A 144,179-nucleotide genomic window follows, 5' to 3' on the forward strand; every position below is an offset into this window, starting at 1 on the left:
TGCTTTTTGGATGGCTACTCAGGCTATAACCAGATTGCAGTAGATCCCCAGGATCAAGAGAAAACAGCATTCACATGTCCATCTGGAGTGTTAGCTTATAGAAGGATGCCATTTGGGCTATGTAATGCGCCTGCAACCTTCCAGAGATGCATGCTCTCTATTTTCTCTGATATGGTGGAAAAATTTCTGGAAGTCTTCATGGATGACTTCTCACCTGAAACTTGTTCTGAAAAGATGCCAAGAGACCAACCTAGTTTTAAACTGGGAAAAATGTCACTTCATGGTGACTGAGGGGATTGTCCTTGGGCATAAAATCTCAAACAAGGGAATAGAGGTAGATCAAGCAAAGATAGAGGTAATTGAAAAATTACCACCACCTGCCAATGTTAAGGCAATCAGAAGCTTTCTGGGGCATGCAGGATTCTATAGGAGGTTTATACAGGATTTTTCAAAAATCACAAAACCTCTAAGCAATCTGCTAGCTGCTGACACGCCATTTGTGTTTGACACAGAGTGCCTGCAGGCGTTTGAAACGCTGAAAGCTAAGCTGGTCTCAGCACCAGTCATTTCTGCACCAAACTGGACGTTACCATTTGAGCTAATGTGTGATGCCAGTGATCACGCCATTGGTGCAGTATTGGGACAGAGGCATGACAAGCTTCTGCATGTCATTTATTATGCTAGTCGCATTTTAAATGATGCCCAGAAAAACTACACAACCACAGAAAAAGAATTACTTGCAGTGGTTTACGCCATTGACAAGTTCAGATCATACTTAGTAGGATCAAAAGTGATTGTGTATACTGATCATGCTGCTCTTAAATATCTACTCACAAAGCAGGATTCAAAACCCAGGCTCATCAGATGGGTGTTGCTTCTGCAAGAGTTTGATATAGAAATAAGAGACAGAAAAGGGACAGAGAACCAAGTAGCTGATCATCTGTCCCGGATAGAGCCAGTAGAAGGGACGCCCCTCCCCTCTCTTGAGATCTCTGAGACTTTTCCGGATGAGCATTTATTTGCCATTTAGGAAACACCATGGTTTGCCGATATTGCAAACTATAAAGCTGCAAGGTTCATACCCAAGGAGTACAACAGGATACAACAGAAGAAATTAATTACTGATGCAAAGTACTACTTGTGGGATGAACCCTATCTCTTTAAGAGATGTGCAGACGGAATAATCCGTAGGTGTGTGCCTAGAGAAGAAGCACAGAGGATCCTATGGCATTGCCATGGATCACAATATGGAGGCCATTTCGGAGGTGAGCGAACAGCCACCAAGGTCCTCCAATGTGGCTTCTATTGGCCCACACTCTATAAAGATTCCCGAGAGTTTGTACGTAACTGTGATAATTGCCAAAGAGCTGGCAATCTACCTCATGGTTATGCCATGCCTCAACAAGGAATCTTGGAGATTGAGTTGTTTGACGTTTGGGGAATTGACTTCATGGGACCTTTCCCACCATCATACTCGAACACTTATATTCTGGTGGCAGTTGATTATGTATCAAAATAGGTTGAGGCCATTGCCACACCCACCAATGATACTAAAACGGTGCTGAAGTTCCTCCAGAAACATATCTTTAGCAGGTTCGGTGTCCCTAGAGTACTAATCAGTGATGGGGGCACCCACTTCTGCAATAAACAGCTTTACTCTGCCATGGTTCGGTATGGGATTCGCCACAAGGTGGCCACTCCATATCATCCACAAACTAATGGGCAAGCTAAAGTCTCTAACAGAGAATTAAAGAGAATCCTGGAACGGACAGTAAATACCCGTAGAAAGGATTGGGCACGGAGCTTGGATTATGCTTTGTGGGCTTACAGAACAGCATTCAAGACCCCTATAGGGACCTCTCCATACCAACTCGTGTATGGTAAGGCATGTCACCTGCCCGTGGAACTGGAACATAAGGCCTACTGGGCAACTAGATTCTTAAACTTTGATGCCAAATTAGCAGGAGAAAAACGATTGCTCCAGTTAAATGAGCTAGAGGAATTCAGATTCACAGCTTTCGAAAATGCCAAGCTTTATAAGGAGAAATAAAAAAAGTGGCATGACAGAAAGCTGTCATCTAGAATCTTTGAACCAGGACAGAAGGTTCTGTTGTTTAACTCTAGACTCAGGCTATTCCCCGGAAAACTGAAATCCCGGTGAAGGGGACCATACGTGATTACAAGTGTATCACCATATGGTTATGTGGAGCTTCAAGATATTGATTTTGATAAGAAGTTCATTGTCAATGGACAGAGAATCAAGCATTATCTTGAAGGCAACATTGAGCAAGAATGCTCAAGGCTGAAGCTAGATTAAAAGCTCAGCAAGGTCCAGCTAAAGACAATAAAGAAGCGCTTGCTGGGAGGCAACCCAGCCATGGGTAACAATCCTCTAAGCATTTTGCCCTATTTTTTATTTTTATTTGTTTATATAAAGTTCACTGACACTAAGGTGAGGAATCATTTGTATAAGTCCACATAGTTACAGAAGGACTCGGCACACAAAACAGAGAAAAAGAGTCACTGGCAAGAAAACACCAGTAAAAGTGTATTTTGGGCGTTCAACGCCCAAAATGGGCATCCACTGGGCGTTAAACGCCAGTAATGGTAGCAATCTGGGCGTTCAACGCCAGAAATGGGCACCCACTGGGCGTTGAACGCCAGTAATGGCAGCAGCTGGGCGTTGAACGCCCAGGAGAGCAGCATTTGGGCGTTGAACGCCCAAAATAGGCAGTGTTTGGGCGTTCAAACGCCAGGATGACAGGGAGGAGACAAAACTCATTTTTATTCAAATTTTTCCATTCTAAATCTTGATTTTCATACTTCAATACATGATTTCTTGCATAAACATGTTAAGAACCTTGATTTCTAAATTCCATAATTTCTAAAAAGCCTACCCTAAAAATATCAAATGTATTTTAATCCATAAAGCACCAGGCCTCTTTGCAAATTCAATCCAACTCTTTTCAAAACATTTTTTACAAATCTATCTTTTTAACTCATCAATATCTTTTTCAAAACCTCCACTTTATCTTTTTCAAAATCTAAATCTATCTTTTTCAAAAATCTTTCATATCCTCTCAATTTTAAACTATATCTTCTCTTATCATATCTTCTATCTTATCTTTTCCAAATAAATCTTTTTATCATATCTTTATCTCTTCTTTTTCGAAAACCCACCCTCCCCCTATAAATTTGAGTTCGGCCTCCCTCCCCTCCCATCAACAATTGCACCTAGCTCTCCTTCTATCCCTCTCCTTTCTTTTCTTTTGCTTGAGGACAAGCAAACCTCTAAGTTTGGTGTGTTTATCCGCGATCACTAAGATCATGGCTCCCAAAGGAAAACAACCCACTCCAAGAGGCAAGAAAGAGAGCGTTCCAAAACCACTCTGGAATCAAGGGAAGTTCTTATCTAAAGAATATTCAGACCATTATAACAAAATAATGGGTCTGAGATTAGTGATCCCGGAAGTTAGATTCGATCTGAAAAAATATGAATATCCGGAGATCCAGGAGCAAATCTGAATCAGGAACTGGGAAGTCCTAGCTAATCCTGAAACGAAAGTGGGAAGGAATATGGTCCAGGAGTTCTATGCAAATATGTGGCAGACTGACAAGCAAAAACTATCTGGAACTGCTTTCTATGAATATCGGACCATGGTCAGAGGAAAGATTATTCATACCATCCCTGATAAGATCAAAGAGATCTTAAAGCTACCTCAGCTGAAAGACGATCCAGACTCCTTCAACAGGAGAATGATGAGAACAGACAAGGGCCTGGATAAGATTCTAGAGGACATATGTATCCCTGGAGCCAGGTGGACCACCAACACAAAGGGTGTCCCAAATCAACTCAAGAGAGAGGATCTCAAACCAGTCGCCAGAGGATGGCTGGACTTCATTGGGCATTCTCTGTTGCCTACTAGCAACCGTTCTGAAGTCACAGTTAAAAGAGTAGTGATAATCCATTGCATCATGATGGGAAAGGAAGTGGAGGTTCATCAGCTGATCTCAGCTGAATTCTACAAAATTGCTAACAAAAATTCTAAAGAGGCCAGGTTGGCTTATCCAAGCGTGATTTCTCTGCTCTACAAGGACACTGGAGTAAGAATGGGAATAACTGAGTATATCTCAGTTGAGAAACCAATCACCAAAGCATCAATGGAAAAACAACAAGCGCAGGAGGATCCCATCAAGAAGAAAACACAGGAATTTCTCCCAGAAATCCCTCAATCTGAATACTGGGAGAATCTTGAGACGTCTGTCACCAAGATCCGGGAAGCTATGGAGCAAATAATAAAAGAACAGAAGGAACACAGTCAAATGCTGACCTATATGTTTAAAGAACAAAAGGAGCAAGGGCGTGACTTAAGGGAATTGAAGCGCCAGAAGTTTTCTCTTGAAGAATCAAGCACCCCACGGATCAGAGGAACACCCATTTCCCAGAACAAAGGTTGTTAAATTCCAATTTCTGCTTTAACTCTGTCATAGTGTCGTTATAGAAGTTCACCTTAGGAGTCATATAGTAGTAATTAGTATATATTTTGATTTTATCTCCAATTAAGCCATAGTTTATTTTTCTCATCATCAGCAAACATGAATAAAATAATAGATCTTTTGAATAAGAGGCAATAAAATTTCGAGTTTTAATAAGAGAAATTCTCATTAGTTACATGTGGTGGCAATACTTTCTGTCTTCTGAATGAATGCTTGAACAGTGCATATGTCTTTTGAATTTGTTGTTTAAGACTGTTAAATATGTTGGCTCTTGAAAGAATGGTGAACATGAGACATGTTATTGATAATCTGAAAAATAAAAAAAAATGATTCTTGAAGCAAAAAAAAAAAAAAGCAGAAAGAGCCAATAGCCCTTAAAATCAAAAGGCAAGGGTAATAAAAAGGATCCCAAGGCTTTGAGCATCAGTGGATAGGAGGGCCTAAGGGAATAAAATCCTGGCCTAAGCGGCTAAACCGAGCTGTCCCTAACCATGTGCTTGTGGCGTGAAGGTGTCAAGTGAAAACTTGAGACTGAGCAGTTAAAGTCAAGGTCCAAAGCAGAAAGAAGAGTGTGCTTAATAACTCTGGACACCTCTAATTGGGGACTTTAGCAAAGCTGAGTCACAATCCAAAGGGTTCACCCAATTATGTGTCTGTGGCATTTATATATCCGGTGGTCATACTGGAAAACAAAGTGCTTAGGGCCACGGCCAAGACTCATGAAATAGCTGTGTTCAAGAATCATCATACTGAAATAGGAGAATCAATAACACTATCTGAATTCTAAGTTCTTATAGATGCCAATCACTCTGAGCTTCAATGGATAAAGTGAGATGCCAAAACTGTTCGGAAGCAAAAAGCTACTAGTCCCGCTCATCTAATTAGAATCTGAGCTTCACTCAAAAACTCTGAGATATTATTGCTTCTCAACCTATTAGTCTTCTATTTTATTTGTCTAGTTGCTTGAGGACAAGCAACAGTTTAAGTTTGGTGTTGTGATGAGCGGATATTTTATACGCTTTTTGGGGTTAATTTCATATAGCTTTTAGTATGTTTTAGTTAGTTTTTAGTTTATTTTCATTATTTTTTAGGAAAAATTCATATTTCTGGACTTTACTATGAGTTGTGTGTTTTTCTGTAATTTCAGGTATTTTTCTGGCTGAAATTGAGGGAGCTGAGCAAAAATCTGATTCAGGCTGAAAAAGGACTGCTGATGCTGTTGGATTCTGACCTCCCTGCACTCAAAGTGGATTTTCTGGAGCTACCAAACTTGAAATGGCGTGCTTACAATTGCGTTGGAAAGTAGACATCCAGGGCTTTCCAGCAATATATAATAGTCCATACTTTGCTCAAGGTTAAACGACGTAAACTGGCGTTCAACGCCAGTTCTCTGCCCAATTCTGGCGTGCAGCGCCAAAAAAGGATTAAAAGTTGGAGTTCAACGCCAGAAATGGATCCAAACCTGGCGTTGAACGCCCAAAATGGCCTTATGCACGTGAATTGCTTAAGTCTCAGCCCCAGCACACACCAAGTGGGCCCCAGAAGTGGATCTCTATACCATCTGTTATGGTTTACTCAATTTCTGTAAACCTAGGCTACTAGTTTAGTATTTAAACAACTTTTAGAAACTTATTTTGTATCTCATGACATTTTAGATCTAAACTTTGTACTCTTTAACGGCATGAGTCTCTAAACTCCATTGTTGGGGGTGAGGAGCTCTGCTGTGTCTCGATTAATTAATGCAAGTATTTCTGTTTTCCATTCAAACATGTGTGTTCCTATCTAAGATATCCATTCGCGCCTAACTGTGGAGAAGGTGATGATCAGTGACACTCATCACCTTCCTCAATCCATGAATGTGTGTATGACAACCACCTTCGTTCTACATCAGATTGAATGAATATCTCTTAGATTCCTTAATCGGAATCTTCGTGGTGTAAGCTAGAATGATGGCGGCATTCAAGAGAATCCGGAAAGTCTAAACCTTGTCTGTGGTATTCCGAGTAGGATTCAGTGATTGAATGACTGTGACGAGCTTCAAACTCGCGAGTGCTGGGCGTTAGTGACAGACGCAAAAGGAGGGTGAATCCTATTCCAGCATGATTGAGAACCGACAGATGAATAGCCGTGCCGTGACAGGGTGCGTTGACCATTTTCACTAAGAGGAGGGGATGTAGCCACTGACAACGGTGATGCCCTTCCATAAAGCCAGCCATAGGAGGACGTGCATGCATGAATCAGAAGACAGAGGAAAGCAGAGATTCAGAACACAAAGCATCTCTAAAACCCCAACATATTCTCCATTACTGCATAACAAGTAACCTTTAATTCATGCTCTCTTTTTTATTCGCAATTCAACTGATAAATATAATTGACTTCCTGACTAAGAATTACAAGATAACAATAGATTGCTTCAAACCAACAATCCCCGTGGGATTCGACCCTTACTCACGTAAGGTATTACTTGGACGACCCAGTGCACTTGCTGGTTAGTGGTACGCGTTGTGAAAAGTGTGATTCACGATTCGTGCACCAACAGACAGTATAGACCAGAGGTTATAAAGTGTGGGAATGCTTCCATTAAAAGAGAGCTCGCCAATTTCTAGTTTTTTATGATTTAGATTTAGTTTAGAGAGAGATTCTCTCTCTCTCCTAGGATTTAGGACTTCTTCTTGTTTTGAGAGTAACTCTGGATCCAGGTTTAATGTTCTTTTAGTATTACTTCTATTTATTTATTCTAACATTTGAATTGATTATTATAATTTGATTTATGAGTTCTCTCATGTTACAGACTGTTATTTGAATTAATGATAATTGAGGTATTTTCAGTTTATGATTGTTCTCTTTGATTTAAGTTACCATTGCGTCCCATCTAAGGACCTCTTTATCATTCCAGCAATTTTACTTTTCCCCTTTTGGTTTTGGTTAAGAATTTAGTAACTCAACAGTTATTAAACTCAACACAATTGATAATCCTTATCTTGCTAATTGAGCTGAACTTTAATAATCCCAACCTTTTCTGAGGAAATAATTAGGATTCGAAAGTCAATTTAATTAGTCCCTTGACTTTCCTTTGCCCTGGTGAAGGTTGACCAAGTGGAGTTTAGATTCAACTTTCATTATTGTTGAGAGAGATAACTAAGTTGGACCTCTAATTTCCCTACCTTGCTAAAAGTTGCTTTACAGTTATTATTTATTCTTAATTGCCATTTAATTCACTCGTCATTTAAATTACTTGCTTCTCACCTTCTAAACCCTGATTACAACCTTTATAGCCAATAATAAGAACATACTTCCTCGCAGTTCCTTGAGAAGACGACCCGAGGTTTGAATACTTGGTTAACAATTTTTAAAGGGGTTTGTTACTTGTGACACCGAACACGTTTGTATGAAAGGACTTTTGAAGGCTTAGAAACTATAGTTGCAACGAGGATTTATCCGCAATTTTCTAGACCACGCAAAAGTTCTCTCATCACACACATCTATAGATTACTCCATCTGCACACCTCTTAAAGAGACATGGTTCATCCTACAAGTAGTATTTTGCATCAGAAATCAATTTTTTCGTTTACTGCTTACTGTACTCTTTGGGTATGAATCTCATAGCTTTATAGTTTGTAATGTCTGCAAACCATGGTACTTCCTGAATGGCAAAGAGTTGCTCATCCAGAAAGGTTTCAAAGATCTCAGTAGGAGGGAGGGATGCTCTTGCTACTGGTTCTATCCGGAACAAATGATCAACTGCTTGGTTCTCGGTTCCTTTTTTGTCTCTTATTTCTATATCAAACTCTTGCAGAAGCAACACCCATCTTATGAGTCTGGGTTTTGAATCCTGCTTTGTGAGGAGATATTTTAGAGCAGCATGGTCAGTGTACACAATCACTTTTGATCCTACTAAATAAGATCTGAACTTATCAATGGCATAAACCACTGCAAGCAACTCCTTTTTTCTGGTTGTGTAATTCTTCTGAGCGTCATTTAAAACACGGCTAGCATAATGAATGACATGCAGAAGCTTATCATGCCTCTGTCCCAATACTGCACCAATGGCATGGTCACTGGCATCACACATTAGTTCAAATGGTAATGTTCAGTCTGGTGCAGAAATGACTGGTTCCGTGACCAGCTTGGCTTTCAGAGTCTCAAACGCCTGCAGATACTCTGTGTCAAAGACAAATGGTGTATCAGCAGCTTGTGATGACAAGTCATCTTAGCCTAGTTTTACTAGTCTTTTTTCTTTAATTTTATTAAGTTTTATGTACTTTCTTGCATTGTAAGTAAGTAATTTGGAATAGAATTACATGATTTCTTTGAATCAATCAACCACCATTTAATTGATACTAAATCATGAGGTTTAAGTTAAATTTAATTGATATTTAAATGACTTGTAAACCTTGTGAATTTGGTGATACTTTGATTGGTTGTTTTGATTACTTGTAGGTGAAGAAAAGAAGAAAATAAGAAAGCGTGGCTAAAGAAGCGTGGCCCAAGGAGGAGAAGAGGTGGCAAAAGAAACAAAGAGGCGTGGCACAATGAAGGAGGCAAGCCACAACACTCTACTGGGAGCTTAACAAAGAACTAAGGAAGCAAGCTTGGATGCTACGCTCTCCTTGAGAGCAGAGCACAATTTGGAGCGAAGAAACGAAAGAGAGAAGGATGATGCTCCACTCCCCTTGAGAGCATTATCGGGCTTCACTCAAGAATAAATCCAAAAACAAAGTTTTCTAGTGAAGGCTACAAGGTTCAAACTCATGAGCAAGGGGGAGTGGAGGAGCGCTACTCACTAAGGAAAATAAGCAAAACTTGGCCAAATTGCATTCACAAGGATTCGAACCAAGGGTAGTCATGAAGAGTGGAGAGAAAGTGCTACAATAAACCAAGGAAATTTGCACCAAAAGGCTCCAGCAAGAATCGAACCAAAGACCTTCCCTTGGAAGTGCCAATGCTCCGCTTTCAAGGAGAGTAGAGCACTACTCTCTTCATTCCTTGCACAAGCTTGACACGGCCAAGGAAGCTTGGAGCGCAACATGACACGGACAGGAAACTTGGTGTGCGTACAAGACAAGCTCCAACACAAGCCACAATGAAGTACTCGGCATAATGAAGTTGCTAAGTATCTGATGCCATAGCCGAGCCTCATCATTCAAGTAAATCTGCTTGATTCCCTTTGGCATGGTGGTGTTCTGACCCATAATCCAAGGAACGGTCGGGTCAAGGGCTATCCGGGCCTTGACTGCTTCCCAATCAAATCGAATGAAGCGCATATCTTCCTTAGCTTTCTGATAACCATCCAGCTGATCAGTTTTAGGCCGAAGCTTCAGAACATCTTCAATGGCCTCTTTAGTGACCAGAATCTACTTTCATCTAAGGTTCACTGCATCTAGGGAGGTTTTGAAGTAATTGCAGTAGAATTCCCTAACCCAAGATGCATTGACCTCAGTCAGGGGTCTTTCCAGGAAGAACCAGCCTCTTTGTTTGATCTGGTCAGAGGTGTATTGCTGGAGTTCTTCTAAGATCTTCAAAGTTCTCTCCAGGTATAGGTTCCTAGAGGCTGCAAACACCGAATACCTCAGCTCACAGTATCAGTTTGCAAACTTTACTGGATCAGTAGCAGGGATTAGCTGGTCGGCCTTCTCCTGCGGGGTAAAATTTTTCTCCCGCAAGGAGGCATCATGCATGAGATCTATGATAGACATAGAGGCTTCTCCTCTTTTCCGTTTGCCAGTTGTTGCCTTTCCTTTTCCTTTTTTGTGGGAGTCTAACATCCTGAAAAACAGAATTCAAGGATATAATAAAAACATGAAAACAAGGAGGCAATTAACAAAAGAAGCACATAGTGGCAAAGGAGCAGGAGAGTAATGAATATGAGCTAAGTAAATGTGCATTAAGGATTGAATAGGAGTTAAAAGTTCGAAAAGATGAAATCACAATCCAAAATGTAATTTAATTCATGTTAAATAGAAAAATTAACATCATGCCATGGTTAGTATGTTAAAAGAAAGTGAAAGAAAATCAGAAGAGAAGTTTTTAAAAGGTTAGGTTGATTAGAATTGAAAAAGAGTTTAGAAAGTTAACATTAGTGAGTTAGTAAAAAGTAGGTTAAAGTAAGTAGCATAATGATAAGTTTCTAAGTAACAAGCATTCACAATTAAAGGCTACAGGTAACTCATAACCAAACATGGAAAACAGGCTGATGATGATTCAGATGGATATAGAATTAGCAAAAATGGAATCAAACATCAAAAATGCAATTTATGAACCAGGAAATCAAAGAGAATAAGAAAGCTTGCCCTGGCATTCATGAATTGTTTTGGGTAAATCTAAGGAAAGCACAGTTGAAAATGCCAAAATCAAGACATGAATGGAAACATTTTACAGAAATTTGGGCAGCATTCTGGCTAAAATTGGATTGTCCCGGAAAATAAATAGCAACAGAATAGTTCATATGAATCAAAATTAGAGCTGCAATTACATATAAGGAATAAGAACATGAATAATCAGGGTAAAGAGCAGCATGAAACAAGAAATTACAGCATATGAACAAAACTAACATCTCAGCAACAGCAGAATAAAACAAGAAATAGGAACAGTGCAATTAGACAGACCTAAATCCACTAACCACATCCTAGGCTACCTAACAACCTGAAATCCACTACAACATGCATATCTAACTAGCCTAATGACGAACATAAACAGAAAATATGAATTATCTACGAAGGATAGAAGGGTGGCGTTCGTCGGAACCTGGTAGGCGTAAGAGAGAGAGTGGGGCAGAGAGGTGGCGGAGGATGACGGCGGCGGCGTCTCACGCGGCGGAAGAGGGTGGCGCAGCGGCGGTTGCTGCTGTGCGGAGGGAGGGAGGAAAAGGGGGGTGTAATGGGGGTAGAGGGGAAGAAGAGGGGGAAGGAAGGGAGGTGTGGGTGGCGCTGGGCGGTGACGGCGGCGGTGGTGGGAGGTGGTCGCGGAGACGCAGTGGCGGAGAGGGGGGGAGGAAGAAGGAAGAAGAAGAAAGGAGGGAGAATGAGGAAAGGGGGTGGGTGGCGGTGGGGTCTGGGTGGTCGGCGGCGTCTGGCAGTGGTGGTGATGGTGGCTGGGTGGTGGTTGGGGGTTGGAGAAGAAGAGAGGGAGGAGAGGGGTTTGGGGGGGCACGACTGATAGGGTTCGCGTGACTGGGGGGGGGGGTTATAAATTTGAATCCACGCGATTTCGTGGGGCACGCGGTCACGTTGTTGGGCTGAAATGGTGATTGAGTCGATCGCATGGGGTACGCGATCGCATGGAATGGGAAAAGAGTGAATGACGCGATCGCATGAGGCATGCGATCGCGTCACTGGAAATTGTGCTAAACGCACGATTCCAGCGTCGTTTCAGCGCAAGTGGGATTGGTATTGTGCAATCCTTTTTGGGGTATGTGCAATCCATGCGACGCGGTCGCGTGGGATTGGTATTGTGCAAGTGACGCGATTGCGTCAGGGAAGCGATCGCTTGGGCATTTTGTGCAAAATGCACAATGGCCCCACGATTCCAGCCTAACTTTCTGGATGTTGGATCTTTACGCCGATCTCCAGGTCACGCGGCCGCGTGAATGACGCGGTCGCGTGGGAAGTGTTTTCGCAACTTGACGCGATCGCATGAATGATGCGGTCGCGTCACGCAGCCTTTTTTTTTATGCAGGTATGCAATTATGCAGTATGCAGAATGCAATGATTAATATGAATGAGATGCAAAACTTCCAGGTTCAATATAATAAAATAAATAAAACTTGAAAATAAATAAAACTAAATAAAAAAAATATTGAAAAAAGGAACGATCATACCATGGTGGGTTGTCTCCCACCTAGCACTTTTAGTTAAAGTCCTTAAGTTGGACATTGGGTGAGCTTCCTGTTATGGCGGCTTATGTTAAATTCATCCAGAAATCTCCACCAATGCTTGGAATGACAATAGCCTCCGGGGTCCTAAACTAGGCATGTGAAGCTTCTGAGCAGCTTCAAACAGATTGTCAGGCTACCGGGGTGATGATTGTCAGCACAGATTCCAGGATCCCAAACTTTGCTTTTGAATCCACCTTCGTCTTGATCTATACTTTTCCATCCGGGCGGTTTAGAAATTAGATTCTCACCGGAATAACCAAGCGTTTTCCGAGATCCATCCGATTGAACCTTGTGCACCAGCTCTGAGTACGAGCCATTTCCCTTTTACTTTTAAAGCCACAGAGAGCTCTAAGCTGGCCATCTGTTTCAAGCAAACCATATTCAAGTGGAAAAACACAGTTAAAGGTTAAGGATTGTACCCACTTGAAGCTTGTATTGGGTGGTAATGGCCTTGGGATAGGTGGTTCCAGTGGTTCTGTGAGTTCTACTCCCTTATGTTCTTCTGTGAAATTCTCCACTTCCTTGCAAGATTCTTCAAATGTATCCATGTCTTGATCAAAGCCATCTATGTCTTCCTCATTACTTAAGTCATAGACTAGAGGTTGAGAGAAATCTAGCTCCGTATCATCTTCGTATTCACTTGTGGAAGATTCTTCGATCTCAGAGAATTCGCTTACGGATGCAAGTTCATTACTAGGAGAACCTGACTTGTGACTATCATCATCAAGGAAATTTGCTTCTTGGGTTATTCTGTCTAGTTCTTCATGAAATACCTGCCTTGGGGATTGCGCACAATCCTCCTTAGCATCAATTGTAACATCCTTGACAGAATGCTCCACAACTTTGGATTTCCATGGAGGTTCAGCGTCTCCTAAGTCTTCAACCAACTCTTCTTCTTTAGTAATAACAGCTTCCTCTACTTGTTCTAGTACAAAGCCAAGCTCTGTCTTGTCCACTGGAGTCTCTAGTATCTCCTTCATGCTACGCTCTTTGTTAGATTGTCCACATGGGGCTGTGGGATGTCCTTGAATGTTCGAACGTCTAGAAGATAATTGACTTACTGCTTGCTCTAGTTGATGAAGGGTTGTTTGAAGTCGATTTACTGTTTCCTTGAGGCGAACCTCTGATTCTCGGGGTGATAGATTTGGATATAGCACAGGGGGAAGTGGTGGTGTTTGGGAGTGATTGGATTGGAACTGGGGTAAATGAGGATCATATGGTGGCAAATGGTGAAAAGGAGCTTGTGAGTGTGGTGGTTCGGAGTTATGTTGAGAGGATGGTCTATAAGCACAGGGTGGGGCTTGTTGGGAATTACAAGGTTGTCCACCATGTCTATTTGCTTGGTATGCATTGTAGAATGGTCTTTGTCAATGATATCTTGGAGGGTGTTGTTGCCTAAAGGGTTGATCAGATCCTCTTGGCTCCATCCATCTTTGATTGCTCTGACCTTGATGCATGTTCCTGTTATAACTTCCATTCCTTTCAATAACATTAGAACCAAACTCAAAGCGAAAGGGGTGAGAATTCATAGTAGCAAAAATAAATAAAGATGGGAAAAATAAAGACAAATGAACAAGTAAAAGAAAAATATTTACAATAACCAATAATAAGGCACACGATTGCAGTTCCCCGGCAACGGCGCCATTTTGACGTTGGAGATTTTTGCCAGTAAAGAATTTTATAAAAACAGTCGCGTTGTAGATATAGTCTCTAAACCAACAGAAATCCCTTCGTACAAACGTTTTGGTTGTCACAAGTAACAAACCCCTAAATAAATTGATAACCGAAGTATTCAAACCTCGGGTCGTCTTCTCAAGGAACTGCAGGGAAGTATGTTCTTATTATTGGTTATGGATATTGTAAATTGGGGTTTTGAGAATGAGGAGTGAATGGTTTAATTAGCAATTAAAGTAAATGAAGAACAAGCAATTTAAATGGCAAGTAAGATAAACAAATGACTGTAAATAAACTTTTAGCAAGGTATGAGAAATTAGAGGTCCTATCCTAGCTATCCTTATCAATGATGATGAGAATTGAATCTTAATTCCACTTTGTTAACCTTTACTAAGATAAAGGAAGGTCAAGGGATTAATTGATTTGATCTTCGAATCCTATTTATTTCCTAAGAAAAGATTGGGATTATTGAAGTTCAATTTAATTAACAAAGATAACAATTATCAATCATGTTTGAGTTTGATAACTCTTGAATTACTGATTTCTTAACCAAGACCTAAGGGAGAAAAGTAAATCTACTGGAATAAAAATGTCTTCAGATAGGAATAACAATAATGTAAATAAAAGAAAGCAATATTAAACAGAAATACCTCAAATAACATTAATTCAAAGATGTAATCTGAAACATGGAAGAATTCATAAGCCAAATAGGCAACATAACTAATATAAGCATTAAAGTATCTGAAAGCAAGAGATAAATATAAAATAAAAGAACATTGAAACCTGGGATTGAGAGTCACTCCTAAAACTAAGAGAAATCCTAAATCCTAATCCTAAGAGAGAGGAGAGAATCTCCCTCTCAAAACTAAATCTAAATCATGAAAACTAACTAAAAGTGGAGACTCCTTGAATGGATGCATTCTCCCACTTTATAACCTCTGGTCTATGCCTTCTGGACTTGGATTTGGGGCAAAAAGGGCTTCAGAATTCGCTATGGACGTTTTCTGCAATTTCTGGTGCGTGGCCTCTGTCACGCGTCTGCGTGGGTCACGCGGTCGCGTCATTTGGAGTTTTTCTTGTCACGCGGTTGCGTCAGTCAAGCGACCGCGTCATATGTGCTCTGCTTAAGGCACGCGGTCGCGTCAGTCATGCGGCCGCGTCGCTGCTTCTTCGCGCTTGGCATGCGTCCGCGTCGCCCATGCGATTGCGTGGATTCCAGTTTCTTCACAAACTCCATTTTATGTTTTCCTTCCATTTTTGTATGTTTCCTTTCCATCCTTTAAGTCATTCCTGCCTTAGAAGATTTGAAACTACTCAACACACTAATCACGGCATCGAATGGAATTAAAGGTAATTAAAATAGTTAATTTCAAAGCCTAGGAAACATGTTTTTCACATACATCACATAATAAGGAAGGGAAAGTAAAACCATGCAAATAATATGAATAAGTGGGTGAAGGATTGAATAAATCACTCAGATTAAGCACAAAATATATCATAAAATATGGGTTTATCAGAGCTCCAACACAAGCATTGATGCTCCACTCTCCACAAGAGCAGAGCATTCCACTGAGAGCAACACATGGGCTGAAAATTTAATTAAAAATCCAATTCAATTAAATTCTTCACCAAATTAAAAAGCCCACCCAAATTCTTAAATCCAAGAATAGAAAGTGTATAAATAGAAGCTAGTTTGATTTAGGAAGGACCTTTTTCTTCTTAAATAATTTTCATTTTATAGTTTTGAGAGATTTTTCTTTGAATTTGGATCTTGGAGAATTTGGAAGGAGAATTGATCTCTCTTCTTCCTTGTTCTTGCTTGAGCACTCTTTACTTCTTGTTTTAGATCTTGGGTGAAGAATTGAAGAAATTCTGTTTCAATCTCACCTCAAGATCTCTTTGTTTATCTTTCTGCATAATTTTAGAAACTTTGATTTACATTTCAAATTTTGTTTATTGCTTTCACTCTTCTACTTCTTCTGCAACTTACTTTTCCATTTATTTTGCAATTGTTCTTGTTGGATCAAAGAAGGATTTGAGATCTAGACTTGTTTTCTAGTCTCTTCCACTCCTGAGATCTTTAATTTCTCTTTTAATTTCTGCAATTGACCTACATTCACTTTCTGTTTTAATTCTTCAAGCATTGTTACTTTTCTGTTTGAGATCTACTTGAATTCAATTCATCTTTTGCTCTTCTGTTTATTGCAATTTACTTCTTTTTGTTTAAATTTCTGCAATCCCAGCTCCCAATTCCTTTTATAATTCAAGCAATTTATCTTTCTTGCACTTTAAGATTCAGTCATTTACATTTCTTGCAATCTAAGCTTCTGCAATTTAATTTACTTGTTCTTTAAGATTCAGCACTTTTACTTTCTGTTCTCTTTAATTTACTGCAATTCTTCCCTCTTCCTTTACATTTTATGCAATTTAGCTTCTGTCAATAACAAACCACTCAAACCAATACTTGATTCGCTTGACTAAATCAATCACTTAACTAAAATTGCTCAATCCTTCAATCCCTGTGGGATCGACCTCACTCATGTGAGTTATTATTACTTGATGCGACCCGGTACACTTTCCGGTTAGTTTTAGGTGCATGGAATTCGTTTTCCAAAATACACCATCAGCTAGCAGATTGCTCAGAGGTTTTGCAATTTTTGAAAAATCCTATATAAACCTCCTATAGAATCCTGCATGCCCCATAAAGCTTCTGATTTCCTTAACACTGTCAGGTGGTGGTAATTTTTCAATTACCTCTACCTTAGCTTGATCCACCTCTATTCCCTTGTTCGAGATTTTGTGCCCAAGGACAATTCCTTCAGTCACCATAAAGTGACATTTCTCCCAGTTTAGAACCAGGTTAGTCTCTTAGCATCTTTTCAGAACAAGTGCTAGATGGTCAAAATAGGAGCTGAATGAGTTTCCAAATACTGAGAAGTTATCCATGAAGGCTTCCAGGATTTTTTCTACCATATTAGAAAAGATAGAAAGCATGCACCTCTGAATCGTTGCAGGTGCATTGCACAGACCAAATGGCATCCTTCTGTAGGCAAACACTCCAGATGGACATGTGAATGCTGTTTTCTCTTGGCCCTGAGGATCTACTGCAATTTGGTTGTAACCTGAATAGCCATCCAAAAAGCAGTAGTATTCATAACCTGCTAGTCTCTCTAGCATCTGGTCTATGAATGATAAAGGAAAATGATCCTTTTTGGTGGCTGTATTGAGCCTTCTTAATTAATACACATATGCCACCCTGTAAATGTTATTGTAGGAACTAGTTCATTCTTTACATTATGAACCACAGTCATGCCTCCCTTCTTGGAGACAACTTGGACAGGGCTTACCCAGGGGCTATCAGAAATGGGATAAATAATCCCAGCATATAGTAGCTTAGTGACCTCTTTCTACACTACCTCCTTCATGGCTGGATTCAGCCGCCTCTGTGGTTGAACCACTGGCTTAGCATCATCCTCCAATAGGATCTTGTGCATGTATCTGGCTGGGCTAATGCCTTTAAGATCACTTATGGACCACCCAAGAGCTGTCTGGTGTGTCCTTAGCACCTAAATTAATGCCTTCTCTTCCTGTGGTTCTAAAGTAGAGCTTATGATTACCTAAAAAGTGTCATCTTTTTCCCATAAATGCATATTTCAGGGATGGTGGTAGTGGTTTGAGCTTGGGTTTAGGAGGCTTCTCCTCTTCCTGAGGAGTTTTCAGAGGTTCTTTTGTTTTCTCTGGTTCCTCCAGATCAGGCTGAACATTTTTAAAAATGTCCTCTAGCTCTGATTCGAGACTCTCAGTTGTATTGACCTCTTCCACCAGGGAGTCAATAATATCAGCGCTCATGTAGTCTTTTGATTTGTCAGGATGTTGCATAGCTTTGACAGCATTCAACTTAAACTCATCCTCATTGACTCTCAGGGTTATCTCCTCTTTTTAGACGTCAATGAGGGTTCGTCCAGTTACTAGGAAAGGTCTTCCTAGAATGAGAGTTACATTGTTGTGCTCCTCTATTTCCAGGACTACAAAGTCAGTGGGAAAGGCAAATGGCCAACCTTGACAATTATGTCTTCGATTACGCCTAATGGAATTTTAATGGAGCCATCAGCAAGTTGGAGGCATATCTGGGTTGGTTTGACTTCTTCAGTCAAACCAAGCTTTCTGATAGTGGATGCAGGGATCAGATTGATACTTGCCCCAAGATCACATAAAGCTATCTTGGTATAAGCACCCTCTAATGTGCATGGTATCATAAAGCTTCCGGGATCTTTGAGCTTCTCTGGTAAGCTTTTTAAAATGACTGCACTGCATTGTTCAGTGAAAAAAACTTTTTCAGTTTCTCTCGAATTCTTCTTATGACTTAAGATCTTTTTCATGAACTTATCATAAGAGGGTATTTGCTTAAGTGCCTCTGCAAACAGAATCTTTATTTCAAAATTCCTGAGATAGTTCGTAAACGGGAAAATTGTTTATCCTATTCCGCTTGGTGGAGTTTATGAGGATAAGGCATCTTGGCTTTATATTCTTCAACCTTAGTTGCTATAGGTTTATTTCCTACAAAAGTGGTTGGAAAAGCCTGCTTAAGGGGGTTGTTATCAGCACTTGCAGGTGTCTGATCCCCATTGGCGTTTGAATGCTAGGATTGGGTGTTGTATGGGCGTTTAACACTAGATTGCCACCCTTTTATGGCATTTGGATGCCAGAACTAGCCATACACTAGCGTTTAATGCCAATTTTTCACCCTTTTAGGGCGTTTGAATGCCATAATCATTCCTCTCTTGGCTCTTACTATCTTCAGAGGGATTTTGGACATTGGCTTCATCATTCTCTATTAGTTGTTCCTTTCTTGGCTTTCTGCTACCTTGAGTTGAGACATTCAATGTCTTCCCACTCCTTAAATGAATAGCTTGACACTCTTCTATTATCTGTTTAGATAGCTACTATCTTGTCTCATCCAATTGTGCATCCATATTCTTGTTAGCATTTTTTGTGTCTTGTAGCATCTCTTTAAATTCTGCTAACTGTTTTGTTATAAGAAGCAATTGCTGATTGAGTTCAGCAACTTGTTTTGGGGGATTAAGTTCAGTGCATACTACTTTAGTCTATTCTTTCACGGAGGACTTACTACTTAAGTACAAATGCTGATTTCTAGCAAATGTATCAATGAACTCTTAAGCCTCTTCAATTGTCTTTCTCAAGTGTATAGATCCACCAGCTAAATGGTCTAGAGATATTTGGGTCTTTTCTGTAAGCCCGTAGTAGAAGATGTCTAACTGCACCCATTCTGAAAATAATTCAGAGGGGCATTTCCTTAGCATCTCTCTGTACATCTCCCAGGCATTATAAAGAGATTCATTATCCTCTTGTTTAAAGCCTTGGATGTCCAGCCTTAGCTGTGTCATCCTTTTTAGGGGGAAATATTGATTCAGGAATTTGTCTGATAACTGTTTCCATGTTCTTATGCTTACTGTGGGTTGGTTATTTAACCACCTCTTAGCTTGATCTTTCACAGCAAATGGAAATAGTAATAATCTGTAGACATCCTGATCCACTTCCTTATCACGTACTGTGTCAGCAATTTGTAAGAACTGTACCAAAAACTCAGTAGGTTCTTCCTGCGGAAGACCAGAATACTGGCAATTTTGCTGTACCATGATAATGAGCTGAGGGTTTAGCTCAAAACTACTGGCTCTGATGGAGGGTATACAGATACTACTCCCATATGAAGCAGTAGTGGGGTTAGCGTATGACCCTAGAGTCCTTCTGGACTGTTCATTTCCACTTAGGTCCACCATGGAAAAAGGGAGATGATGTGGATGAAGGATTACGTTTTGAAAAATAAAACTAGAATAAAAGAAAAATTAAAATATTTTTGTTTTTATTTTATTTATTTAATGCTAAATTGAAATTAAAGAAATGAAAATAAAAGTAAATGGGAAAAATGGTATAAGTTTCGAGAATTACAAGAAAAGAAATAAGAGAAAATTGAAAACTAAACTAATTAATTAAATAAAATGATTTGAAAAATTATGGGTGAGGATTTTCGAAAAATGAAGAGAGAGAGAATGTGGTTAGGAAGTTTTCAAAAAGTTATATCTTAAAATTAAAGAAACTTGGAAGAAAATAAATAAATAAAAGAAAGGATTTGAAAAAGATATGATTTTAAAATTTTAAAGGTTGAAACTTTCTTAACAAGAAAACATCAAACTTAAAATTTTTCAATCAAAATAATAAAATAGGACAAGCAATTCAAAAATTGAAAGAAAGGAAAAAGATTTTGAAAAGTTTTATAAAAGATTTTCGAATAACATAAAAAAGGAAATTAAAAAAGAATTTGTTTTGAAAGAGATTTAAGAAGATAAATTTTTAAAATTGAAAGTTTAACTTGACTAACAGGAAACTACCAAATTTAAAAATTTTGACTAAGTCAACCTAAGGAATTCAAAAAATGATGAGCAAATAAAGGGAAAGATATATTTTTATTTTTTAAAATTTAATGAGGAAAGAGAAAAATAATATAATGACACCAAACTTAGAATTTTTAGATCAAAACAAAGAAAACAAACAAGAAAAATTTGAATGTCAAGATGAACACCAAGAACACTTTGAAGATCAAGATGAACACCAAGAACAAATTTTGGATAATCTTTAGGAAAATAAAAACACAAAGGATACCAAACTTGAAAATTTTTATATTTTGGATACTAATAATTCTAAAATGCACAAGAAAAACAAGAAAAGACACAAAACAAAAAAAACTAAAGATCGAACAAGGAAAATAGACAAGAACAACTTGAAGATCAAGAAAGAACAAGGAACATAAGACTCAAAAATATAAAGAATAAAAAGAACATATAATTCAAAAAATTGAAGGAAAATAAAAACATGCAATTGCCACCAAACTTAAAGCTTGAAACTAAACTCAAACAGAAAACTAAAAGGAAAATTAAAGATTAATAAAGAAAAATAAGATTTTTGAAAAGAAAATAAAAGACTCAAATTTAGTGACTCTAAACCAAAAAGTTAAATTTTTCCTAATCGAAGCAACAAAATAAACCGTCAGTTGTCCAAACTCGAACAATCCCTGACAATGGCGCCAAAAACATGGTGCACGGAATCGCAATCACACCTTTGCAACTCCGCACAACTAACCAGCAAGTGCACTGGGTCGCCCAAGTAATACCTTACGTGGGTAAGGGTCGATCCCAAGGAGATTGTCGGGTTTAAGCAAGCTATGGTTATCTTGTAAATCTTAGTCAGGAGATTAGTGATAAAAGTGATTTTGTTTATGAAAAGTAAATAACATGAAATAAGTGGTACTTGTGATTCAGAAATGAGGAACAGGTTAAGGTTTCGGAGATGCTCTGTCATTTAAATCTCTGCTTTCCTACTGTCTTCTTCTCCAAACACGCATGGCTTCCTTCAATGGGAAGCTGTATGATCTTCTCTGATGAAAAAAACCGGGCACGGTTTTTGTACGGCTAATCAACTGTCGGATCTCTTGTCTCGGATGAAAAATACAAGGTACAGCTACCGCACGACTAATCATCTGTCGGTTCTCAGTTGTGTCGGAATAGGATCTCTCTATCCTTTTGCACAATGTCACTGTGCCCAACATTCGTGAGTTTGAAGCTCGTCACAGTCATCCCGTTCCAGATCCTACTCTGAATACCATAGACAAGGTTTAGACTTTTCGGATCTCAAGAATGCTGCCAATTGGTTCTAGCCTCTACCACGAAGGTTCTAATCTCACGGACTCGGTCCATATATTAGAGACCCAAGAGATACGCACTCAAGTTGTCACCCAATGACTACGTTGAGCTCAGGTAGAACAGGAGTGGTTGTCAAGCACACGTTCATAAATTTGAGAATGATGATGAGTGTCACGGATCATCATATTCTCTATATTGAAGTATGAGTGAGTGTCTTAGAACAGAATCAAGCGTGATTGAATAGAAAACAATAGTACTTGCATTAATCCATTGAGACACAGCAGAGCTCCTCACCCCCACCTAAGGGGTTTAGAGACTCAAGCCGTAGAAAATACAATATCAGATGTAAAATGTCATGAGTTTCAAAATGAATCTCTAAAAGTAGTTTTTATACTAAACTAGTAACTTAGGTTTATAGAAATTGAGTAACTAAGTGCAGATAGTGCAGAAATCCACTTCTGGGGTCCACTTGGTGTGTGCTTGGACTGAGCATTGAAGCTTTCACGTGCTTAGGCCATTCTTGGCGTTAAACACCAGCTTGGGTGCCAGTTTGGGCGTTTAACTCTAGGTTTGGTGCCAGTTCTGGCGTTTTACTCCAGAAAAGGGTCTCTGGCTGGAATTTAACGCCAGTTTGGGCCATCAAATCTCGGGCAAAGTATGGACTATTAAATATTGATGAAAAGCCCAGGATGTCTACTTTCCAACGCATTTGAGAGCACGCCAATTAGGTATCTATAGCTCCAAAAAATCCACTTCGAGTGCATGAGGATCAGAATCCAACAGCATTTGCAGTCCTTTCTCAGCCTCTGAATCAGATTTTTGCTCAGGTCCCTCAATTTCAGCCAAAAAATATCTGAAATTACAGAAAAATACACAAACTCATAGTAAAGTCCAGAAATGTGATTTTTGCATAAAAACTAATAAAAATATAATAAAAATAACTACAACATACTAAAAACTACCTAATAATAATGCCAAAAAGGGTATAAATTATCCGCTCATCAGTCATCCTGTGTGTAAGCGCCTTGTACGCGTGCGTGTTACTTGCAAAGGTAGCGTTCATCAAATGAACGTAGCGTTCTCCTGCACTTCTTCCTTGTTTGTTTCTTCCTCTCATTTTTTTACCTGTCATCAATGAAACATGCCATTAAAGTTTCACCAAAATCGTAAGGTTTTGCATCATTCATAATAATCATCTAAATTGTGCATAAATCTCATGATTTTGTATGAAATTCACAATGTTTGATTGAATCAAGATAAACATGAAATTCCACTCCAATCACTTACTTATTATGAAAGAAAGTGCATAAAACCTTATAAAAGCAAGTAAAAATGCTAGTAAAACTAGCCTAAGATGACTTGTCATCACAACACCAAACTTAAACCTTGCTTGTCCCGAAGCAAGAAAAGAATTATGCACAAAGGTTTCTTTTAATTGGAATGGATTGAAGAATAACTTGTAATGCCCTGTGAGTGAAGTGATTAAGTGATAGTGGGGTGAATGATGATCCGATTTTTGTGTGGTCTAGAATTTCACTATAAATTCTCGTTACAAGTATAGTTTCTAAACCAACAATAATCCTTTCATAAAAAGATTTGGTTGTCACAAATAACAAACACCTAAAAATAATAACCAAAGTATTCAAATCTCGGGTCGTCTCTCAAAGGAATTGCAGGGAAGTGTTCTTGTTATTGGTTATGAGTTGTATATTTTTGAGTTTTGGATTAAAGAAAAGTAAATTGCAAAGGAAACAAACTAACAACTATAAAAGCTCTTGGAAAAGAATGAGAATTGGAAGTTCTATCCTTATTATCGTCCTCAATAGTGATGAGAGTTGTTCATTGCTCCCACTTAGTTAACCCTCTAATTATGAAGGAATGTCAAGTGGATGAATCAATTTGATTCCTCAAGTCCTAGTCAACTCCTAAGGAAAGACTAGCTTTAGTGGAATCCAAATCAATTAGCAACTTTCAATTATCAATCAACAAAGGAGTTTGATAACTCAAGTGTCACCAATTACTCAACCAAAGCCAAGAGGCGATAAGTCTAATCTAGAATCTAACCAAGCATTTTGTCAAACACTTGGTAGGCACAAAATAAAAGCATAGAAAATTAATAAGAGAATATTAAATCTAAACAACCAATTGCAAGGATCAATAACACAAATTAAAGAAAGCAACAATAACCATAGAAAGCATAAATTGCATTAATATAAAACCAAATCTAACAAGAGATCATAAACATAAAAATGGTGGAAAAGGGAAATTAACAAAAGAAGAAGATAAACTAAAGGAACATTGAACCTGGATTTGAGAAGAGGAGAGGAGAGAGCCTCTCTCTCTAGAAACTACATCTAAAACCTAAATTGTGAATAATGATTGAATTATTCCCCTTCTGCTCCACTCTGCAATCTCTAATCACTGTTTTCGGACTTGAAACTGGCCTAAAAATAGTCCAGAAATTGCCTCCAGTGATTTCTGATACGTACAGCACGTGGCTCCGTCACACGTACGTGTCGCTTGTCTGTCGCACTATCCACGTATACGCGTCAAGCACACGTACGCGTCACCTAACAGCAAGGCAACAATGGCAAATGTTATATAATTTTGAAGCCCCGGATGTTAGCTTTACAACGCAACTAGAATCGCTGAATGACGCAAACGCGTGACTGACGCGTACGCATGACCTGCGCGATCTACAGAATTAACAGAAAATGCTGGGGGTGATTTCAGGCCGCATTTTGACTCAGTTTTTGGCCCAGAAACACAGAATAAAGCCAAGGAACACGCAGACACTCAACAACAGATTAGATACACATCAATACACAATAGACATATTCTTATTAGGTTAGTTTTTAGGTTTTTAGATATGAATTTAGAGAGGATTACTTCCCCTCTAGGTTCTCTTTACATTCATAGTTAATTAGTTTATGCTTTTGGATATTGAAGAAGTCATTACCTCCGTTGAAGACATTATTCTAGTTTGTTTCCTTACTTACTCTTTTATTTATTCCATATTCTTAATTCTTGTTTAAAGAAGTAATTGGATTATTTTCATGGGTTGTTAATACAGAAAATTACTTTTATCTTTAATTAATTTTGAATCCCTATTTTTATTTAATTCATCATGTCTTCTTCTTATATTTTTATGAGCGTTATATTCATGTCAATGGAGTAGACTCCATACTTGACATGAGGGTTGATTAAAAGGAGACACTTGAGTTGGAAGGCTTAAGGGTAGATTAATTTGGACGTTGTTGGCTAGTTCTGTATTTACTAATGCTGGACCTTCCCAAGGGAGAGGACTAGGATTTGCGAATAAGGGTTAGCTTAATCACTTGACTTTCCTTCATTTAGTAAGGGTTAACTAAGTGAAAACAACAACCTTTTTAATACTACACTTAAGAGACCCCAACAAGGATAGAACTTCCAATTAATCATTCCCCCAGTCAAGGCTCTTTATCTAGAATATTAATAATCATTCTTAGCCTTATCACTTTAATTTACAATTATTTAATTGCTCATTATTCAACTCTCAAAACCCTCAGAAAATTCCTAATTAATAAAATAGCATCCTTTCGTGCAACTCATTGGCAGACAACCTGGGATTCATACTCCCAGTATTTTTATTCTAAATTTTTATGACACCCTTTTTAAATTGGTGAGGCGGATTTTAGCTGGTTATGGGCTATACTTGCAACGCTGTTTTCTTATTAAAAATCTCTTAATTGGTTTAACTTCTGCCACTTACCAGTTTTTGGCATCGTTACTGGGGAGTTACAATTGTGTGCTAAATTATTAATTAGTGTACATATTTTTATTTTTATTTGCATATTTTATTTTTATTTTTTTACCATGAGCTATATGTTTCTTTCCCTGAATGACGCGTTCACTGCCTGATCCGAGCTTAGCCGCGTTTGATCCTGAAATTGAAAGGACTATTTCACGTATTAGGCGAGCTCGACGTTGGTTAGCCTCTGATGGTGGTGAAGTGATTATTATCAATTCACCAGTCTCATCTGAAGGCGAATCTAAACCGCCATCCAAGAGCGAAACAAGCTCCTTTACTACTGATTCAGTTGATTCACGTGCAGATAGAATGGCAGAACCTAGGAGGATTACTCTCCAGGAAGTTGGAGCCCCAGATTTTACAATGCAGCCATATCAAGTGCATCACCCAACTCTGGCTGCAGATTTTGAACTGAAGACTGCACTAATCAACTTAATACCCAAGTTTCATGGCTTACCTGCTCAGGAGCCCATCAAGCACCTCAGAGATTTTCAGACAGCCTGTTCTACTGTTAGGCATCAGGGTACGAATGAAATTTTTATTCTGTTAACTGCCTTCCCGTTTTCTCTTGAAGGAAAGGCGAGGGAGTGGTACTACTCCCAACTTGAAGCAACTGTTACCAATTGGGACACGCTCAGGAGAGAATTTTGGAGAAATACTTTCCAGCTGAAGTTACAGACAGACTAAAGAAATAGATCTCATGCATTGTTCAAGGTGAATCAGAAACTCTCTACGAGTACTAGGAGCATTTTAAGAACCTTCTGGACGCATGCCCCCATAACATGATTGACAGACTAGTGTTGATCAGCTATTTTACTCAAGGCATGAAGCCTCGGGATAAAAATACACTAGATGGTGCTAGTAATGATTATTTGAAAAAGTACAAGACCGTAGATAAAGCATGGCAACTGATTAGCGACTTAGCTGAATCCACCAGGAATCACAAGCACAGGAGCACCCACTTAAAAGCTATTGCAGAAATTTCCTCTAGCACTGAGACCTCTACCCTTACATAGAGCATATGTGAAATGACTAACCTACTGAAGAAATTCCAGTTGAATCAACAACAACAAGCTCAGCCTTCCCCACCACAACAAAGCCAACAGTTAGTTCCCCAAAGAGTATGCGGCATATGTGCGATTATAGTCATTATACTGATGAATGCCCGCAGCTCCAACAAGAAGACAATACTGTGGCAGCTACTCATAACTTCTATGACCGCCCGAATCAAGGATACAATCAACAAGGCGGCAACCACAACCAAGGTGGGAACTATAACCAAGGATGGCAGGACAACTCCAACCAAGGATGGAGGGATAATTCCAACCATGGCTAGAGGGACAACTATAACAGAGGAGGCAGAGACAACTATGAAAACCAGAGGTGGAATAACAACAACAGATAGCAGAATTAGAACCAACCTTACACAGCTCCTCGCTTAAGACAATCACAAGGACCCCAACAAAACCAACAACAAGTACCATATATCACTTATCCTACTTCCTTATCAAATGATGAGATGCTTCGTTCTCTTTCACAAGGACAACAAGATATGCAGACTACACTGAACTCTACTCTAAATGGTCTGAACGCCACTTTACAAGCTCTCGGCACCCGGATAGATTCATTACCTACTTCCACTAACCAACCTTTGAACTCCAGTGGAATTCCTTCTCAACCCTTACCTAACCCGAAGGGTGGCATCAATGCCATTACTTTGAGGTCCAGAACTACACTGCCAGAGAGGAATTAGGAGGCGCCAAGCCCAATAGAACACGCCTCAACTGAGGATGTGATAGAAGTAGAAAATCTGAAATGGAAGATGCTAAAGAGGAAGATAAAGTACAAGACAAGGTTGAAGAAGAAACGGCTCAGCCAGAGAATGGAGCACCAAAGGATGCAGAGGCTACAAGTGGCGCCATCCCTATCCCATTCCCACACCTTGCAAGGAAGTCTAGAAAACAGATGGAACTTGATCCCAAAATGGTAGAAATTTTCAAAAAGGTTGAGGTAACTGTTCCCCTAAATATGCAAAGTTTCTGAAAGATTTGTGCATACATAAAGATAAAATTAATGAATTAGAAACTATTCCTTTAGGTAGTTCTATATCTACTTTAATGGGAAGTATACCTGAAAAATGTAGTGATCCAGGTCCATGCATGGTTAACTGTACCATTGGAGGTGTAATATTTTCTGATTGCATGTGTGACTTAGAAGCGTGTGTTAGTATAATACCATTGTCTATATATGATACCTTAAGGCTCCCTCCTTTAAAAAGGTCAGAAGCTCGTTTTGTGTTAGCAGATAAAAGCATTATTACAGTAGTTGGAATTGCTGAAGATGTATTGGTGAGCATTAAGGGGCTCACATTTCCCATTGACTTCTATATCCTGGAAATGCCCCCTAATGACTCAGGAAGACCGTCATCAATCCTGCTTGGAAGACCATTCCTGAAAACTTCAAAGTTTAAGCTGGATGCATTCTCAGGAACTTACTCCTTTGAGATAAATGGCAGAACAGTAAGTTTCAGTTTAGATGAAGCTACGAAGCACCCTTCGGAAGATCATTCTATCTTTCAGTGTGACATCATTCATGAAACTGTAGCTGAACTTCACCAAAAAGAATTAGAAGAGAAGCACATGGAGCAAGGTCCAAGTGTGGGGACACCCTCTGAAAATCATGACAACACTTTACCATTACCACTAGCCCCGGATGATCCAGAACCTAGCCATGAGCAGAAATTGGAATTAAAGCCTCTTCCTCCACACCTCAAGTATGCTTACCTTGAGGATAATCAGAAGTTTCCAGTTATCATTGCAAGGGAACTCACTTCTCAACAGGAAGAGCAACTGCTTAGTGTGCTAAGAAAATATAAGAGAGCAATTGGATGGAGCTTGGCGGATATAGTAGGCATCAGTCCTCAAGTTTGTGAGCACAGAATATATTTAGAAGAGGAATCAAAACCCGTCCGTCAACCCCAAAGAAGATTGAATCCCACCATCTTAGAAGTTGTCAAGAAAGAAGTGACCAAGCTACTTGAAGCAGATATCATTTACCCCATCTCAGACAGTGAATGGGTCAGTCCAGCACAAGTGGTGCCCAAGAAGTCTGGAGTCACAACAGTAAAGAATGAACATGGAGAGCTCCTGACAACTAGAGTGCAGAATTCATGGAGGGTTTGCATTGACTATAGGCGTCTCAACCAAGCTACTCGCAAGGATCATTACCCCTTGCCATTTATTGATCAGATGCTCGATCGCCTATCAGGTAAATTCAATTATTGCTTTTTAGATGGTTATACAGGCTACTTTCAAATTCATATAGCTCCTGAAGATCAGGAGAAGACCACTTTTACATGTCCCTTTGGAACGTATGCTTATAAAAGAATGCCTTTTGGCTTGTGTAATGCACTTGCTACTTTCCAAAGATGCATGATGAGTATCTTCTCAGATCTTAATTAGAATTGTATGGAAGTATTTGTGGATGCTTTTAGCATATATGGTGATTCATTTGACCTTTTCTTGGATAGTTTAGCTAGAGTATTAGGCAGGTGTGTTAGTTCAAACCTTGTATTGAATTTTAAAAATGTCACTTTATGGTAAAACAAGGGATTATTCTAGGACATGTTGTCTCTAAAAATAGTATTTCAGTAGATCCAGCAAAGGTGGATGTCATTTTTAGTTTACCTTACCCCTCCTCCGTGAGGGAAGTCTGTTCGTTCTTTGGCCATGCAGGTTTTTACAGGAGATTCATTAAGGACTTCAGTAAGGTAGCATTACCTTTATCCAGACTGCTGTAGAAAGATATTGAGTTCGAGATTAGTGAGGATTGTATAAAAGCATTTGATAAGCTAAGGATCGCCCTGACTCAAGCTTCGATTGTGAGAGGACCAGACTGGAGCCAGCAATTTGAAATTATGTGTGATGCCTCCAACCATGTAGTAGGAGCGGCACTTGCTCAGCGTGAAGGTAAGGAACCTTTCGTAATTGCCTATGCATCTAAAACATTAGATGCTACTCAATCTAATTACACTACTACTGAAAAAGAGCTTCTTGCTATTGTTTTTACTTTGGATAAATTCTGAGCCTATTTACTTAGTACTAAGGTAGTAGTATACTCAGACCATGCAGCTCTAAAATATTTATTATCTAAAAAGGAATCCAAACCAAGGTTGATACGTTGGATACTGCTGTTGCAAGAATTTGATTTAGAAATTAAGGATAGGAGTGGTAACCAGAATTTAGTGGCAGATCACATGAGTCGCCTTGAGCACATTAAGGATGACTCCACTCCTATAAATGATGCTTTCCTATTAGATAGCTTACATGCAATATCTGAAATAGTTCCTTGGTATGCACCTGTAGCTAATTATGTAGTTAGCCATACTTTCCCTCCCAATTTTACTAAACATCAAAGGGACAAGCTGACCAGGTAATTAGAAAGTGTGTACCCCAATCAGAATTCTAGTCCATTTTAGAGGCATGCCACTCTTCTGAGAGTGGAGGACATTTTGGCCCTCAAAGAACAGCTATAAAATTGTTAGACTGTGGATTCTAGTGGCCTACTCTTTTTAAAGATGCTGCTGAATTTTGTAAATCTTGTTCCCCATGCCAAAAATTTGGTAATATATCCAAGAGGGATGAGATGCCTCAATAGATTATGCTTTTTTGTGAAATTTTTTATGTTTGGGGCATTGACTTTATGGGTCCATTTCTAAACGCTAATGGTGACCTTTATATACTGTTAGCTATAGATTATGTTTCTAAATGGGTGGAAGCAATTCCTACCCATACTGATGATGCTAACACTGTTGTTTCCTTTGTTAGAAATCATATTATATGTCGCTTTGGATCACCACGAGTAATCGTGAGCGATTAAGGTACTCACTTTTGTAACAGGAGACTGACAGGATTACTGAAAAAGCATGGGATAGTTCACAAAGTAGCAACCGCTTATCATCCCCAGACTAATAGACAAGCAGAAGTGTCTAACAGGGAGATTAAATGCATTCTGGAGAAAATAGTAAAGCCTCATAGGAAGGATTGGAGTGCCAGGCTACAAGATGCACTCTTGGCATATAGAACAAGATATAAGACACCCATTGGGATGAGCCACTTCCACTTAGTATAAGGAAAGGCTTGCCACCTTCCAGTGGAGGTGGAACACAAGGCTTTCTGGGCTGTAAGGGAATGCAATATGAATTATGAAGAATCTAGAGCTGAAAGAAAACTGCAACTAGCAGAATAAGAAAATCTTCGCCTAGAAGCATATGATAATTCCAAGCGATACAAAGAGAAGATGAAGGCTATCCATGACAAACACATAAAATGGAGAGAATTCAGACCAGGGGAGTTAGTTCTTCTTTATAACTCCAGACTGAGGCTTATGCCAGGAAAACTAAAATCAAGATGGGAAGGTTCCTATAGAGTAGAGAAGGCAGAGCCATACGGAGTTTTTCACCTATGTCATCCTTCTAGCTCCAAATTTCTAAAGGTCAATGGACATCGCCTGAAGCTTTATCATGGAGAGAAGATGAAGGATCACAAAGAACTAGAGGTTTTCCTTTTGGAACCTCCACCAACAGAAGCAGAATGAGCCTGAAGACATCCAACATAAGGAAAGTGCTAGGTGGGAGACAACCCACCATGGTATGATCGTTCAGTTTAAGTCTTAGTTTTATTTTACTCTATTTCTATTTTTGTTAATGACTCTTCTCATAATCTCTGCATATAGCTGCATATAGCCTGCATTCGCATTTGCATACTGTATAAAAAAAAGAAGAGAGGCACGTGACGTGCCAGGGTTGCTGACGCCTCTGCGTCATAGTGCATTAGAAACTAAGAAAAAGAGAAGCAGAGAGTCACACAAAAGCGTGGCTGGAGGCGTGCCCTAGGCACAAATATGCCCACACGACCGCGTCGCTGACGCGGCCGCGTCATTTTGAAAAATAGCCTCCCACGTGTCCGCGTCACCCACGCGACCGCGTGCCCCTGCAAAATCGACGTAAAGGGGTATATGGCAGCAAATTATGAAGGAGCTGGGTGATGAGTCCAATTCACACCCCCATTCAAAAAAAAATTGGTAAATTAGTTCTTTTAGCAAGCGCATCAAAATTATCATAAAGTAATAACCCACAGTGGAGTGGGATCATATCCCCAGAGATTGGCAAATTTGAGCAGTTTTAATCAATTTATGAATTAGTCAAGCGAAACAGATAGATTATGATTTGCAAAATTATAAATGGCAAAAATGTAAATGACTAAAATGTAAAGGAAAGCAATAAAGTGCAGAAATAGAAATAACAGAATGTAAAGTGCAGAATCATAAATGACTTGAATGTAAATGGGGATGGAGAATTGCAGAATGTAAAAATAAGCTATAAAGAAAGTGGTAGATAAGAATGGGGAAATTCATTGAGATTAGGAGATGTTGTCTCTTTGGATCAACTTCAGCTTATATCCTCTTCAATCATACAACTCATTGACCTCTTGGCAATCATGATTGATTGAGCCCCAATCCCTTGGTGACTCAACCTCTCAGATCTTGATCAATAGCCAATTCCTTGGTCTAATTGTTCATGAAGAGAGATATGCTTGGTCCCTGATTACCACACATTATCATAGGTCCAAGTAGAGGGAGGATTATATGTCACCATATCCAAACACCAAAACCCAGATCCTACTCAATTGTGAGAAGGGATTTCAAGCATGGTTTCATGTTTCCTTTTCCAAGGTTCCCATGAAACCCATTTTGCATTCAGTCTCTTTCCCAAGATAATTGAACACTGCTATCTCTAACTGCTTAACCCCCTCTTCAGTACTTCTTGGGGGTACTTATACTACTCCTAGCAAAAATAAAAGAATTACAAAAGTGAAAAAGAAAAATTACATTTTGGAGGGAAAAGAAACTCAATAAGCATAACTTTCCAGCTCGCGTGTGATTGGCGCTTCAGTGGCATGTCACGTGCTCCCTCAATTCTAGCTTGGCGTGCCACGCTCAGTCCCTCAAGTGGCACGCTCGTCTTTATAACAACCTTAGTGTGCCACGCCTTCGAGCTCAACTGTCACGCCCTAGTCTTTTTCCACTTCTCTTTGCCTCTGGAAACTTGTACTAGCGTGGCACGCCCAGGGTCTGGCGTGCTACGCCCTTGCTGCATGCTTGACCAAGCTCTCTAGGAAGTTGAACTAGCGTGGTACGCCCAGGGTCTAGCGTGCCATGCCCCTTTGTGAACAAGTGACTCCTCTGTTTGGCGTGCCACGCCACAAACTCAAGTGGCACGCCCCAAAGGTTCTTTTGCTCTCTGAATGATACTGGGATTCAAGTGGCACGCCGAAGTAAGGAATAGTGGATGGCATGCCACGCCTTCGACACCAAGTGACACGCCCCATGTATTTGGCCTCCTTCACCCTCTCTGGAAACTTATACCAGCGTGCCACGCCTAGAGGCTGGCGTGCCACGCCCATAATCTTGCCTTGGTTCCAGTAGCTGGCGTGCCACTCCCAGTACTCTTGTGGCACGCCATAGTGAGATTCTTGGGTTGGCGTACCATGCCTTCGACATCAAGTGGCACGCCGATAAAGCACTATTTTATGGTTTATATTGTCTTTAATTGTGTGGTTTTGTCATGATCCTTGCCCACTTATTCATCAATTTAGCATGCATTTAGATTTCCTTCCTAAATTCAGTACATGTTTGAAAATTGCTTCCTAGAGACTTTAATTATTTACTTTTAATTCTCCTTTATTCCATTCGATGCCGTGATCTGTGTGTCAAGTGTTTCAGGCCTTAAAGGGCATGAATGAGATGGAGATTGGAGAGGAAGCTAGCAAAAATGGAAGGAACACAGGAATTTGAGGAGATAACCAGCGAGAAGTGACGCGGTCGCATGGCTCACGCGACCGCGCGAAGGAGCGCAAATCGCAGCGACGCGGCCGCATGGCTTGCGCGGCCGCGCGGATTGGAAAGCGCAAGCGATGCGGTAGCGTGGACGACGCGAACGCGTGGAGAGGAAAAAGCGCAAGCGACGCGTCCGCATGGATGACGCGATCGCGTGACATGTGCGATCTGCATAATCTGTAGAATTCGATGGGGGCGATTTTGGACCTTATTTCGGCCCAGTTTTCGGCTCGGAACAGCAGACTAGAGTCAGAGAATATACAGAAACAACAGACACATTCATTCAGTAGTTTTAGATCTAGTTTTTTTCACTCTCTTAGGTTTTTCTCTCTAGTTTTTAGGATTTTAATTTTCAATTGATCTTAGCATTGGAACATTGAGAAGAGTTATTTCCTCATCAAGACTTCATCATTCTAGTTTGTTCTCTTAACATGGTTTTATTCTTCCATGTTCTTTGTTATGTTCAATTTTGTTATTCAGATACTTTTATGATTAATTAATGCAAGGATTATTTCTCTTTAATTGAATTTCAATTCCAATAATCATGTCCTCTTTTAATTCCCTTTTATGTGCCATGGATTCTTTATTTAAAATGCCTGAGTAGTTTCATTACTTGATAGGGAGTTAATTAAAAGGAACTCTTGAGTTGGAAGAATCGAAGGAGAAATTTATAGTTGGGTTAAATGTTGGATTGCTATCCTGTTACCAACGCCAATCCCTTTGAACTAAGTGGGTTGTAACTCGTGAATAGATTTGGCAGTCCAACTTGTTTGACTTTCCCTTACCTAGTAAAGGATAACCAAACAGAGTAACCGTTAATTATAAATCAATCTTAAAAATCACCCCGTCAATGATAGAGATTCGAACTGATCAATTCCCAGTCAAGGCTTTTATTTATATTATTTAAAATTCCTCAATTTAAATTCAAATTTACTTAGCTCAACTTCTTGGAACATCTGATTAATAAAACAATACACTTTTCTGCAACTCGTTGGGAGACGACCTGGGACTTAAAACTCCCAGTAATTTTAATTTAAACTCTCTGTGACATATTTCTAAATTGATAGGCAGACTTTCGATGAGTTAAGAACTATACTCGCAACGTAACCATTTTAATAAATTTTTAATTCACCAGCTTCTGCTTCCCATCACACGCCCAGCCCTCGCTTTGGCCTCTTTGTGCATTGGCGTGCCACGCCTGGTCGCTCAAGTGGCACGCCTAATTGGATTTAGAGCCTGGCGTGCCACGCCTTCGACTTCAAGTGGCACGCCCAGTCTTCAATTGCCTTCAGCCCCTTCTCTGGATTTTTGTACTAGCGTGCCATGCCATGCTGTTCAAGTGGCACACCCATACATTTGTGGACTCTTCAAGCTTGGTGTGCCACGCCTGGATCCTCAAGTGGCACGGCCAAGTGACTTTTTGGAGTTTGTGTGCCACGCCTTGGATACCAAGTGGCACGCCATAGTGAAGGTTCCCCCTGGAGTGATGAGTTGGCGTGCCACGCCCCTTGGCTCAAGTGGCACGCCCATAGTGGCTGATGGGTTAGGCGTGCCACGCCCAACATTGCGTGCCACGCCCCTTTTGTGTCCTCCATTGTTGCTCTCTGGAATATTGTACTAGCGTGCCATGCCCATATGAATGCTTGGGAATTCTTCTCTGAAATTTAGTACTGGCGTACCACGCCAGTGCATTTTTGTGGCGTTTGTTCCAAGTGACACGCCAGTTTCACATGCCCAGCTTCTTTGTTGCTTTCTTCCCATTTTTGATGCCTTTTTCACCTGAAATTCAGCACAACTCATCTCAAAGTAGTGTACCATAATATGCATCAAATAATGCATGAATTGTGCTGATCAAATGAGATTTATGCTCTTTTATGGTCCTCTTTATGCAAGAAAGAAGGGTAAATGATGCAAGTCATCACAATACCAAACTTATTCTTTGCTTGACCCAAGCAAATCAATATGAGTAGCCCTTTTGTAAATTGAGACCTTGGCCTTTGAACGAATGCAACATAACTAAGGATAGGATTAAGTGTTCACACATGTATGAATGTTTTAATGTCATGAAAAACTCTTAGATCCTTGAGGGTTCTTTCAAGTTTAAGCTTCAGGGGTCCTTTCTATTGATTGTCACCTTGAAGTAATTAGAGTTGTTTCACTTTCTCTTTGGTTGTGCTTTCTTGACCACGACTCTAAGTGTTTTATCTCAATACAACTCTTTAATTATGCTTTCAATTAGTACTCCCCAACCAGTTGGTTTTAGGGTACTGGGTGTTGAAACACCCCTAAGAATCTACTTGCCCAGGCCTCTTCTTGACACATCTTCACCACAAGCATCTACTAGGATCCTTAACTCTCATTTTTTGAGCTTTTTAATGTTTCTTTTCCTTCCAAGTAGTTGATGCTCAGAACCTTGGGTCTTTAATGCTTACTACTTCTTGGTTCTATGGATATTCACGGAACACCCTTTAACCTTTTCTTGTTATACCTTCTAAGACTAGTTGCTTTCCATGACTTATTTTCTTTTTAATTCATTCAAAGTTCTACACTTAGTTTCTTATTCCTTTGTTTGTTGGATGATCTATCTTTGGCCTTGGTTTCTCTTACTTTCTGTTTTTGCACAAATCACAGTAACTCTTATGGAAACAAACTCTACTTTGTTTATGTTAAAGAAGACTTGAAATACATTGCATTTTCTTTCTTGTAATCTAAAGGACTCATAAAGACTTCAAACACGAAATAAAACTGAGCAGAAAACATAAACTATCCTAGCATGACTATTTATTTTGACAGAAAATAAATCAACAAAAACTTAAATATGATTTCAGAAATTAGAGAGTGTCAAACATGGGACTCAACAACCTTGAGTAGCTTCATCTTCAGTTCATTGGCCCCTTTCCTTTGTCCTTCTTCTTGGAAGGGGAGGAGCCACCTTCATCTTGCTTGGAGGAACCTTCTTGTGCCTTGGCATCCTTGGGCTTCCAAAATCCTAACCTCCTCATATAATTCTTTTCATCCTCCTTATGTTTGGCTAGAATTTCCTCTAGTCTTGCACTCAGCTCCTCCATTCCTTGCATGAAGGTTGGGTATCCTGGGTTTAGAGCGGCCACGGCATTACACAAGTGATTCAGCTTCGCTTGTATGTTGATGTCATACTGCCTCCTGGATATAGTTCTGGCATTATAGAGATTTCTGAATTCAGCCAGGTTCCTCTGTTGCTATTTGTGTTGCTCTACTATTTTGTCCAGTGCTCTTTGCACCTCTTCCCAGTCAATTTGGTCCTACTGCTCCTTGAGGTTCTCAAAACCCCCTTGGAGTTGCTGTATATTTTGGTTGACTTGGCTCCATTGTTGTTGCTGAGTCTCCTTGAGTTGATTAACATCTTCTCTTAGGTGGTGTAGGTCTCCCTTCATTTGGTGTACATCTCCTTGCATTTGTTCCCAGTTGAATCCTTCAGGGAATTGTTGGTATTGGTAGTGTAGTGGTGGTGGTTGAAGTGCTAGAAAGTGTGGTTGCTCTTCTGCCTCTTCCTCTTCTTGTTGTTGTTGTGGTCCATGAGCATGAGCTCTTTGTTCTCTGACCCTTTGAAGTGGGTTAATAGCCACCACTTTGGCTATCTTCTTGACAGTTATGAATTTGTCTTGCTTCACCATCACCTCATCAATGATCTTTTCAACTCCAGCTTCATCACATAACCTCTGTACAATACTGGGGAATGCCAACCTTGTGTTGTCACTAGTGCTTTTCAGCACCTTATTAATGTTGTTGGCAATCATCTCTCCTACATTGACATTCTCACCCTTCATGATGCTGTATATGAGCACAGCTCTCTCCTTTGTCACCTCTGAAGTGTTGGATGTGGGGATTACGGACCTCCTTACAAATTCCAGCCACCCTCTAGCTTGGGGGCTCAGATCCCTTCTTTTCAATTGGTTGGGTATCCCATCCTTGTCCTTGATCCATTGCACATTCAACACGCAAATCTCGTTCAGGATTTCATCAAATTCAGGGTCTTGTTGCTTCATTCTTTCTTCATAGCTCCGGGTGGAGCTTGTCCTCTACACCATTAGCATCCTCTCTATGCTGGAGGGACTATAGTCAATGGACTTCCCCCTCACATAGCTAATGTAGCCATAGTGTTGTCTTGGTTGAGGCATAGCGTTAGCATAAAACTCCCTCACCAAGCTCTCTACTACCTTCCTTGGTGGGTTGCATAGGAGTGACCAGCCCCTACTGTTGATCTCAATGTTGATTTCAGGATGCTCGTTCCTTCCTAATTGGAACCAACTAATTGGAACCAACTTCAGGAACAAGGAATTGAGCATCGAACCCTCACCGGAAGTGTATCCGCTCTAGTCGCTCAAGTGTATAGGGTTGATCCACTCAATTCTCCTCTAATCATGCTGTCCGAGATTTGTTTTTCATCTAACAATCAACAATTATTCAATGCATATACATTCATCATGAGGACTTATTCATAGGTTGTAATGGGGCTACGGTCAAGGTAGGGATGCATATGGTCAAGTGGGCTTGGAATTTGAATCTTTGATTAACCTAAGCTCTCACCTAACACATATAACAACCTATACAATTCTAGTACACAGCCTAGCTACCCATGATTCTCACTTTTTTTCACATACTCATGCATTCTCTTTAATTAACATTCCATATGCATTGATTTGTTTCACTTTCTCTTTGGTTGTGCTTTCTTGACCACGACTCTAAGTGTTTTATCTCAAGACAACCCTTTAATTATGCTTTCAATTAGCACTCCCAAACCAGTTGGTTTTAGGATACTGGGTGTTGAAACACCCCTAAGAATCTACTTGCCCAGGCCTCTTCTTGACACATCTTCACCACAAGCATCTACTAGGATCTTTAACTCTCCTTTTTTGAGCTTTTTAATATTTTTTTTCCATCCAAGTAGTTGATGCTCAGAGCCTTAGGTCTTTAATGCTTACTACTTCTTGGTTCTATGGATATTCAAGGAACATCCTTTAACCTTTTCTTGTTATGCCTTCTAAGACTAGTTGCTTTCCATGACTTATTTTCTTTTTAGTTCATTCAAGGTTCTACACTTAATTTCTTATTCCTTGGTTTGTTGGATGATCTATCTTTGGCCTTGGTTTCTCTTACTTCCTGTTTTTGCACAACTCACAGTAACTCTTATGGAGATAATTCTACTTTGTTTATGTTGAAGAAGACTTGAAATACGTTGCATTTTCTTTCTTGTAATCTAAAGGACTCATAAAGACTTCAAACATGAAATAACACTAAGCAGAAAACATAAATTATCCTAGCATGACTATTTATTTTGGCAGAAAATAAATCAACAAAAACTTAAACATGATTTTAGAAATTAGAGAGTGTCAAACATGGGACTCAACAGCCTTGAGCAGCTTCATCTTCAGTTCATTGGCCCATTTCCTTTGTCCTTCTTCTTGGAAGGGGAGGAGCCACCTTCATCTTGCTTGGACGAACCTTGTTTTGCTTTCTTGTCTTTGGGTTTCCAGAATCCTACCCTCCTCATATAGGATTTCACATTTTCTTTGTGCTGGTATGCTATTTCTTCCTGCCTTATGCTGAGTTCCTCCAATTTCTGCATATAGGTAGGGTATTTGGGGTTCATGTTAGCTACTGCATTGCACAGGTAGCTCAACTTTGTTTGTGCATAGCAGTCATATTCCCCTCTAGCTACAGTTCTTACTTCATAAAGATGCCTGAATTCAGCTAGGCTCCCCATTTGATGTTGTTGGTGCTCCAGAATCATTCCTATGCTGCTTTACATCTCTCCCAATTTAAACTGTTCCTGTTGCTCCTTGAGGTTCTCAAATCCCCCTTGGAGTTGCTGTATGTTTTGATTCACTTGGCTCCATTGTTGTTGCTGAGTCTCCTTGAGTTGATTAACATCTTCTCTTAGGTGGTGTAGGTCTCCCTTTATTTGGTGTACATCTCCTTGCAGTTGTTCCCAGTTGAATCCCTCAGGGAATTATTGGTATTGGTAGTGTGGTGGTAGTGGTTGAAGTGCTAGAAAGTGTGGTTGCTCTTCTGCCTCTTCCTCTTCTTGTTGTTGTTGTGGTCCATGAGCATGAGCTCTCTGTTCTCTGGCCCTTTGAAGTGGGTTAACAGCCACCACTTTGGCCATCTTCTTGGCAGTTATGAATTTGTCTTGCTTCACCATCACCTCATCAATGATCTTTTCAACTCCAGCTTCATCACATAACCTCTGTATAATACTCGGGAATGCCAACTTTGTGTTGTCACTAGTGCTTTTCAGTACCTTGTTGATGTTGTTGGCAATCATCTCCCCCACATTGACATTCTCACCTTTCATGATGCTGTATATGAGCACAGCTCTCTCCTTGGTCACCTCTGATGTGTTGGATGTGGGGATTAGGGACCTCCTTACAAATTCCAGCCACCCTCTAGCTTGGGGGGCTCAGATCCCTTCTTCTCAATTGGTTGGGTATCCCATCCTTGTCCTTGATCCATTGCACATTCAGCACGTAAATCTCGTTCAGAATTTCATCAAATCCAGGGTCTTGTTGCTTCATTCTTTCTTCATAGCTCCGGTTGGAGCTTGTCCTCTTCACCTTTAGTATCCTCTCTATGCTGGAGGGACTATAGTCAATGGACTTTCCCCTCACACAGCTAATGTAGCCATAGTGTTGTCCTGGTTGTGGCACAGCGTTAGCATAAAACTCCCTCACCAAGCTCTCTACTACCTTCCTTGGTGGGTTGCATAGGAGTGACCAGCCCCTACTGTTGATCTCAATGTTGATTTCAGGATGCTCATTCCTCTCTAATTGGAACCCAACTTCTGGAATGATCTCCCTCTCACTCACCCAACCATAGAATTGATTATGGTTGAATACGGAGAGAAACTTGTATTCGTTAAAAGAGCTTGAGGATCCAGAGGTTGGTTCCTTGATTTTTATTTTCTTTGAGGATGAGCTTTTTGGTGGTGCCATTAGTTTGAGAGAGTGTGTTTGAGGTTGTAAAAAAAATTAGGGGAGGTTGCAAGAGAGGCAAGCAAAACAAAGTTTTGCTCCAACACCAAACTTAGGACTTGATTGTCCCAATCAAGAGAAAGGGAAAAGAAGTAGGGGAAGAGAGGTAGTAGAAGACAAAAAGAGAATGGGAGAAGAAGGGTGTATGGATTCTCTTCGTGTGTGATCAGATGTTTAGAGTAGGAGAAGAGTTGGGAGTGTGAGGCTTTTATAAGGTGTGAGGGGTGTGATTTGAATGGTGGGAAATGAAAAGGGTTAAATGTTTTCCCACTTGGGGAGTGGCGCCTAGCGTGGGAAGAGGCACTAACTCTTATCTCACTGTACCTTCTGCATGTGTTGAGTTCTAAAGTGTAAGTACACTTTGACTTCCTTGTTTTGTGAGTTACTCACCATGTGGGTCCCATCTTTTCTCCTGAAATTAAAACTGGAACCCATTAGTAATGACAAAAGAATCCTTCACTTTCCTTCTTATCATGAATAATTCGGATTGCAACTGATGGGTGTCCCTTGGAATATCAAACTTAATCCTTTAGCATCTTAATAAATTGGATCTATCATTGTGTATTTAATGTGTTCATAAGGATGAAATAACTCCAATCTTTTCATTTTCTTTTGATTCCAACCTCCTCTGAACACATTAAACTACGTTCATGCTCTTACCCAAAACATTAAGTGCTTTCAAATTGGGTAAACTTGGGCTTGCTAGGTGATCCTTGGTGGTGGCCACAAGAAACTTAATCTCTGGGCTTACTCTTCAAAATTAAGCTATTAGAATGGTTGTAAGCCTAGATTAAGTGGGTGAGTGGCCACACCAAACTTAGCATTTTAGCTAGTTCTCAGCCCATTTACTCATCATTAGTAATGCATTCATCAAGTTGCAATTCCAGAATAAAAAGAAATAAAAGAGTGTAAGAGTGTTCTAACTACCAAAACTAGTATTAAACTTCCTAACTTACTATTGCAATCTAGTTCTAACTGGTAATGTAACACAAATTTGAGACTGAAACTTGAACTATCTAACACAATGAATTTTAAACTACTTCTAAGAAAAGCAATAAATCAAAAATGATAAAGTGTTGGGGTGCCTCCTAACTAGCGCTTCTTTATTGTCACTAGCTTGACACTCCTCCATCTTTAGTTGAGCTTGTAGCTCACTTTCTGCTCCTCTAAGGAGCCTCCCAAGTAGTGTTTGAGTCTATGGCCATTGACAGTAAAAGTTCTCTGAGTCTTGTCCTCCATGAGCTCTACATGACCATAGGGAAACACCTTGAGTATGGTGAATGGTCCTGACCATCAAGACTTAAGTTTTCCAGGGAAGAACTTGAGCCTTGAATTGTACAGCAGCACTTTTTGTCCTTCAGTGAACTCCCTTCTTGCTATCTTTTGATCATGCCACCTTTTTGTGTTTTCTTTTTAGATTTTTGCATTCTCATATGCTTGATTTCTAAATTCCTCCAGCACATTGAGTTGCATCAATCTTCTTTCTCTAACAGCTTGCTCATCATAGTTTAGCATTTTTAGAGCCCAAAAAGCTCTAAGCTCAAGTTCAACTGGTAAGTGACAAGCCTTGCCATATACCAGTTGGTATGGAGACATCCCAATGGGTGTCTTATAGGTTGTCTTGTAGGCCCATAATGCATCATCTAGCTTCTTAGACCAATCCTTTCTTGAGCTTCTAACAGTTTTTTCAAGGATTCGTTTTAGCTCTCTGTTGGAAATTTCAGCTTGCCCATTGGTCTGTGGGTGGTATGGAGTTGCCACCTTGTGCTTGACTCCATACCTGAGAAGGAGTGTCTCAAGTTGTTTGTTGCAGAAGTGTGTCCCTCCATCACTGATGAGAGCTTTACGGACTCTAAACCTGCTGAAAATGTTCCTTCTCAAGAAGCTAATCACAACTTTGTTGTCATTTGTTGCGGTGGCTATGGCTTCTACCCATCTTGAGACATAGTCCATAGCCACCAATATGTAACTATTTGAGTAGGAGGTTGGGAAGGGTCCCATAAAATCAATCCCCATACATCAAATAGTTCTAGCTCTAATATGAATTGCTATGGAATCTCATTTTTCTTGGTTAGATTACTAACTCTTTGGCACTCAGCACATCTTGACACCAATTCCTTGGCATCCTTGAACATTGTTGGCCAGTAAAATCCTAATTGAAGCACTTTTGCTGCTGTTCTTTCTTCACTGAAGTGGCCTCCATATGCAGATCCATGGCACTGCCACAACACTTCCTGACCTTCTTCATGGGATATACACCTTCTCAAGATCCCATCAGCACACCTTTTGAACAAAAAGGGGTCATCCCAGATGTAGTATTTGGCATCCTTGACTTGCTTTCTTCTAATGTGTTTGTTAATGTTGGTTGGTAATTCCCCAATGGCCTTGAAGTTAGCTATGTCTGCAAACCAAGGGGCTACTCGAATCATCATCAATTGCTCATCAGGGAAGCTTTCATTTACTGCAACTTGGTGTGTCTTTTCTTCTTCTTTTGGAATCCTTGAGAGATGGTCAGCTACTTTATTCTCTGCTCCGCTCCTATCTTTAATTTCAATGTCAAATTCTTGGAGCAGCAAAATCCATCTTATTAATCTGGGCTTAGATTCTTGTTTGGTAAGCATGTATTTGAGTGCTACATTATCAGTGAATACAATTACTTTAGAGCCAATAAGATATGATCTAAACTTATCAAAAGCAAAGACTATGGCTAAAGTTCTTTCTCCGTGGTGGTGTAGTTCCTTTGATTCTCATTAAGGACCTTGCAAGCATAGTAAATAACATGTACTAGCTTGTCTTTCCTCTGTCCTAGAACAGCACCAATAGCAAAATCAGATGCATCACACATTAATTCGAAGGGAAGATCCCAGCTTGGTGGTGCTATAATAGGTGCAGAGGAGAGTCTCTTCTTAAGATCATCAAAGGCTACCATGCACTCTTAGACAAGTAGGTTGCTAAGGGGTTTTTTAATCTTTGAAAAATCTTTTATAAACCTCCTATAGAACCCAGCGTGTCCCAAATAACTCCTGATTGCCTTGACATTGCATGGTGGAGGTAATTTCACAATTACTTCCACCTTTGCCTTGTCTACTTCCATGCCATTTTTTGAAATCTTGTGACCAAGAACCACCCCTTCAGTTACCATAAAGTGGCACTTCTCCCAGTTCAAAACCAGGTTGGTTTCTTGGCACCTTTTTAGAACAAGATCAAGATGAAATAGGCAATCAGAATATGAGTTTCCAAACACAGAAAAGTCATCCATGAATACTTCTATGAACTTCTCAACCATGTCCAAAAAAATAGAGAGCATGCACCTTTGGAATGTTGCAGGTGCATTGCACAATCCAAAGGACATTCTCCTATAAGTGAAAACACCATATGGACAAGTAAATGAAGTTTTTTCCAGATCCTTGGGGTCTACAACAATTTGATTGTAGCCCGAATACCCATCCAGGAAGTAATAATACTCATGTCCTGCCAATCTTTCAAGCATCTGGTCCATGAAGGGTAAGGGAAAGTGGTCTTTCCGGGTGGCTTCATTGAGTTTCCGGTAGTCAATGCACATACGCCATCCGGTCACTGTCCTTGTGGGTATCAGTTCATTCTTCTCATTTGACACAACAGTGATCCCTCCCTTCTTCGGGACTACTTGCACCGGGCTTACCCAAGGGCTGTCTGAGATGGGGTAGATCACCCCTGCTTGCCACAATTTCAACACTTCTTTTTGAACCACTTCATTCATGGTTCGGTTCAGCCTCCTTTGTTGTTGCCTTGAAGGTTTGGCATCTTTTTCAAGTAGGATTTTGTGCATGCACATTGAAGGACTGATCCCCTTTAAATCTGCATGTGTCCAGCCTATAGAATCCTTGTGTTGTCCCAGCACTTGGATAAGCTCTTCTTCTTGCTCCTCACTCAGACTTGAATTTATGATTACTGTGTGAGTGTTGTTCGCACCCAAATATGCATATTTCAAGCTGGGTGGTAAGGTGTTCAATTCTAATTTTGGTGCCTCTGCTTCTTTGTTATCTGTGGTGGATGGTATGGTTGGATTCTTCATGGTTCCTTGTGGTAGTTCTCCATTTGATACTTGTTCTAGCTCAATAGTTCCTTCATATTGTTCTTCTTCCAAGACTCCTTGAATTATCTGTTCCATGGTGTCTACCATCATACATTCTCCTATGGATTATTTGGGGTAACTCATTGCCTTAAAGACGTTGAAGACCATCTTCTCTTCATACAATCTCAAGACTAGTTCCCCTTTTTGCACATCAATGATGGCTCAGCAGTAGCTAGGAATGGCCTCCCTAGGATGATTGATGTGTTGGCCTCTTCTTCCATGTCCAGCACAACAAAATCAGCTGGGAAAATGAATTCTCCCACTTTTACTAACAAGTCCTCCACTACCCCATGTGGAAACTTAAATGTTCTTTCAGCCAATTGGAGTGACATTCTTGTTGGCCTGGCTTTCTCAATCTTCATCCTTCTCATCATGGTTAAGGACATGAGATTTATACTAGCTCCCAAGTCACACAAAGCTTTCTCAATAGTGATGTCCCCTATGATGCAGGGGATTTGGAAACTCCCTGGGTCCTTCATCTTCTGAGGTAGCTTCTTTTGTATGAGGGCGCTACATTCCTCAGTTAGTACTATGGTCTCCTTTGCCTCCCAGTTCCTCTTTCTTGTTATAAGCTCCTTCAAGAATTTGGCATAGAGTAGCATTTGTTCCAATGCCTCAGTAAATGGTATGTTGATTTGGAGCTTCTTGAAGATCTCTAGGAATTTAGAGAATTGGCCATCCTTCCTATCTTTTCTCAGCCTTTGTGGTTATGGTGCTTTTAGCACATATGGCTTCAGGACTGGTTTTGGTGAAGGTGGAGCAGGGGTCTCTTCTTCATTCCTATTCCCATGCTTGTCTGCAACTTCTTCTTCGTGGTTGTCTTTGCTTGGGGTTCCTTCCTCCACAACTTTTCCACTTCTTAGTGTAATGGCCTTGCATTTCCCTCTTGGGTGGGCCATGGGAAATATGAGTGTGGGCAGTGGGATTTGCTTGGATAAGATCCCCACTTGTGCTTCCAACTTTGAGATTGCTGCGCCTTGATTTTTCAGATTTGACCTATATTCTTCTTGATTGGCGATTGTCCTTCTTTCAGTCTGTGCTTGTCTCTCCATAAAGGTGGAGACTGCTCCTATAATCTGCGATGACAATTGTGCTATTGCAGCCTCCATCCACTCAAAGTTGCTCTTGATTTCACATGGTTGCATAGTTAAGGGTGATGTGTCTTGATGGAGGTTATTGTGTATTGGTTGATTGCTATGGTATGATGATTTTGTGAGTTATGGTAGGGTCTATGGTTGCCTATTTGATAGTTAGGGTTGTGAGTGGAGTGTTGTTTTGATGGATAAGGTTTGTTGTGGTCCTGGTTATGGCCCTGTTGGTTTCCCCACCCAAAATTTGGGTGGTTCTTCCAACCTGGGTTGTATGTCTTAGAGTTTGGATCATATGGTGGCCTGGATGAATTGTTCACATAATTAGCTTGTTCCCAGTCACCTTCAGGTTCTGATACGTTTCCTTCTTGTTGAGGGGTTTGATCTTGTATGGCTGAGACTTGATTAGCCTCTATCTTGGTTAAGGCTGTTATTTGTGCTGTAATTTGCTTGTTTTAAGCTAACAAAGCATCTACAGTGTTGAGTTCTAGCACTCCTTTTTTCTGAGTTCTTTCTGAAGCATAGAAATACTCATTTTCAGCTACAGTCTCGATCACATCTATAGCTTCTTCAATGGTTTTCTTCTTATTGAGTGAGCTTCCTAAAGAATGACCCACAACCTTTTTTGATTCATAGGATAGCCCTTCATAGAAGATGTGTAGTTGTACCTACTCATTGAACATTTCTGGTGGACATCTTCTTGTCAAATCTTTGAATCTCTCCCAGGCCTCATAGAGTGTTTCTCCATCTTGTTGTCTGAAAGTTTGCACCTCAATTCTCAGCCTAATGATTCTTTGTGGATGGTAAAATCTTGCAAAGAATCTGCTTACAACATCCTCCCATGTGATTAGGCTCTCCTTGGGAAATGATTCCAGCCACTTTGCTGCCTTATCTCTGAGTGAGAAAGGAAACAATAGTAGCTTGTAGATGTCAGGGTGTACCCCATTGGACTTTACAGTATCACATATCCTCAGGAATGTGCTGAGATGTTGATTAGGGTCTTCTTGAGTACTTCCTCCATATGAACAATTATTATGGACAAGTGTGATGAGCTGAGGCTTCAACTCAAAATTATTAGCATGAATTGTTGGCTTTAGGATGCTGCTGCCACATTTTCCTGGATTTGGGTTGATGTAGGAACCTAAGACTCTCCTTTCTTACCCAACATGATTTCCAGCATCTCCTCCAACATTGTCCTATACTTTGTCATCCATGGTGATTTGCGGATGTTCCTCCACTAGTTCCTCTCTAACTATGCCTTTGCCTCTTACTTCCCTCCTTAATCTAAGGAAGGTCCTCTCAATTTCACTATCGAAGGGAGATGAAGTCTCTCCTCTTCTACATCTCATACACATGGCAAATAACCAGCAGAGAACAAGTGAAGTAAGAAAAATCTTGTTAAGATTAGTGGTTAGTGTTGTTGATGCAATTAATCGAACAGTTAGAAGAGTAGAAATATGGACGATGGGTAACAAAAATAATCAAAGAAAAAGAAATAGAACTCAAAGCAGAGATAAATAAAAAATAAAAAAAATGCTAGAAGAATTAAAATAAAGTAAAATAACAAGGGAATTAAATTGCTTAATCTAGCTCTCCAATCAATTTAATCACTGTCAAATTTAAGCCAATCCCCGGCAACGGCACCATAAAACTTGATGAGTCTAATTCACACCCCATTCAAAAAATTGGTGAATTAGTTCTTTTGGCAAGCGCACCAAAATTATCGTCAAGTAATAACCCACAGTGGAGTGGGATCGTATCCACGGAGATTGGCAAATTTGAGCAATTTTAATCAATTGATGAATTAGTCAAGTGAAACAGATAGATTGTGATTTGCAGAATTATAAATGGCAAAAATGTAAATGACTAAAATGTAAAGGAAAGCAATAAAGTGCAGAAATGGAAATAACAGAATGTAAAGTGCAGAATCATAAATGATTTGAATGTAAATGGGAATGGGGAATTGCAGAATGTAAAAATAAGCTATAAAGAAAGTGGTAGATAAGAATGGGGAATGTAAAAATAAGCTATAAAGAAAGTGGTAGATAAGAATGGGGAAATTCATTGAGATTAGGAGATGTTGTCTCTTTGGATCAACTTCAGCTTATATCATCTTCAATCATGCAACTCATTGACCTCTTGGCAATCATGATTGATTGAGCCCCAATCTCTTGGTGACTCAATCTCTCATATCTTGATCAGTAGCCAATTCCTTGGTCTAATTGTTCATGAAGAGAGATATGCTTGGTCCCTGATTATACCACATATTATCATAGGTCCAAGTAGAGCGAGGATTATATGTCACCATATCCAAACACCAAAACCCAGATCCTACTCAATTGTGAGAAGGGATTTCAAGCATGGTTTCATGTTTCCTTTCCCAAGGTCCCCATGAAACCTATTTTGCATTCAATCTCTTTCCCAAGATAATTGAACAGTAAGCATTGACAATGAAATTCCTTCTAGCAAATCAAAGAGAAGATGAAGAGAAGAAGAATTTCACTATCATTAATCCATCAAGTACAACAGAGCTCCCTCTCTCAATGAGAGGGAATTTAGCTACTCATAGCTCAAAGTAAAGTACTCAAAATAAAGAAGATGATGAAGTGTAAAAGTGAATCTAAAACTGCTATCTCTAATTTCTTAACCCCCTTTTCAGTACTTCTTGGGGGTATTTATACTACTCCTAGTAAAAATAAAAGAATTACAAAAGTGAAAAGGGAAAATTACATTTTGGAGGGAAAAGAAACTCAATAAGCATGACTTCCCAGCTGGCGTGTGATTGGCGCTTTAGTGGCGTGTCACGTGCTCCCTGGTGCACGAAATTACAATCACACTTTTGCAATTCCGCACAACTAACCAGCAAGTGCACTGCGTCGTCCAAGTAATACCTTACGTGAGTAAGGGTCGATCCCACGGAGATTGTCAGCTTGAAGCAAGCTATGGTTATCTTGTAACTCTTAGTCAGGATATCAGTAATTCTCATATTTAATTGTAAAAAGTAAAAGAACATGAAATAAATACTTGTTATGCAGTAATGGAGAACAGGTTGAGGTTTTGGAGATGCTTTGTCTTCTGAATCTCTGCTTTCCTACTGTCTTCTTCTTCACGCACGCAAGGGTCCTTCCATGGCAAGCTGTATGTTGGTGGATCACTGTTGTCAATCTACCATCCGTCCTCTCGTGAAAATGGTCCAAATGCGCTATCACCGCACGACTAATCATCTTTCGGTTCTCACTCATGCTGGAATAAGATCCATTGATCCTTTTGCATCTGTCACTACGCCCAGACAAGGTTTAGACTTTTCGGATCTTAAGAATGGCTGCCAATAATTCTAGCCTATACCACAAAGACTCTTATTTGAATCAGGAGGCTAAGAGATATGCACTCAGTCTAAGGTAGAACAGAGGTGGTTGTCAGCCACGCATTCATAGATTGAGAATGGTGATAAGTGTCACGGATCATAACATTCATCAAGTTGAAGTACGAGTGAATATCTTAGAATAGAGACAAGCATGATTGAATGGAAAATAGTAGTAATTGCATTAATTCATCGAGACACAGCAGAGCTCCTCACCCCAACCATGGAGTTTAGAGATTCATGCTGTAGAGAATACAATATGAAACGTGTAAAGTGTCATGAGGTGTGTAAATACAATAGCAAAAGGTCCTATTTATAGAAAACTATTAGCATAGGGTTTATAGAAATGAGTAAATGATGCAGAATCCACTTCTGGGCCCACTTGGTGTGTGCTTGGGCTGAGCATTGAAGCTTTCACATGTAGAGACTTTTCTTGGAGTTAAACGCCAGCTTTTGTGCCAGTTTGGGCGTTTAACTCTAGCTTTTATGCCAGTTCTGGCGTTTTGACGCCAGAATTTTTATGCTGACTTGGAACGCCGATTTGGGCCATCAAATCTCGGGCAAAGTATGGACTATTATATATTGCTGGAAAGCCCAGGATGTCTACTTTCACAACAATTGAGAGCGTGCAAATTGGGCTTCTGTAGCTCCAGAAAATCCACTTCGAGTGCAGGTAGGTCAGAATCCAACAGCATCTGCAGTCCTTTTTCAGCCTCTGAATCAGATTTTTGTCCAGGTCCCTCAATTTCAGCCAGAAAATACCTGAAATCACAGAAAAACACACAAACTCATAGTAAAGTCTAGAAATGTGATTTTTGAATAAAAACTAATAAAAACATAATAAAAACTAACTAAAATATACTAAAAACATACTAAAAATATTGCCAAAAAGCGTATAAATTATCCGCTCATCACAACACCAAACTTAAATTGTTGCTTGTCCCCAAGCAACTGAAAATCAAATAGGATAAAAAGAAGAGAATATACTATAAATTCTAAATTATCAATGAAACTTAGCTCCAATTAGATGAGCGGGACTAGTAGCTTTTTGCCTCTGAATAGTTTTGGCATCTCACTCTATCCCTTGACGATTAGAATGATTGGCATCTTTAGGAACTCAGAATTTAGATAGTGTTATTGATTCTCCTAGTTCAGTATTTGTTGATTCTTGAACACAGTTACTTTTTGAGTCTTGGCCGTGACCCTAAGCATTTTGTTTTCCAATATTACCACCGGATACATAAATGCCACAGACACATAACTGGGTGAACCTTTTCAGATTGTGACTCAGCTTTGCTAGAGTCCCCAATTAGAGGTGTCCAGAGCTCTTAAGCACACTTTTTTTTGCTTTGGACCATGACTTTAACGCTCAGTCTCAAGTTTTTAATTGACACCTTCATGCCACCAGCACATGGTTAGGGACAGCTTGGTTTAGCCGCTTAGGTCAAGATTTTATTCCTGTGGGCCCTCCTATCCACTGATGCTCAAAGCCTTGGATCCTTTCTATTACCCTTGCCTTTTGGTTTAAAGGGCTATTGGCTTTTTCTGCTTGCTTTTTCTCTTTTTTCTTTCTTTTTCTTTTATTTTTTTGCCCTTTTTTTTCTTTTTTTTTCGCAAGCTTTTCACTGCTTTTTCTTGCTTCAAGAATCAATTTTATGATTTTTCAGATTATCAATAACATTCTCCTTTTCCATCATTCTTTCAAGAGCCAACAATTTTAACATTCATAAACAACAAATTCAAAAGACATATGCACTGTTCAAGCATTCATTCTGAAAACAAAAAGTATTGTCACCACATCAAAATAATTAAACTAATTTCAAGGATGAATTCGATATCATGTACTTCTTGTTCTTTTGTGATTTAAAATATTTTCCTTTAAGAAGGGTGATGGATTTATAGGACATTCATAGCTTTAAGACATAAACTTTAAATTTTATTAATCATGGAAAATAAAAATAAGACTCAAAAATAAATATAAGAGTAGACCAATAATAATAGAAGACAGAAAATTAAAAACAGAAAAATAAATGACTCTTAAAATAGATTCCTAATAATAAAGGTTATCATAGAGTTAGGACTCAACAACCTTGATTTTGAAAAGTGGATGCTCCTTCCTTCTGTGGGGTGTTTGGTTCTTCAAGGGAGAGCTTCTGGCGCTTCAGCTCCTGTAGCTCACGCCCTTGCTTCTCCTGTTCCTTAAGCAGCTTGCAAAGCATGCAGTTTCGATTCTGCTGTTCTTCCTTAAGTTGCTCCATAGCTTCTTGCAGCTTGGTGACAGATGCTTCTAGGAGGGTCCAGTAGTCAATTTCAGGGATTTCTGGGAGGAACTCCTGCGCTCTCCTTTTCATGGAGTTATCTTGCATTTGTTGTCCTTCCATTGACTTCTTGGTAATTGGGTGTTTGATTGGGATGAATTCATCTACTCCCATCCTCACCCCAGCATCTTTATATAGCAGAGAAATTAAGCTTGGGTATGCCAGTTTGGCTTTAGTGGAGTTCTTGTTTGCAATTGTGTAAATCTCACAAGAAATCAGATAATGAATCTCCTCTTTGTTTCCCAGCATAATGCAATAAATCATCACTGCTCTTTTGATAGTGACCTCAGAGCGGTTGCTAGTGGGCAGTATAGAACGCCCAATAAAGTCCAACCAGACTCTTGCGACTGGTTTGAGATCTCCTCTCTTGAGATGGTTTGGGACACCTTTTGAATTGGTTATCCACTTAGTTCCAGGGAGGCATATGTCCTCTAGAACTTGGTTCAACCCCTTATCTACTCTCACCATTCTCCTATTAAAGGATTCTGGATCATTTTATAGTTGAGACAGTTTGAAGACCTCTCTTATTTTGTCAAGGTAGAAGTAAATAATCCTCCCTCTGACCATAGCTCTGTAGGTACAAAAGGCGGTTCCAGTTATTCTCTGCTTATCTGTCAGCCACAGATTTAAGTAGAATTCCTAAACCATGTTTCTTCCAACCTTTGTGTTGAGTTAAGAAATTAACTAAATTAATTAGTGATGACAAACATTATTTTTGGCAAAATAAATAATTAAATTTGTTTAATTAATAAGTATATGTTGCTAATTATTTATTATATGTTGCAGGCCAAAATCTGATTTACAGCCCAACCTGAATGGAAAATAAAACAAGGAAAATGGGCTGAATGGTAAGTGTGAATAAAGACAAGCCCAAGTCATTTATTTCAAACAAAATTCATCAAAGAAGCATAGCAAAGCACCAACGGGCTGAAGTAGAGAAGAACCCGATCCAAGCCTGAAATTGTTTTTTAATTTCCCACCATCTTGGTCCAACCAAAGCAACATTCCTCTCCTCTCTAATCAAGTCGCATCAAGACTTCAGAAAAGTAAGAAAGAGAAAGAGAAGAAAAGCTTCCTCCATAAGCCAGTAACCAAAGAAGCAAGAAAGAGAAAATCTAAGCTTGAAGCACATAAGCTAAAGCAGAATATCTAATCCAAATCAAGCTTAGGTTAAAGGTAATCCATCTCATCTAGCTTGCATCAAATCTTCTTTCCTTCTTCCCAACTCTCTGCTCTATCCGAAAATAGCATTCAAGGGAAAGTTGTTCTCTGCCCTATTCTGCTTCACATCTACGGTCACAAGTGATACTTGGGGACCAAGTAGTTTTTCAATGGCTAAGATCAAGTTGACCATAAGAAGATTTCTATTGTTACTGCTTTGTGGCTTTCGGTCAAAATGAGTAAGTCAGAGGGAAAGTTTCTTCTCTGAGGATTAAGGTGAAAAAGTGAATCTGTGAGTTGTTGAAGCTCAAGGCTCAAGGTGTTGACCTTGGAAGAAAAACTCAGCCACATCCAAGGAGATAAAAGAAGCTTGCTATTCATTCAGAAAGCAAGGAGAGAAAACCAGTGAATAGAGGTTTTGTTCTGAGAGAGCTCTTTGAAGAAGTTCAACTAACTGGACAGTGTAACCTAATCAAAGGTGCATTCCGCCAGTATGAAGAACTGAATCAGAGGCTTGCTAATCTAGTTTTTCGCATAGCACAGAGGTTGTTGATGAAGTCAATCTCCTTCATGTTTTACAGATTGTAATGTACTTTTCAATGTTTATCTTTCTGTAATTTCTTATGAGAAAAGGCATTGTGAGGAAACTCAAGTAAAAGCCATGAGTGGAAAAAGGCTGAGTGAAACACTTGAGAGAAAAGCCTAGAGTTATTTCAGATTTCTTTAGGTGTGTTCATGTCTTGTATCTTGTACCTGTGAGGTATCCCTTTCTTAGTTGGGTTAGCACTAAGAGCGAATAGTTAGGTATTAGCATAGCCAATGTCAATTTAGGTTAGAACTTGAGTGTGAAAGGATTGGGTCAATCCTGTGTTATTGGTGTATGTAATACTGTTAACTATAGTGAAATTCTTCCATAGTTATGGAGGAGACTGGATGTAGGTTGCATAGCACAAGGCAACCGAACCAGGATACATGCTGGTGTTAGCTTTTCTCTTCTCTGCTGTGTTCTGTTTTCTGATATTCATGAGACAAAAACAAATTGTCTTATAAATTTCCGCTGCTGAGTTTAAACAGAATCAGAATTGCAAATTTGTTTTAAAAGGGTAATAACAGCAACTAAAAGGAAGGCATAGATTCAACCCCCCTTCTCTAAGCCTACCACAACCTTCAATTGGTATCAGGAGCTAAGGTCTCAAGAATCAAGCTTAACCGCTTGGAGCAAAGATCTAATGGCGAACAATCTGGGCACAACCACAGTTGCCTACACCCTCACTGAAGGCCAGTCAAACAACCGGCCACCTTTCTTTAACGGAAAGAACTACTCCTACTAGAAAGAAAGGATAAGGATCTTCATCCAATCCATTGACTACAACTTATGGAAGATCGTTGTGAGTGGTCCCAAGATCCCAACAAAAACTAGTGCTGATAGAGTGGTGACTCCGAAAGAAGAAGCTGAATGGAATGAAGATGAGAAGAAGAAGATAGAGCTGAACGCTAAAGCAATCAACCTTCTTCACTGTGCTATCAGCTTTGAAGAGTAACAGAAGGTGTCTAGATGCAAGACAACCAAAGAAATCTGGGAAAAACTCCAGGTTACACACGAAGGCACTAAACAAGTCAAAAAAATGAGGATTGATATGCTGCGAAAAGAGTACGAGATGTTTAGCATGAAGGATGGAGAAAGCATTGATGAAGAATTTGAGAGATTCTCAATCATAATCAACAACCTTGATGCTATGGGTACAAACTATGCAGAACAAACTTTGGTGAGAAAACTCCTTAGAAGCCTCACAAAAGAGTGGGAAAACACTGCCACTGTCCTAACCGAGAGTAACAACATAAGTCCCATAACCTATGATGAGTTGAGAGGAAAACTCCTTGCCTATGAAGCCACACACACAAACACAGACTCAAAGAAAAAGGGAATAGCCCTCAAGTCACAAATAGAACCGAAAGAGAGTGAGTCTAGTGATGGTATTTCAGATGACAAACTTTTGTTTTTTGCTAGGAGATTTAGAAGGATGATGAAGAACAAGGGCAAATACAAAGGTTCAAGTTCAAAGGAGCACAAGATAGACTTGAGCAAAGTGACGTGCCATCATTGCAAGGAGGCTGGGCACTTCAAGTCAAACTGTCCAAAGCTCAAAAAGGAGGATAAAGGAAAGAAGGAAAGGAAGAGAGTACTCATGGCAGCTTGGGAGGATCTTGAGAATGACTAAAATGAAAAAGAAGAATCTGAAGGAGATGACAAAGACTGCTTCATGGCTGGAAACAACAATCTTGATGAGGTAAATTATTATGATTTGACCATTGAGGACTTGCATGTTATTATTGATGATCTCACTTTAAACACATCAAAACTGCTTGATAAATACAATGAATGCAGATCTGAAAGAGATGTGTTAAGAGCTGAAAATGATTTTTTAAAAGAAAAAGTGAAGGAAACTGAATGTGCTTTAGATATTATTGAAGAAAACAGATTTCTAAAATCTGAACTTGAAAAATTAAAAGGAAAGCACATTGTGGATCCTTCACATGAGTTAATTGCTGAAAATAAAAGATTAAATGAGATGATTAAAAGGCTAAATGGTGACTTAGCAAAATTTGCTCAAGGTTCTAGTAACTTGGACAAATTACTTGCAAGTCAAAGACCATTGTTTGAAAGATGCATTTTCTAATATTTCCTCTATAAAGTTTGTGGCTTCTTCATCAAATACCAAAACCATACCAAACAAATATTGTATTGAAAATGCTCCAACACTTGAAGAAAAATTTGATGAAGTATACACAAGTGAAACTGAGCCTTCACCAAAAACTGAACCGAGTTCAAATCGGCCAGGTTTAGGTTACATTTCGAAAAATGAGGCTGCTTTCAAGAAACCACTTTTTTATAACAAAACCTCATTTTCGAAAGGTAAAAATGTTCAAAAGAATTCTGGTGAAAATGTTTTTGCAAAGAGGAATAACTTTAATAAAAATCAGTTGGTCAAAAGAAATGCATCTCCTCCAAAAACCAGAAAATTTCAAAACTTTAATCATTTCAAGCAATATAACTCACATCAGTTTCAGCAACACACACCAGAAAATCATTGTGTTAATTGCAAGAAATTTCGTCACTCATATGCACAATGCTTCATTGAAAAGAGAGTTGTAGGAAACAAAGTCTATAATGTTGTTTGTGATTTCAATGCACTTGGGCAACCAAGATGGATTAACTTCAAAGGATCCAAATTAATTTGGATACCTAAGGCTACTTGAAACTCATCATGTAGATTTGCCTAGCATCCAAGAACAAAAAGGACATGTGGTACATGGATAGTGGATGTTCAAGGCACATGACTGGAAAGTCAACCTACTTCATCAAACTAAATAAGTATGATGGAGGTTTTGTGACCTTTGGAGATGATGGTAAAGGTAAAATCATTGCTGTTGAAAAAGTAGGTAATGAGCAATCTACTTTCATTGATGATGTGCTTTTGGTTTGTGGTTTAAAGCACAATCTTTTGAGTATAAGTCAGCTGTGTGATTTAGGATATTTAGTTGTTTTCAAAAGGCTTGAATGCTGTGTTCTTAATGAAAAAACAAATGAAGTGATGTTTGTTGCCAAGCGTTTCAATAATATGTATGGACTTACTCTTGATGAACTAAAGAATCAAAATGTATCTTGTCTTCACTCTAAAGAATCTGAAAAGTGGTTATGGCACAAGAGATTGGGCCATGCAAGCATGTTTCAAATAAACAAACTTGTAAAGAAAGAATTAGTAAGAGGTCTTCCTTTGATAAAGTTTGACAAAGACATCACTTGTGATGCTTGCCAAATGGGAAAACAAACAAAAAGTTCTTTTAAACCAAAGGAAGACATCTCTACTAAAAGACCACTTGAGTTGCTACACATTGATTTATTTGGTCCAACAAGAACTCAAAGCCTAGGTGGTAAACATTATGGTTTAGTAATTGTGGATGACTATACTAGGTTTGGTTGGGTTTTATTTCTTGCACACAAAAATGAAGCCTTTTCGGCTTTTGAACCTTTTTGCAAGAAAATTCAAAATGCAAAGGATTTGAAAATCTCTTCTATAAGAAGCAATCATGGAACTGAATTTGAAAATAATTTGTTTGAATCCTTTTGTGAGGAATTTGGAATATCTCACAACTTCTCTTGTCCAAGAACACCACAACAAAATGGTGTTGTGGAAAGAAGAAATAGAAGCCTACAAGAGATGACAAGAGCCATGCTTTGTGAGAGTAATGTTCCAAAATTCCTTTGGGCTGAAGCGGTTAACACAGCTTGCCATATTTTAAATAGAACAATCATAAGGAAATTTTTGAAGAAAACCCCTTATGAACTTTGGAAAGGCTAACCACCAAACTTAGATTACTTGCACATCTTTGGATGCAAATGTTTTGTCTTAAATAACAAAGAAAATTTGGGAAAATTTGATCCAAAGGCTTATGAGTGTTTGTTTGTAGGATATTCCACAACTAGTAAGGCATATAGGGTATATCATCAAGATGCTAGGATTATTGAGGAATCCATACATGTTACATTTTGTGATACTAACTTGGTACAAAGCTTTTTGGAAGAATGTGATGCAGGAAATCAAGTTCAAAAGGAAGGTGAAGCTGCTCAAAATCAAGAAAAAGAGAGTTCTGGACAAGCTGAACCAGAAACTGCTAATGCTGCGAATTCAAGAGACAATTCCGTTTTGTCTCATGAATCTGAAGGAAATCCTGCTGTCAGCAGCGTTCAGAATCCCTTGGTGAATGAATCTGCCTCCAAGTCCACCAGACCTCGTGAATGGAGATTCTTGAAGAATTATCCTGAGGAATTTGTCATTGGGGACGTCTCTCATGGAGTGCAAACAAGGTCTTCCACTAGAAAGGCAAATGAAGGATCAAACATTGCCCTTCTTTCACAAATAGAGCCTCAAAATGTCAAGGAAGCACTTAGTGACCCTTCTTGGGTTAAAGCTATGGAGGATGAGCTTCTTGAGTTTGAAAAGAACCAAGTATGGACTTTGGTTCCAAGGCCAAGTGGAAAGAAAGTGACCGGCACCAAGTGGATTTTTCGAAACAAGTTGGTAGAAGATGGTAGCATTGCAAGAAACAAGGCAAGGCTAGTGGCTCAAGGATATGACCAGGAAGAAGGAATAGACTTTGACGAATCCTTTGCCCCTGTTGCCCGAATGGAAGCCATAAGACTTCTCTTAGCTTATGCTGCATTTTGTGGTTTTAAATTATACCAAATGGATGTAAAATGTGCATTTCTAAATGGAGTGATAGATAGAGAAGTGTATGTGGAGCAGCCTCCTGGTTTTGAAAATAAAGAGCATTTTGATCATGTTTTCAAACTATCTAAAGCTCTCTATGGTTTAAGACAAGCTCCTAGAGCTTGGTATGAGAGACTTAGCTCTTTTCTTTTGAAAAATGGTTTTCAAAGAGGCACCACTGACACAACTCTATTCATCAAGAACTCTAATGATTCTTTTATACTAGTCCAAATATATGTTGATGACATTATTTTTTGATCAGCAAATGAATCCCTTTGTTCTGAATTTGGAAAACTCATGACAAGTGAATTTGACATGAGTATGACGGGTGAACTTAATTTCTTCCTTGGGCTGCAAATTAAACAAACTGAAAAAGGTATTTTCATTCATCAAGAGAAGTATGCCAAGGAATTAGTTAAGAAATTTGGTATGGAAAATGCCAAACCCATGGGAACTCCCATGCATCCTAATTCTAAATTAGATAAGGGAGAAACCGAGAAAGATGTTGATGAGACTAGGTATAGAGGAATGACTGGCTCTCTCATGTACTTAACTTCCTCTAGACCCGATATTGTGCAAAGTGTTAGATTGTGTTCTAGGTTCCAATCCAAACCAAAAGAGTCACATCTTTCTGCAGTTAAAAGGATCATTAGATATGTTCATGGCACATCCAATTTTGGTCTTTGGTATCCTAAGATTGATGATTTTTCTGCAGTTGGTTATTGTGATGCAGATTTTGCTTGTGATAGAGTTGATAGAAGGAGCACTTCTGGTTTATGTTGCTTCCTTGGGAAGTCCTTAAATGTATGGTCAAGTAAGAAGCAACCAACAGTGGCCCTTTCCACTGCAGAGGCTGAGTATATAGTTGCTTCCTCTTGTTGTTCTCAGCTTTTATGGTTAAAAACACAGCTTGCTAATTACAAATTAAATGCTGAAAATATTCCCCTGCTGTGTGATAATATGATTGCCATTAATATTTCTAAAAATCTAGTTTTGCACTCTAGGACTAAACATGTTGAAGTAAAATTTCACTCAATAAGAGAACATGTCCAAAAGGGGGATATTAGTATTTAATTTGTTAAATCAGAGGAGCAATTAGTAGATATTTTTACAAAACCATTAGCTGAGGATAGATTCTGCATGCTTAGGACTTGTCTAGGAATCTTGAGTTATGATTCTTTGTTTGAAAAATGCTGATGTATTTGCTGGAGCTTTTTGTCTCATAAATAGGCATGAGACAATTCTGGGCAGGTGATGAACGTTTCCATCAAGTCAGCGTGTTCTGGGCTTATTTCAAATGATCCTCAATCTGGGCCAAACTCAATATTCAGATCAAGAGTGGTCCAAATGTGTTTCATTAATCTCATATCACTTCAAGGCCCTAACATGAATGTTACAATCTTGTTTGTTATTTTTGATGACTTGTGTGTTTCATAAAAGGTTTTCAATAAATGTTTTGTGGCCGAAAAGGTTTTCAAGAGGATTTATTTCTGGCCCAAAAAAGGTGTTTCAGGTTAATTTTGTTGTTTTTCTCAAATTTTAAAATTAACTTCCCTTTTATTTTTTAAAATCAAATAAAATCTTTCTTGAATGAGGTCATGTCTTTTCAAGTCTTTTCAATGGTGATGCAGTTGCATGGTTTTGGAAATCCACTTTTTGGGTACGGTTACCAACACTCCCTCTCTTCCCTCCATAACTTCTCCACACACTCTTCGGTTTCTTCCCACTCACTTTACTGCTTCTCTTCCCTCAAAAGACTGAAACTAACCAAATGAGGAAGAAAACCATTCCTAAAAGGCCTCCTCGTGAAAAGATTTACAAGCTACCCACAAAGCCTTCCACTTGCTCTCAAGACCGGACCTTTACCCCTTCTCCTTCTCATCCTACCTCTCCTCCTACCTCTCCTCCTTGCTGTGACCCCATGGCTCGGACAAGAACACTCCAAGGTTCCCTGCCTCTGCCAAGCCAACGTCACCACCGAAAGTCACACCATCCAAGCCAGGTTCATCAAAACTGAGTTCATCCAAAGGGAAGCGTCCTGCAGCACCAGAACCTCCACCTTAGTCCACACAACCAAAGTCTAGGTCTGTTCCATCACGTTCTCAAAGAGGTAAAACTCGAGTTCCTCTCAGATCTGTTAGAGAACCAGACATTGATCCTTTTGCTCACAAATCACACTATATGACATCTCACTCAGACTTTAACCCCCATCATTTCAAATCTACCATGAACCACGATTTCTATGAGGGAGTCATTCAGTATCGTACTCTATGTCCATATTTTCTGGCTGATTTACCTGATTTGAAAAAGAAAGGTTTTCCTTTTGCTGAAAATTTAGAATTTTTAGACTGGAATCACCTTTTCAAAATCAAAAAACCTGTATATCCTCAGTTGGTCAAAGAATTTTATGCAAACATGACTTACCATGAAGGAAGTGTGCATTCGTATGTTAAGGGCCGAGACATATTTCTAAATAATGACAATATCAGTGATGCCTTGAAGTATACTGATGTTGGGCCTTGTGCCTACACTTCGGTTAAGTGGGATGAAGGTGTTGGAATTTCCTATCATGATGCATTGGCTCACATCTGTGAACATGTTTCTCTACTTGATGGTATTACACCCACTCACAAAGCCCTAGGATATGAGCGTGCTCAATTGCACCGAATGGTCAATCATGTTATTCTGCCTCAAAGCGGCTCATATCAAAGGGTTTCCTACACTGATACTCTTGTTTTATATGCCCTTCTCACCAAAACTGAAATTTCATTTGCATACTTGATGGTTAGATATATGTTTGACTCTGTTAGGAGTGAAAAGGACAAAGCACTCCCTTATGGCATGTTTCTAACTTGCATATTTGAACATTTTGGTGTTGACTTGACCAATGAGAAATATGAAAATAGACATTCATATCTAAAGGGAGGTGGTTCAGTGAAACAGCAAAAAGGACCAACTCGATCTGAGAGAATGGTTCTAGATGATGATGATGAAGAGTTCATTCCAGATGATTCTACTGCTCCTTCCACTGAGGGTACTTCCATCTCCACTCGGAAGAAATCCACTTTGCTGAATGTGATCAGGGATGTTGCTCAAGAGTTTGTCTCCCAATCGAATCACTCGATTGAATTGAGCAAAGAGAAAAGGAAGCTGGCTAGCAACCATGAGAACTTCCTGAAGAAATCAAGGGATAGGGTGGCTGTACTGATGACTTTCATTGACAACCTTCAAAATGATGAAGACATTGCCACGGATGTTGAAGAGGAAGCTGCCTCGGAGGGGAATGGTTCTGATGCCTAGGATTTGTCTCATAAAATCTGCTGTTGCTGCTCATTTTTTGTCTCATAAACTCTGTTTTATTTTGCTACTATTTGGTATACTCTTGTTGTCTTGGATAACTGTAATAACTTTGAACACTGATGCACTTTTGGTTATTTCGTTAGTTATCTTGGCTGTGCACTAACCTTTCTTGCAGGGTTTATAGTGCTGTTTTTGTTGATCTTGCATGTTATCCGCCCTTGATAACAAAAGGGGGAGTAATAGCTATTAAAGGTTATTTTTTATTCAGTTGATTGATTCAGTTGAATGATGCTGCTGATTTTTTTGATTAGTCAGTTGATTGATGCTAATAATATATTGATGCTGCTAATTCTTTTCTGAACTTTGTTTCGGATTAGAACTGAACTTTGTTTTTGCAAATTATTTTTGTTTTACAATATGCTTTGGCTATTGTCATGATAAGAAATACTGGGCTGAATATGTGTTGCTGGTTATATAGAATCCCTTAGTCAAGTTACATCTTGAATAGCTCCTTTTAAGCTTAATATAAACAGGAACAAAAAGGAAAGAGCATAGATTCAGGGGGAGCAACTGTTGAAAAGGAAAGGGGGAGCAACACATTAGCAAGCAACATCATTCAAAGGGAGTCTCTAAAACCTTACTCAAACTCATTTCCTTTTGATTGTTGCTTAAATCATGTTTGTCATCAAGGGGGAGATTGTTGAGTTAAGAAATTAACTAAATTAATTAGTGATGACAAACATTATTTTTGGCAAAATAAATAATTAGATTTGTTTAATTAATAAGTATATGTTGCTAATTATTTATTATATGTTGCAGGCCAAAATCTGATTTACAGCCCAACCTGAATGGAAAATAAAACAAAGCAAATGGGCTGAATGGTAAGTGTGAATAAAGACAAGCCCAAGTCATTTATTTCAAACAAAATTCATCAAAGAAGCATAGCAAAGCACCAACGGGCTGAAGTAGAGAAGAGCCCGATCCAAGCCTGAAATTGTTTTTCAATTTCCCACCATCTTGCTCCAACCAAAGCAACGTTCCTCTCCTCTCTAATCAAGTCGCATCAAGACTTCAAAAAAGTAAGAAAGAGAAAGAGAAGAAAAGCTTCCTCCATAAGCCAGTAACCAAAGAAGCAAGAAAGAGAAAATCTAAGCTTAAAGCACAGAAGCTAAAGCAGAAAATCTAATCCAAATCAAGCTTAGGTTAAAGGTAATCCATCTCATATTGCTTGCATCAAATCTCCTTCCCTTCTTCCCAACTCTCTGCTCTATCCGAAAATGGCATTCAAGGGAAAGTTGTTCTCTGCCCTATTCTGCTTCACATCTACAGTCACAAGTGATACTTGGGGACCAAGTAGTTTTTCAATGGCTAAGATCAAGTTGACCATAAGAAGATTTCTATTGTTACTGCTTTGTGGCTTTCGGTCAAAATGAGTAAGTCAGAGGGAAAGTTTCTTCTCTGAGGATTAAGGTGAAAAAGTGAATCTGTGAGTTGTTGAAGCTCAAGGCTCAAGGTGTTGACCTTGGAAGAAGAACTCAGCCACATGCAAGGAGATAAAAGAAGCTTGCTGTTCATTCAGAAAGCAAGGAGAGAAAACCAGTGAATAGAGGTTTTGTTCTGAGAGAGCTCTTTGAAGAAGTTCAACTAACTGGACAGTGTAACCTAATCAAAGGTGCATTCCGCCAGTATGAAGAACTGAATTAGAGGCTTGCTAATCTGGTTTTTCGCATAGCACAGAGGCTGTTGATGAAGTCAATCTCCTTCATGTTTTACAGATTGTAATGTACTTTTCAATGTTTATCTTTCTGTAATTTCTTATGAGAAAAGGCATTGTGAGGAAACTCAAGTAAAAGCCATGAGTGGAAAAAGGCTGAGTGAAACACTTGAGAGAAAAGCCTAGAGTTATTTTAGATTTCTTTAGGTGTGTTCATGTCTTGTATCTTGTACCTGTGAGGTATCCCTTTCTTAGTTGGGTTAGCACTAAGAGTGAATAGTTAGGTATTAGCATAGCCAATGTCAAGTTAGGATAGAACTTGAGTGTGAAAGGATTGGGTCAATCCTGTGTTATTGGTGTATGTAATACTGTTAACTATAGTGAAATTCTTCCATAGTTACGGAGGAGACTGGATGTAGGTTGCATAGCACAAGGCAACCGAACCAGGATACATGCTGGTGTTAGCTTTTCTCTTCTCTGCTGTGTTCTGTTTTCTGATATTCATGAGACAAAAACAAATTGTCTCATAAATTTCCGCTACTAAGTTCAAACAGAATCAGAATTGCAAATTTGTTTTAAAAGGGTAATAACAGCAACTAAAAGGAAGGCATAGATTCAACCCCCCTTCTCTAAGCCTACCACAACCTTCACTTTGTCTCAAGATTAGCTAGAATATCCCATCCTCTGTTTCGAATTTGCTCTTGGATCTCTGGATATTCGTCTTCTTTCAGATCGAATTTTAACTTCCGGGATCACTGACCTTAGACCCATTATTTTGTGGTAATGGTCTGCATGTTCTTTGGTTAAAAACCTCTCCTGATTCTAAAGACTCTTTGGAGTATTCTCTTTCTTGCCTCTTGAGTTGGTTTGTTTTCCTTTAGAAGCCATGATCTTAATGACTCTTAGCTCGGTGATCACGGAAAAACACACCAAACTTAGAGGTTTGCTTGTCCTCAAGCAAAAGAAGGGAAAAGAGAGAGATAGGAGGAGAGGCAAATTCGAGTTGTGGAGAGGTGGGGATAGCCGAATGTGAATTTATAAGTGGAGCGGAGGGATTTCCAAAATTTGAAAAAGATATGACATAAAGATATGATTGGTGAAAAAATAGAACCATGATATGAAAAAGATGAGATTTTTAAATGGAAAAGATATAAAAAGGTTAAATCTGAAAATTTGTTGATGCATCTAAGAATTAAGAGATGATATATATGATGAGTTGGAAAAGATTTGGAAAGAAATTGAGAAGATATTTGAGTTTTTTAAGAAGATTTGGGAAGGATTTGAAAGAAATTTAAAAAGGGATTTAGAAAATTGTTGAATTTTTGAAAATTAAAGGTGAATGATGAAGATTTGTAACATGTTTATGCAGAAAATTATGAGTCAAAACATGAAAATTTGAAAAATTTTGAAGTGGAAAACAAAATCCTCTCCCCCTGCCTTTCTCGCGTTAAACGCCCAGAATAGTATCCATTACGGCATTTAACGCCCATATATTGGCCATTGTGGGCGTTTAACGCCCAGACGCCAGAAATCTTTTGTTACTGGGCATTTTTCTGAACGCAAAGGATGCTGCAATTCTGGCGTTAAACGCCCAGAATGGTACCCATTCTGGCATTTAACGCCAAAAATGATATCTTTACTGGCGTTAAACGCCCAGAATGGTATCCATTCTGGCATTTAATGCCCAAAATGCCCCTTATTGGCGTTTTCTTGCCAGTGAGCTCCTTTTCTCTACTTTTTGCACTGAATCCTTTTGTAACTCTATGAATTCCTACAATTTGATGATTAATCTTGAAGAAAATTTATATCAAACTTCTATGAGTATTAATTAAAATAAATAACTTGCTAATGGCTGGATTGCCTCCCAGTAAGCGCTTCTTTATTGTCTTTAGCTGGACCTTGACTGAGCTTTATTCTAGTCTCAGTTTTGAGCATTCTTGTTCAAAATTGCTTTCAAGATAATGTTTGATTCTCTGTCCATTAACAATGAACTTTTTGTCAGAGTCAATATCCTGAAGCTCAACATATCCATATGGTGACACACTTGTAATCACATATGGTCCCCTCTACCGGGATTTCAATTTCCCGGGGAATAGTCTGAGCCTAAAGTTAAACAGCAGAACCTTCTATCCTAGTTCAAAGATTCTAGATGACAGTTTCTTGTCATGCCACCTTTTTGCTTTTTCCTTATAAATTTTTGCATTTTCAAAAGCATTGAGTCTGAATTCCTCTAGCTCATTCAGCTGGAGCAATCTTTTCTCTCTAGCTAACTTAGCATCCAGGTTTAGGAATCTGGTTGCCCAGTAGGCCTTATGTTCCAGTTCCACGGGCAGATGACAGGCCTTTCCATACATAAGCTGGTATGGAGAGGTTCCTATAGGAGTCTTGAATGCTGTTCTGTATGCCCACAGAGCATCATCCAAGCTTTTTGCCCAATCCTTTCCCCAATCCTTTCTACGGGCAATTACAGTCCGTTCCAGGATTCTTTTTAGTTCTCTATTAGAGACTTCAGCCTGCCCATTTGTCTATGGATGATATGGAGTTGCTACTTTATGGCTAATTCCATATCGTACCATAGCAGAGTAAAATTGTTTATTGCAGAAATGAGTGCCCCCGTCACTGATGAGTACTCTAGGAACAACAAATCTGCTAAAGATATGTTTCTGGAGGAACTTCAGCACTGTCTTAGTATCATTAGTGGGTGTGGCAATTGCTTCTACCCATTTAGATACGTCGTCTACTGCCACCAGAATGTAAGTGTTTGAGAATGATGGTGGGAAAGGACCCATGAAGTCAATACCCCATACATCAAATAACTCAATCTCTAAGATCCCTTGTTGAGGCATGGCATAACCATGAGGTAAGTTACCAGCTCTCTGGCAACTGACACAGTTACGAACAAACTCTCGGGCATCTCTATGGAGAGTACGCTAGTAGAACCCACATTGAAGGACCTTAGTGGCTGTTCGCTCACCTCCGAAATGTCCGCCATACTGTGACCCATGGCAATGCCATATGATCTTCTGTGCCTCCTCTCTAGGTACGCATCTGCGGATCATTCTGTCTGCACATCTCTTAAAGAGATATAGTTCATCCCACAAGTAGTACTTTGCATCAGAGATTAGTTTTTTCATTTGCACCCTGCTGTACTCCTTGGGTATGAACCTCACAGCTTTATAATTTGTAATTTCTGCAAACCATGGTGCTTCCTGAATGGCGAAGAGTTGCTCATCCGGAAAGGTCTCAGAGATCTTAGTAGGAGGGAGGGACGCAGAACAGGTGATCAGCTACCTGGTTCTCTGTCCCTTTTCTGTCTCTTATTTCTATATCAAACTCTTGCAGAAGCAATACCCATCTTACGAGCCTGGGTTTGGAATCCTGCTTTGTGAGTAGATATTTAAGACCAACATGGTCAGTATACACAATCACTTTTGAACCTACTAAATAGGATCTAAACTTGTCAATGGCATAAACCACTGCAAGCAACTCTTTTTCTGTGGTTGTGTAGTTTTTCTGTTCGTCATTTAGAACATGGCTGGCATAGTAAATGACGTGCAGAAGTTTGTGATGCCTCTGTCCTAATACTGCACCAATAGCATGGTCACTGGCATCACACATTAGTTCAAATGGTAATGTCCAGTTTGGTGCAGAAATAACTGGTGCTGTAACCAGCTTAGCTTTCAGAGTTTCAAACTCCTGCAGACACTCTGTGTCAAATACAAATGGCATGTCAGCAGCTAGCAGATTGCTCAGAGGTTTTGTAATTTTTGAAAAATCCTTTATAAACCTGCTATAGAATCCTGCATGCCCTAGAAAGCCTCTGATTGCCTTAACATTGGCAGGTGGTGGTAATTTTTCAATTACTTCCACTTTAGCTTGATCCACCTCTATTCCCCTGTTTGAAATTTTATGCCCAAGGACAATTCCTTCAGTCACCATAAAGTGACATTTTTCCCAGTTTAAAACTAGGTTGGTCTCTTAGCATCTTTTCAGAACAAGTGCTAAATGGTCAAGACAGGAGCTAAATGAGTCTCCAAATACTGAAAAGTCATCCATGAAGACTTCTAGAAATTTCTCTACCATATCAGAGAAGATAGAGAGCATGCACCTCTGAAAGGTTGCAGGTGTATTGCATAGACCAAAGGACATCTTTCTGTAGGCAAATACTCCAGAAGGACATGTGAATGTTGTTTTCTCTTGGTCCTGAAGATCTACTACAATTTGGTTGTAACCTGAATAGCCATCCAAAAAGCAGTAGTATTCATGACCTGCTAGTCTCTCTAGCATCTGGTCTATGAATGGTAAAGGAAAATGATCCTTTCTGGTGGCTGTATTGAGCCTTCTGTAGTCAATACACATTCGCCACCCTGTAACTGTTCTTGTAGGAACCAGTTCATTCTTTTCGTTATGAACCACTGTCATTCCTCCCTTCTTAGGGACAACATGGACGGGGCTCACCCAAGGGCTATCAGAAATAGAATAAATAATCCCAGCCTCTAGTAACTTAGTGACGTCTTTCTGCACCACTTCCTTCATGGCTGGATTTAGCCGCCTCTATGGTTGTACCACTGGCTTAGCATCATTCTCCAATAGGATCTTGTGCATACATCTTGCTGGGCTAATGCCCTTAAGATCACTTATAGACCACCCAAGAACTGTCTTGTGTGTCCTCAGCACCTGAATTAGTGCTTTCTCTTCCTGTGGATTCAAAGCAGAGCTTATGATCACGGAAAAAGTGTCGCCTTCTCCCAGAAATGCATATTTCAGGGATGGTGGTAGTGGTTTGAGCTCGGGTTTAGGAGGCTTATTGGTGCACAAAATCGTGATTGTTGATTCCTTAGTAACGGCACTAAAAACTTGGTACGCACGTTCATAATCTTAGTTCTTTTTCACAATTCCGATACAACTAACCAGCAAGTGCACTGGGTCGTCCAAGTAATAAACCTTACGTGAGTAAGGGTCGATCCCACGGAGATTGTTGGCTTCAAGCAAGCTATGGTTATCTTGCAAATCTCAGTCAAGCGAATTCAAATGGTTATGGTGAATTGATAATTAAAATATAATTAAAATATAAAATAGGATAGAGATACTTATGTAATTCATTGGTGAGAATTTCAGATAAGCGTATAGAGATGCTTGTGTTCCTTCTGAACCTCTGCTTTCCTGTTGTCTTCATCCAATCATTCATACTCCTTTCCATGGCAAGCTGTAGGTTGGGCATCACCATTGTCAATGGCTACATCCTGTCCTCTCAGTGAAAATGGTCCAAATGCGCTGTCACCGTACGGCTAATCATCTGTCGGTTCTCGATCACGCTAGAATAGGATCCAGTAATCCTTTTGCGTCTGTCACTACACCTAGAACTCGCGAGTTTGAAGCTCGTCACAACCATCCCTTCCCAGATCCTACTCAGAATACCACAGACAAGGTTTAGACCTTCTGGATCTCAAGAATGGCCGCCAATAATTCTAGCCTATACCACAAAGACTCTGATCGTAGATCAGGAGGCTAAGTGATATGTATTCAAGCTTGTTTTCATGTACAACGGAAGTGTTTGTCAGGCACACGTTCATAGGTGAGAATGGTAATGAGCGTCACATAATCATCACATTCATCATGTTCTTGTGTGCGAATGAATATCTTAGAGAAGAAATAGGCTTGAGTTGAATAGAAAAATAATAGTACTTTGCATTAATTCATGAAGAACAGCAGAGCTCCATACCTTAATCTATGGTGTGTAGAAACTCTACCGTTGAAAATACATAAGAACAAGGTCTAGGCATGGCCGAATGGCCAGCCTCTCTGATCTAAGAACTAAACGTCCAGAGATTTAAAAGTGGTCCAAAGACTCTGAATACAATAGTAAAAAGTCCTATTTATACTAAACTAATTACTAGGGTTTATAGAAATGAGTAAATGATGCCTCTGAACTAGAAGCTTTTTGCCTCTGAACAGTTTTGGCATCTCACTTTATCCTTTGAAGTTCAGAATGATTAGCATCTATAGGAACTCAGAATTCAGATAGTGTTATTGATTCTCCTAGTTCAGTATGTTGATTCTTGAACACAACTACTTTCTGAGTCTTGGCCGTGGCCCTAAGCACTTTGTTTTCCAGTATTACCACTGGATCCATACATGCCACAGACACATAACTGGGTGAACCTTTTCAGGTTATGACTCATCTTTGCTACAGTCCCCAGTTAGAGGTGTCCAGTGTTCTTAAGCACACTCTTTTTTTGCTTTGGACCTCGACTTTAACCGCTCAGTCTCAAGTTTTCACTTGACATCTTCATGCCACAAGCACATGGTTAGAGACAGCTTGGTTTAGCCGCTTAGGCTAGGATTTTATTCCTTGAGGCCCTCCTATCCATTAATACTCAAAGCCTTGGATCCTTTTTACCCTTGCCTTTTGGTTTTAAGGGCTATTGGCTTTTTCTGCTTGCTTTTTTCTTTTTATTTCTCTTTTTTTCGCCATTTTCTTTTTTCTTCTTTTTTTTTCGCAAGCTTTTCTCTATTCACTACTTTTTCTTGCTTCAAGTATCATTTTTTTTATGATTTTTCAGATCTTCAAATAACATTTCTCCTTTTTCATCATTCTTTCAAGAGCCAGCAATTTTAACATTCATAAACAACAAATTCAAAAGACATATGCACTGTTCAGGCATTCATTCAAAAAGCAAAAAGTATTGTCACCACATCAAAATAATTAAACTAGTTTCAAGGATGAATTCGAAATCATGTACTTCTTGTTCTTTTGTGATTAAAAACATTTTTCATTTATGAAAGATGATGGATTCATAGAACATCCATAGCTTTAAGACATAGACACTTAAAGACTAATGATCATGTAATAAAGACACAAACATAAATAAAACATAAGGCTCAAAAACCGAAAAATAGAAAAATAAGAACAAGGAGATTAAGGAACGGGTCCACCTTAGTGAGGGTGGCGTCTTCTTTCTCTTGAAGAACTAATGGTGTTCTTGAGCTCCTCTATGTCTCTTCCTTGCCTTTGTTGCTCCTCCCTCATAGCTCTTTAATCTTCTCTAATCTCATGGAGAATGATGGAGTGCTCTTGGTGCTCCATCCTTAGTTGTCCCATGTTGGAACTTAATTCTCCTAGGGAAGTGTTGATTTGCTCCCAATAGTTTTGTGGAGGGAAGTGCATCCCTTGAGGCATCTCAGGGATTTCATGGTGAGGAATTTCCTCATGCCCTTGTTGAGGTCCATGATCTCTTGTTTGCTCCATCCTTTTCTTAGTGATGGGCTTATCCTCATCAATGAGGATGTCTCCCTCTATGTCAATTCCAGCTGAATTGCAGAGGTGACAAATGAGGTGAGGAAAGGCTAACCTTGCCAAAGTGGAGGACTTGTCAGCCACCTTGTAGAGTTCTTGAGGTATAATCTCATGAAATTCCACTTCCTCCCCAATCATGATACTATGGATCATGATGGCCCGGTCTACAGTAACTTCAGACCGGTTGCTAGTAGGAATAATTGAGCGTTGGATGAACTCCAACCATCCTCTAGCTACAGGCTTAAGGTCCGGTCTTCTCAATTGAACCGGCTTGCCTCTTGAGTCAATTTTCCATTGAGCTCCTTCAACACATATGTCCATGAGGACTTGGTCTAACCTTTGATCAAAGTTGACCCTTCTAGTGTAGGGGCAAGCATTTTCTTGTATCATTGGCAAGTTGAACGCCAACCTTACATTTTCCGGACTGAAATTTAAGTATCAAAGTTGAACCATTGTAAGCCAATTCTTTGGGTTTGGGTTCATACTTTGATCATGGTTCCTAGTGATCCATGCATTTGCATAAAACTCTTGAACCATTAAGATTCTGACTTGTTGAATTAGATTAGAGAGAACTTCCCATCCTCTTCTTCTAATCTCTTGTCGGATCTTCGGATACTCGCTCTTTTTGAGCTTAAAAGGGACCTCAGGGATCACCTTTTTCTTGGCCACAACTTCATAGAAGTGGTCTTGATGGACCTTTGAGATGAATCTCTCCATCTTCCATGACTCAAAGGTGGAAGCAATTGCCTTTCCTTTCCTCTTTCTTGAGGTTTCTCTGGCCTTAGGTGCCATTGATGGTTATGGAAAAACAAAAAGCAATGATTTTACCACACCAAACTTGAAGGGTTTGCTCGTCCTCGAGCGAAAGAAGAAAGAAAGTAGTAGAAGAAGAAGAAAACGGAGGAGATGGAGTTAGAGAGTGTATTCGGCCAAGGGGGAGAAGTAGTGGTTGTAATGTGTGAAAATGGAGTAGTGTTGAGGGGTTTATATAGGGGTGGGAGGATGGTAGGTTTCGGCCATTAGGGTTGGGTTTGGGAGGGAAAAGAATTTGAATTTTGGAGGTAGGTGGGGTTTATGGGGAAGAGGTATGGAGGTGATTGGTGAATGGTATTTGGGGAAGAGTTTTATAAAAAGGTGTGAAGAGGAGAGAAGAAGAGGTGGTGTAGGTAGGGATCCTGTGGGGTCCACAGATCCAGAGGGGTTAAGGACTTAGCATCCCTGCTCCAATTAGGCATGCAAAATGCCCTTAGAATGTATGTCTGGCGTTAAACGCCAGCTTGCTGCTTGTTTCTGGCATTTAACGCCAGCTTTTCTCCCATTCTTGGCGTTAAAAGCCAATTCCATGGTCTGTTCTGACGTTAAACGCCAGTCTGGTGCTTGTTTCTGGCGTTTAACACCAGCTTGATGCTTCTTTCTGGTGTTAAACGCCAGTTTGATGCTTCTTACTGGCGTTTAAATGCCAGTAAGCTCTTCCTCCAGGGTGAGCTGTTTTTATGTTATTTTTCATTCTGTTTTTGAATTTTCAGTTATTTTTGTGACTTCACATGATCATCAACCTAAAGAAAATATAAAATAGCAATGGAAAATAAATAGATATAATTAAATAACATTGGATTGTGATGAGCGGATAATTTATACGCTTTTTGGCATTATTTTTAGTATGCTTTTAGTAGAATCTAGTTACTTTTAGGGATGCTTTCATTAGTTTTTATGTTAAATTCACATTTCTGGACTTTACTATGAGTTTGTGTGTTTTTCTGTGATTTCAGGTATTTTCTGGCTGAAATTGAGGGACTTGAGCAAAAATCAGATTCAGAGGTTGAAGAAGGACTGCTGATGCTGTTGGATTCTGACCTCCCTGCACTCAAAGTGGATTTTCTGGAGCTACAGAACTCAAAATGGCGCGCTTCTAATTGCGTTAGAAAGTAGACATTCAGGGATTTCCAGCAATATATAATAGTCTATACTTTGGCCAAGTTTAGATGATGTAAAAGGGCGTTGAACGCCAGTTCTACGCTGCTGTCTGGAGTTAAACGCCAGAAACATGTCACAAGCCAGAGTTGAACGCCAGAAATACGTTACAAACTGGCGTTCAACTCCAAGATTGACCTCTACACGTGTAACATTCAAGCTCAGCCGAAGCACACACCAAGTGGGCCCCGGAAGTGGATTTATGCATCAATTACTTACTTCTGTAACCCTAGTAACTAGTTTAGTATAAATAGGACTTTTTACTATTGTATTAGACATCTCTGATCAGTTTTATGCTATCTTAGACCTTCATGGGGGCTGGCCATTCGGCCATGCCTGGACCATTATCACTTATGTATTTTCATACGGTAGAGTTTCTGCACTCCATAGATTAAGGTGTGGAGCTCTGCTGTTCCTCAAAGATTAATACAAAGTACTACTATTTTTTTATTCAATTCAACTTATTCCGCTTCTAAGATATTCATTCGCACTTCAACCTGAATGTGATGAACGTGACAGTCATCATCATTCCCTATGAACGCGTGCCTGACAACCACTTCCGTTCTACCTTAGATTGAATGAGTATCTCTTGGATCTCTTAATCAGAATCTTCGTGGTATAAGCTAGATTGATGGCGGCATTCATGAGAGTCCGGAAAGTCTAAACCTTGTCTGTGGTATTTTGAGTAGGACTCTGGGATTGAATGACTGTGACGAACTTCAAACTCGCGAGTGCTTGGCGTAGTGACAGACGCAAAAGGAGGGTAAATCCTATTCCAGTATGATCGAGAACCTCAGATGATTAGCCGTGCTGTGACAGAGCATTTGGACCATTTTCACAAGAGGATGGGATGCAGCCATTGACAAGGGTGATGCCTCCAAACGATTAGCCATGCAGTGACAGCGCATCGGACCATTTTCCAGAGAGGATTAAAAGTAGCCATTGACAACGGTGATGTCCTTACATAAAGCCAGCCATAGAAAGGAGTAAGATTGATTGGATGAAGACAGCAGGAAAGCAAAGGTTCAGAGGAACGAATGCATCTCTATACGCTTATCTGAAATTCTAACCAATGAATTACATAAGTATTTCTATCCTTATTTTCTATTTATTATTAATATTCGAAAACTCCATAACTATTTGATATCCACCTGACTGAGATTTACAAGGTGACCATAGCTTGCTTCATACCAATAATCTCCGTGGGATCGACCCTTACTCACGTAAGGTTTATTACTTGGACGACCCAGTGCACTTGCTGGTTAGTTGTATCGAAGTTGTGAATAAAAACGATTTATTAAGACGTGCGTACAGAGTTTCTGGCGCCGTTGCCTAAGATCACAATTTCGTGCACCAAGTTTTTGGCGCCGTTGCCGGGGATTGTTCGAGTTTGAACAACTGACGGTTCCTCCTGTTGCTCAGATTAGGTAATTTTCTTCTTATTTTCAAAAATTTTTCAAAAAAATTTTTCAAAAATTTTCTCCTTTGTTGTCGAAAAAAATTTAAAAAAAAATGTTTTCAAAAAATGTATTGTTCTTCAGAATTTTTAAGAATGAATTCTAGTATTTCATGATGATTTGTTGAATCCTGGCTGGCTGTGAAGCCATGTCCAAATTTCTTTGGACTGAGAATTCAACTAATCACTTCAATGCATGTAATAGCATACTAAAGCTTGGCTGGCTATTAAGCCATGCCTAACCCTCAGATTGGAGCTTTAGTCTAAAGAGCACAAGATTCCTGGAATTCATATTAAAAATTTTGGAATCCTTATTTTTCTTTTTCACATTAATTTTTGAAAAATCCAAAAAAAAAAAAAAAAAATCCTTATGTTTCTTGTTTGAGTCTTGAGTCAAGTTGAAAGTTTGGTGTCAATTGCATATTCATCTTGCATTTTTCAAAAAATTCATGCATTCATAGTGTTCTTCATGATCTTCAAGTTGTTCTTGGTAAGTCTTCTTGTTTGATCTTGATGTTTTCATGTTTTGTGTCTTTTCTTGTTTTTCATATGCATTCTTGCATTCATAGTGTCTATACATGAAAAATTTTTAAGTATGGTGTCTTGCATGTTTTCTTTGCATTAAAAATTTTTCAAAAATAAGTTCTTGATGTTTATCTTGACATTCAAAGTGTTCTTAATGTTCATCTTGACATTCATAGCATTCTTGCATGCATTCATTGTTTTAATCCAAAATTTTCATGCATTGAATCTTTTTCATGTTTTTCCCTCTCATCATTAAAAATTCAAAAATCAAAAAAAATATCTTTCCCTTTTTCACTCATAAATTTCGAAAATTTGAGTTGACTTTTTCAAAACTTTTTAAAATCTAGTTGTTTTTATGAGTCAAATCAAATTTTCAATTTAAAAATCTTATCTTTTTCAAAATCTTTTTCAAAAATCAAATCTTTTTCATTTTTCTTATTTATTTTCGAAAATTTTAAAAATATTTTTCAAAAATCTTTTTCTTATCTTTATCTCCTAATTTTCGAAAATAACATCATCAATTAATGTTTTGATTCAAAAATTTCAAGTTTGTTACTTGTTAAGAAAGATTCAAACTTTGAGTTCTAGAATCATATTTTGTGATTTCTTGTGAATCAAGTCATTAATTGTGATTTTAAAAATCAAATCTTTTTCAAAACTAATTTCAATCATATCTTTTCAAAAATATCTTTCTATCTTATCTTTTTCAAAATCATATCTTTTTCAAAAAATTTGATTTTAAAATATCTTTCTAACTTCTTATCTTCTTATCTTTTCAAAATTGATTTTCAAATTTGTTTCAACTAACTAACTAACTTTTTGTTTGTTTCTTATCTTTTTCAAAACTACCTAACTAACTCTCTCTCTAATTTTCGAAAATATCTTCCCTCTTTTTCAAAATTTCTTTTTAATTAACTAATTATTTTAATTTTTTATTTTAATTTTCGAAAAATTACTAACCTTTTTCAAAAACTATTTTCGAAAATCACTAACTCTTTTTCAAAAATTATTTTCGAAAATTCTCTCACTCTCTTATCTCCTTCTATTTATTTATTCATCTACTAACACTTCATCTCACCCAAATTCGAACCCCCTCTTTCATCTGTGTTCGAATTTTTTCTTCTTCTTTTCTTCTACTCACACAGGGACCTCTATACTGTGGTAAAAAGGACCCCTATTATTATTATTTTTCTGTCCCTCTTTTTCATATGAGCAGGAGCAAGGACAAGAACATTCTTGTTGAAGCAGATCCAGAACCTGAAAGGACTCTGAAGAGGAAACTAAGAGAAGCTAAATTACAACAATCCCGCAAGCACCTTTCAGAAATTTTTGAACAACAAGAGGAGATGGCAGCCGAAAATAATAATAATGCAAAGAGGATGCTTGGTGACTTTACTGCACCTAATTCCAATTTACATGAAAGAAGCATCTCCATTCCTGCCATTGGAGCAAACAATTTTGAGCTGAAACCTCAATTAGTTTCTCTGACGCAGCAGAAGTGCAAGTTTCATGGACTTCCATCTGAAGATCCTTTTCAGTTCTTAACTGAATTCTTGCAGATATGTGATACTGTTAAGACTAATGGAGTAGATCCTGAAGTCTATAGGCTCATGCTTTTCCCTTTTGCTGTAAGAGACAGAGCTAGAGTATGGTTGGACTCTCAACCTAAGGATAGCCTGAACTCTTGGGATAAGCTGGTCAAGGCTTTCTTAGCCAAGTTCTTTCCTCCTCAAAAGCTGAGTAAGCTTAGAGTGGATGTTCAGACCTTCAGACAGAAAGAAGGTGAATCCCTCTATGAAGCTTGGGAGAGATACAAAGGACTGACCAAAAAGTGTCCTTCTGACATGCTTTCAGAATGGACCATCCTGGATATATTCTATGATGGTCTGTCTGAATTAGCTAAGATGTCATTGGATACTTCTGCAGGTGAATCCATTCACCTAAAGAAAATGCTTGCAGAAGCTTAAGAACTCATTGACATGGTTGCTAATAACCAGTTCATGTACACTTCTGAGAGGAATCCTGTGAGCAATGGGACGCCTTAGAAGAAGGAAGTTCTTGAAATTGATACTTTGAATGCCATATTGGCTCAGAATAAAATATTGACTCAGCAAGTCAATATGATTTCTCAGAGTCTGAATGGAATGCAAGCTGCATCCAACAGTACTAAAGAGGCATCTTCTGGAGAAGAAGCTTATGATCCTGAAAACCCTGCAATAGTAGAGGTGAATTACATGGGTGAACCTTATGGAAACACCTATAACTCCTCATGGAGAAATCACCCAAATCTCTCATGGAAGGATCAACAAAAGCCTCAACAAGGCTTTAATAATGGTGGAAGAAATAGGTTTAACAATAGTAAACCTTTTCCATCATCCACTCAGCAACAAACAGAGAACTCTGAACAAAATACCTCTAATTTAGCAAACTTAGTCTCTGATCTATCTAAGGCCACTGTAAGTTTCATGAATGAAACAAGGTCCTCCATTAGAAATTTGGAGGCACAAGTGGGCCAACTGAGTAAAAGGATCACTGAAATCCCTCCTAGTACTCTCCCAAGTAATACAGAAGAAAATCCAAAAGGAGAGTGCAAGGCCATTGACATAGTCAACACGGCCGAACCTGGAGAGGAAGGGAAGGACGTAAATCCCAGTGAGGAAGACCTCCTAGGACGTCCAGTGATCAATAAGGAGTTTCCCTTTGAGGAACCAAATGAATCTGAGACTCATCTAGAGACCATAGAGATTCCATTGAACCTCCTTATGCCCTTCATGAGCTCTGACAAGCATTCATCTTCTGAAGAGAATGAGGATGCTACTGAAGAGCAAGTTACCAAGTACCTTGGTGCAATCATGAAGCTGAATGCCAAATTATTTGGTATTGAGACTTGGGAATATGAACCTCCCTTGTTCACCAATGAACTAAGTGATCTGGATCAACTGACATTCCCTCAGAAGAAACAAGATCCTGGAAAGTTCATAATACCTTGTACCATAGGCAACATGATCTGTGAAAAGGCTCTGTGTGACCTTGGTTCAGGGATAAACCTCATGCCCCTCTCTGTAATAGAGAAACTGGGAATCTTTGGGGTGCAAGCTACTAAAATCTCATTAGAGATGGCAGACAATTCAAGAAAACAGGCTTATGGACAAGTAGAGGACGTGTTAGTAAAGGTTGAAGGCCTTTACATCCGTTCTGATTTCATAATCCTTGATACTGGGAAGGATGAGGATGAATCCATCATCCTTGGAAGACCTTTCCTAGCCACAGCAAGAGCTGTGATTGATGTTGACAGAGGTGAATTAGTCCTTCAATTGAATGAGGACTCCCTTGTGTTTACAACTCAAGGTTACCCTTCTGTAAACATGGAAAAGAGGCACAGTAAGCTTCTCTCAAAATAGAGTCAACCAGAGCCCCCATTGTCAAACTCTAAGTTTGGTGTTGGGAGGCCACAACCAAACTCTAAGTTTGGTGTTGAACTCCCATATCCAAACTCTAAGTTTGGTGTTGGGAAGTCTCAACAATGCTCTGAACATCTGTGAGGCTCCATGAGAGCCCACTATCAAGCTATTGACATTAAAGAAGCGCTTGTTGGGAGGCAACCCAATTTTTATTTATCTAATTTTATTTTTCTTGTTCTTTCATGTTTTATTAGGTTCATGATCATGTGGAGTCACAAAATAAATATAAATTGAAAACGGAATAAAAAATAGTAGAAGAAAACTCACACCCTGGAGGAAGACCTTACTGGCGTTTAAATGCCAGTAAGAAGCATCTGGCTGGCGTTCAACGCCAGAACAGAGCATGGTTCTGGCGCTGAACACCCAAAATGGGCAGCATCTGGGCGTTTGAATGCCAGAATTGCACCCTGGAGAAGAGCTGGCGCTGAACACCCAGAACAAGCATGATGGGCAACAAATGGGCGTTCAACGCCCAGAACAAGCACCAATCTGGCGCTGAACGCCCAGAGTTGTGTACAAGGGCATTTTGCATGCCTAATTTGGTGCAAGGTTGTAAATCCTTGAACACCTCAGGATCTGTGGACCCCACAGGATCACCTCAGGATCTGTGGACCCCACAGGATCACCTCAGGATCTGTGGACCCCACAGGATCCCCACCTACCTCCACTCACTTCTTCTCACTCCTCTTTCACACAATCCCATAAACACTCTTCCCCAAAACTCTTCACCAATCACCTCAATCTCTCTTTCCTATAACCACTTCACCACTCACATCCATCCACTCTTCCCCATAAACCTACCTCATAAACCCCACCTACCTTCAAAATTCAAAATGAATTTCCCACCCAAAACCCACCCTTATGGCCGAACCTTACCCCCCCCTCCCTTCCCTATATAAAGCCCTCCATTCTTCTTCATTTTCACCCAACACAACCCCCTCTTCCCCTTCTTGGCCGAATACACCCCTCCCCCCTCTCCTCCATATTTTCTTCTTCTTCTTCATCTATTCTTTCTTCTCTTGCTCGAGGGCGAGCAATATTCTAAGTTTGGTGTGGTAAAAGCATAAGCTTTTTGTTTTTCCATTACCATTGATGGCACCCAAGACCAGAGAATCCTCTAGAAAAGGGAAAGGAAAGACAAAAGCTTCCACCTCCGAGTCATGGGAGATGGAAAGATTCATCTCCAAAGCTCATCAAGACCACTTCTATGATGTTGTGGCCAAGAAGAAGGTGATCCCCGAGGTCCCTTTCAAGCTCAAGAAGAATGAGTATCCGGAGATCCAACATGAAATCCAAAGAAGAGGTTGGGAAGTTCTAACAAACCCCATCCAACAAGTCGGCATCCTAATGGTTCAAGAGTTCTATGCCAATGCATGGATCACTAGGAACCATGATCAAAGTAAGAACCCAAACCCAAAGAATTATATTACAATGGTTCGGGGGAAATACTTAGATTTTAGTCTGGAAAATGTGAGGTTGGCATTTAACTTGCCTATGATGCAAGGACATGCACGCCCCTACACTAGAAGGGTCAACTTTAATCAAAGGTTGGACCAAGTCCTCATGGACATATGTGTGGAAGGAGCTCAATGGAAGATTGACTCCAAAGGCAAGCCGGTTCAATTAAGAAGACTGGACCTCAAGCCTGTGGCTAGAGGATGGTTGGAGTTCATCCAACGCTCCATCATCCCCACTAGCAACCGATCTGAAGTTACTGTGGATCGGGCCATCATGATTCATAACATCATGATTGGATAGGAAGTAGAAGTTCATGAAGTCATCTCCCTTGAATTCTACAAAATAGCCGAAAAGCCCTCTCCTGGGGCAAGGCTAGCTTTTCCTCATCTTATTTGCCATCTATGTTACTCAGCTGGAGCTTTCATAGAAGGAGACATTCCCATTGAGGAAGAGAAGCCCATCACTAAGAAAAGGATGGAGCAAGCAAGAGAGCCCATTCATGGATCTCAAGAGACGTATGAAGCTCATCACCATGAGATCCCGGAGATACCTCAAATGCATTTTCCTCCACAAAACTATTGGGAGCAAGTCAACACCTCCCTAGGAGAATTAAGTTCCAACATGGGACAATTAAGGGTGGAACATCAGGAGCACTCCATCATTCTTCATGAAATAAGAGAAGATCAAAAAGCAATGAGGGAGGAGCAACAAAGACAAGGAAGAGACATAGAAGAGCTCAAGGACATCATTAGTTCCTCAAGAAGGAAACGCCACCATCACTAAGGTGGACTCATTCCTTGTTCTTATTTTCTGTCTTTCGTTTTCTTAATGTTAAGTGCTTATCCATGTTTGTGTCTTATTACATGATCATTAGTAGTTAGTAACTATGTCTTAAAGTTATGAAAGTCCTATGAATCCATCACCTCTCTTAAATGAAAAATGTTTTAATTCAAAAGAACAAGAAGTACATGAGTTTCGAATTTATCCTTGAACTTAGTTTAATTATATTGATGTGTGACAATGCTTCTTGTTTTCTGAATGAATGCTTGAACAGTGCATATGTCTTTTGAAGTTGTTGTTTAAGAATGTTAAATATGTTGTCTCTTGAAAGAATGATGACAAGGAGACATGTTATTTGATAATCTGAAAAATCATAAAAATGATTCTTGAAGCAAGAAAAAGCAGCAAAGAACAAAGCTTGCAGAAAAAAAAATAGCGAAAAAAAATAGAAAGAAAAAGAAAAAGCAAGCAGAAAAAGCCAAAGCTCTTAAAACCAAGAGGCAAGAGCAAAAATCCAATAACCCTTAAAACCAAAAGGCAAGGGTAAATAAAAAGGATCCCAAGGCTTTGAGCATCAGTGGATAGGAGGGCCTAAAGGAATAAAATCCTGGCCTAAGCGGCTAAACCAAGCTGTCCCTAACCATGTGCTTGTGGCGTGAAGGTGTCAAGTGAAAACTTGAGACTGAGCAGTTAAAGTCAAGGTCCAAAGCAAAAGAAGAGTGTGCTTAAGAACCCTGGACACCTCTAATTGGGGACTCTAGCAAAGCTGAGTCACAATCTGAAAAGGTTCACCCAGTTATGTGTCTGTGGCATTTATGTATCCGGTGGTAATACTGGAAAACAAAGTCCTTAGGGCCACGGCCAAGACTCATAAAATAGCGGTGTTCAAGAATCATCATACTGAACTAGGAGAATCAATAACACTATCTGAACTCTGAGTTCCTATAGATGCCAATCATTCTGAACTTCAATGGATAAAGTGAGATGCCAAAACTATTCAAGAGGCAAAAAGCTACAAGTCCCGCTCATTTAATTGGAGCTATGTTTCATTGATAGTTTGGAATTTATTGTATATTCTCTTCTTTTTATCCTATTTGATTTTTAGTTGCTTGGGGACAAGCAACAATTTAAGTTTGGTGTTGTGATGAGCGGATAATTTATACGCTTTTTGGCATTGTTTTTAGTATATTTTTAGTAGAATCTAGTTACTTTTAGGGATGTTTTCATTAGTTTTTATGTTAAATTCACATTTCTGGACTTTACTATGAGTTTCTGTGTTTTTTTGTGATTTCAGGTATTTTCTGGCTGAAATTGAGGGACTTGGGCAAAAATCAGATTCAGAGGTTGAAGAAGGACTGCTGATGCTGTTGGATTCTGACCTCCCTGCACTCAAAGTTGATTTTATGGAGCTAAAGAACTCCAAATGGCGCACTTCCAATTGCGTTGGAAAGTAGACATCCAGGGCTTTCCAGCAATATATAATAGTCCATACTTTGGCCGCGTTTAGACGACGTTAAAGGGCGTTGAACGCCAGTTATATGCTGCTGTCTGGAGTTAAACGCCAGAAACACGTCACAAGCCAAAGTTGAACGCCAGAAATACGTTACAAACTGGCGTTCAACTCCAAGATTGACCTCTACACGTATAACATTCAAGCTCAGCCCAAGCACATACCAAGTGGGCCCCGGAAGTGGATTTATGCATCAATTACTTACTTCTGTAAACCCTAGTAACTAGTTTAGTATAAATAGGACTTTTTACTATTATATTAGACATCTCTGATCAGTTTTATGCTATCTTAGACCTTCATGGGGGCTGGCCATTTGGCCATGCCTGGACCATTATCACTTATGTATTTTCATACGGTAGAGTTTCTGCACTCCATAGATTAAGGTGTGGAGCTCTGCTGTTCCTCAAAGATTAATGCAAAGTACTACTATTTTTCTATTCAATTCAACTTATTCCGCTTCTAAGATATTCATTCGCACTTCAACCTGAATGTGATGAACGTGACAATCATCATCATTCCCTATGAACGCGTGCCTGACAACCACTTCCATTCTACCTTAGATTGAATGAGTATCTCTTGGATCTCTTAATCAGAATCTTCGTGGTATAAGCTAGATTGATGGCGGCATTCATGAGAGTCCAGAAAGTCTAAACCTTGTCTGTGGTATTCCGAGTAGGACTCTGGGATTGAATGACTGTGACGAACTTCAAACTCACGAGTGCTGGGCGTAGTGACAGACGCAAAAGGAGGGTGAATCCTATTCCAGTATGATCGAGAACCTCAGATGATTAGCCGTGCTGTGACAGAGCATTTGGACCATTTTCACAAGAGGATGGGATGCAGCCATTGACAAGGGTGATGCCTCCAGACGATTAGCCATGCAGTGACAGCGCATCGGACCATTTTTTAGAGAGGATTAAAAGTAGCCATTGACAACAGTGATGTCCTTACATAAAGCCTGCCATAGAAAGGAGTAAGATTGATTGGATGAAGACAGCAGGAAAGCAGAGGTTCAGAGGAATGAATGCATCTCTATACGCTTATCTGAAATTCTAACCAATGAATTACATAAGTATTTCTATCCTTATTTTCTATTTATTATTAATATTTGAAAACTTCATAACTATTTGATATCCGCCTGACTGAGATTTACAAGGTGACCATAGCTTGCTTCATACCAACAATCTCCGTGGGATCGACCCTTACTCACGTAAGGTATATTACTTGGACGACCCAGTGCACTTGCTGGTTAGTTGTATCGAAGTTGTAAATGAAAAACGATTTATTAAGACGTGCGTACAGAGTTTCTGGCGCCGTTGCCTGAGATTACAATTTCGTGCACCAGGTTGCCTCCCAACAAGTGCTTCTTTAATGTCATTAGCTTGATAGTGAGCTCTCACGGAGCCTCACAGAAAATCAGAGCAATGTTGGGGCCTCCCAACACCAAACTTAGAGTTTGGTTGTGGCTTCCCAACACCAAACTTAGAGTTTGAATGTGGGGGTTTTGTTTGACTCTGTTCTGAGAGAAGCTTCTCATGCTTCCTCTTTATGGTTACAGAAGGAGAACCTTGAGTCTTAAATACAAGGTAGTCTTCATTTAACTAAAGAACCAACTCTCCTCTGTCAACATCAATCACAGTTTTTGCTGTGGCTAGGAAGGGTCATCCAAGGATGATGGATTCATCCTCATCCTTTCCAGTGTCTAGGATTATGAAATCAACAGTGATGTAAAGGCTTTCAACCTTTACTAACACGTCCTCTACTAGTCCATAAGCTTGTTTCATTGATTTGTCTGCCATCTCTAGTGAGATTCTTGTAGCTTGTACCTCAAAGATTCCCAGTTTTTCCATTACAGAGAGTGGCATGAGGTTTATCCCTGACCCCAGGTCACACAAAGCTTTTTCAAAGGTCATGGTGCCTATGGTACAAGGTATGAAGAACTTTCCGGGATCCAATTTCTTCTGAGGCAATGTCTACCTCATTAGTGCACTCAGTTCATTTGTAAGCAAGGGGGGTACATCCTCCCAAGTCTCATTACCAAATAAACTGGCATTCAACTTCATGATTGCTCCTAGATATTTAGCAACATGCTCTTCAATGGTATCTTCATCCTCTTCAGAGGAAGAATATTCATCAGAGCTCATGAATGGGAGAAAGAAGTTCAATGGAGTCTCTAGGGTCTCTGTATGAGCCTCAGATTCCTTTGGTTCCTCAAAGAGGGACTCCTTTCTGTCCAGAGGACGTCCCAAGAGGTCTTCCTCCCTGGGATTCACATCTTCTTCCTCCTCTGGGCATTTGGCCACACCAAGTAAAGTTATGGCCTTGCACTCTCTCTTGGGATTTTCTTCTGTATTGCTTGAGAGAGTATTGGGAGGAGTTTTAGTAATCTTCTTACTCAGCTGACCCACCTGTGCCTCCAAATTTCTAATGAAGGACCTTGTTTCATTCATAAAACTTAGTGTGGTATTGGATAGATCAGAGACTATGGTTGCCAGGCCAGAATGGCTCTGTTGAGAATGGCTCAGTTGGCTAGAGCGTTGTGCTTATGTTCTTGGTAATTGGGTATCTTCCTTTTAAAACTTTTTCAAAAATAATTTTTCTTTGATTAAATCTTGTGTCAAACTTTTAAGTTCGGTGTTCTCTTGTTATTTTTCTTTAATTTTTGAAAATTTATTTTTAGTTTTCTAAAAGTTTTAAGTTTGGTGTTCTTTTTATATTCTTGAGTCTTTGAATTTTATTCTTGTTGTTTTTGTGAGTCTTCAAGGTGTTCTTGAGTCTTCTTTATATTTTGATCTTAAAATTTTTAAGTTTGGTGTTCCTTGGTGTTTTCCCTCTAAAATTTTCGAAAAACAAGGAGCATTAGATCTAAAAATTTTAAGTCTTGTGTCTTTTGTGTGTTCTTCTCTTTCTTCATAAAATTCAAAAAAAAATATATCATTTCCTTTAATTGCTCATAATTTTCGAATTCATTAGGTTCATTTGGTCAAAATTTTTAAAATAATATCTTTTTCAAAATCTTATCTTTTCTTTTCCAATCTCGAGTTTTAAAATCATACCTTTTTCAAATTTTTTTAATTAATTACTTATTTTAATTTTCAATTTCCTTTTTATCTATTTTTCTAATTTTCGAAATTATAGTAAATATTTTATTTTATTTTATTTTATTTTATTTTCCTTTTAATTTTTGGTATTCAAAAAAAATAATAAAATAATTTAAAAAAAAAGTAAATTTTTTTATTACAATCCACATCATCTCCCTTTCTCCATCATGGATCTAAGTGGAAATGAACAGTCCAGAAGAACTCTGGGGTCATATGCTAATCCCACTACTGCTGCATATGGGAGTAATATCTGTATACCTCCCATCAAAGCAGGCAGTTTTGAGCTAAATCCTCAGCTCATTGTCATGGTGCAGCAAAACTGCCAGTGTTCCAGTCTTCCACAGGAAGAACCTACTGAGTTTCTAGCACAGTTCTTGTAAATTGCTGACACAGTACGTGACAAGGAAGTAGATCAGGATGTCTACAAATTATTACTGTTTCCATTTGCTGTAAAAGATCAAGCTAAGAGGTGGTTAAATAACCAACCTACAGCAAGCATAAGAACATGGAAACAGTTATCAGACAAATTCTTGAATCAATATTTCTCTCCAAAAAGGATGACACAGCTAAGGCTGGACATCCAATGCTTTAAACAAGAGGATGATGAATCCCTTTATAACGCCTGGGAGAGGTACAGAGGGATGCTAAGGAAATGCCCCTTTGAAATGTTTTCAGAGTGGGTGCAGTTAGACATCTTCTACTACGAGATTACAGAAAAAGCTCAGATATCTCTAGACCACTCAGCTGGTGGATCTATACACATGAGAAAGACTATTGAGGAGGCTCAAGAGCTTATCAATATAGTTGCTAGAAATCAGCATCTGTAGGCCACGGCCAAGACTCAGAAAGTAGCTGTGTTCAAGAATCATAATAATGAACTAGGAAAATCAGTAACACTATCTGAATTCTGAGTTCCTGTAGATGCCAATCATTCTGAACTTCAAAGGATAAAGTGAGATGCCAAAACTGTTCAGAGGCAAAAAGCTACTAGTCCCGCTCATCTGATTGGAGCTAAGTTTCATTGATATTTTATAATTTACAGTATATTCTCTTCTTTTTATCCTATTTTATTTTTAGTTGCTTGGGGACAAGCAATAATTTAAGTTTGGTGTTGTGATGAGCGGATAATTTATACGCTTTTTGGCATTGTTTTTAAGTAGTTTTTAGTATGATTTGATTAGTTTTTAGTATATTTTTATTAGTTTTTAAATAAAAATCACATTTCTGGACTTTACAAGGAGTTTGTGTGTGTTTTCTGTGATTTCAGGTATTTTTTGACTGAAATTGAAGGACTTGAGCGAAAATCTGATTCAGAGGCTGAAGAAGGACTGCAGATGCTGTTGGATTCTGACCTCTCTGCACTCGAAATGGATTTTACGGAGCTACAGAAACCCAAATGGCACGCTCTTAATTGCGTTGGAAAGTAGACATCCAGGGCATTCCAGCGATATATATCAAGGGCAGGGAGGTCAGAATCCAACAGCATCTGCAGTCCTTCTTCAGCCTCTGAATCAGATTTTTGCTCAAGTCCTTCAATTTCAGTCAGAAAATACCTGAAATCACAGAAAAACACACAAACTCCTAGTAAAGTCGAGAAATGTGATTTTTATTTACAAACTAATAAAAATATACTAAAAACTAATCAAATCATACTAAAAACTACTTAAAAACAATGCCAAAATGCGTATAAATTATCCGCTCATCACTTATCCTCTTCTTGAGGAATTTTTAGAGGTTCTTTTATTTCCTCTGGTTCTTCCAGATCAAGCTGAACATCTTTAAAGATGTCCTCTAGCTCTGATTCGAGACTCTCAGTCATATTGATCTCTTCCACCAAGGAGTCAATAATATCAGCGCTCAGGCAGTCATTTGATGTGTCTGGATGCTGCATAGCTTTGACAGCATTTAACTTGAACTCATCCTCATTGACTCTCAGGGTCACTTCCCCTTTTTGGACATCAATGAGAGTTTGTCCAGTTGCTAGGAAAGGTCTTCCTAGAATGAGAGTTGCACTCTTGTACTCCTCCATTTCCAGCACTAAAAAGTCATCGGAAAGGCAAATGGCCCAACCTTGACAATCATGTCCTCAATTATGCTTGATGGATATTTAATGGAGCCATCAGCAAGTTGAAGACATATCCGGGTTGGTTTGACTTCTTCAGTCAAGCCAAGCTTTCTGATAGTGGATGCAGGTATTAGGTTGATACTTGCTCCAAGGTCACATAGAGCTGTCTTGGTACAAGCACCCTCTAATGTGCATGGTATCATAAAGCTTCCTGGATCTTTAAGCTTCTCTAGTAAGCATTTTAGAATGACTGCACTGCATTCTTCAGTGATAAATACCTTTTCAGTTTCTCTCCAATCCTTCTTATGACATAAGATCTCTTTCATGAACTTACCATAAGAGGGTATTTTCTCAAGTGCCTCTGCAATCGGGATCTTTATCTTAAGAGTCCTGAGATAGTCTGCAAAGCGGGAAAATTGTCTATCCTGTTCCGCTTGGCGGAGTTTCTGAGGATAAGGCATCTTGGCTTTATATTCTTCAACCTTTGTTTCTGCAGGTTTATTCCCTACAGAGGTGGTTAGAGAAGCCTTCTTAGAGGGATTACTATCAGCACTTGCAGGTGTCTGATCCCTCATTGGCATTTGAACGCCAGGATTGGGTGCTGGATGGGCGTTTAACACCAGCTTCCCACCCTTTTCTGGCGTTTGAACGCCAGAACTGGGCAAGGATTGGGCGTTCAACGCCAACTTTTCTCCCTTTTCTGGCATTTGAACGCCAGAATTATTCCTCTCTGGGCTCTTACTGTCCTTAGAGGGATTTTGGGCAGTGGTTTGGTCATCCTCTGTCAGTTGTTCCTTTCTTGGCTTTCTTCTACTTTGAGCTGATTTATTCAATGTCTTCTCGCTTTTTAGTTGAACAGCTTAGCATTCTTCTGTTATCTGTTTAGATAGCTACTGTCTTGTCTGATTCAATTGTGATTCTATATTTTTGTTAGCATTTTTAGTGTCTTGGAGTATCTTTTTAAATTCTGCTAATTGTTGTGTCATAAGGAGTAATTGCTGATTAAGTTCAACAATCTGTTCTTGAGGATTATGATCAGTAGTTACTGCCCTAGTCTCTTCTTTTATGGAGGACTCACTACTTGAGTATAGATGCTGATTTCTAACAACTGTATCTATGAGTTCTTGAGCCTCTTCAATTGTTTTTCTTATGTGTAAAGACCCACCAACTGAGTAGTCTAGAGACAATTGAGCTCTTTTTGTAAGCCCATAGTAGAAGATGTCTAACTGTACCCACTCTGAAAATATTTCAGAGGGGTATTTCCTTAGCATCCCTCTGTACCTCTCCCAGGCATTATAAAGGAATTCATGATCCTCTTGTTTAAAGCCTTGGATGTCCAGCCTTAGCTGTGTCATCCTTTTTGGAGGGTAAAATTGATTCAGGAATTTGTCTGATAACTGTCTCCATGTTTTCATGCTTGCTGTGGGTTGGTTATTTAACCACCTCTTAGCTTGATCTTTTACAGCAAATGGAAACAGTAATAATCTATAGACATCCTGATCCACTTCTTTATCACGTACTGTGTCAGTAATTTATAAGTACTATGCTAGAAACTCAGTAGGTTCTTCCTGTGGAAGACCGGAATACTGGCAATTTTGCTGCACCATGATAATGAGCTGAGGATTTAGCTCAAAATTGCTTGCTTTGATGGGAGGTATACAGATGCTACTCCCACATGCAGCTGTAATGGGGTTAGCATATGACCCCAGAGTCCTTCTGGACTGTTCATTTCCACTTATGTCCATGATGGAGAAAAGGGAATTGATAAGAATTGTAATTAAATTATATTTTCAAATTTTTTTATTTTATTTAATTAAAAGTAGTCGAATAAAATAAAACAAAATAAATGGAAGATAAAATAAAAGTTTCGAAAATTTGAAGAAAATGAAATAAAGGCAAATTGATAACTAAATTAATGAATTAATTAAGAAGATTTTGGAATTAGCAATCAGAAAGATATGATTGAAAATTATTTTGAAAAAGATATGATTGAGAAGATATGATTGCAACTTATTAAAAAAAAGATATGATTAAAAAGATATGATTGAAGAAATTAAAAAGATTTGATTTTTGAAAAAGATTTGAAAAGATCAATTTTTTTTTGAAATTAGAATTTTGACTTGACTAAAAAAAAGATATGATTTTGAAAATCTTTGACTAATTTAATGCAAAATTTTGAAATTTATGAGTAAAATAAGGAAAAGATATTTTTTTTATTTTTGAATTTTAATGAGGAAAGAGAAAAACAACAAAAAAGACACCAAACTTAGAATTTTTAAAGATCAAGAAAGAACTAAGAACATGCAAATTCGAAAAATTGAAAGAAATAAAATCATGCAATTGACACCAAACTTAAAATATGAAACTAAACTCAAATAAAAGACTCAAATTTAGTGACTCTATACCAACAAAAATAAATTATTCCTAATCTAAGCAGCAAGATAAACCGTCAGTTGTCCAAACTCGAACAATCCTCGGCAACGGCACCAAAAACTTGGTGCACGAAATTACAATCACACTTTTGCAATTCCGCATAACTAACCAGCAAGTGTACTGCGTCGTCCAAGTAATACCTTACGTGAGTAAGGGTCGATCCCACGGAGATTGTCGGCTTGAAGCAAGCTATGGTTATCTTGTAACTCTTAGTCAAGATATCAGTAATTCTCAGATTTAATTGTAAAAAGTAAAAGAACATGAAATAAATACTTGTTATGCAGTAATGGAGAACAGGTTGAGGTTTTGGAGATGCTCTGTCTTCTGAATCTCTGCTTTCCTACTGTCTTCTTCTTCACGCACGCAAGGTTCCTTCCATGGCAAGTTGTATGTTGGTGGATCACCGTTGTCATGGCTACCATCCGTCCTCTCAGTGAAAATGGTCCAAATGCGCTGTCACCGCTCGGCTAATCATTTGTTGGTTCTCACTCATGCTGGAATAAGATCCATTGATATTTTTGCGTCTGTCACTACGCCCGACACTCGCAAGTTTGAAGCTCGTCACAGTCATCCCTTCCCAGATCCTACTCGGAATACCACAGACAATGTTTAGACTTTCCGGATCTCAAGAATGGCTGCCAATAATTCTAGCCTATACCATGAAGACTCTGATTTGAATCAGGAGGCTAAGAGATATGCACTCAGTCTAAGGTAGAATGGAGGTGGTTATCAGGCACGCGTTCATAGATTGAGAATGGTGATAAGTGTCACGGATCATCACATTGATCAAGTTGAAGTACGAGTGAATATCTTAGAATAGAGACAAGCATAATTGAATAGAAAATAGTAGTAATTGCATTAATTCATCGAGACACAGCAGAGCTCCTCACCCCCAACCATGGAGTTTAGAGACTCATGCCGTAGAGAATACAATATGAAACGTGTAAAGTGTTATGAGGTGTGTAAATACAATAGCAAAAGGTCCTATTTATAGAAAACTAGTAGCCTAGGTCAGAAAATCCGCTTCGAGTGCAGGTAGGTAAGAATCCAACAGCATCTGCAGTCCTTTTTCAGCCTTTGAATCAGATTTTTTCCCAAGTCCCTCAATTTCAGCCAAAAAATACCTGAAATTACAGAAAAATACACAAACTCATAGTAAAGTCTAAAAATGTGATTTTTGAATAAAAACTAATAAAAACATAATAAAAACTAACTAAAATATACTAAAAACATACTAAAAACAATGCCAAAAAACGTATAAATTATCCGCTCATCACTCCCTCAATTCTGGCTTGAGGTGCCACGTTCAATCCCTCAAGTGGCACGCTCGCCTTTAATAACACCCCTGGCGTTCCATGCCTTCGAGCTCAAGTGGTACGCTTAGGGTATTTTAATGCCCAGGTAGCATGGCGTGCCACGCCTTTGAGCTTAAGTGGCACGCCCCAGTCTTTTTCCACTTCTCTTTGCCTCTAGAAACTTGAACTAGCATGGGACTCCCAGGGTATGGCGTGCCACGTCCTTGTTGCATGCTTGACCAAGCTCTCTGGGAAGTTGAACTAGCGTGGCACGTCCAGGGTCTGGCGTGCCACGCCCCTTTGTGAACAAGTGACTACTCTGTTTAACCACACCTTGGATTCAAGCGGCACGCCCAAGTGAGGAATAGTGGATGGCGTGCCACGCCTTCGACACCAAGTTGCACGCCCCATGTATTTGGCCTCCTTCACCCTCTCTGGAAACTTATACCAGCGTGCCACGCCTAGAGGCTGGCGTGCCATGCCCATAATCTTGCCTTGGTTCCAGTAGCTGGCGTGCCATGCCCAGTACTCAAGTGGCATGCCATAGTGAGATTCTTGGGTTGGCGTGCCATGCCTTCGACATCAAGTGGCATGCCCAGCCCTTGCTTTGGCCTCTTTGTGCATTGGCGTGCCACGCTTGGTCGCTAAAGTGGCACATCTAAGTGAGATTTAGAGCCTGGCGTGCCACGCCTTTGACTTCAAGTGGCACGTCCATTCTTCAATTGCCTTCAACACCTTCTCTGGATTTTTGTACTAGCGTTCCACGCCATGCTGTTCAAGTGGCACGCCCATATATTTGTGGACTCTTTAGCTTGGCGTGCCACACCTGGATCCTCAAGTGGCACGCCCTAGTGAAGGTTCCCCCTGGAGTGATGAGTTGGCGTGCCATGCCCCTTGGCTCAAATGGCATGCCCATAGTGACTGATGGGTTAGGCGTGCCACGCCTAACATGGCGTGCCACACCCAACATGGCGTGCCACGCCCCTTTTGTGTCTTCCATTGTTGCTCTCTGAAACTTTGTACTAGCGTGCCACGCCCAGTTCTTGGCGTGCCACGCCCATATGAATTCTTGGGAATTCTTCTTTGGAATTTAGTACTGCGTGCCACGCGCAGCTCCTGGCGTGCCACGCCAGTTTCACACGCCCAGCTTCTTTGTTGCTTTCTTCCCATTTTTGATGCCTTTTTCACCTGAAATTCAGCACAACTCATCTCAAAGTAGTGTACCATAATATCCCTCAAATAATGCATGAATTGTACTTATCAAATGAGATTTATGCTCTTTTATGGTCCTCTTTATGCAAGAAAGAAGGATAAATGATGCAAGTCATCAAATGGCTTAGAGAATGGAGAGGAAGCTTGCAAAAATGGAAGGAACACAAGAAACTAAGGAGATAACCAGCAAATACTGACACGCGTGCATGACTCATGCGAGCGCGCGAAATGGAGAAAATCGCAGCGACGTGGGCGCGTGCCTGACGCGTACGCGCGGATTGGTGTCTGCACGAATGACACAAATGCGTGGACGACGTGTACGCGTGACAAGGAAAATCACTGAATGACGCAAACGCATGACTGACGCGTACGCGTGACCTGCGCGATCTTCAGAATTAACAGAAAATGCTGGGGGCGATTTCGGACCGCGTTTTGACTTAGTTTTCGGCCCAGAAACACAGAATAAAGCCAGGGAACACACAGAGACTCAACAACAGATTAGATACACATCAATACAGAATAGACATATTCTTATTAGGATAGTTTTTAGGTTTTTAGATTTGAATTTAGAGAGAATTACTTCCCCTCTAGGTTCTCTTTACATTCATAATTAATTAGCTTATGCTTTTGGATATTGAAGAAGTCATTACCTCTGTTACAGACATTATTCTAGTTTGTTTCTTTACTTACTCTTTTATTTATTCCATATTCTTAATTCTTGTTTAAAGTAGTAATTGGATTATTTTCATGGGTTATTAATACAGAAAATTACTTTTATCTTTAATTAATTTTGAATCCCTATTTTTATTTAATTCATCATGTCTTCTTCTTATATTTTTATGAGCATTATATTCATGTCAAGGGGGTAGACTCCATACTTGACATGGGAGTTGATTAAAAGGAGACACATGAGTTGGAAGGCTTAAGTGTAGATTAATTTGGACGCTGTTGGCTAGTTTTGTATTTACTAACGCTAGACCTTCCCAAGGGAGAGGACTAGGATTTGCGAATAAGGGTTAGCTTAATAACTTGACATTCCTTTATTTAGTAAGGGTTAACTAAGTGAAAACAACAACCTTTTTAATACTACACTTAAGAGACCCTGATAAACCCCAATTTTGTGGTTTATACTGTGTAGAATTTAGGGGGTTTTGTCAATATTTTCCGCACTTATTTGGAAGAAATGCATGGTTTTGTGTTTCCTTCTTAATATTGCTCCATGATAAAAAAACATGCTTATTTTGCCTTGAAATTGCCATATTTTAATCCTCTTCTATTGCCATTCAATGCCGTGATGTATTTGTTGAGTGATTTCAAGAATTATAGGGTAAGAATGGCCTAGAAGAGAGGAAGAAAGCATACACAAGAGGAAGGAACATGAAGATTTGGATTTTGGGAAATTCAGCATTGGCGCGCACGTGCACGCGTGGATGAGGATAGCTAGAAGTGGCGCGCAAAGATGGATGCATCCGTGAGGATCAGAGGATTCTTATCGACGCACACGTGCACCTGGCGCGCACGCATGGATCACAAAAGCAATCGGCGCGCACGCGCACATGGAGAGCACGCGCGAAAAGCTGCACGTGACCTCATTAAATAAAATCGTACCTGGCGATTTCTGAGACTCATCAGGCCCAAATTTAGGCTGTTTCTGCATGGAAAAGACCCAAGGATGCTAGAGGGAAAGAGGGAGATCAATTATTTTACACTAGACACAATTTTTAGCTAGTTTTTGGGTTCTTTGTTCTTCTAGAGAGAGAAACCCTTGTTCCTCTCTAGATCTAGCTTTAATTTGATCTTCCCTTGTTGAATTCTGAATTGGATCTTGTTATTTACTAGTTTTAATTATTCAATTTGAATTTCTTAGTATCATTTTGCTTAGATCTTGTGATAGTTTTATGAATTCTTGTCAATTGTCATTTTATACCCATTTCATGAATGTTGTGAATCTTGACTTGTTGATGTTACATTGATGAATTCTATGATTAATTGTGTTGTTTAAGTGATTGTATGTTGATAACTGTTAGTGGGTACTTGTTAATTTCAATTTAATTGCTATTTAGAACATGTCTTTTGTTAATGCTTACCATGTGTTTGATGAATTGTTTACCTTGATTATGGAGTAGTTCTCTTTACTCTTGGCCTAGGCTAAGGGAATTGGGTAAACTTGAATCATTGGGTCTAATGGATTTGATGATTTGGGAGCCCTTAGTGGTCAATTTGATAGCCATTGACGCTAACTTTCTACTAAGTCAATTAGTAGTAAGGTTAGAACTTATAGGTTGATGTTGACCAAACCATTTGACGTACTTCAAGTATAGAAGTAGACTTAATGAGTTTGGTTCCCCATAATTGTCAAGATATGGTTATTAGACAAGGATGGTGACCCCAATTTCCATGCCTAGCCAAGAGTTGCTTTTATCATTCATATTTGAAAACTCAAATTCTTGATTATTTGTCTTAGTTATAGTTACTTGTTCAGTTTAGAATAGAATTATATTGGATGTTACTTTGTTAATTTGGAATTGCTCATATCTTGCTTAGTTATTTGTATTAGTTTCTTGCAATTTAAGATTACTTGCTTGTTAAGATTCCTAGTTTAAATTCTTACTCATGACTCACAACCCTGGATTTCTAACCAATGTTGAAGCACATGTTTGCCCATTCTTTGTGAGACAACCCAAGGTTTGAATACTTCGGTTATTTCTATTGGGGTTGAACTTGTGACAACCAAATCCCTTCTAAATTTGATACTCGAAAATTGTTGTTGGTAGAGCTATACTTGCAACGCGACTTTATTGAGAAAATCTTTACCGATGCACCCCGAGCACCATCAAATTTTTGGCGCCGTTGCCGGGGAATGGTTGTAACATATGCCTTGATATTGGTTATGTTAATATGTGAATATTGTAGATAGTATAATTGCTTTCAATACTTAGCTATAGTTTAGATTTATTTTATATTTGTGCTATGACTCTCAAGTTTGATGACTTGGTCTCAATCGAATTCTAGTTTAGCCGATTTTGATCCTGAGATTGAAAAAACTTTGTTACATACTCAGCAAACTAGACGGCGGTTGGATTATACGGCTAGTACTTCGGCCTTTCTTGAGGAACATACCAAATCACTAGCGGCACCGAGAGTGACTTGGAGTCTGCTACTTCCTATTCTTCTGTTGGCACTACTAATACATCTTTGCATCCTTCAGGTGAGCCACACATGGCGGAGCCACGATGGGTCACTTTGCATGAGCAAGGAGCTCCGGATATCATACTTCAACCGTTGCAAGCAAGGTATCCTAACCTTGATCTAAACTTTGAATTGAAGAGTAGCTTGATACATCTACTTCCTAAATATCATGGGTTGCCGGGTCAAGACCCTATCCGACATCTAAAGGATTTTCAAGTTGCTTGTTCTACGGCTCGAAGGCATGGAGCTGATGAGGTGGCTATCATGGTTTTTGCCTTCCCTTTCTCTCTTAAAGGGAAAGAAAAGGCATGGTTTTATTCGCTATCGGATGAGATTGTGACTAATTGGGATTTCTTGAGAAGAGAGTTTCTAGATAAATTCTTCCCACCGGAGAAGACCGACTACATCCGAAAGAAGATTTTGGGCATAATACAAAGAGACCAAGAGAGTTTGTATGAGTATTGGTCTCGGTTCAAGAGGCTATTGGAATCTTATCCGCACCATGGAATGAACACTCACTTGCTCATTAGCTACTTCACCGGAGGTCTTTGTGCGGAAGATAGAAGATTGCTCACCGCTTCTAGTGGTGGTTCCCTTTCGAAAAACAAGATAGAGGGAGAAGCTTGGAATTTGATAAAGGATGTTACCGAGGCTACACAACATACAAAGGTGAGAAGTAATCCTCTCAAAGGTGTGGTAGAACTTAGGGATATGACCACCATCCTTACACAAATACAAAAGGATCAAAAGGAATACTACTCCATCCAAGCCGTCCAAGCCCCACCTCCAGTTGCCCAAATTGAAGGCCCTCCTAGGATTTGTGGTTTGTGCTCTAGCACCACACATTACACCGATCAATGCCATCAAATTCAAGAAGAACATGCTCTTGTAGTGGCCAATGTGAATTACAACAACCGTCCACCCTATCCTTCTCAAGGCCAAAACAATTACCCTCAAGGTGGTAATCAATATCAAGGGTGTAGGGATAATGCACAAGGGAGCAATCAAAACCAAAGATGGAACAACTCTTCTTCTCATCATAACAACAACCAATCTTCATCCCAATACCACCATAACAACACCAACTACCAAGCCAACCAAGGCTACTCCAACCAAAACCAAAACAACTACACTAAGTACCAAGCACCACACCATAGACAACAATCCAACCAAACCCCTCCATCTTCCAACAATCAAGTTGATGAGCTTAGAGCCGCCATGGAGAAATGGGACGAGAGCAACAAGGCTCAATTTGATGCCTTGGGCGCTCAATTGGCTAACCTCACCAACATGCTTTCAAAGATGAACTTGTCATACCAACCCTCAACTCCCAATAACAACACCAACCAACCCTCAAGCTCTTCTAACCTTCCATCCCAACGCCAACCTAACCCAATGGGCGGTCTCAACGCCATCACTCTATGGTCAGGGACTACATTGGAGGAGATACCTCCAAGGGTCATGGAAGACATTCATGAGAAAGAAGTGGTTGTTGAAGCTCTATATGAAGAAGAGGTGGTGGACAAAAGGCATGAGGAAGAAGGAGTAAGCCTCAAGGAACCCAAGAGGAAAGCTATAGTGGATGAGTCCATTCCTATTCCATTCCCATCCATGGTGAAGAAGGCAAAGAAAACACCGGAATTTGATTTGAACATGCTTCAAGTGTTCAAGAAGGTTGAGGTAACCATACTACTTTTTGATGCTATTCAACAAATTCCAAAGTATGCAAAATTTTTGAAAGACTTGTGTACACACAAATATAGGATAGGAGAATTGGAGACATTATCCTTGGGTAGTTCAATTTCTTCCTTGATGGAACCTATTCCAAAGAAATGTGGTGACCCTGGACCTTGTTTGGTGTCTTGTTGTATTGGTGGGCACACTTTTCATGATTGTATGTGTAACCTGGGAGCTTGTGTAAGCATCATGCCACTTTCCATCTATGTGCGGTTGAATTTAGCTCCATTAAAGAAGTCGGCGGCGAGGTTTGCCTTGGCCGATAAGAGTGTGATCACGGTGATAGGAATAGCAGAAGATGTACTTGTGGCGATCAAGGATTTGATTTTTCCAGTTGACTTTTACATCCTTGAAATGCCTCTAACAGAAAATAGAAGCTCATCCTCCCTTCTACTTGGTAGACCCTTCCTCAAGACCTCTAAATTCAAGTTAGATGCCTTCACCGGCACATATTCCTTTGAGGTTGGAGACAAGACTATCAAGTTCAATTTAGAAGAAGCCATGAAACATCCTCTCGAAGAACATTCCGTGCTCCGATGTGATGTAATTGATGAAGTGGTAGTGGAAGTGCAAGAAGAAGATCACAACAAGTTGTGCTACCCTATTGTTGAGGAGACAGATGACCAAGATGATGAACATGAGGAAGTTGTCAAGAATGAACTCCATGAGCTTGATGAAAAGTAACCTCAACTTGAGGCAAAGAGTGAACTGAAGCCCTTTCCATCTCATTTGAAGTATGCTTTCCTAGAGGACAACCAAAGGTTTCCGGTCATTATTGCTAGTGAGCTTTCAAGTGAAGAAGAAGAAAAGCTCATAGATGTTCTAAGAAAGTAAAAGAAGGCAATTGGATGGAGCCTAGCTGATATTGTGGGGATTGACCATCGGAAGTGCATGCATCGGATATTTCTCCAAGAGGGAGCTAGGCCGGTTAGGCAATCGCAAAGAAGACTCAACCCAACTATCCTCGATGTGGTGAAGAAAGAGGTCACGAGATTACTTGATGCGGGTATCATATACCCAATTTCTGACAGTGAATGGGTGAGCCCGGTCCAGGTTGTTCTCAAGAAGTCAGGCATTACTGCGGTTAAAAAGGATGATGGTGAAGTGGTCACCAAAAGAGTAAAAAATGCATGGCGAGTGTGCATAGATTATAGAAGATTGAACGCCGCTACAAGAAAGGACCACTACCCTTTGCCCTTTATGGATCAGATGTTGGATCATTTGGCGGGTAAATCCCATTATTATTTTCTTGATGGATTTACTGGTTACTTCCAGATTCACATTGCTTTTGAAGATCAGGAAAAGACCACATTTACTTGTCTGTTGGATTCTGACCTCCCTGCACTCAAAGTGGATTTTCTAGAGCTACAGAACTCCAAATGGCGCGCTTCTAATTGCGTTGGAAAGTATACATCTAGGGCTTTCCAGCAATATATAATAGTCCATACTTTGCTCAAGGATAAATGACGTAAACTGGCGTTCAACGCCAGTTCCATGCTGTTGTCTGGCGTCCAGCGCCAGAAACAAGTTAGGAGTTGGATTTCAACGCCAGAATTGGATCCAGAGCTGGCATTGAACGCCCAAAATAGCCTTATGCACGTGAGAAGCTTTAGTCTCAGCCCCAGCACATACCAAGTGGGCCCCAGAAGTGGATTTCTGCACCATCTATCATAGTTTACTCATTTTCTGTAAACCTAGGTTACTAGTTTAGTATTTAAACAACTTTTAGAGATTTATTTTGTATCTCATGACATTTTAGATCTGAACTTTGTAATCTCTGACGGCATGAGTCTCTAAACTCCATTGTTGGGGTTGAGGAGCTCTGCTGTGTTTTGATGAATTAATGCAACTATTTCTGTTTTCTATTCAAACACGCTTGTTTCTATCTAAGATGTTCATTTGCACTTCAATATGATGGATGTGATGATCCGTGTAGTGACAATCATCACCATTCTCAACCTATGAATGCGTGCCTGACAACCACCTCCGTTCTACTTTCGACTGAATGAATATCTCTTGGATTCCTTAATCAGAATCTTCGTGGTATAAGCTAGAATCCATTGGCAGCATTCTTGAGAATCCGAAAAGTTTAAACCTTGTCTGTGGTATTCCGAGTAGGATTCAGGGATTGAATAACTGTGACGAGCTTCAAACTCGCGAGTGTTGGGCGTAGTGACAGTCGCAAAAGGATCAATGGATCCTATTCTGACATGATCGAGAACCGACAGATGATTAGCCGTGCGGTGACAGCGCACCTGGACCTTTTTCACTGAGAGGATGGATGGTAACCATTGACAACGGTGTTCCACCAACACACAGCTTGCCATAGAAAGAACCTTGCGTGCGTGAAGAAGAAGACAGAGAGAAAGCAGAGATTCAGAAGACAAAGCATCTCCAAAACTCCAACATATTCTCCATTACTGCGTACCAAGTATTTATTTTATGTTCCCTGGTTCATTTGCAAGTCAACTGATAATTATAATTGACCTCCTAACTAAGATTTACAAAATAACCAGAGATTGCTTCAAACCAACAATCTCCGTGGGATTCGACCCTTACTCACGTAAGGTATTACTTGGACGACCCAGTGCACTTGCTGGTTAGTGGTACAAATTGTGAAAAGTGTGATTCACAATTCGTGCACCAAGTTTTTGGTGCCGTTGCCGGGGATTGTTTGAGTTTGGACAACTGACGGTTTATTTTGTTGCTTAGATTAGGAAAAATTTTTCTTTTTGGTTTAGAGTCTCTTATTATTTATACATTGTTAAAACAATTTAAATTTATAGCTCAATTAGTTAGAGCGTAGTGCTTATGTCATTGGTAATTGGCTATCCTATTTTTAAAATAGAAAAAAAAATCTTTTTCAAAAATAATTTTTTCTTTGAATAAATCTTGTGCCAAACTCTAAGTTTGGTGTTTTCTTATTGATTTTTCTTTGTTTTTCGAAAATTTTAGTTTGGTTTTCTAAAAATTTTAAGTTTGGTGTTCTTTCTTCATGTTCTTGTGTTCTTGTGAGTCTTCAAAGTGTTCTTGAGTTTTCCTTGTGTCTTGATCTTAAAATTTTTAAGTTTGGTGTTCCTTGGTGTTTTCCCTCCAAAATTTTCGAAAACAAGGAGCATTAGATCTAAAAATTTTAAAATCTTGGGCTGTTTTATTGTTTTTCTCTTTCCTCACTAAATTCAAAAATATCTTTTCTCTCTATTTTTAAAACAAAATTTCGAAAATTAATTTTAAAAATTCAGATTTTTTTTTTCAAAATTTAAAATCTTTTCCAAAACATATCTTTTTCAAAACTTCCTAACCACTTCCTCTCTCCTCATTTTTTTTGAAAATCTTCACCTATTTTTATTTATTTTATTTTCGAAATAATTAAATAAATAAATAAATAAATAAAAAATAATAATAAATATTTTTTTTATCATTTCCCTTTCTCCATCATGGATCTAAGTGGAAATGAACAGTCCAGGAGGACTCTGGGGTCATATGCTAACCCTTCTACTGCTTCATATGGGAGTAGTATCTATATACCTTCTATTGGAGTCAGTAGCTTTGAGTTGAATCCTCAGCTCATTATCATGGTGCAGCAAAGCTGCCAGTATTCTGGTCTTCCACAGGAAGAACCTACATTGTTTCTAGCACAGTTTTTACAAATTACTGACACAGTACATGATAAGGAAGTAGATTAGGATATCTACAGACTATTACTGTTTCCATTTGCTGTAAAAGACCAAGCCAAGAGGTGGTTAAATAACCAACCTAAGGCTAGCATAAGGACATGGAAACAGCTGACAGAAAAATTCCTGAATCAATACTTTCCTCCAAAACGGATGACACAGCTATGGCTGGACATCCAAGGCTTTAAACAAGGAGATAATGAATCTCTTTATGATGCCTGGGAGAGATACATAGAGATGCTAAGAAAATGCCCCTCTGAAATGTTTTCAGAGTGGGTTCAGTTAGACATCTTCTATTATGGGCTTACAGAAAGAGCTCAGATCTCTTTAGATTGCTCAGCTGGTGGATCTATCCACATGAGAAAGACAATTGAAGAAGCTCAAGAGCTCATTGATACAATTGCCAGAAATCAGCATCTGTACCTAAGCAGTGACTCTTCCATGAAAGAAGAGGCTAAAACAGTAACTGCTGAACTCAGTCCTGTAGAGCAAGCTGCTGAATTCAATCAACAATTGGATTTTCTAACAAAGCAGTTAGCTGAATTCAAGGATAAACTACAAGAGACAAGGATGGCTAATATAAACATGGAAGAACAATTGAAGCAAACAAAGCAGTAGCTGTCAAGACAAATAACAGAAGAATGCCAAGCAGTCCAATTAAGAAGTGGGAAAACATTAAATACCCCACCTCAAGGCAACAAGAAGCCAAGAAATGAGCAAACCATCCAAAATCCACCAGAGGACAGTAAGAGCCCAGGGAAAAATAATTCTGGCGTTAAAACGCCAGAAATTTGGTGAAAGGCTGGCGCTGAACGCCCAGACCATGCTTAGGACTGGCATTCAACGCCAGAAACAAGCAAGGATCTGGCATTGAACGCCCAAAAGGAGCACAGTTCTAGCGTTCAGACGCCAGGAAAAACTAGGAAGCTGGCATCTAACGCCACTCCAGCTCCTAACTCTGGCATTCAATTGCCAGTGAGGGATCAGACACACACAAGTGCTGATGATAACCCATCTAAAAAGGCCTCCTCAACTACTGCTGTAGGAAATAAACTTACAGCAACTAAGATTGAGGAATATAAAGCCAAGATACCTTATCCTCAAAAACTCCGCCAAGAGGAGCAGGATAAGCAATTTGCTCACTTTGCAGATTATCTCAGGACTCTTGAAATAAAGATTCCATTTGCAGAGGCACTTGAGCAAATACCTTCTTATGCCAAGTTCATGAAAGAGATCTTGAGTCATAAGAAGGATTGGAGAGAAATTGAAAGAGTTCTCCTCACTGAAAAATGCAGTGCAGTCATTCTGAAAAGCTTTCCTGAAAAGCTTAAAGACCCTGGGAGTTTTCTGATACCATGCACATTAGAAGGTAATTGCACCAAGATAGCTTTATGTGATCTTGGGGCAAGCATCAACCTAATACCTGCATCCACTATCAGAAAGCTTGGTTTAAATGAAGAAGTTAAACCAACCCGGATATGTCTCCAACTTGCTGATGGCTCCATTAAATATCCATCAGGCGTGATTGAAGACATGATTGTCAGAGTTGGGCCATTCGCCTTTCCCACTGACTTTGTAGTGCTGGAAATGGAGGAGCACAAGAGTGCTACTCTCATTCTAGGAAGACCCTTCCTAGCAACTGGACGAACTCTCATTGATGTCCAACAGGGGGAAATAACCTTGAGAGTCAATGATGATGAGTTTAAATTGAACGCTGTCAAAGCCATACAGCATCCAGACACATCAAAAGACTGCATGAAAGTTGATCTTATTGACTCTTTGGTAGAAGAGATCAACATGGCTGAGAGTCTCGAATCAGAGTTAGAAGACATCTTTAAAGATGTTCAGCCTGATTTGGAGGATTCAGAGGAAATGAAAGAGCCTTTGAAATTTCCTCTGGAAGAGGAAAAACCTCCTAAACCCGAGCTCAAACCATTACCACCATCCCTGAAATACGCATTTTTGGGAGAAGGTGACACTTTTCCAGTGATCATAAGCTTTGCTTTAAATCCACAGGAAGAGGAAGCACTGATTCAAGTGCTAAGGACACACAAGACAGCTCTTGGGTGGTCCATAGGTGACCTTAAGGGCATAAGCCCAACTAGATGCATGCACAAAATCTTATTGGAGGATAATGCTAAACCAGTGGTTCAACCACAGAGGCGGCTAAATCCAGCCATGAAGGAAGTGGTGCAGAAAGAGGTCACCAAATTACTGGAGGCTGGGATTATTTATCCTATTTCTGATAGCCCCTGGTTCCTACAAGAACAGTTACAGGGTGGCGCATGTGTATTGACTACAGAAGGCTCAATACAGCCACCAGAAAGGATCATTTTCCTTTACCATTCATAGACCAGATGCTAGAAAGACTGGCAGGTCATGATTATTACTACTTTTTGGATGGTTACTCAGGCTATAACCAGATTGCAGTAGATCCCCAGGATCAAGAGAAAACAGCATTCACATGTCCATCTGGAGTGTTTGCTTTTAGAAGGATGCCATTTGGGCTGTGTAATGTGCCTGCAACCTTCCAGAGATGCATGCTCTCTATTTTCTCTGATATGGTGGAAAAATTTCTGGAAGTCTTCATGGATGACTTCTTAGTATATGGAAACTCATTCAGCTCCTGTCTTGATCACCTGAAACTAGTTCTGAAAAGATGCCAAGAGACCAACCTGGTTTTAAACTGGGAAAAATGTCACTTTATGGTGACTGAAGGGATTGTCCTTGGGCATAAAATTTCAAACAAGGGAATAGAGGTGGATCAAGCAAAAATAGAGGTAATTGAACAATTACCACCACCTGCCAATGTTAAGACAATCAGAAGCTTTCTGGGGCATGCAGGATTCTATAGGAGGTTTATAAAGGATTTTTCAAAAATCGCAAAACCTCTGAGCAATCTGCTAGCTGCTGACACGCTATTTATGTTTGACACAGAGTGTCTGCAGGCGTTTGAAACGCTGAAAGCCAAGCTGGTCACAGCACCAGTTATTTCTGCACCAAACTGGACATTACCATTTGAGCTAATGTGTGATGCCAATGATCACGCCATTGGTGCAGTGCTGGGGGCAGAGGCATGACAAGCTTCTGCATGTCATTTATTATGCTAGCCGCGTTTTAAATAATGCCCAGAAAAATTACACAACCACAGAAAAAGAATTACTTGCAGTGGTTTATGCCATTGACAAGTTTAGATCATACTTGGTAGGATCAAAGGTGATTGTGTATACTGACCATGCTGCTCTCGAATATCTACTCACAAAGCAGGATTCAAAACCCAGGCTCATAAGATGGGTGTTGCTTCTGCAAGAGTTTGATATAGAAATAAGAGACAGAAAAGGGACAGAGAACCAAGTGGCTGATCATCTGTCCCGGATAGAGCCAGAAAAAGGGACGTCCCTCCCTTCTCCTGAGATCTCTAAGACTTTTCCGGATGAGCATTTATTTGCCATTCAGGAAACACCATGGTTTGCAGACATTGCAAACTATAAAGCTGCAAGGTTCATACCCAAAGAATACAACAGGCAACAAAAGAAAAAATTAGTTACTGATGCAAAGTACTACTTGTGGGATGAACCCTATCTCTTTAAGAGATGTGCAGATGGAATAATCCGGAGATGTGTGCCTAGAGAAGAAGCACAGAGGATCCTATGGCATTGCCATGGATCACAATATGGAGGCCATTTCGGAGGTGAGCGAACAGCCACCAAGGTCCTCCAATGTGGCTTCTATTGGCCCACACTCTATAAAGATTCCTGAGAGTTCATACGTAACTGTGATAGTTGCCAAAGAGCTGGTAATCTGCCTCATGGTTACGCCATGCCTCAACAAGGAATCTTGGAGATTGAGTTGTTTGACGTATGGGGAATTGACTTCATGGGACCTTTTCCACCATCATACTCAAACACTTATATTCTGGTGGCAGTTGACTACGTATCAAAATGGGTAGAGGCCGTTGTCACACCCACCAATGATACTAAAACAGTGCTGAAGTTCCTCCATAAATATATCTTCAGTAGATTTGGGGTCCCTAGAGTACTAATCAGTGATGGGGGCACTCACTTCTGCAACAAACAGCTTTACTCTGCCATGGTCCGGTATGGGATTTGCCCCAAGGTGGCGACTCCATGTCATCCACAGACTAATGGACAAGCTGAAGTGTCTAACAGAGAGCTAAAAAGAATCCTAGAACGGACTGTAAGTAACCGTAGAAAGGATTGGGCAAGAAGCTTGGATGATGCTCTGTGGGCATACAGAATAGCATTCAAGACTCCTATAGGGACCTCTCCATACCAACTTGTGTATGGTAAGGCATGTCACCTGCCCGTGGAACTGGAACATAAAGCATACTGGGCAACAAGATTCCTAAACTTTGATGCCAAATTAGCTGGAGGAAAAAGATTGCTCCAGCTAAATGAACTAGAGGAATTCAGATGCACTGCTTTCGAAAATGCCAAGCTTTATAAAGAAAAATAAAAAAAATGGCATGACAGGAAGCTGTCATCTAGAATCTTTGAACCAGGACAAAAGGTTCTGTTGTTTAACTCTAGGCTCAGGCTATTCCCCGAGAAACTGAAGTCCCGGTGGAGGGGACCATATGTGATTACAAGCGTATCACCATATGGTTATGTGGAGCTTCAAGATATTGATTCTGATAAGAAGTTCATTGTTAATGGACAGAGAATCAAGCACTATCTTGAAGGAAATGTTGAGCAAGAGTGCTCAAGACTGAAGCTAGATTAAAAGCTCAGCAAAGTCCAGCTAAAGACAATAAAAAAGCGCTTGTTGGGAGGCAACACAGCTATGGGGCATCACTTCCTCTAAGCATTTTTCCCTATTCTTGATTTTATTTGTTTATATAAAGTTCATTGATCCTAAGGTAAAGAGTCAATTGTATAAGTTCACAGGGTTACAGAAGGATTTTGCACGTAAAACAGAGAAAAAGAGCTCACTGGCAAGAAAACGCCAGTAAAAGTCTGTTTTGGGCGTTCAACACCCAACAGAAGCATCCACTGGGCGTTGAACGCCAGTAAGGATAGCCATCTGGGCGTTAAACGCCAGAAAGAAGCTCTTTCTAGGCGTTTAACGCCAGATTTACAGCGTTCTGGGCGTTCAGAAAAATGCCCAGTAACAAAGGACTTCCTGGTGTTCAACGCCAGAAATAAGCAGCAGCTGGGCGTTGAACACCCAGGAGAAGCAGCATTTGGGCGTTGAACGCCCAAAACATGCAGCGTTTGGGCGTTCAAACGCCAGGATGGTGGGGAGGAGGTAAATTCGCTTTTTTCTTCATATTTTTCATTTTAATCCCAATTTTCATGTTTCAATTCATGATTTCTTGCATAGACATGTTAAGAACCCTGAATTCTAAAATCCCTAATTTCTAAAAACCCTTCTTTAAAAATATTAAATGTATCTTAATCCATAAGCACAAGTCCTTTTTTCAATCCAACTCAACTCTTTTTCAAAATTTTCAAAACAAGTCTCTCTCTTTTCATTCAAAAATTTTTTCAACTAAGCAATATCTTTTTCAAATCTCCATACTATCTTTTTCAAAATTCCAAATCTATCTTTTTCAAATATCTTTCATATCTTTTCAATTTTAAATCATATCTGTTCTTATCATATTTTTTTCTAAAAATCATATCTTCTATCTTATCTTTCTCCCTATTTTTCGAAAACCCACCCCCCTCTCCCTTTAAATATGGGTTCGGCCTCCCTCCCCTCCCATCCACCATTGCACCTAGCTCTCCTTCTCTCCCTCTCCTTTCTTTTCTTTTTGCTTGAGGACAAGCAAACTTCTAAGTGTGGTGTGCTTATCCGTGATCACTAAGATCATGGCTCCTAAAGGAAAACAACCCACTCCAAGAGGCAAGAAAGAGAGTATTCCAAAACCACTTTGGAATCAAGGGAAGTTCTTAACTAAAGAACATTCAGACCATTATTACAAAATAATGGGTCTAAGATCAGTGATCCCGGAAGTTAGATTCGATCTGAAAGAAGATGAATATCCGGAGATCCAGGAGTAAATTCGAATCAGGAACTGGGAGATCCTAGCCAATCCTGAAACGAAAGTGGGAAGGAATATGGTCCAGGAGTTCTATGCTAATATGTGGCACACAGACAGGCAAAGACTATCTGGATCTGCTATCTATGACTATCGGACCGTGGTCAGAGGAAAGATTGTTCATACCCACCCTGACAAGATCAGGGAGATCTTAAAGCTACATCAGCTGAAAGATGATCCAGACTCCTTCAATAGGAGAATGATGAGAACAGACAAGGGCCTGGATAAGATTCTAGAGGACATATGCATCCCTGGAGCCAGGTGGACCACCAGCACGAAGGGTGTTCCTAATCAACTCAAAGAGAAGATCTCAAACCAGTCGCTAGAGGATGGCTGGATTTCATTGGGCATTCTCTGCTGCCCACTAGCAACCATTCTGAAGGCACTATTAGAAGAGCAGTGATGATCCATTGCATCATGATGGGAAAAGAAGTGGAAGTTCATCAACTGATTTCAACTGAATTTTACAAAATTACAAATAAAAATTCCAAAGATGCCAGGTTAGCTTATCCAAGCTTGATTTCTATGCTCTGCAAGGACGCTGGAGTAAGGATGGGAATAACTGAGTATATCTCAATTGAGCGACCAATCACCAAAGCATCAATGTAAAAACAACAAGCACAGGATGACCCCATCAAGAAGAAAACACAGGAATTTCTCCCAGAAATCCCTCAATCTGAATACTGGGAGTATCTTGAAACATCAGTTACCAAGATGCAAGAAGCTATGGAACAAATAATAAAAGAACAGAAGGAACAAAGTAGCATTCTTTGCTATTTGATTAAAGAACAGGAGGAGAAAGGGCGCGACTTAAGGGAATTGAAGTGCCAGAAATTATCTCTTGAAGGACCAAGCACCCCACAGATTAGAGGAACATCCACCCCCCAGAACAAAGGTTGTTAAATTCCAATCTTAGCCTTAACTCTGTGATAACTGTTCTTATTCTAGTTTTACCTTCGGAGTCATATAGTAGTAATTAGTATCTATATTTTTGATTTTATCTCCAATTAAGCTATAATTTAATTTTCTCATCATCATCAAACATGAATAAAATAGAAGAATTTCTTTAGAATAAGAGGCAATAATTTTCGAGTTTTTAATAAGAACATTCTAATTATTTACATGTGGTGGCAATGCTTTCTGTCTTCTGAATGAATGCTTGAACAGTGCATATGTCTTTTGAATTTGATGTTTAAGACTGTTAAATATGTTGGCTCTTGAAAGAATGATGAACATGAGACATGTTATTGATAATTTGAAAAATCATAAAAATGATTCTTGAAGCAAGAAAAAGCAGCAAAGAACAAAAGCTTGCAAAAAAAAAAAAAAGCAAGCAGAAAAAGCCTAAGCACTTAAAACCAAAAGGCAAGGGTAATAAAAAGGACCCCAAGGTTTTGAGCATCAGTGGATAGGAGGGCCTAAAGAAATAAAATCCTGGCCTAAGCGGCTAAACCAAGCTGTCCCTAACCATGTGCTTGTGGCGTGAAGGTGTCAAGTAAAAACTTGAGACTGAGCGGTTAAAGTCAAGGTCCAAAGCAAAAAGAAGAGTGTGCTTAAGAACCCTGGACACCTCTAATTGGGGACTTTAGCAAAGTTGAGTCACAATCTGAAAAGGTTCACCCAATTATGTGTCTGTGGCATTTATGTATCCGGTGGTAATACTGGAAAACAAAGTGCTTAGGGCCACGGCCAAGACTCATAAAGTAGCTGTGTTCAAGAATCAACATACTGAACTACGAGAATCAATATCACTATCTGAATTCTGAGTTCCTAAAGATGCCAATCACTCTGAGCTTCAATGGATAAAGTGAGATGCCAAAACTGTTTAGAAGCAAAAAGCTGCTAGTCCCACTCATCTAATTAGAATCTGAGCTTCACTCAAAAACTCTGAGATATTATTGCTTCTTAAATTATTTGTATCCTATTTTATTTATCCAGTTGCTTGAGAACAAGCAACAGTTTAAGTTTGGTGTTGTGATGAGCGAATATTTTATACGCTTTTTGGGGTTAATTTCACATAGTTTTTAGTGTGTTTTAGTTAGTTTTTAGTCTATTTTTAGTAGTTTCTAGGCAAAATTCATATTTCTGGACTTTACTATGAGTCTGTGTGTTTTTCTGTGATTTCAGGTATTTTCTGGCTGAAATTGAAGGAGCTGAGCAAAAATCTGATTCAGGCTGAAAAAGGACTGCTGATGCTGTTGGATTCTGACCTCCCTGCACTCAAAGTAGATGTTCTGGAGCTACAGAACTTCAAATGGCGCGCTTCTAATTGCGTTGGAAATTAGACATCAAGGGCTTTCCAGAAATATATAATAGTCCATACTTTGCTCAAGGATAGATGATGTAAACTGGTGTTCAACGCCAGTTCCATGCTGCTGTCTGGCGTCCAGCGCCAGAAACAAGTTAGGAGTTAGAGTTCAACGCCAGAATTGGATCCAGAGCTGGCGTTGAACGCCCAAAACAGCCTTATGCACGTGAGAAGCTTTAGTCTCAGCCCCAGCACACACCAAGTGGGCCCCAGAAGTGGATTTCTGCACCATCTATCATAGTTTATTCATTTTCTGTAAACCTAGGTTACTAGTTTAGTATTTAAACAACTTTTAGAGATTTATTTCGTATCTCATGACATTTTAGATCTGAACTTTGTAATCTCTGACAGCATGAGTCTCTAAACTCCATTTTTGGAGGTGAGGAGCTCTGCTGTGTTTCGATGAATTAATGCAACTATTTCTGTTTTCTATTCAAACACGCTTGTTTCTATCTAAGATGTTCATTCGCACTTCAATATGATGGATGTGATGATCCGTGACAGTCATCACCATTCTCAACCTATGAACGCGTGCTTGAAAACCACCTCCGTGGTATAAGCTAGAATCCATTGGCAGCATTCTTGAGAATCTGGAAAGTTTAAACCTTGTCTGTGGTATTCCGAGTAGGATTCAGGGATTGAATGACTGTGACGAGCTTCAAACTCGTGAGTGTTGGGCATAGTGACAGACCCAAAAGGATCAATGGATCCTATTCTGACATGATCGAGAACCGACAGATGATTAGCCGTGCGGTGACAGCGCACCTGGACCTTTTTCACTGAGAGGATGGATGGTAACCATTGACAACGGTGATCCACCAACACACAGCTTGCCATAGGAGGAACCTTGCGTGCGTGAAGAAGAAGACAGAGAGAAAGCAGAGATTCAGAAGACAAAGCATCTCCAAAACTCCAACATATTCTCCATTACTGCATACCAAGTATTTATTTTATGTTTCCTTGTTCATTTGCAAGTCAACTGATAATTATAATTGACCTCCTAACTGAGATTTACAAAATAACCAGAGATTGCTTCAAACCAACAATCTCCGTGGGATTCGACCCTTACTCACGTAAGGAATTACTTGGACGACCCAGTGCACTTGCTGGTTAGTGGTACGAATTGTGAAAAGTGTGATTCACAATTCGTGCACCACTTACTTTTCATTTTCCCTATTTTTCCATGGATGTTGAATTTAAGCTTAAATTGCTTTAATAGATATTTTGTCATTTTTTTCCTTACCTTTGCCAATATGTGATGCTTATGTGATGATTGATATTTCATTTTGGGCTTCAAATTGGTTGAGTATCTCATAATTGCTCATTGCTTGATAATTGCACACCAAGTGTTCGAGGAAATGCATGAATGCCATTTTGGTTTATTTTAATAATGTCCTTTGAGGTGCTTCTCCGCATTCACTTGTTTTCTTCTATACGCATTGAGTCCACTTTGCTTTCTAATTAGATACTCATTGAACATGACTTGCTCTTTGTTATGGATGCTTGAGATTACTCTTCTCATGCATTGCATACTTTACTTCCTCTTGCATCCCATGCCAAGTGTTGTGAACCATGTCTCTATGATTACTTTGTTGCAATATTTCTTTTGGGAACTATCTTTCACTTGCATGTTTTTGTTAAAATGATTCTTTGGGTTTAATGTCTTCCTGTTTCTCTTCCCTTCTCAGGATGGCCACCAAGAAAGGCAAGGAGAAAGCTTCAAGGAAACCGGCCACAAAGAGGGCACCCCAAAGATCAACTTCTAAGGCGCACTCTTCATTGGGAGCCAGACCCCTATCTAAGAAGGCGAAGAAACCCGCTCCTATTGATGAGAATAAAATGAGCAAACCGACAAAAGATTCTTCAAGGTTCCCCAACCACTTCTGTGAACTTATGTTCCCCTCCATAGCTGTACAAAACTATCATCCTGGGCATCTACTTGCTCTGCCGGACAAGGTTGCTCCTTATATTCTACCCCGCATTGAACAGCGAGGATGGGAGTTTCTTTTGAGGAAACCAAGGGAGATCAACCTCTCTTGGGTGGAAGAATTCTACACTAACTACCATCTTTCCTCCCTTGAATCGGTGTACATGCGCCGGAAGCAAGTATCAGTTTTAGAAGAGGCTATTCAGCAAGTGCTTAATGTCCTACCGGTACCAAGTGACATGGATTGCTACCAAAATGTCCTACATCAGCGAGAAAAGTTTGGATTTGATTAGGACTTGATCCTCCGAGTCATTGCTGAGCCAGGGACATTTTGGACCAATGGTCGACTTCAGATGAGGCCCAAGTGCATTGACGCTTGTTTCCTCACTGTGGAAGCTAGAGCTTGGGCCTAGATCCTATCTCACTATGTGCTACCTAGCACACACAAGTCATCCTTCACGGCAGACCTCGCCTTGCTTGTTTGGTGTGTTCTCACGGAGAGGCTAGTGAACATTCTGTTTCTTGTCAAGCAAGCGATGAGTCAAGTCCACCCCCGGGGTAATTTGCCATTTCCAGCATTGGTATCTGACTTAGTTACTGCTGCGGGTATTCCTTGGGATGCCAAAAATAGGAAGATTATAGTTTCGGCTAAGGGCGATGTGGTCCCAAGCGAAAAATATTTACACCTTCCCATGAACAACCCAAGCCTTGACATAGCCCTTCCATCTACTATTCCTTCCACTTCATCATCACCACCACGGCAAAGTTCCACACATCAAAGGGTAGAAGATCTACACCAGAAGCTTGATAGATATGAGTGGCGCAATCAACGCCCATACACTTACATCAAGAAGCTTCTGCGTTGTGTTACCCCTAGCATGGAGGAACCCAAAATATTCACATCCACCTCCAACCCAAGTGATGGGAGCTCTGAAGGAAAGGATAGTGAGGATTCCGGTCCTGACTGCCCTTTGCGCATTGTTCGCAGCACGGAGGACCGTGCTAAATTCTAACTGTGGGGAGGTCGTTCGACCGTTCTCCATGGGTAACAATCTCTTCTCTTCAATACCCATGGATTTATCTTCTGCTTAGTAGTTAGTACATTTCATGTGTAGTTAGTCTTGCCTGTAAATACTCCTTGCATGATAGTTAGTTTTTATAGAGTTGCTTGGTCAAAATAATAACTTCTTCCCCAAGAAACTGTGTTCTGGGGAACCCTACCAAATTTTTTAAAATTTTTCTATAGTAAACTTGCTTTAAGAATGTATTTTGGAACATAGTGATTGAGCTAAGAACACAAGCACGTAAGTTTTGAGCCTATTGCATGGTTACATCTTATAACCATTACCTCCCATTCTTGTGTGCATATCTCTCTCTATGATTGTGATCCTTGCTTTGTCTGATTCTATATGTCAATTACTTTGTGTATGAATGCATTTACATGATTGAGGCCATCATTTCAATAGTCACTTTTCCCAAATGGCCTTAACCCTTTTATCTACCATTGCTAACCAATTTTGAGCCTATGATAAACCCTTTTTGTTCTTAAATAGAGCACATCAACAACCCTAAGCGAAAAACAATGAATGTCCCTAAATTTGGATCCTTGATTAGCTTAGGTAAGTTAGGATGTGTATCACTCAATTAGGAGGGTTTACATTGGAAATTTGGGTAGATATAAAGAGGTGCATTGTAGTTGTAATTGAAAATTCTAGGATTTGGGAACATATTCATGTATAGAATGATTAAACCATATGCATTGAAGATTTTGTATATAAATCCCCAAGAAAAAGGGGACCCAAAAAAAAAGAGAAGACAAAGCAATAAAAGGGGACAAAGAAACCCCAAGACAAAGTAATAAAAATAATGCATATGGAATGTGAATTGAAAGGAATGCATGAGTATGCAAAGAGTGAAACTCAAGGGTAGTTAGGTAATGTATTATAGTTGTATAGGTTGTTCTATGTGTCTAGTGGGATTCTAGGTTAATCAAGGACTCAAATTTTAAGCTCACTTGGCCATATACATCCTTACCTTCACCCTAGCCCCATTACAACCCATGAATAAGACCTCATGATACTTGTAAGCATGCATTAAGTAATTGTTGATTGTTAGATGAAATACAAATCTTGGAAAGCATGATTAGGAGAGGATTGAGTGATGAACCCTATACACTTGAGCGAATAGAGCAGATACACTTCCGGTGAGGGTTCGATGCTCAATTCTTTATTCCCGGCTTAAGGACCACCTGAAAGTTTAACCGAATTAGGAGCAGCAAAACCAGGTAGGGTGTCACGAAATTTATCTTGATTATTTGTGTTTGAGTTGTGTGAATGTTGTATTATTTGGCTGAGCTAAAAATTGGTTGCATATATGATTGATTCTTGGTGAAAATTTGGTGAAATTTTGATGAAATTTGATGAAATTCAAGCTTTAAAGTTCATGTTCTTGGGCAGCTGGAAAAACGAAATCCTAAGCTTAAATTGAGGTTCAATTTGTTTTGAAATCATGTAGAAAAGATGGGGTTTTAGTGGCTGCTAATTTATTATGAATTATAGTAAAAATCGGTTGCTGAAAAGACTGAAAAACGGGTAAAAACAGAGAAGGAATCTGAAGAATTTATGAAGAACATGAAGAACACTTTGAGTATGATGAAGAACAATGAAGAACACCTTTTTTATTCATAAAAGGGCAAGGAAGTAATTAATTTGGTGTTTGGGGGGTTATTTAGTAATTTCTGAAAGTTAGGGTGGTAAAAGTAGAAATATTAAAAGTTACGGGTGGTAAAAAGTGAATTTTAAAGGTTAAAAGTAAAAGTAAGTTAATTTTTGAAAATTTAATGATAAAATAATAAAAAATAATAAAATATTAAATAATAATATTTAATTAAAAATAATATTTTAATAAAAATAATAAAATAATGCAGAAAAGGCAGTTTTCTGTAAAAGCTTTAGAAAGACAACTTTAAACTTAGAATCTCATAATTACCTTCATAAAACACTTAGGGAGTGGTAAAAACATATTAGTGAGGCAAAGATAAATAAAAGATAAAAATTTGAAGAAAAGATAAAAATCGAAGAAAAAGTTTGTAAAGTTTTAATGACAGAAAAATAGACAGAGACTAGTGAACGATCTAGGGCAACATAGTTAGTCTTGGAATTGCGAATAGGGTTAGGTATTATATGAAAAGTTAAACTGTTTCAGTATAGACTTAATAAACCTATACTTGGGACATACTAACTAGAGCAGAATAAAGAAACACAGAGAACAGAGTAACCAGAACAGAATAAAGGGATACAGAGAAAAGAGAAACCAGAATAGAGTAAAGAGATACAAAGAGAAAAGAGTAATATGATAAAGAGAAATGGTTTGAATTAAGATGTTGTAAAAGTGAAAGATGTAAAGTTTGTATAGTATGATTGAACAGAGAAAGAAAGAGGTACTACATAAAAATGTGAAATTGATGATGAATGATGATAATGAGAATGATTATGTGATGATTTATTGCTTGAGGCAACCCAATACATGTGTTTATTCATTTGTTGCGTTAAGGCAACTCCAGATATACTTGTATGATCATCCGCTGCAGTGAGGCAGTCAGATAGATAATGGTGTGATCACTGAGAACGCTTTCCTATGGTACAGATCCATATTTTATTTCTGTAAGGCAGAGGGGTTATTTCCTGCTACAGAAGTACCGTGACCACCTGTTCCATTTCTGTAGTGGCAGAGGGGTTATTTCCTATATACAGAAGGTGTGTTAGCGTACATCCCTGCAGTGGCAGATATATTATTTCCTGCGCGCAGTGGACCCTGTGGTGGCAGAGGAGTTATTTCCTGTACACAGGGGTATAGCCAATAGGAAAGCCTTATCCAGACAGAGGTTGCTGGATAATGTCGGGAGTGGGTTAGTAACCGACAGATGAGCTCATTACCTGCACTAGGGCTAGACATGCATCATACTTGGTTGCGCATTTCCTTTGTTATGTTTGTGGTATGAATGTATGCTTTCCTTATTTGTATTCCATTCTCTGCGCTTGTGATATTTTCTTGTATTCTTCTGTTTGTGTCCTGCTATCTGTTTACTCTATCTTCTCTACTTATCTGTATTTTCTAATTACTGCTTCCTTGTATTCTTCTGATAGTCTGCTAAACAACATAGAATTAATAAACGTAACTAATAACCCGGACCCTACTAAGAACTCCCCAGTTCTTACCCCTTCTCTCTCCCTTCCCCCTTCAGATGGAAGTAAGAGTACCTTACCATAGTTCGCCGATGACCATTCGCAAGAAGAGGATTCTGCTCTAGATATTCTTCTGAGTCTAGGGTGAATATCGTTCTCTGATTATATGTAAATACTGTGAGACCAGCCAACGTCTACACCCCTTCATATGCGCACTTTAACCTAAATCCTCTGTACGAGATTCCTATTTTGTGGATACTTCATGAGGTCCCAGAGAGACGTCCTGTGGAAAAGTCTGATCGTGCAGAGGAGTAGCAGATGATGTTCTATCTTATGATGATGTTCCACCTGACTTGAGTTGTGAAGACTTAGAACGTACTTTCCCTCGCTTTAGTAGTTTAGAGGGACTAGGTGAGTATAGAGTCTAGGCTAGCCTAGGTGCCAGCTTAGGGACCTCTTGAACAGGTCAGGACCCAGGATGTTGTATGTTTGTATATGTATATAGTTATTATCTAGCTATACCTAGGGGTGTTCTAACTAAAGGTCTATACTCTAATAAAGGCTAGATAACTGAATGTTGCTAGCTACTTGTGATGTATTTATGTGTGGTTGCTTACAACTGTTTTATCTGTTATCAGCTGTGAGTTGATTATGAATGATTCCGTCTATTAATCCAAATGTTTTCAAAAAAAAAATTACCTCTCTAACTAACTACGCTTTTTACAACGAATCAAGCTCATATAATAAATAATAGATAATATATAGGATGACAAAATTGGTAGCACTCAGTTTCTGGTATGTCCTAGGCGTACTGAAAATTGGGTCGTTACAATTTGGTATTAGAGCAGTTCGTTCCCAGTAGAACCTGGGGAGTGGACTGACTATGCTTCATTGCATACTCTGCTTGTGTGTCTCACGCCATTAGGGTATCTTTAAGATACATTTGGCATGAATGTCTATGAGTGCTCATTTTGGGAATGTTCGTGCCTTACTTGAAATATTAAGACTGATCACCTTAATGTTGATTGTTTGCTGCGGATATGACCTTAATGAATGCGAATAGACATAGTTTAATCGAGTTCCGAATGACGAATCGATGCGAGGCACAGCTATCCTCATAGCTGTTATGATCTCCATGGTTATGGTTATGTTATATTTGGATGCTGTAAGGAACGAACGCTTATTTTACTTGTGAGGAATCTGGACACACAGCTAGGATGTACCCAAGAAAGTTTTTTCGGAATCTAGTGCGAACCCAGCAACAAGGTCGAGTGTTTGCCATGACTGCTGATGATGCTATGCAATCAGACGCCCTGATCCAAGGTCAGTGTATTGTCAAAGATCGATTTCTAACTGTACTATATGACTCGGGTGCATCGCATTCCTTTGTTTCTTTAACTATTGCTCGTGAGTTGGGACTAGATTTTTCTAAGTTGAACCTTGATCTAATTGTCCATACACCTACATCCCAAAATGCTTTGACTATTTAGTGTGCCTGCAAGTACCATTCACTATTAGGAACAAAACTTTTATACATGATCTAATCTGTTTGCCTCTATGTGGTTTAGAAGTTATTCTAGGGTTAGATTGGTTATGTAAATATCATGTTTTCCTTGATTGCTATGAAAGAACTGCTGTTATTCCGTCTGATAGTTTAGATATTAAACCATTTCTGTCTCATACTTTATATTGGAATTCTGTAAGAGTTGCATTAGACGGGAGTGATTGTGAGGGGTACGTTCTGTTAGTGGCTAGCTCGAACGATAGTGAACTAAGCTTAGAACGAATTCAAGTGGTGAAGGAATTTCCTGATATTTTCGCGGACGACATACCTGAGTTTCCTCCTCAGCGAGAGATAGAATTCAGCATTGAACTTGTACCTGGAACCGGACCGATTTCCATAGCACTGTACCGGATGTCACCACTGGAACTTGCAGAGTTGAAGAAGCAGTTGGATGAGCTACTTGGAAAAAAATTTATTCGTCCCAGCGCATCACCTTGGGGAGCTCCGGTGTTGCTAGTAAAGAAGAAGGATGGTGGAATGTGACTTTGTGTAGATTACCGACAGTTAAATAAAGTCACTATCAAGAACAAGTACCCACTTCCACGAATAGATGATTTGATGGATCAGTTAAAAGGTGCAACTGTATTTTCGAAGATTGATTTGCGATCGGGCTATCACTAGATTCGAGTGAAAGAGTCAGACATACCGAAGACTGCATTTAGAACTCGATATGGTCACTATGAGTATACGGTTATGTCGTTTGGACTAACTAATGCTCCTGCGATTTTCATGGATTACATGAATCGTATTTTCCGTCCGTACCTTGATCAGTTCGTAGTAGTCTTCATAGACGATATTCTCATCTATTCGAAGACAAAAAGAGAGCATGAAGAGCATCTAAGGACTGTATTGCAGATACTAAGGACTCGGAAATTATATGCTAAACTATCAAAGTGTGAATTCTGGACAGAGAAGGTGGCATTTTTGGGACATGTTATATCACAGGGAGGACTTGCAGTGGATCCTTCAAAAATTGAAGCAGTAGTGCAATGGGAACCACCTATGATCGTTACAGAAGTTCGGAGTTTTCTCATACTTGCTGGATATTACCGGAGGTTTATTAAAGGGTTTTCACAGATAGCCTTACCTCTGACTTACCTTACATGAAAGGAAGTTCCGTTCGTTTGGACGGCTGAGTGTGATAGAAGTTTCAAGATGCTTAAGGAGAAGTTAACAACTGCACTTGTATTAGTACTACCCGACCCGCAGAAACCTTTTAAAGTATACTGTGACGCCTCTCATAAAGGACTTGGATGTGTGCTGATCCAAGACAAGAATGTGGTGGCTTATGCTTCCCGGCAGCTGAGACCTCATGAACGAAATTATCCGACGCATGACTTGGAGTTGGCTGCAGTAGTGATTGCTCTGAAGATCTGGAGACACTATTTGTATGGCGCTCAACTAGAAGTTTTCTCTGACCACAATAGTTTAAAGTATATCTTTGACCAGAAGGATCTTAATATGCGACAGCGAAGGTGGATGGAGTTCCTAAAGGACTATGATTTTAGGTTAAGTTATCACCCAGGAAAAGCGAACGTGGTGGCAGATTACTATGGATTTTGTCACGGGATTGCTAAGGACCTCAACAGGACACGATGCTATTTTGGTGATTGTGGACAGGTTAACAGAATCAACACATTTTCTTCCGATTCGAGTTGACTATACATTAGAAAGGCTAGCACGGCTATATATTCAAGAAATCGTATAATTGCACGGGATACCTTCGTCAATTATTTCAGATCGAGATCCGAGGTTTACTTCCAGATTCTGGGGAGCTTTCCAGAAAGCTTTAGGAACAGAATTGCATATGAGTACAGTATACCATCCTCAGATAGACGGACAATCAGAGCGAACAATCCAGACATTGGAAGACATGTTAAGATCTTGTGTGATGGATAACCAGGGCAGTTGGGATAGGTATTTGCCATTGGTCGAGTTCGTCTACAACAACAGTTACCAACAAAGTATCGGGATGGAACAATATGAAGCTCTCTACGGAAGTAGATGTCAGACACCATTGTGTTGGAATGATGACGGAGAAGCTAGTGTCTTAGGTCCAGACTTAGTGCAAGAAACTATTGAGAAGATAAAGAGGATTCGCCAGAAGATCTAGACCGCACAGAGCCGTCAAAAGAGCTATGCCGATAAAAGACATAGACGCTTAGAGTTTAGTGAGGGAGATCATGTCTTTCTAGAAGTAACTTCGATTACTGGAATAGGTAGAGCCCTTAAGACTAAGAAGCTTAACTCACGATACACAGAACTTTTCCAAATACTTAAAAGAGTCAGTCTAGTAGCTTATCAAATAGCCCTTCCTCCTTATTTATCAAACCTTCATGATGTTTTTTTTTATGTCTCGCAACTTAAGAAATATGTTCCTGATGATAGTCACGTTTCACAACCAGAAACAGTACAGTTATAAAATGATTTGACATATCAAGCATCACCAGTTCAGATCGTAGAAAGATGTGATAAGCAGCTAAGAGGCAAGACTGTTCGCTTAGTCAAAGTAGCATGAGAACCAAGAGGAGAAGAAGAGCACACTTGGGAATTGGAAGATAAGGTGAGAGCTGATTACTCGCATCTATTCTCAGGTAACTGAAATTTTGAGGGCAAAATTTTCTTTTAGGAGGGTAGAATGTAACAACCCCGGTTTTCGAGAACGTGAAATCTTTTCTGAAAGTACAGATTTCTCCGGAAGATGAGTAAGGGGAAAACCTTTGATATATCATCAAGTATCTCAATCCTCATTGTCATTATGTCATCTTTAAGTTAGAACCTTTTCCGAGACAAGCTCGATAACGCGGTCACGAAGAACCTGGTTTTTGAACCGTATCAGTTAGAAGTTTTGATTTGGTTTTTTGTAAATAGTCTCAGTTTGACAAACCGAACTCGATTTATGAGAGAAGTGAGATAATAGGATGATATTATCATTATATTAGTATTAGAAGCTTCTTGAATAAAATTATAAGGTTACCTGGTCAGTTTTAGTTAAAAACAGAAAATCGGTTTAACCGGGTTTACAGTTTACTGGTGCAGCTTAGCACCAACACTCTTTGATGAATTTAGCAATGCTAAGACCTCATTATACATGTACTATTCTCATTATAAATATGTTACTAGTGTCATTTATGCTAGTAGCTCAGAAAATAATTTTTAGAGATGTTTTTACGAGTGTTCCGATACACCTAGTTTTAGTAGTTGTACACCAGAGATATTTTAATATTATTTTAATCCACCTCCAAGCCAACCAATCACAACTCACCTTACACCCCCAAGACCTCCAAGGCTGTCTCATTTCATCATTTTGGCCGAAAATAACAAGAGAGAAAAGAGAGAAACTTTCATGAACACTTAATCTTCAAAGCTTGATTTCTTCTGAACTAAAACTCCGATTTCACCAAAATGATCCTCTCTTATTCCTCTACATAACCATGTAACTTATCAAGGATGGAAATAAGGTGAGATAGCTGTCTCCCTCCCATTTCAATTCGGTTTTCAACGAAACATGCTTAAACATGTGTTTTCTTGATGTTCTTCCTTAGGAATCATGCTTAACTTGACTTGAGGGCCAAGAAACATGAATTTTCAGCAAGTCTAAGGTGAGATATCTCTTCCTAACATACTGAGTGAGATTTGGTCAGTTGAGAGTTTTTGGATTTAAAGTTGTTCTTGATGTGATTTAGGAGGAAAAAGTGCTTAAGGACCACCTGAAAGTTTAACCGAATTAGGAGCAGCAAAACCAGGTAGGGTGTCATAAAATTAATCTTGATTATTTTTGTTTGAGTTGTGTGAATGTTTTATTAATTAGCTGTGCTAAAAATTGGTTGCATATATGATTGATTCTTGGTGAAAATTTGGTGAAATTTTGATGAAATTTGATGAAATTCAAGCTTTAAAGTTCATGTTCTTGGGCAGCTGGAAAAACGAAACCCTAAGCTTAAATTGAGGTTCAATTTGTGTTGAAATCATGTAGAAAAGATGGGGTTTTAGTGGCTGATAATTTATTATGAATTATAGTAAAAATCGGTTACTGAAAAGATTGAAAAACGGGTAAAAACAGAGAACGAATCTGAAGAATTTATGAAGAACATGAAGAACACTTTGAGTGTGATGAAGAACAATGAAGAAAACCTTTTTGATTCATAAAAGGGCAAGAAAGTAATTAATTTGGTAAAAGTTAGGGTGGTAAAAGTAGAGATATTAAAAGTTACAGGTGGTAAAAGTAGAAATATTAAAAGTTATGGGTGGTAAAAAGTGAATTTTAAAGGTTAAAAGTAAAAGTAAGTTAATTTTCGAAAATTTAATGATAAAATAATAAAAAATAATAAAATATTAAATAATAATATTTAATTAAAAATAATATTTTAATAAAAATAATAAAATAATGCAGAAAAGGCAATTTTCTGTAAAAGTTTTAGAAAGACAACTTTAAATTCAGAATCTCATAATTACCTTCGTAAAACACTTAGGGAGTGGTAAAAACATATTAGTGAGGCAAAGATAAATAAAAGATAAAAAGTTGAAGAAAAGATAAAAATCGAAGAAAAAGTCTGTAAAGTTTTAATGACAGAAAAACAGACAGAGACTAGTGAACGAACTAGGGCAACATAGTTAGTCTTGGAATTGCGAATAGGGTTAGGTATTATATGAAAAGTTAAACTGTTTCAGTATAGACTTAATGAACCTATACTTGGGACATACTAACTATTCATACCGAAATTTACATAAGCTTTGAATACATACGTTAAACAGAGAAATCAGAGCAGAGTAAAGAAACACAGAGAACAGAGTAACCAGAGCAGAATAAAGGGATACAGAGAAAAGAGAAACCAGAATAGAGTAAAGAGATACAAAGAGAAAAGAGTAATATGATAAAGAGAAATGGTTTGAATTAAGATGTTGTAAAAGTGAAAGATGTAAAGTTTGTACAGTATGATTGAACAGAGAAAGAAAGAGGTACTGCATAAAAATGTGAAATTGATGATGAATGATGATAATGAGAAAGATTATGTGATGATTTGTTGCTTAAGGCAACCCAAGAGATGTGTTTATTCATTTGTTGCGTTAAGGCAACTCCAGATATACTTGTATGATCATCCGCTGCAGTGAGGCAGTCAGATAGATAATGGTGTGATCACTGAGAACGCTTTCCTATGGTACAGATCCATATTTTATTTCTGTAAGGCAGAGGGGTTATTTCCTGCTACAGAAGTAACGTGACCACCTGTTCCATTTCTGTAGTGGCAGAGGGGTTATTTCCTGTATACAGAAGGTGTGTCAGCGTACATCCCTGCAGTGGCAGATGTGTTATTTCCTGTATGCAGTGGATCCTGTGGTGGCAGAGGAGTTATTTCCTGTACACAGGGGTATAGCCAATAGGAAAGCCTTATCCAGACAGAGGTTGCTGGATAACGTCGGGAGCGGGTTAGTAACCGACAGATGAGCTCATTACCTGCACTAGGGCTAGACATGCATCATACTTGGTTACGCATTTCCTTTGTTATGTTTGTGGTATGAATGTATGCTTTCCTTGTTTGTATTCCATTCTCTGCGCTTGTGATATTTTATTGTATTCTTCTGTTTGTGTCCTGCTATCTGTTTACTCTATCTTCTCTACTTATCTGTGTTTTCTAATTACTGCTTCCTTGTATTCTTCTAATAGTCTGCTAAACAACATAGAATTAATAAACGTAACTAATAACCCCGACCCTACTAGGAACTCCCCAGTTCTTACCCCTTCTCTCTCCCTTCCCCCTTCAGATGGAAGTAAGAGTACCTTACCATAGTTCGCTGATGACCGTTCACAAGAAGAGGATTCTGCTCTAGATAGTCTTCTGAGTCTAGGGTGAATATCGTTCTCTGATTATATGTAAATACTGTGAGACCAGCCACGTCTGCACCCCTTCGTATGAGAACTTTAACCTAAATCCTATGTACGAGATTCCTATTTTGTGGATACTTCATGAGGTACCAGAGAGACGTCCTGTGGAAAAGTCTGATCGTGCAGAGGAGTAGCAGATGATGTTCTATCTTATGATGACGTTCCACCTGACTTGAGTTGTGAAAACTTAGAACGTACTTTCCCTCGCTTTAGTAGTTTAGAGGGACTAGGTGAGTATAGAGTCTAGGCTAGCCTAGGTGCCAGCTTAGGGACCTCTTGAACAGGTCAGGACCTGGGATATTGTATGTATGTATATGTATATAGTTATTATCTAGCTATACCTAGGGGTGTTCTAACTAAAGGTCTATACTCTAATAAAGGCTGGATAACTGAATGTTGCTAGCTACTTGTGATGTATTTATGTGTGGTTGCTTACAACTGTTTTATCTGTTATCAGCTGTGAGTTGATTATGAATGATTCCGTCTATGAATCCAAATGTTTAAAAAAAAAAAAAGTACCTCGCTAACTAACTATGCTTTTTACAATAAATCAGGCTCATATAATAAATAATAGATAATATATAGGATGACAAATTTGGTAGCACTCAGTTTCTGGTATGTCCTAGGCGTACTGAAAATTGGGTCATTACACAACACGCAATCCCTTTTATCCGTTCGTAGTTTATTCTTATTTTTCCGTTTATATTCATATTTAGGCTAGTTAGATATGCATGTTGTAGTGAAATTTAGGTTGTTAGGTAGCCTAGGACATGGTTAGTGGATTTAGGTCTGTTTACTTGCACTGTTTTTGTTGCTGTTTTATCCAATTTGCAAATCTGCTGCTACTGTGATCTTGTTCATATGCTGTATTTCTTGTATATTGCTGTTCTTTACACTGACCTTTCATGTTTATATTCATTATATGTAACTACAGCTTGATTTTTTTAATTCATATGAACTGTTTGATTGCTGTTTATTTTCCGAGAGAATCCAATTTTAGCCGGAATGCTGCCCAAATTTTTATAAATTTTTTTTTTACTTTCATTCATGTTTTGATTTTGGAATCTTAAACTCTGTTTTCCTCTGCTTTAACCAAACCATTCATGAATGCCAGGGCTTGCATTCTTATCCTCTTTGATTTCCTAGTTCCTAAATTGCAATTTTGATGTTTGATTCCTATTTTTGCTTTCTTTATCTCTATTTGAATCCTCATCAAACTGTTTTACTTGTTTGAATATGAGTTACCTATAACTTCTACCTGTGATTACTTGTTACTTGGACTATTTTCATTATGCCTCTTACTTTAACCCATTTTTCACTAACTCACTAATTTTAACTCTAACCAACCTAACCTTTTCAAAACTTCTTTTATTGCTTTTCTTTCACTTTCTTTTAACATTCTAACCAAGGCATGATGTTAATTTTTCTATTTAACTTGCATTCAATTACATTTTGGATTGTGATTTCTTCCTTTCAGACTTTTCACTCATATACAATCCTAAATGCCCATTTTACTTCACTCATATTCATTATCCTATTGCTCCTTTGCCACCTTGTGTTTTCTTTGATTATTTGCCTATTTGCTTTCCTATTTTTATTATATCCTGGTTTTCTGTTTTTCAGGATGTCAGATTCCCAGAGAAAGGGAAAAGGCAAGGCCGCTTCTGGCAAAAGGAAAAGAGGAGAAGCCTCCGTGTCTATCATCGACCTCATGCATGATGCCTCCTCGCGGGAGAAAGCCTTTACCCCGCAGGAGAAGGCCGACCAGCTACTTCCCGCCAATGACCCAGTAAAGTTTGCAAACCGATACTGTGAGCTGAAGTATCCGGTGTTTGCAAACTCCAGGAACCTATACCTGGAGTGGACTTTGAAGATCCCAGAAAAACTCCAGCAATACACCTCTGATCAGATCAAACAAAGAGGCTGGTTCTTTCTGGAGAGACCTCTGACTGAGGTTAATGCATCTTGGGTTAGGGAATTCTACTACAACTACTTCAAAACTTCCCTAGATGCAGTGAACCTCAGAGAGAAGTAGATTCTGGTTACTGAGGAGGCAATAGAAGAGGTTCTGAAACTTCTGCCTAAGACTGATTAGACAGATGGCTATCAGAAAGCTGAGGAGGATATGCGCTATATGCGATTTAACTAGGATGCAGTCAAGGCCCGGATTGCCCTTGACCCGTCAGTTCCTTGGATCATGGGTCAGAACACCACCATGACGAAAGGGATCAAATGGATTTACCTGAACGATGAGGCTCGGCTATGGCATCAGATATTCAGCAACTACATTATACCGAGTACTCACGAGACTGAGATAACAGCCGCTATGATCACCCTCCTTTGGTGTGTGATGGAGGGCAAGGACCTGTACCTGTCACGCTTTATCCGGCACTATATGGCCAGGGTCTACGTCCGAGGCACTCTTCCCTTTCCCTATCTGGTTACACAGCTGGGCCGTCGAGCTGACGTGCCATGGGAGGATGCTGATGAGAGGCCACCTGCTGCAGAGTGCAAGAAGCTTATCCTGCACAGCAAGAACTTCCTGGCCTTGGGTTACAGACCTCTATTCCTAACTGCCACTGCTGATGATACGGCCACACCATCCGCCGGTCCCTCTTCCTCCACTGCTGCACCACCTACCCCTGCCACTACCACTGCACCTCCACCTGCCACAGAGCCTGTCTATCATCTAGTGCACCGCTTGTTTCGATGACTTGACCAGATGGAGCGTCGCAACAAGCGACGCTATGAGCACCTGAAGCTGATGACACGATCCGGCGACATCCCCTCCGAGCTTGACACACCATCCGAGGCATCTGAGGAGGAGGCGGATGCGCCTGAGGCAGAGACCCATCCCCAAAGAGAGGCCGAGTAGGCTGCACCACAGGCAGAGGTCCCACATCAGATCCAGGCTGTAGATCTTGAGATCCCCATTCAGATAGCCCCTCCTCTCCAGCAGTCGGACATTCAGCCATCCACCACAGAGATACCAGCTACCATCCCTTCCAGTGATGACACCCCTTCATACCCTGCTTGAGTGATCATCAGGGACGATGCTTCATTTTAAGTGTGGGGAGGTCGCCATCTCTGGCGTATTATCTTGGTGAACCACTACAGACTCTTTTTCTTTTATTTTGGATATTTTTCTGTATTTTTCTCTATTTTTATTTTTATTTTCTGAGTACTTATGCATTGCTACTTTTATGTATTTTTACTCTATTTCTGCATTTTGCACTTTAGTTCATATCTTAGTTATTTATTTTAGTTTGCAATTCTAACTTATTAGTGGATTAATTAGTATAGTTTACCCTTTTTATCATAAGATAGCTTAGTTTAAATTGAAAGTATAAAAAGGAAGTAAGCTAGGAACTTGAACATAACAGATTTAAATCCATAAACCTTGTATATATAGCATTACATCATGTAGTTAAGTTAACAACACTTCATCAAGGAAAAAATACTAGAACTTTAAAGCCATTTAATATAAGTTTTACATTGAGAATAATGAGAATTTTTAACTAAACCTGCATGACATACATAAGTGATAAATGATTTTTGAGCTAAAGAACACATAGCCTGTGAGTTTTGAGCTTAATTGTATGGTTACATTTAAACCATAATTTTTATTTCTGTGTGTTCCGCCCTTCTTTTATATTCTGATGTTCTTTACTTTGCTTTAATCTATATGTCCAATTATAGAATATAGAATATAGATACATACCAAAAGAGTGATTGAGGCCATTATTTGACTTTAGCTCACTTAGCCCAAAAATAACCTACCTTTCACATCACTCTTGTTAGTCCCCTTGAGCCTTTAAATCCCCTTTTATTCTATTAGCCACACTACTAGCCTTAAGCAGAAAGACAAAATAAAATCCCAAGTTGAATCCTTGGTTGGCTTAAGATAGAAAATTATGAATAGTTTAAATGTGGGAAACCTATTGGGAATATGGATGATAAAAACAAAAGGTAGAAGAGTTGAAAGGAATAAAATAACTCAAACTAAGAAATTTTTGGGAAGCATGCTCATGAGAAATCAAAGTGATTAAATTACCATGTGCATTAAAAATTTTTTTTTTTCAGTATTTAATAAAAGGGATACAAAAGAATTTCCCAAATGCAAAAATAAAAGCAATGCACATGGAATAAGAACAAAAGTTGAAACATGAGCATGTAACATCCAAAAGTGGGAAAAATATGGGAAAATAGGTAAAGAAGTTTTGTTTTACTAAGTATGTATGTTAGGTGAGATCTTAGTCTAATTAAGGATTCACTTATTAGCTCACTTAGCCTTATACATACATCCTTACCTTTACTTTGGCCCCATTACAACCTTAATTAAAGACCTCGTGATTTTTGGTATGACTGTATTCTATAATTGTTGATTGGTTAGATGAAAAACAAAGTTATAGAAAGGAAGAATAAAAAGAGGAATAGAGTGATTAACCCAATAAACACTAAGTGACTAGAGAGTAAACACAAATCCAGTGAGGGTTCAATAGCTCATTAACATTTATCTCTGTTTGAATTATCTAATTGTCTTGCAAGTTTATAAAATGCTTTTTCTCCCATCTCAATTGTAAAAGTGCTTATTGATTATCTAAGGCTTGGCTATATATACATATATGACTCCTTGAGAATGTGAATTAATTTAACTACCTGCAAGCTTTATATATGAGTGAATAAATTAGAATTGCATGTTGCATTTAGGTAGTTGCAATTAGATTAGAATGCATTGCATGACTGGTGCGCAGAAATTGTGATTACACTTTAATTATGTAAAATTCATCGCTCTTTCTTTCCCTGGTAATGGCGCAAAAAACATGATGCCAATACCATGGTTCACAACTTCGCACAACTAACCAGCAAGTGCACTGGGTCGTCCAAGTAATACCTTACGTGAGTAAGGGTCGAATCCCACGGAGATTGTTGGTACGAAGCAAGCTATGGTCACCTTGTAAATCTCAGTCAGGCAGATATAAAATAGTAATGAGGTTTTCGAAATTAATTAATAAAATAGGGATAGAAATACTTATGTAAATCACTGGTGAGAATTTCAGATAAGCGAATAGAGATGCTTTCGTTCCTCTGAACCTCTGCTTTCCTGCTATCTTCATCCAATCAGTCTTACTCCTTTCCATGGCTGGCTTTATGTGATACATCACCATTGTCAATGGCTACTTTCGGTCTTCTCTCGGGAAAATGATCCAAATGCCCTGTCACGGCACGGCTAATCGTCTGGAGGCATCACCCTTGTCAATGGTTTCATCTTATCCTCTCAGTGAAAATGGTCAACGCACCCTGTCACGGCACGGCTATTCATCTGTCGGTTCTCGATCATGCTGGAATAGGATTTACTATCCTTTTGCGTCTGTCACTAACGCCCAGCAATCGCGAGTTTGGAGCTCGTCACAGTCATTCATTCATTGAATCCTACTCGGAATACCACAGACAAGGTTTAGACCTTCCGGATTCTCTTGAATGCCACCATCATTCTAGCTTACACCACGAAGATTCCAATTAAGAGATCTAAGAGATATTCATTCAGTCGAAGGTAGAACGGAAGTGGTTGTCAGGCATGCGTTCATAGGGAATGATGATGATTGTCACGTTCATCACATTCAGGTTGAAGAGCGAATGAATATCTTAGAAGCGAAATAAGATGAATTGAATAGAAAACAGTAGTACTTTGCATTAATCTTTGAGGAATAGCAGAGCTCCACATCTTAATCTATGGAGTGTAGAAACTCTACCGTTAAAAATACATAAGTGAAAGGTCCAGGCATGGCCGAATGGCCAGCCCCTCTGATCTAAGAACCAGGCGTCCAAAGATCCAAAAATGATCAAAGGATCAAAAGGTAATCCAAAGATGTCGAATACAATAGTGAAATGTCCTATTTATAATAAACTAGCTACTAGGGTTTACAGAAGTAAGTAATTGATGCATAAATCCACTTCCGGGGCCCACTTGGTGTGTGCTTCGGCTGAGCTTGAGTGTTGCACGTGTAGAGGTCCTTCTTGGAGTTGAACGCCAGCTTTTGTGCCAGTTTGGGCGTTCAACTCTGGTTTTGGCTCCTTTTCTGGCGCTGGACACCAGATTTGGGCAGAAAGCTGGCGTTGAACGCCAGTTTGCGTCATCTAAACTTGGGAAAAGTATGGACTATTATACATTGGCGGAAAGCCCTGGATGTCTACTTTCCAACGCAATTAAAAGCGCGCCATTTTGAGTTTTGTAGCTCCAGAAAATCCACTTTGAGTGCAGGGAGGTCAGAATCCAACAACATCAGCAGTCCTTCTTCAACCTCTGAATCTAATTTTTGCTCAAGTCCCTCAATTTCAGCCAGAAAATACCTGAAATCACAGAAAAACACACAAACTCATAGTAAAGTCCAGAAATGTGAATTTAACATAAAAACTAATGAAAACATCCCTAAAAGTAACTAGATCCTACTAAAAACATACTAAAAACAATGCCAAAAAGCGTATAAATTATCCGCTCATCACAACACCAAACTTAAATTGTTGCTTGTCCCCAAGCAACTGAAAATCAAATAGGATAAAAAGAAGAGAATATACTATAAATTCCAAACTATCAATGAAACATAGCTTCAATCATATGAGCGGGACTTATAGCTTTTTGCCTCTTGAATAGTTTTGGCATCTCACTTTATCCATGGAGGTTCAGAATGATTGGCATCTATAGGAACTCAGAGTTCAGATAGTGTTATTGATTCTCCTAGTTCAGTATGATGATTCTTGAACACAGCTATTTTATGAGTCTTAGCCGTGGCCCTAAGCACTTTGTTTTCCAGTATTACCACCGGATACATAAATGCCACAGACACATAATTGGCTGAACCTTTTCAGATTGTGACTCAGCTTTGCTATAGTCCCCAATTAGAGGTGTCCAGGGTTCTTAAGCACACTCTTTTTTTTTGCTTTGGACCTTGACTTTAACCGCTCAGTCTCAAGTTTTCACTTGACACCTACACGCCACAAGCACATGGTTAGGGACAGCTTGGTTTAGCCGCTTAGACCAGGATTTTATTCCTTTAGGCCCTCCTATCCACTGATGCTCAAAGCCTTGGGATCCTTTTTATTTGCCCTTGCCTTTTGGTTTTAAGGGTTATTGGCTTTTTGCTCTTGCCTCTTGGTTTTAAAAGCTTTTGGCTTTTTCTGCTTGCTTTTTCTTTTTCTTTCTATTTTAATTTTTTTTCGCCTATTTTATTATTTTTTTTTCTGCAAGCTTTGTTCTTTGCTGCTTTTTCTTGCTTCAACAATCATTTTTATGATTTTTCAGATTGTCAAAAAACATGTCTCCTAGTCATCATTCTTTCAAGAGCCAACATATTTAACATTCTTAAACAACTACTTCAAAAGACATATGCACTATTCAAGCATACATTCAGAAAACAAGAAGCATTGTCACCACATTAATATAATTAAGCTAAGTTCAAGGATAAATTCAAAACTCATGTACTTCTTGCTTTTTTTGAATTAAAACATTTTTCATTTAAGAGAGGTGATGGATTCATAGGACATTCATAACTTTAAGACATAGTTACTAACTACTAATGATCATGTAATGAAGACACAAACATAGATAAGCACATAGCATAAAAAACGAAAAACAGAAGAAATAAGGACAAGGAATGAATCCACCTTAGTGATGGTGGCGTTTCCTTCTTGAGGAACCAATGATGTCCTTGAGCTCTTCTATGTCTCTTCCTTGTCTTTGTTGCTCCTCCCTCATTGCTTTTTGATCTTCTCTAATTTCATGAAGGATGATGGAGTGCTCTTGATGTTCCACCCTTAGTTGCTTCCAATAATTGTGTGGAAGAAAATGTCTCCCCTGAGGTATCTCAGGGATCTCTTGATTTGCAGTCAAATATTCTACCACTGAGCTATAGACCCTTGATGGAAGCTTTTGTCTTCCCTTTCCTCTTTCTAGAGGTTTCTCTGGCCTTAGGTGCCATCAATGGTTATGGAAAAAACAAAAAAGCTATGCTTTTACCATATCAAACTTAGAATGTTGCTCGCCCTCGAGCAAAAGAAGAAAGAATAGAAGAAGAAGAAGAAGATATAGAGGAGATGGATGGGAGTGTGTATTCGGCCATATGGGTGGGATTGGGTGGGAGAGAGATGCTGAATTTTGAAGGTAGTGGGTGTATGGATGTGAGTGGTAAATGGAAAACAGAAGGGATGATCATGAATGGAAAGAGAGATGATGAGGTAGGTGGGGATCCTGTGGGGACCACAAATCCTGAGATGATCCTGTGGGGTCCACAGATCCTGAGATGATCCTGTGGGGTCCACAGATCTTGAGGTGTCAAGGCATTTACATCCCTGCACCAATTTAGGCATGCAAAATGCCCTTGCACACAACTCTGGACGTTCAGCGCCAGGTTGGTGCCCATTTTGGGCGTTCAACGCCCATTTGTTGCCATTTCTGGCGTTGAACGCCAGAACCATGCTTGTTCTGGGCGTTCAGCGCCAGGATGCTGCCCATTTTGGGCGTTCAGCGCCAGAACCATGCTCTGTTCTGGCGTTGAACGCCAGGCAGATGCTTCCTCCAGGGTGTGATTTTTCTTCTGCTGTTTTTGATTCCGTTTTCAATTTTTATATTTATTTTGTGACTCGACATGATCATGAACCTATAAAGACATATAACTAAGAAAAATATAGTTAGATAAATAAAAATTGGGTTGCCTCCCAACAAGCGCTTCTTTAATGTCAATAGCTTGACAGTGGGCTCTCATGGAGCCTCACAGATGTTCAGAGCATTGTTGAGACTCTCCAACACCAAACTTAAAGTTTGGATATGGGAGTTCAACACCAAACTTAGAGTTTGGTTGTGGCCTCCCAACACCAAACTTAGAGTTTGATTGTGGGGGCTCTGGTTGACTCTGTTTTGAGAGAAGCTTTTTATGCTTCCTCTCCATGGTTGCAGAGGGAGATCCTTGAGTTTTAAACACAAGGGAGTCCTCATTCCATTGAAGGACTAGTTCACCTCTGTCAACATCAATCACAGCTCTTGCTGTGGCTAGGAAAGGTCTTCCTAGGATGATGGATTCATCCTCTTCCTTTCCAGTATCCAGGACTATGAAATCAGCAGGGATGTAAAGGCCTTCAACCTTTACTAACACGTCCTCTACTTGTCCATAAGCCTGTTTTCTTGAATTATCTGCCATCTCTAATGAGATTCTAGCAGCTTGCACCCCATAGATTCCCAGTTTCTCTATTACAGAGAGGGGCATGAGGTTTATCCCTGAACCAAGGTCACACAGAGCCTTAAAGATCATGGTGCCTATGGTACAAGGTATTACGAACTTTTCAGGATCCTGTCTCTTCTGAGGCAATGTCAGTTGATCCAGATCACTTAGTTCATTGATGAACAAGGGAGGTTTAACTTCCCAAGTATCAATGCCAAATAATTTGGCATTTAGCTTCAGGATTGCACCAAGGAACTTGGCAGCTTGCTCTTCAGTAACATCCTCATTCTCTTCAGAAGAGGAATACTCATCAGAGCTCATGAATGGCATAAGGAGGTTCAATGGAATCTCTATGGTCTCTAGATGAGCCTCAGAGTCCTTTGGTTCCTCAGAGGGAAGCTCCTTATTGATCACTGGACGTCCCAGGAGATCTTCCTCCTTGGGATTCACGTCCTCCTTTCCCTCTTTGGGTTCGGCCATTTTGCTTATGTCAATGGCCTTGCACTCTCCTTTTGGATTCCCTTCTGTATTGCTTGGGAGAGTACTGGGAGGGATTTCAATGATCCTTTTACTCAGCTGGCCCACTTGTGCTTCCAAATTTCTAATGGAAGACCTTGTTTCATTCATGAAACTTACAGTGGCCTTAGATAGATCAGAGACTAAGTTTGCTAAATTAGAAGTATTTTGTTCAGAGTTCTCTGTCTGTTGCTGAGTGGATGATGGAAAAGGTTTATTATTGTTAAACCTATTTCTTCCACCATTATTAAAGCCTTGTTGAGGCTTTTGATCCTTCCATGAGAAATTTGGGTGATTTCTCCATGATGAGTTATAGGTGTTTCCATAAGGTTCACCTAAGTAATTCACCTCTGCTATTGCAGGGTTCTCAGGATCATAAGCTTCTTCTGCATGAGAAGCCTCTTGAGTACTGTTGGATGCAGCTTGCATTCCATTCAGACTCTGAGAAATCATATTGACTTCCTGAGTCAATATTTTGTTCTGAGCCAATATGGCATTCAGAGTATCAACTTCAAGAACTCCCTTCTTCATAGGCGTCCCATTATTTACAGGATTCCTTTCAGAAGTGTACATGAACTGGTTATTAGCAACCATGTCAATGAGTTCTTGAGCTTCTGCAGGCGTTTTCTTTAGGTGAATGGATCCACCTGCAGAAGTATCCAATGACATCTTTGATAGCTCAGATAAACCATCATAGAATATATCCAGGATGGTCCATTCTGAAAGCATGTCAGAAGGACACTTTTTGGTCAGCTGTTTGTATCTTTCCCAAGCTTCATAGAGGGATTCACCTTCCTTCTGTCTGAAGGTCTGAACATCCACTCTAAGCTTGCTCAGCTTTTGAGGAGGAAAGAACTTGGCTATGAAAGCCGTGACCAGCTTATCCCAAGAGTTCAGGCTGTCTTTGGGTTGAGAGTCCAACCACACTCTAGCTCTGTCTCTTACAGCAAAAGGGAAAAGCATGAGCCTATAGACTTCAGGATCTACTCCATTAGTCTTAACAGTATCACATATCTGCAAGAATTCAGTTAAGAACTGAAAAGGATCTTCAGATGAAAGTCCATAAAACTTGCAGTTCTGCTGCATCAGAGAAACTAATTGAGGTTTCAGCTCAAAGTTGTTTGCTCCAATGGCAGGAATGGAGATGCTTCTTCCATGTAAATTGGAATTAGGTGCAGTAAAGTCACCAAGCATTCTCCTTGCATTATTATTATTTTCGGCTGCCATCTCCTCTTCCTGTTCGAAAATTTCTGAAAAGTTATCTCTGGATTGTTGTATTTTAGCTTCTCTTATTTTTCTCTTCAGAGTCCTTTCAGGTTCTGGATCTGCTTCAACAAGAATATTTTTGTCCTTGCTCCTGCTCATATGAAAAAAAAGAGGGCACAGAAAAAATAATAATAATAATATGGATCCTTTATACCACAGTATAGAGGTCCTTGTGTTAGTAGAAGAAAAGAAGAAAAACTCTGAACTCAGAGAAAGAGAGGGTTCGGATTTTTGGTGGTGTGAGGAAGAGATGTTAGTAGATGAATAAATAGATAGAAGGGGATGAGAGAGAAGGAATTTTCGAAAATAATTTTTGAAAAAGAGTTAGTGATTTTTGAAAATAGTTTTTGAAAAATGTTAGTAATTTTCAAAAATTAAGATTTAAAAATTAAAATAATTAGTTAATTAAAAAGAGATTTTTGAAAAAGAGGGAAGATATTTTTGAAAATTAGAGAGAGAGAGAGTTAGTTAGGTAGTTTTGAAAAAGATAAGAAACAAACAAAAAGTTAGTTAGTTAGTTGAAACAAATTTTGAAAAGATAAGAAGTTAGGAAGTTAGAGAAGATATTTTGAAATCAAATTTTTGAAAAAGATATGATAAGAAGATATTTTGAAAAGATATGATTGAAATTAGTTTTTGAAAAAGATTTGATTTTTAAAATCTCAATTAATGACTTGATTCACAAGAAATCACAAGATATGATTCTAGAACTTAAAGTTTGAATCTTTCTTAACAAGTAAGTAACAAACTTGAAATTTTTGAATCAAAACATTAATTGATTATGTTATTTTCGAAAATTTGATATAAAAATAAGAAAAAGATTTTTGAAAAATATTTTTGGAATTTTCGAAAATAACTAAGAAATTTGAAAAAGATTTGATTTTTGAAAAAGATTTTGAAAAAGATGAGATTTTTAAATTGAAAATTTGATTTGACTCATAAAAACAACTAGATTTTTTAAAAATTTTTGAAAAAGTCAAATCTAATTTTCGAAATTTTGAGAGAGAAAAAGGGAAAGATATTTTTTTGATTTTTGAATTTTTTATGATGAGAGAGAAAAACACTAAAAAGATGCAATGCATGAAATTTTTAGATCAAAACATGTGATGCATGCAAGAATGCTATGAATGTCAAGATGAACACCAAGAACACTATGAAGATCATGATGAACACCAAGAACATATTTTTGAAAAATTTTTAATGCAAAGAAAACATGCAAGACACCAAACTTAGAATTCTTTAATGCTTAGACACTAAGAATTCAAGAATGCATATGAAAAACAAGAAAAGACACAAAACATGCAAATGCAAAGATCAAACAAGAGAACTTACCAAGAACAACTTGAAGATCATGAAGAACACTATGAATGCATGAATTTTCGAAAAATGCAAGATGCACATGCAATTGACACCAAACTTATAACATGACTCAACACTCAAACAAGAAACAGAAAAATATTTTTGATTTTTATGATTTTCTAATTTTTTTGGATTTTTCGAAAATTAATTGAAAAAGGAAAATAAAGATTCCAAAATTTTTAATATGAATTCCAGGAATCTTGCATTCTTAGTCTAAAACTTCAGTCCAGGAATTAGACATGGCTCATCAGCCAGCCAAGCTTTCAATGAAAGCTCCGGTCCAAAACACTAGACATGGCCAATGGCCAGCCAAGCTTCAGCAAGATATCAGAATATACTGCTCATTACTTATCAAATATGTAACTTGCCTCTATGCTGATGGTTTGGAAGCCTCAGTCCAAAAGAATTTAGACATGGCTTTGCAGCCAGCCAGGCTTCACATGCTTCATGAAACACTAGAATTCATTCTTAAAAATTTTGAATCTAAAATTTTTTCGAAAACATATGAGAAAATTTTTGAAAGATTTTTTTTTTAATTTTTTTGAAAATAAAACAAAAAGAAAATTACCTAATCTGAGCAACAAGATGAACCGTCAGTTGTCCAAACTCGAACAATCCCCGGCAACGGCGCCAAAAACTTGGTGCGCATAAATTGTGATTACACTTTAATTATGTAAAATTCATCGCTCTTTCTTTCCCTGGTAATGACGCCAAAAACATGATGCCAATACCATGGTTCACAACTTCGCACAACTAACCAGCAAGTGCACTGGGTCGTCCAAGTAATACCTTACGTGAGTAAGGGTCGAATCCCACGGAGATTGTTGGTATGAAGCAAGCTATGGTCACCTTGTAAATCTCAGTCAGGCAGATATAAAATAGTAATGAGGTTTTCGAAATTAATTAATAAAATAGGGATAGAAATACTTATGTAAATCACTGGTGAGAATTTCAGATAAGCGAATAGAGATGCTTTCGTTTCTTTGAACCTCTGCTTTCCTGCTATCTTCATCCAATCAGTCTTACTCCTTTCCATGGCTGGTTTTATGTGATACATCACCATTGTCAATGGCTACTTTCGGTCTTCTCTCGTGAAAATGATCCAAATGCCCTGTCACGGCACGGCTAATCGTCTGGAGGCATCACCCTTGTCAATGGTTTCATCTTATCCTCTCAGTGAAATGGTCAACGCACCCTGTCACGGCACGGCTATTCATCTGTCGATTATCGATCATGCTGGAATAGGATTTACTATCCTTTTGCGTCTGTCACTAACGCCCAGCAATCGGGAGTTTGGAGCTCGTCACAGTCATTCATTCATTGAATCCTACTCGGAATACCACAGACAAGGTTTAGACCATCCGGATTCTCTTGAATGCCGCCATCATTCTAGCTTACACCACGAAGATTCTGATTAAGAGATCTAAGAGATATTCATTCAGTCGAAGGTAGAACGGAAGTGGTTGTCAGGCACGCGTTCATAGGGAATGATGATGATTGTCACGTTCATCACATTCAGGTTGAAGAGTGAATGAATATCTTAGAAGCGATATAAGATGAATTGAATAGAAAACAGTAGTACTTTGCATTAATCTTTGAGGAACAGCAGAGCTCCACATCTCAATCTATGGAGTGTAGAAACTCTACCGTTAAAAATACATAAGTGAAAGGTCCAGGCATGGCCGAATGGCCAGCCCCTCTGATCTAAGAACCAGGCATCCAAAGATCCAAAGATGATCAAAGGATCAAAAGGTAATCCAAAGATGTCAAATACAATAGTGAAATGTCCTATTTATAATAAACTAGCTACTAGGGTTTACAGAAGTAAGTAATTGATGAATAAATCCACTTCCGGGGCCCACTTGGTGTGTGCTTGGGCTGAGCTTGAGTGTTGCACGTGTAGTGGTCTTTCTTGGAGTTGAACGCCAGCTTTTGTGCCAGTTTGGGCGTTCAACTCTGGTTTTGGCTCCTTTTCTGGCGCTGGACGCCAGATTTGGGCAGAAAGCTGGCGTTGAACGCCAGTTTGCGTCGTCTAAACTTGGGCAAAGTATGGACTATTATACATTGCTGGAAAGCCCTGGATGTCTACTTTCCAACGGAATTGGAAGCGCGCCATTTGAAGTTCTGTAGCTCCAGAAAATCCACTTTGAGTGCAGGGAGGTCAGAATCCAACAGCATCAGCAGTCCTTCTTCAACCTCTGAATCTAATTTTTGCTCAAGTCCCTCAATTTCAGCCAAAAAATACCTGAAATCACAGAAAAACACACAAACTCATAGTAAAGTCCAGAAATGTGAATTTAACATAAAAACTAATGAAAACATCCCTAAAAGTAACTAGATCCTACTAAAAACATACTAAAAACAATGCCAAAAAGCGTATAAATTATCTGCTCATCAATGACATTCCATCACTTTAAACTTACTTATTACCTTGGATTTAGCATGAGGACATGCTATTGTTTAAGTGTGGGGAGGTTGATAAACCTATATTTTATGATATATTTTGTGCTTAGTTTGAGTGATTTATTCAAACCTTCACCCACTTATTCATGTTAATTGCATGGTTTTACTGTCCCTTCCTTATTATGTGATGTATGTGAAAAACATGTTTTCTATGCTTTTAAATTAATTATTTTAATCACCTTTAATTTCATTCGATGCCGTGATTAGTGTGTTGAGTAGTTTCAGATCTTCTAAGGTAGGAATGACTTAAAGGATGGACAGGAAACATACAAAAATGGAAGGAAAGTGCAAAACGGAGTTTTGAAGAAACTGGCATCCACGCGATCGCATGGACGACGCGATCGCGCTCCAAGCGCGAATCAACAGCGACGCGGCCGCATGACTAACGCGACCGCGCGCCTTAAGCAGAACGAATATGACGCGGTCGCATGACTGACGCGACCGCATGGTAAGGAAAAGCTCCGAACGATGCGACCGCGTGACCCACGCGGACGCATGACAGAGGCCACGCACCAGAAATTGCAGAAAATGCTCCCAGCAATCTCTGAAGCCCTTTTTGGCCCAAATCCAAGTCCAGAAGGCATAGACCAGAGGTTATGAAGTGAGGGAATGCATTCATTCAGGGGGACACCACTTTTGTTTAGTTTTCATGATTTAGATTTAGTTTTGAGAGAGGTTCTCTCCTCTCTCTCTCTCTTAGGATTTAGGACTTCTCTTAGTTTTAGGAGTAACACTCAATCCTAGGTTCTTTATTTTTATTTATTCTTCCAACTTAGTTTATGAACTCTTCATGTTAGATTATAATTTCCCTTATTAATGTTAATTGAGGTATTTCAATTCATGATTGCTTTCTTTAATTTATGTTATTGTTGCTTTACATCTGAAGGCATTTTTATTCTAGCAAATTTACTTTTTCTTCCTTTGGTCTTGGTTAAGAAAGTAGTAACTCAAGAGTTATCTTATCTCAACATAATTGATAACTGTTATCTTTGCTAATTGAACTGAGCTTCAATAATCCCAACCTTTTCTTAGGAAATAAATAGGATTCGAAGATCAAACTAATTAGTCCCTTGACTTACCTTTACTTTAGTAAAAGTTAACCAAGTGGAATTAAGATTCAACTTTCATTATTGTTGAAAGGGATAACTAAGTCTGGACTTCCAATTTCTCATACCTTGCCAAAAGTTTGCTTTACAGTATTTATTTATTTTAATTGCTATTTAAATCATTTGTCATATTTGTTCCTCATTCTTAAAACCCCGAATTTACAATCTTCATAACCAATAATAAGAACATACTTCCCTGCAGTTCCTTGAGAAGACGACCCGAGGTTTAAATACTCGGTTATCAATTTTAAGGGGTTTGTTACTTGTGACAACTAAAACGTTTGCACGAAAGGGATTTTTGTTGGTTTAGAGACTATATCTACAACGCGACTATTTTTATGACATTCTTTACTGGCTAGAAAAGGCCTTCCCAATATGATGGAACCATTTCCTTCTTCATCTAAATCTAGGATCACAAAATCTGGTGGAAATATGAACTTTTACACCTTAACTAGGAGATTCTCCACCACTCCATTATATCTGATAAGTGACCTATCGGCTAGTTGCAAAGACATTCTTGTAGGCTTCACCTCTTCAATGGATAGCTTTCTCATCATGGAGAGTGGCATTAAGTTGATGCTTGAGCCTAAATCACACAAAGCCTTACCAATTGACATGTTGCCAATGGTACATGATAGAAAGAAACTTCTAGGATCTTAAGTTTAGGTGGCAGGCCTTTCTGAATCACAGCACTACACTCTTGGGTTAGGATCATAGTTTCTTTTTTGTCCCAGCTTCTCTTCTTTTTGATGAGTTCTTTGAGGAATTTTGCATATAGAGGCATCTGCTCCAATGCTTCAGCAAGTGGGAGGTTAATTTCAAGCTTCTTAAAAACATCTAGGAACTTGGAGAATTGTTGATCTTTGAGTTCTCTTTACAACCTTTGAGGGTATGGAAGAGAAGGAGTGTAAGGCTTCACCTCCTTCCTCTTTTCTTGTGGATGCCCTTCCATGACTTGTTTTCCCTTCTTTGAAGCTTGTGGTTCTTCTTCCTTCTTATTGGACATATCTTGGTCATGCTTGTCTTTTTCTACTTATTTCTTTCCAACACCTTTGTTATTCTTTACAGTCTTTCCACTCCTTAATTGGATTGCTTTGCATTCTTCCTTGGGGTTGGAAATGGTGTCACTAGGAAGTGCAATGGTTGGTCTGTCAGTAGCTGTTTGCTTGGACATTTGTCCAATTTGTCTTTATAAATTCCTTAGTGAAACTTCATGGTTCTTATTGGCCAATTCTTGATGCTTGATCATTTTGTCCATCATCATCTCCAAATTGGAGATTCTTTTGGATTCTTGATTTGGTTGTGGCTGAGCATGGGATGTAGATGGTGAAGGAAAGTTGTTTTGGTTAGCTGTTGGGTTAGTTGGTGGATAAAAAGTGGATGTAGGGTGGTTATTTTGTAGTTTTGTGTATGAGTTTTGGTTAGTGTTTTGATGGTTTTGATGGTTGGTGTTTTGGGAGTTGTTTTGGTTGGAGTTTCTCTGCCAAGGTTGCTGGTTTTGGTTCTCTCCCCACCTCAAATTGGGATAGTTCCTCCAAGATGAGTTGTAGGTGTCTCCATGGAACTCATTCTGTCCAGATCCTTGATTATGCATGTATTGCACTTGTTCAGGCTGCTGCTTCTCACAGCTCTCTTCTTGTTGTCCCCATACCACTGGTGGTTAACTTGCTGTGCTCACTGCTGCAAGTTGTAGCCCATCCATCCTCTTTGACATCATTTCAATCTTTCGTTGAAGTTGTTGATGCATAATCTTGTTTTAAGCCAAGATTGTATCAACACCTTCAAGTTCAAATACGCCTCTCTTTGGAGCTGCTTGCCTTTCAGAGGAGTAGAAATACTCATTGTTGGCCACCATGTCTATAAGATCATGTGCCTCTTGAGCAGTTTTCATCATTTGTAAGGATCCTCCTGAAGAATAATCCAAAGCTTTTCTTGAACTTAAGGACAAGCCCTCATAGAAATTTTGTAGCTCAACCCATTCACTGAACATTTCCTCTAGACACCTCTTAATCAAAGCTTTATACCTCTCCCAAGCTTCATATAATGACTCTCCTTCTTGTTGTCTAAAGGTTTGCTCATCCGTTTTCAATTTGATGACTCTTTGAAGGGGGTAGAATTTGGCTAGGAATTTACTGACTAGATCATCCCAATTGGTGATGCTCTCTTTTGGGAATGTCTCTAACCAATGTATGGCTTTGTCTCCCAGGGAAAATAGGAATAACAAAAGCTTATAGATGTTAGGGTGGACTCTATTAGTTTTGATAGTGTCACAAATTCTCAAAAACACAGAGAGGTGTTGGTTTGGATCTTCAGCAACACTTCCTCCATATTGACAATTGTTGTGAACTAGAGTGATAAGTTGATGTTTGAGTTCGAAGTTGTTAGCATGGACATTGGGAGTTAAAATACTGCTCCCACAATTCCTTGGGTTGGGTATAGTGTAAGAGGCTAAGACTTTTCTCTGAGGTTGACTATTGTTGTTGGCCACATCCTCAGGTGGATTAGGGATGTTACCCTCCATCTCTCGATCTTCCTCTTCTAATTCTTCTTCTCTAATCACTCCCTTCCCTCTTGTAACAACCCTAGTTTTTGAAAATCAAATAATTAGTTATTTGTGAATTATTATATTTGTTCATAATTTTATTTTAAGAAACGTATTTTACTAAAGGTAATTAAATGGAGTTCCATGATAATTGAAGTTTAAATTAATTAGAATTTTTATATAATCTTTATTAGATATTTGGTATAATTGAAATTATAATTTTGATAATTGAAAAAAATAAGAAGAATTGTATAATTTAATTTCAATAAATTCTATTTTGAATAAATTATGTTATTAATTTGAACTCCTAGAAATTATTTTATTAGAAATTATTAGATTGATATTTATAAATACTTTAAGTTTAAGTCAATTAATATTTGTGTACAATTTTTATTATAATTAGTTATTTTATAAATTGAAATTAAAGTTTTGGAGATAGAAAAATAATAAAAAGTTATATCATTTAATTTGAATAATTAATATTGAGTTTACACTATATTTTATGAAAATGTGATTAATATGTTCATTTTATATTTTAAATTAGAAATAATTGATTGAGCTTAGAAATATGTTAATAAATAATGTTCCTAAATATTTTTAACAGAGTATATTTAATTTTAAAATTACTCTACCATTCAATTTTATCAAAATATCTATTCATATCTATCCATATTCTTTTATAAAATCCCTAATTCCTAAACCTAAATTCCAAATTGAATCAGAAACCCTAATTCCCAAATCCCAGAAACCCTAACCCTACTGTTTCCCTTTCCTCAGCCTCTGAAACACAGCCTTCACCCCCTTTCTCCTTCACCGACCAACGCACAAAACACCCACACCCACGGAGAGAAAGACGAAAGATTCAGAGAGGAGGGAGACGCCGTTGCCACTGCCGCCGTCCTTATTGCCGTTTGTGGTGCCGATGAGGAGTGCCGTCGCCGTTGCTGTCACCAGGAGAGAAGAGTGACGCAGGGGAGGGAGATGAAGCTTCATTGTCGTCGCGCTCTGCTGCCACGAGGCCGCCGTCGCCGCTGCTTCGAAGGGAGCCGTAGTCATCACCATCAAGCATGAAGGGTGGAGAAGAGAGAGCTTGCTCATCGTAGGAAGCATAGCCGCGCCATCGTCGTCGTGCCTAGATGCCATTGATGCAAGCCACCGCCGCCGCCTGAGAAGAACCCACAGAGAGAGATGGAGCCCGAGAGAGGAACGCAAACCTCCGTGTTGCGCCATCATTCTGTCACTATTCTGCTGGGTTGATGCCGCCTCTACTGTCCAAGCTGTCACCATTGCAGAATACACACAGAGGAGAGGGAGAAAGGATCTCCGCCACTGTCAGGGTCGTTGGTTGGTCTTGTGCCACCATCAGAGTCGCTGTTCTGCCACCATCAAGTTTGGAGGAGGACGCTGCCACTGTCACCATTGAAGCTTGCCGAGGAAGGAGATATTGACAGAAGAAACTGATGTTGCTCTTATTCTATACTACTCTATGCTGCTCTGCCTCTACTTCAGGTTTTGTAGTTACCGAGGCCCTCTGCCACTAGGAACCAATATTGGAGCTGCCCAGAACCACTTTGGTTGCTGCCCAGGAAACAAAACGAGTGTTGGAACGGCTAATGGAGCTGCTGTATTTGGCGATTTTTGTGAGTTTCGAAATCGAGGTAGGGGATTTATTTCAAAATTAACAGTTTTAACTTATGAATGCCAATGAGGTTTAGTGAGTAATTGCAAATAATTCATAATTGTGATTAATTAATAGGAATAAGCTTGATTGATTTGAGGTTGTGAAATTTGGGTTAAGTTTAGTATTGAGATGATTTTCTAGTATTTCAATTAATTTATTGGTTTTAGAGTGTGGCTGTGAATATCATTGGGTGTTCTTATTGTGAGTGATTCATTAATTGATAAGATTAATTCTGGTTGAGGCTGTGATTGGTATTGGTTTTTTGATTTTGATGTAATTATTGAAAATTCTGATTTTATGCGATTATTCTAAATTGGTTAAGTTGTGGCTATATTCTGATTATTGAGAATAAGTACTTGCTGTTGATTTTAGTTATCTAATGTATTGGAATGGCTGTGGAATTGACTTGTGACTGGCTGAAATTCATTTTGGCGGTTATTGAAGGATTAGAACTTAAAGGATTAAACTGTCTTGAGAACCTGATTTTCTGAAATAATATAGTAACTTTAAGGGTATATAACTAATTCTGTAAAGGCTGTACTAATTTTCTGTGTCATGATTTATTGATTCTGGTTCTGGCTGTGAACTGTGACTAATTTTGTGGTTGTTATGATAATGATCAGTGGTTTGATTGTTTTACTTAATCCTGATTAGTTGCGCTAGCTATGGGTACGTTATGTTTGTGCTTTGATTATAGCAAAATGTGAATTGAGGATTGCTTGGTGAACGTTTGCTGGAGATTCTGATTTTGCTTGTAGGCAATACATTGGATGTTGAATTGATTTTTGATTAGCTAGGTTTGAACTCGTGAATTGTAAAGAGAATGTAAATCAATTGTTAAATTAATTCCTTAAAATCTGAATTGTAACTAATGCAGTTATTTTAAAAAAAAGTATAAAGATAATTTGTAATGATTGGAAACTATATGAAGCTGAATTCTTTGGTGAACATAATAGTTGATTATAGGAGAACCAAGATTTTGTGAATAATACATATTTTTGTGTGTTTTGGTGTCAATGTTGCTAAAATTCTGGTTAAGTTGGGTGATAATGTGTTTGAATATTTGGGAATGAGGAACTATTAGTCTTTTAGTTAACATAATTTATGAATTGATGAGTTTGAAGTTAGATTGATGGATTATGTGGGAATTGCGAATTGTGGATTTTCTGATTAATTGAGAACTTTTAATTTGATACTTGTTGAGAAAAGGTAGAGAAATTGTTGAGAAAGAGGGAACCCGTAAGGGTGGTTAAATCTGAGTTTTAGGGGAGGTGCTGCCGAAATTTTATAAAAACTGAGTCCTTGTCTGAAATGTTATTTTAAAAGATTTGGATTTAGGAGATTATATTATTTGATTTTGATTTACTAAGAAAAGAAATGAATTATGTTTTTCAGTTTTATTCATTGAGAAAAAAAATATTATGTTTAAGCTGGATTTATACGAAAAGGACTCCATTTTGAGTTGATTTATTAAGAATAGAAATAATTATGTTTCGAGTTTGATTTAATATGAAAGGAGTTATGTTTTGGGTTTGAAAGAAACGATTATCTTTTTAGGAGTTTGGTGAAATAATAATATTTGAATTTGAATAGTAAAGAGAGATTATTTTTGAGTCTTTGGGAAGTTAGTAAACTTGAGAAAGAGTTTTATTTGATTATTTCTAATGAGAGGTTATGTTTTGAAAAGTGTTTAATGAATTTAAAATAAATGATTTTTTTGAGTCTTTTGAAAGAAAATTAAACTAGAAAATAGTTTTAAAATTCGTTCGAGTTAAGAGGTTGCAAAAGTGGAAGTCGTAAAGTTTGTACAACATGATTGAATAAAGAAAGAGAGAGATATTGTATAAGAATATGTAACTGGAGATGAATAACGAGAATGATAACTTATGATGTTAATTACACTGATTCTTTTGAGGAAAGGTATTCAGTTTATGAAATTATTGGCAAGGACGTGGGTTTTGTCCCGCTTGCGTATTTATAATTATAAAAGAGAATAAAAAGCAGAGGACCTGTTGAAAGGTCATTTGTTGCTTGAGGCAACCCAAGAGATGTGTTTATTCATTTGTTGCGTTAAGGCAATGCCAGATATACTTGTATGATCATCTGCTGCATTGAGGCAGTCAGATAGATAGTGGTGCGACCACTGAGAACGCTTTCC

The 144,179-nt window shown here is 39.0% G+C and overlaps 1 non-coding gene across 1 annotated transcript; it reads right to left on the bottom strand.

Annotated features, from left to right (window-relative positions):
- Window positions 1-75,772: 75,772 nt before the first annotated feature.
- LOC148567503 (small nucleolar RNA R71) lies at window positions 75,773-75,880 on the bottom strand. The gene has a single exon (XR_015882941.1). It is a non-coding gene; the product is annotated as a small nucleolar RNA R71 (small nucleolar RNA).
- Window positions 75,881-144,179: the final 68,299 nt, after the last annotated feature.

Source organism: Arachis ipaensis, chromosome B4 (assembly GCF_059453495.1).
Source record: "Arachis ipaensis isolate K30076 ecotype BB chromosome B4, ASM5945349v1, whole genome shotgun sequence".
NCBI classification, from domain to species: domain Eukaryota; kingdom Viridiplantae; phylum Streptophyta; class Magnoliopsida; order Fabales; family Fabaceae; genus Arachis; species Arachis ipaensis.